The 144179-nt window shown below is 36.6% G+C and overlaps 1 long non-coding RNA gene across 1 annotated transcript; it reads left to right on the forward strand.

The window, feature by feature from the left end:
* Nucleotides 1–48684: 48684 nt before the first annotated feature.
* On the forward strand, nt 48685–105877 carry LOC121400645. The gene is made up of 3 exons (XR_005965873.1): nt 48685–49303; nt 49547–49582; nt 105726–105877. It is a non-coding gene; the product is annotated as an uncharacterized LOC121400645 (long non-coding RNA).
* Nucleotides 105878–144179: the final 38302 nt, after the last annotated feature.

Here is a 144179-nt window from a genome sequence, read left to right on the forward strand (position 1 = left end):
CCTTTTAAGCAATATGTGATTTAAACGCTTACATGAAACTGTGAAAGTGAAAATTATTGTAAATAACCCCAAAGCTGTGGAAAAGCAGTACATAGTTGCAAGAGGGTATAGGCATCTCTTTCTACTTTTTATTTTACCATTGCTATTATTTAACTATGTAACTATGGATTGAGGACATCCGCTAAATACAACCATACTAGATGCTCACCAGTTACCTAAAAGGTTGAGGTTTTAATCAGATTTTTCATATTTCAAAGTTGGAAAGGTCACTTCTCTTTGTGTGTGATTTGTGTGTGATAATAATTTTCAAATGGGCTAAAATTTGTGGGGATTTTTTCCTTTCTTTGTTATGTCTGCTTTAACCTTTACACAACAAACACATTCAAGGAAAGTATAAAGACAAACATGTACCTGTTTAAGCATTTTAATTTCCAGTGGTTTACATTGTATCACATTACTGCTAGCACTAAAATCGAAATTTGAATTACAAGAAAAAGAAAAAAAATTAAGAAAATTTGACTAAAGATTACAAATATTACTAAATGTCTACTATTACTTCAACAGTTTATAAATAGAACTGTTTACCTTTTATAGTAGAATAATTCAAAGGACATTCTAATTATATAGTCTATAAATAATAAAAAGAAAATATCTTACCAGTGTTTGTAAAAATGCTCCATGTCTTTACTATTAAGGTCATAGAAAGCAAATAAAAAATGGCATGCCTTTCATAATCAGTCAGGCATTGCAAAATCTGTTGGGATATAGCCCTGTAAAAGATCTAGTGAGCTTCAATCCTGTGGACAGCTATTAAGCATCACAGTAATTTAGGTTGCAAATGCAGATGAAGAAGTTTTATGATTATCAGGCCCAGGCTGAAAATGACAATATGTGGAAACTAGATTTGTGTAAGAAAAGTTTATTTCGCTTGACCAACATGATCAAATTTGGCTTTGGAATGATTTCTTGTGTGACAGGTTCCCTTTAAATAAAGAATTGTCTGTGTATGTCAGTGAGCTATTCAAGAGTTTGGTGGGGCATGTGACTAGTGCATGATTTAGTTAGGAAGGTAAGAAGCAACAGAAGCCTCAGGCTTAAATGAGATCCTGTGAAGACAGGGCTAGCCTGCACACTCTGTCGTTGCTATGTACCAGGCACCATTGACAAAACAGTGCAGTCATTCCCCCAAGTGCTCTTGGGAATTGTAAATGACCCCTTTGTCCTGAAGAAGTTGTGAAACAGATCCTGATGTTCTAATGTCCAAGCTATATGTGGAAAGAAAAAAAAACACAAGAAACAACTTACCCAATCCTACAGAGAAAACATCAGAAAGTTTTCCAGATGCTAGCCCAATTATTAGGATTGAATTCCAAGAAATCATCAAAAGTCGAATCTGAGAAAAACTTAAAGAGACAAAGAAAATGAAGTAAATGGCAGAAAAAACTGTGGAAACTTAAAAAAAAGCCATAATCAAGAACCATAAAGATCTTTTACAGTTAATGAATTGTGCATTTCAGAGAGCGTCCAGGAAGGACATGGATCAATATTACAACAACATCTGCAAAGACATTGACGATTGATACAAAGATGGAAAAACAAGGATTATTTTCCAGAAAGTACGTGCGATCAAAAAGAAGTTCTTGCCTCGAGTGGGCATACTAAAGGATGTCAGGTCAAATTATAGCTGATTAAACATATCACAGATAGGAGGAATACACAGAAAACCTCTATAGAAAAGACATGAATAACCAAAATACTTTTGATGATGTCAGCTCTGATCATTGCCAAAATGAAGGCCACAGGAATCTCTGACACAGAAATGTTACAAGCAACAGAAGATATTCACCACTCAATGGTTGACAGAATGTTAAAGGTTCTTGTGTACTTGAATACCAAAAATAAGTTATAAAAGAAAGGAAAAGGTATTGTAAAATTTTGAGATGGAACAAAAACAAGAAATAGTGTTAAAAGAAAATAAAGATCACCAACAACAAAACCTTTGATTGTATTGACTGTGTAAAATGAGTGAACATGGTTATGAAAATGGGTGCATCTAAATATTCTTAGGAGGAACCTTTCTGTAGGACAAGATTCCATAATCAAGGCAAAAAATGGAGACTGACAAAGGAGCTAGACATGTCTGCATCTTATTACCATACTTTAGCCCTTATAGTAAACTTATATAGCCAGATACAATTCTGTTAGAAAAAGGTTTATCATGTGAAAAGTCATGGACAAGATTCAATTTGACATGCAATTAAATTCTGAAAGGCACCAATCAAAGATTATCAAAGATTAACTCTATTGAACTCTTTTGAAGTCTATAGGAAAAAAACTGGAAATGAATTAGGAGAAAAGTTTTTTCTCCTCAAATTGAATCTCATCCATGTGTTTTTATGTGATATATCGTGAGATGATTTTTTCTTACTGAACTGAATCTGACCCAAAATGAGAAAAGGAAGAGAAATATGATTGAGGATTCAAGATTGAATGGTAAAAACATCAACAAATTTCAATATAGTCATGGACTACACTCATTTAAGAAGACCCGTTTAACTGTATACACCTAAAACACATTTGCTAGAAGTTACCACATTAAATAAGCCGTGTGTTAAAATTGTTTTAATTTTACATGAAAATCTAAATTGTCCTATTTTTTCCATTTAATAGTACTAATTTGAAACTTCACTAATTTAGCCCTTCCATTATAAACAGGGCAATTTCTTAGAGCTTGCTAACTACCTTTAAACAAATAAACCTCTCCCACATCTACAGTAAGTTGCAATCTTTGTACAGCTCGTCATTAGTGGCTTCTCATTGGACTTCTAATTAGTTTTATCAGCTACTTTGAAGTTCTTTGGGACCAGAATTTACTGGGAGTACTAAAGTGAAACTGGCTTTATATACAGTACTTGTTTAGTGTGAAAAAATAATAGAAATCATAGATATGGGCAAAAAGTTTGTTCAACAGAAGCCATATTTAATTCAGCTAATGTTGAAAAGGGGTGTGTACTGTCTCTTTATTGGTCACATGAATGTGGTTAAAAAGTATTTGGTGCTAGGGATGTAGCGAACCGCCGAGTATGTGTTCGCGAACGCCGTTCGCGAACACCGGCAAAAAATGCGAACTGTTCGCGAACTTCGAACATCCGAAAATCGTTCGATTCGAACGATCGAATGGTCGAATGGTCGAACGATTTTGACGCGAACGCCTATTGGCGGACATTCGCGAACTTGCGGCGGACGCGAACAGTCGAAGTTCGCGTGAACTAGTTCGCCGGCGAACAGTTCGCTACATCCCTATTTGCTGCCTTGAATCAATGATTACTAGCAACGATTCTAGATAAAACATAGACTGGCACTTCGTAGAACCAAGATAAAATACTTAGAAAAGATCTTCAAATATACTGATGAGAATTGTCCATGCTATTCTATTTTCTGTGACTCATTCGGGCCTATTTATAACTGGGGATAAGGTGCTTTGATAAGGTGCAAAGTGCAAAAAAACTGACTTTGATGCTCACAGCAGATGTCAGAGTTTTCCCTGCTACATTTATTCACTGTGGCTAAGGAAGAAGAATTTGTGGGTTTCTCATAAGTTTATTCCACACTGGAAACATGCAAATTATTTGTGAATACTGTCTCCAAAAAAATGCATGGTCTTTTGCTGACCTCAGAAACATAATGACATTGATCTGAGCAGTTCATCATAATGAAGGGGACACAAATTGAAACTGATATGTACTATGGAGGCACTATAGGATAAAATGGCATTTGTATTATTTTTTAAAAAAGTGTTGGAAATGCATGACACAAATGATCTGCTAAAATGTAAAACAATTACATATATCTTAGTTTGTCCTACTGTAACTCAAAATAGATTTATACAGTAATTTTATTTTTCCCAGTAATGTATTCTGATTTGGTGGGGTAACAAAATCCACATTGCTGTTTATATTTACCTTACAAACTTCCAAGACCTTTAAAAAAAAGAATAATAAAAAAATTGTATTAGGATTTTCAGGTCACTGAATCAATGTTTATATAGCATATTGCTTTTGCAAAAAAATCATTAATTCCCCAGAATTTTGGTTATTGGTTGCAGTGGTGCTAATATTAAAGCGTTCCTTATCAAGGTGAGCAGAACTGATAATAATAAATTAACCCAAGAGGCTCCCTAATCAGGATCCCTGTGTAGAAATCTGCTTGCCAACTGTCGTTCTTTTTCCCATTGGTTTAGTTAAAGGTTGAAGTTCTTCTTGAAGTTTCTTTTTTAATCATTAGATCCCGACCTTACAGTTTTTTCTGACTACTTTCCTTCAGGCTGTCTTTGCTCCTGTCAATTTAGGATTTCTAGGGAATTATTCTCCTTTGAAATGCATATTCTGGGCTTGAAATGCTGGCATATGTACACTGTAGAGTAATTGTGGAGGCCAAATGTTTAATTACTCATGACAGCTGGAGCTGCAGGAGTCTGAAGCATGCTTGGAAAAGAAAAAGAGTTTATACATGCACACTGTTTTATATAAACCTTATATATACAGGTACATGTGTGCATTGTACGTGCTTAAACAGACATACACATGTAAATAGAACCAGTAACAAAAAAAATAAAAAGGGGTATTCTTTGCATTATAATGGATGCATTAGTGGTACAAACTGTGTGTTTGCTACAGAGGCTTGAATATAGTTTTTGTAAATAAGTTGCTGTGCAGCCATAGGAGCAGCCATGCAAGTCAAATCAATGCAATAGTGTAAATAATAAACTGTAGAATACAATGGTTTTAATACTTGACAAGGAAGATAAAGTGGGGTGAAAGGTAATCTGTCCTTTTTTAGTCTGTTGTGATTTATTTTGCCTGCTTCTTTCTGTCTTGTTTCAGATCTTCACTCCAGGTATGATACATCTTACATGGCTGAACAACCCAATAACTGCCCTTGAAAAATCATGGGACTGTAACTTTCTGTAAGGGATTTGGGGGATATCCCCACTGATAGGTACGATCTAGAACAGGACAGAACAAACAAACAGGCAAAGAATCAGCACAACAATGAGCAAGACAAAGCAGGAATAGAGACAGAACAAACTGGAGCATGACAGAGCGGAGTGGAGGAGGACAGGAGCAGAAGACAGGACCTGGCAAGACAGGGCAGTGTGAGAGCTAAGTGAGGCTATAACTAAACATAAACCTTAGTGCTCAAACAACAACAGTGCTTATGGTCAGTCCAGGGAATGATCATGTGAGAGAAATTTTAAACAAGGCATACGCAGCTCTTGTTTGCTGGCCCTAACCAATAAGGTTGCAGGGATATAATTGGAAAGTAAAGTAACAAGAAATCTGTTTCACTAGGAACCTGCTGGCTGCCCTCCTTCTTCAGTGGTTAAAGTGGGGAGGATGTTCTTGGTTCAAAACTGACTACCAATGATCCTGCATGAACAGCTGACACGCTCTGCTGAATTATCTATGCACTTTTATTGTGATTCATCCCCATTCTCAGGCTGCTGACCAATGTTCCCTCTAAGCAGTGTGCCCATTTGCGCACACACAAATTTTAAGGCCAGTGTACATAACAAATGTGAAAACATAAAATTCTATATTCATTCTGACCAGATCCACACAGTTTTTAAAATGTCAAATCCGAACGAGTTGCAGTTTTAGGCATCAAATCCAAAAAGGTCATATGATTTGGATTTTTTCATGCTTTTATCGAGTCTTTTCATAATAGTGAGAATATTTTGGATTTTGATAAATAACCCCCTAATATATTCTATCTACATAAGTTCAAGGGAACCACAGGCCTTAAGCAGTACAGATCAGTGCCCCTGAAGATGTCCCCAGTAGCCCCCCATTCTGCCAATTCAGAGTGAATGTGTTGCTTTCAGTTACCCAAATTTAGGGATTGACAGCAAATCTGTGTCAGGCAAAATAATTCACTAATCCCTATCCCCTAATTTAAATGCTATTGCGTCTTCCATTTCTGCCCAGGGTCTAGGTTAATGACCCCATTCCCTTTTCAATCTGATTTTGTAATTCACTTTTCCTTTACATCTGTTTGTGTGCCCTTTGTGATTTATATCCATGATACTATATCATGATCTATACTATAATTAAAAATGCCATTTTTCTCTGTAGAGATTCTGTCCTCTCTATTTTGTGTTGCCAAACAGTATGGCACAGTTTGTTTTGTCCAGCTAACCTCACTTGAGTAAGTGCCATTTTGAGCAAGACTATGAATAAATTAGAGGGCAGAGACATGCAACTAAATTGGTATGATAAATGATAAAAGCCCCCCCCCCTTTAGACTTGTGGAATATAATTTTTGGGTCTTCATTGTGAAGTAGGTGAGGTTGGGGAATTTTTATGTGACTATATAATATTTGCTTTCTATGTAGCATTTTGTATCTGCTTTCATATACAGATTAGTAGAGGCCTTAAAAGACATGTGGTGACCTATGATTTCTGTAAATGATCAAGTAAAAACAGTGCCAACAAAGTGAGAACACCTGTATGGGTCATTTGCTTAATTCGTATTTTCAGTGATCTCTGACTTTGTTTCCCGCAGTGCTACAAGAATATGCCTGATATAGAAAATATAGTCTGCACCTGCTTTCAATTAATAAACCAAGATTTAACTTCATTATCAGGGGATTTTTCTTTTACATAATGCACCAGTATTATTATAAAAATGTAAATGTATTGGACTTATTGAATTAAATATTATAACTTATATTTGCGAAATTTCCTCAAATTCCGAGCTCCTTTCCTTTATTGCAAACTTGTTCTTTAAATATTTGCGGTTAAGAATTTTGATCTTAGGGCACATTCAGTTTTGAGTACCAAAGTAAAACGATACCATCAGTTGTATAACAGATAGGGGCAGATTTACTAAAGGGCGAAGTGGCTAACGCTAGCAACTATTCACCAGAAATCACATCCACAGGGACATCGCCAATTCACTAATAGGCGCAGACGACAATTCGCTAGCGAAATAGACAGTCGCTAGCATACATCCGCACTCTATCACCAGGCGACTTTTCGCTTTGGCGAATGGTCATTGCTTAGCAAATTCATTAAATTGCAGATTTTACTGAACGTTGCCTCTTTTGCCAGAGTTCCTTCGCCACCTCATACCAGTAGAACTGCTTAATCAAAGCTACATATTCCTCAATCTGATGTCAGTGACATCATATCCTGTACCCCGGAAAGTCACAAAAAACGCTGGCGACTTTTCTATTTTTAAAGTGTGATTGCCTTGAAAAGTCCAAACTATTAAAAACTAAGTAAATTAAAAACACATTTGAGGGGCATGCCCCATATATTTTAGGGTGGGCTCATGTCTAGGGCATTAGAGGAGCTTTTATGTCTTTATTAAGCTTCCTTGGACAGTTGTAATAAAAAGTGGGCACTTCAAGTATTCGCCCTTTAGTGAATCTGCCCCATAGAGTGTAAACTCCCACAGGTAGGATCATACAAGCTCATGTCTTGGTTTGTTTATGCTTCTTCCATTGTTTATGTGTTTTTTCTGGTTGCTACAGTATATTCTTTGACCAGTCTCCAAATGTATTGTACAGTTCTGTAGCATATGTTGGCACTTTATAAACTACAATAACAGGATAGGTTATTTAGTTAGATTAAAGATGACAAAAGAATTTAGGAACAACTGTAGATTACTTACTTACTTACTACTTACTTAAAAAAAAAAAAAAAAAAAAAAAGCTGGAATCAGAAAATCATGTAGACATCAATGGCAGACGTCCCTCTTACATGGAACATGTTTCATACCTTCAGGATTCTAGATAATTTCGGGCTGTTTGACACTGGTTTTTGTTTGATAAGCCACCAAATTAAAATTGTCGACAATTTCATAAAGTTGAGTTTTGGGACGAAAATTCAAAAACATCACACGATTTGAATTCACAAATGATTTTGTTGTGACTTTTTCCCACAACAAATTTTTTAGAGACACTTTATTGGTAAATTAAAGGGATTTGGTTTGGTAAATGTTTTTTTTTTTAATTATAGTGAGAAAATGTTGTGTTTTAGTAAATACCCCACCTAAATGTATTAGATCCTGAAATTAATCTTGAATTAATTGTATAATGGGGTGATTGTAGGAAAGCCCCATCCAAGAAACGTATTGCTTTAATTCTGAAACAGAAGAATGGGTTAGTTGTCAGACCTGTTATCCAGAATACTCAGAACCTGGAAGTTTCTGGATAATAGATCTTTCTGTAATTTGGATCGCATAACTTGCCTACAGAAAAAAATAATTAAAAATGAAAAAAACTCATACAGTTCCTAGTACTTAATTGGTACTAGGTACTGTTTTATTTATAGAGGGGAAAAATAAATTGTTTTTAAAAATTAGAATTATTTGATTAAAATGAGATGGCTATGGGAGACGGACATCCAGCAATTTGGAGTTTTCTGGATAACAGATGCCATATCTGTATATCTATATCCATAGAATGCTATGCAAACATAGTGCCCTGGTTGGAATCAAACCCTGTAATACTAAGTAATTATCAGGCATACATTCTTGCTGACTCCTTTTAGCCCTCCTCACACTAACCACTATGGATATTCCATGTATGTCCATAGACTAGTAGCAACAATTCAACAACTGGCCTGCTCTCATCTCTGGCAGTAAGTTTATTGCAGAGAATTATATGAGGATATACTTTAGTGGCTTCAACTTTCCATGTTGATTGCCATTAAAAGACACCAAGATACTGATTAAAATATTCCCTGAATTATACGAGGAATTCAGCACATAGGAAATATTTTCCTCTATAACAAGTTCTGATAATACATTATTAAATGCAAATAAAACCAAGAAAATAATGATTGTATGTCAGCAGTGGCCTAAGGTAACACTGCTGAATAAAAATACTATTTGCATTGCATTTTTAAAAACAACTTAAGCAAATGTGAGGATATTTGCAGATGTATGGCTTTACCCCAAAACAACAGTAAATAAGCTCAAAAATAAATAGGAAAATAAGTAAAATCTGTTCTGGACTCATTTTGCTATAAATGTCTTGTTGTTTTTCTAAACAGATACTATTTCTGTCTTTAGGGAGACAATTGTTTACAGCACATGTTGTATTACTGAAGGAAATTAAAAATCTGATAAAATGTGTTCTACCAGTTGCAATGGATGGTGGATCTGGTTCTTCATTAATGAAAATGCATAGAAAATAATTCTTGTTGATTAATTGTTTGATTACAGGATATACTGTATATATATATATATATATATATATATATATATATATATATATATATATATATATATATATATACATGCACAAATAAGATCCGCACTCACAGGACTTATGAAAATTATAGAAAATTTATTGCAAGAGTCTAACGTTTCGACCTCATCCGAGGTCTTTTTCAAAGTAACAAATACTAACACACAAATACTTTAAATACCTAGATTGGCGGGAAAAACAGGTTCTTGGCCAATTAAAGATGACGTGTCCACCTCATTATTAAAGAACGACAAATATACATATCCCAGACAACATAATAATTATAAAATCATTACACAAAAGTAAATTACAGTATAACAAAACCCACACTCTAATACAATGTTAAAAACAATTAAAACCAAATATTCAGTAACATTATATATCACTTCCCAATTTGTTGCCATAATTGTTACATAGCTGTTACTTGTTACAAAAAATATCAGTTTGAAGGAGAGTGGAAGGTCTGTTCAGGGGTTCCCTCTACAATTGTAATTTGATGTTACTATTCTAATATCTTAAACTGGATAACAGCGCAGTGGTTCTGTATAAAACGTTCTAATAGCCGTCATATAACCCATCTCTCTACCGCTCAGTGTCATTATAGCCCAGGTGCTCGCCCACCTTCAGAGATTTATTGTCAGGACATGGAAAATGTGCTTATCATAAATATACTCATTATTAATTAGTATGCACTAATGGGTCAGTACCAAACCAAATAAGAGGACATATGTTTATTCAAACCTAGTGACCTGTATCTATATAACCCGATATTCAGGCATGTACTAACTATACATGTGTATCCGACTGTATCTATCTATTACACCAACGATCCTCCGTGTAAACCCATACTGGGATTAAAAAATAAATAAAAAATAAATAAAATATCGTGCAGTTAAACATCTTTTCATAGATGTGAATGCCCCAAATCTTATAATATAATCAATAATACTCCTCAGTGTATAACTAAACATATGAACATAAAAAGAAAAAAAGAAAAAAAGTAAAAGGTAAAAAAAATACGTTTAATATGCCCCTAGTGTCCAAAATCCATAGTCCCGATCGTGATAAATTAATCGATTTTCATTAACCCTATAGTGTCAAAAGATAAATGAATAAAGTCATACTGTAATTGGTATAGATCCGAAATCAGAATGTCCTCTGCTCGGCTGTTGACCCCCCCAGTAGATGTATCAGACAAGGTGGATGTTCCTCTTCCATCTATTACAACACGGCAAAGACACACTGCGGCGAGGAGAGCGCAGCACCCACCACCGCAAGTAGAAGCATCCGGAGGGACACAACGCAGCAAGGCTGGGCCCAACGCGGGAGAAGCCGCAGGAAGCCACTGCACCGCAGGTAAATCCCAGCGCCGGCCACCGGCCATCCGCAAGACCAGGCCCCCCGTTGGTAAGTACTCACATATTTGAAAACTTAATTTGCTTACTGCTCTCAGTCCAGATCACCCCTCCAACTGCGGGTAGTGGATGTAATTGGATCAAGCTTGCGGCTCTCAGTCCGGATCACCTATCCAGCTGCGGGTAATAGATGTAATTGAAACATGCTTACGGCTCTCAGTCCGGATCACCTCTCACTGCGGGTAGTAGGTGTAATGGAAAAATGGCAAGACTCACAGACTGTTCCATATATCAAGTAGCAAGTCCCCTTTCAGACCATTAGAGACCTCTGGGAAAAATCTCGGAACGTCAGTCCAAATTGTGATAACCAAGCAAATCCAAGTATTAGCATTTTGGTAAATTCATTGGTTTTCATATTTCAAAACTCACGGGTGCAAGGCTTAAATTAATCCAATACAGTCCTCCAAGAAGCCAGCACTCTCGAAAAATAGTTTCAAACGCCTGGGTGCAGTATCGACAGTTTCGATCTCCACATGCACAAATAAGATCCGCACTCACAGGACTTATGAAAATTATAGAAAATTTATTGCAAGAGTCTAACGTTTCGACCTCATCCGAGGTCTTTTTCAAAGTAACAAATACTAACACACAAATGCTTTAAATACCTAGATTGGCGGGAAAAACAGGTTCTTGGCCAATTAAAGATGACGTGTCCACCTCATTATTAAAGCACGACAAATATACATATCCCAGACAACATAATAATTATAAAATCATTACACAAAAGTAAATTACAGTATAACAAAACCCACACTCTAATACAATGTTAAAAACAATTAAAACCAAATATTCAGTAACATTATATATCACTTCCCAATTTGTTGCCATAATTGTTACATAGCTGTTACTTGTTACAAAAAATATCAGTTTGAAGGAGAGTGGAAGGTCTATTCAGGGGTTCCCTCTACAATTGTAATTTGATGTTACTATTCTAATATCTTAAACTGGATAACAGCGCAGTGGTTCTGTATAAAACATTCTAATAGCCGTCATATAACCCATCTCTCTACCGCTCAGTGTCATTATAGCCCAGGTGCTCGCCCACCTTCAGAGATTTATTGTCAGGACATGGAAAATGTGCTTATCATAAATATACTCATTATTAATTAGTATGCACTAATGGGTCAGTACCAAACCAAATAAGAGGACATATGTTTATTCAAACCTAGTGACCTGTATCTATATAACCCGATATTCAGGCATGTACTAACTATACATGTGTATCCGACTGTATCTATCTATTACACCAACGATCCTCCGTGTAAACCCATACTGGGATTAAAAAATAAATAAAAATAAATAAAATATCGTGCAGTTAAACATCTTTTCATAGATGTGAATGCCCCAAATCTTATAATATAATCAATAATACTCCTCAGTGTATAACTAAACATATGAACATAAAAATAAAAAATTAAAAAAAGTAAAAGGTAAAAAAAATACGTTTAATATGCCCCTAGTGTCCAAAATCCATAGTCCCGATCGTGATAAATTAATCGATTTTCATTAACCCTATAGTGTCAAAAGATAAATGAATAAAGTCATACTGTAATTGGTATAGATCCGAAATCAGAATGTCCTCTGCTCGGCTGTTGACCCCCCCAGTAGATGTATCAGACAAGGTGGATGTTCCTCTTCCATCTATTACAACACGGCAAAGACACACTGCGGCGAGGAGAGCGCAGCACCCACCCCCGCAAGTAGAAGCATCCGGAGGGACACAACGCAGCAAGGCTGGGCCCAACGCGGGAGAAGCCGCAGGAAGCCACTGCACCGCAGGTAAATCCCAGCGCCGGCCACCGGCCATCCGCATATATATATATATATATATATATTATATGTAAACAACACATAACACCAGCATTCAATTGCTAGAAAAATGTTTTCTCAAACATTGGGATTCGACTGCTTGAGCCTTTCAGCTGGAGCAATTATGAAGGATACTCTGCGTAAATTAAGGAACTCATGTAGGGGCAAAAGGCTCAAGCTGTCATAAATTGGCTCCTTATAGTAATTTCAACACAGGTGTTTTAAACCCCAAACTCAATTCTCAGTGTTCCCTCAGCTGTTGCTGTCTGCCATTGCTTGCAATTTATTTAGCAAGTACTGCTAGGTCCTTCTCCATCAGGGATTCTTCTGTCCATTTCTCATTGATGGGCAGCCTGCATATTTTAAAATCCTTGTCTGTAACATTACATGTGTCAACACTCAATTTCATCTGCCATTTACCCATTTAGATTACCTATATCTCTCCTCTGCAAGGATAACACATCCTGGATAAATGTTCTTATTTGTGTTTTCAGCAAATGCAGCAGCACTTTCAAAGTGGGGAACATGGCAAAACCAATTTCAGTGGGGGGGGGGGCATGAGAGTCAAGAAAAATGTACATGTCCTAATCATTAGGGATAACCAAACTTTTTCTTACTCATGAGCCACATTCAAATGTAAGAAGAGCTGGGGAGCAACATATGCAAGCAAAACTTTTCTGGGAATGCTAAATAAGGGCGGAGATTGGCTATTTGGTAGCCCTTATCAGCAGGGCGGCAACATTTTGGGGCCGGCATGCCGCCCAGCCACATCGTAAGAAGCACTGGGGACTCAAATCTTCCCAGTGCTCCTGTGCTTCGTTGCGCGCAAAAATCATCCGGCGCTAGGACCATGCGGGCTGGAGGGGGGCGTGTGTGTGCAAACAGCCGGTACCCAGAACTACTGGCCTCGGGGCGCCGCACTATGAAATCTGGCCCTGCTTATCAGAGCTGGCAGCCTACAGAAGATTCTCTCTGGCAGTACACATGGTTTTTATGTAACAAAAACTTGCCTTTAAAACCGGAATTCAAAAAGAAGCACCTGCTTTAAGGCCACTGGGAGCAACATCCAAGGGGTTGGTGAGCAACATGTTGCTTGTAAGCTACTGGTTGGGGATCACTGACATAATGAAAACAACCAACTATCCCACATAATATATATATATAAGAGTCACTGGGGCAGATCTAGTAAAGGGCAAAGTGGCCATCGTTATTGAAATCCCATTCGCAGGGACATTGCCAATTTACAAACAGGTGTAGAGGACAACGAACTAGCAAAAGAGTATATCATCGCACCCTATCACCAGGTGAATTTTCCCTCAGGCGAACAATCATTAATCCACAAATCCACTACAGTGCGAATTTACAGATCATTACCTCTTTCGTCAGCTTAGACCAGGCTAACTGATAAATAGAAGCTACCTCCTCCTCTGTAACATCAGTGACATCATCTTGTATGCCGAAAAGTCATAAAAATTATAAAAAGCATTTTAAAGCGGATTGTCTTTAACTATTACAAATTTTTGTTTTAACATTGTTTTTTACCATTTGAGGGGCATGTCACTTTTGTTTTAGGGTGGGCTAATGTCTAGAGCATTAGGGGATCTATTTTGCATTTATTTTACTTCCTTGGACATTTTTAATAATAAGTGGCCACTTCAAGCATTTGCACCAACATCTCTAATATAGACAAACGTACAACCTATATGTACCCTCCCAATTCAAACTGACCTAAGCGCAGTGTATTAATGACGTTTCGCCAGGCAAAAAAAAAAGGTTAGTGAAGGTTCACTATAAAATGTTCGCTCTGACAAATTGACTCTAGCGAAACTTCGCCAGCGTTCTAATGCAAAGACGCAACTTCACATTTTAGTCAATTAGCGTAGTTGTAGCAAATTTGCGCCTGACGAAGTGGCGTAAAGTGTGGCGAAGCTTTCGCAGGTGTAAATTCACCCTTTAGTGAATTTGCCCCAATAAGTTTGTCAAGGTGCCACAGCCCATTAGATATTTGCATTTAAGCAAGTGGCCAGTGCTAATTGGTTGCTATTAGTGATTAGATGGAGAGGTCCAGGCATGGGTATGAAAGAATAGTTGTAGCATAGTGGAACGGAGCATTTTAACAAGCAAATGTACTGTATATGCTATTGCAATGCATTGACTACAATGTAATTTCACCTTCTCATTAACTCAAATGCACTATGCTGAAATGTTACTATGCTGTGGTAACAAACTGAAATGTGTAGCTTGCTTATCACTAGTTACAAGGTTGTTTTTAAGAGAAATGGGGTCACGGCTGGGAAAAACTATCTAGAAGGCCCATATGTCCAGTTTCATAAGCCTTAATTCTGGCTCTCTAAATGTTGCAGAGCTTCGCCAGATACCCCATAATATCCCCCCATAATATCCATCGTTATGTGAACCCCTCTAGAAATAATTAAACACAATTACACCTGCAGTGACATCTAGAACTCTCAGTCACATTTACCGGTATATGATGTAGTAAATAAGCCAGTTCATTAAAGCACTTTCTGACTATTTTCTAGTATTTTAAGGGGCCCATTTACTAACAATCAAATTGTGACTTTTGAAAATGTGTGGTTTTCCTATATTTCTTAAAAGCTATAAAAATTTGAGATTAATTAAAGGGGGAATTTACATTATAAGTAACTTTTTTTTCACTATAATAAAAAAAAATTATGACCAAACTCCCAAACCAAAATCCTCTCAATTCACCATTAAAACTTCTCTAAAAAATAGGTGTGAGCAAAAGTCACAATAAAATCGTGCGTCAATTCGAATCTTGCAACCTTTCCGAATTGATGCCTTGAAAATTCAACTTTATTGCATTATCTCCACGACAACTCAAATTTGTTGGATTATTGAATGAAAACCAGTGCAAACATGTTCCAATTGTTAAAGAGACTATATATCTGTAGAAATACTGTATGTCAAATCAACTGGATTTGCTGTATTTTTCTTGAAGATGTTTCACCAGTAATAATACCAATAATATATTTTTGGAATAAATACCCTGGAATGTTGCTCCAATCAGCATAATCGGTTTATCATAATCAGCAAGGATGTCATGAAGTTAGGTGTTGATTGTATTAGCATGATTGGAGATTTGAGGTGTTATTATACCTTCCATGACGTTTATATTACCTGAGGAAGCCCAGTAAAGTGGGTGAAATGTGCAGCACGCTTTAATTATACATTAAAGGGGACCGCTAGCTGAAATATATTTCTTAATGGCTGAAACTTTACTAGAACACATAGTGGAACAAATAGCCTTTCTTGACACAGTAGAGGAATAGCAGAGTGAAACCTGGGAAAGCCTGAACTGACACTTTCTGCTTTGTGAAATAATTGATCAGTGGTTCCAGCTTGAAAATTCTTCAACATATTAACTAACACTATCACGTTAATAATTATAAATAGTAATAATTATACACGTAGTTGACATCAAGGGGCAAATTCACTAAGATGCGAAGTTGCGCCAGGCTGAACTTCGCCGCACTTCGCCAGGTGTAGTTTCGCCAGGGCTCCGCAAATTCACTAAAATTCGAAGTTGTGCACAGGGGTAGCGTAAGGTTGCGAAGTTGCGCTAGCGTTGATTCGCTATATAAAGCAAGTTACGCTAGCGAATTTGCATACGGCGCGAAATTCAAATTTCAATGGAGGAACACGTATCTGCACTACAAATGCCTAGAAAACCTTCAAATCAGCAAATAAAAATTGTATTTTGCCCTACACATGTGCCCACTGTCTAGGTAAGTTGCCATGAGTCAGGAAATGTAGGGGGGAGGAAGGGGAGCCCCAAAAAATTTTCGATCTTTTTCAGCCTATCAGCCATCATGTTGAAAACACGCCAGCGTTTTTTTGGGACTTAGAAAAAAAATTGACTTTTTTTTAAACAATCCCTATCTACTCTATTGCGCTTCGCCAGGTCTGAGGTGGCGAAGGAAGTCTAGCGTAAAAGGTAGCGTTCAGTACATTGCGCAAGTTAGTGAATTTGCGTAGTTTCGTCGCTAGCGAAAATTCGCCTGGTGTAAGGTTGCGAAGTAACACTAGCGAAACTACGCCAGCGTTCGTTAGTGAATTTGCGCAGTAGCGAAAATGCCAAACGCTAGCGAATTAACGCTAGCGTTCGGCGCTTCGCGGCTTAGTGAATTTGCCCCCAATACTGGTAGTCATCCCCTACTTTGAACGTGCATAATGTTGTTTTGGACTTATAAATGTACACAGACCAGCCTTTAAGGAATATTCACAAATTGCAAAATTTGCAAAAAAAGCCTGTGCAAAGAACCACCTGAATATGTCAGTGATATATTCAGGGTAATAATGTAATATTTTGTATTTTAATGTATATTAGTACAAAATACATAAGTAATATATTTTCTTCTAAAAACAAGACACACTGAGGAAGAATGATATTGACAACTATGCACGAGAATTCTAGCAGATTTAACTAATGGGAACTACTACTTCTAACACTTATATATTGACAGATGGATACCCAGAAGGTAACTCAAAGTTGAAACACAGTACAAAACACTGCAATGCTGCAGATTTAATTTATGAAATTAAATTTTGTTTATTGAAAATGTCAATCTGGTGCACATCTCTCTGTAAATTAGCTCAAAGAGAAAGGAGGTTCATTTGCAGCTCTTTCACCACGGTGTTAACCTGTGCCCTCTGATTCGGCTCTGAGCTGTGTAGAGAGTCGAGTAAAGTAGAGTAGCAGCAGAATCAATTGTGTGAGCAGCTGGCTTTCATATTGTTGAAGAGAATGACCTGCAGGCCTTTTGAAGAAATGGCAAAATAACTTAGAGATGTAATTACTAATAACCTTGAACTGCTTTGCATGGCACAAACATTGCTTTGGAAGGAGGAATAAACAAATACATTCAGTACACCGATCAATGGCATTAGCCAGTATATTTTTTTTACATTTTACAAAATAGAGTACCAGTATGCTCCTACCAAAATACAGCTGCTCCTTTTATTGTTATGCATCATTTCAAAGTACTATCATTACTAGGCTCTGCTGGGTATTCTTTAAAACCAGAAGCTGAAAACTGAATGTTGAAAAAAAATAGTCATATATTTCAAATGTGATAAAAAATAAACAGTATCACTGTGTGACAGGCCATATTACTTTAATTGTTTATACGTGTAGTTATTTTAAAAACCCGACCTTTGCTTTCTATCCCTTTTTTCTATCCCTTGCCTTGGAAGATGAATGCATACGAATGACAAGTTTACAAGCATATGGTTAGTTGTTTTTATGCGAAAAAAGAATCACACTATTTTCATTCTACATCCATAAATTTCAATGAATGCGTGAGCGAATCAGGATAGTTTTTAATACAGGGTTTTTCATTTTTCCAGCTAAGGATGCGTATCTTTTCAGAAGACTGCATATCTGAAGCTCAATGGCCTGTATCAATTTGCATATCCCAAGTATTTGTTGGAAGAAAATGAAAATTCATGTAATTTACAGCTAATATTCAAAATAGTTAGCTTTGCCTGTATGTCATACTGTATTGGCTCAAGACACAGCATCTACAATTACATGTGAATAGAATATGGCAAAGGAAATTTCTTTTCCTGATGTGACCAGCAGTGGTGCTCATAATTAACAGTTTAACAGAAAGGTATTGCATAAGATATTAGATATAGCTAAAGAAGCAGCGTCATCATCTGGTCATATTTACCATACCTAAACCTTGAATGTACTAGATAACTGTATAATAAAGACACCAAGAACCCAGGAATTTAAAAGCTGCATCTTTTATTTAACAAACTTATAAAAACATAGCTGTAAATGAGTTTACAAGTTTAATCATAATCATAATACCAACCAGAATATTTGCCTATATAGCTCCACTATGTAAACAGGCCATCTCCATGCCGGCCATCCAAATGCTGCTAAACTTGGATGGGCAAGTAGAAGCAATATGAAACTCTTACCTCCCAGGGCTATTCCTGGGAACCAACGAAGTCTACAAATAGGGGAATACTAACCCATCCCCCACTCCAGCAAGCATTCCCCTTCACGCTTAACCATAACAACACCAAAATAACTCTACTCTGAAACCCAGATACTGCTGAGGCTCACCAATGAAAAACAAGGGTACTGTAAATTCACTTTCTCTTTATAATTAAGTTTTTCTCCCAGAATTTGCTTCAGATTTGCTCCCCATATGCATTTTCCAAGTTAAGGCTAAATAACAGATCACTTGTCAGTTTCTCACAGTATGACAGAAATAAAAACATGACAGCTCCTCAGAGATGTTTTGTTTAGTCCCTCCTACATTGCACTAGTCTTCAAGGCATGTATAGTTCATGTTTTTTTTTTTAATGCATTCTGCTTCTTTGGACCATTTTCAACACCCAATGAACAACATGCTGCATCATTGATTCTTTTCTTAGAATGTGAAGAAACACCATCAATTTTGTGTCTAATTTTCCAAGATGCTGATCTGTTCATTGCTCCAAATTCACAAAACTGAAATATATCAACAGCATAAGTATTGGAGGCAGCAACATCTATGATTTGTGAAGAAGCAGAGCCACAGGCATCAGCATGAACAGCCTCTGTTGAGACAGCTCTCCCACACTATGCTGTGAGACCAACCTGTTCCTCCTACTCCATACTGGCATATCCTAAATTTTTGTTGATGAATGGGGTGAAAAGTGTACCACTGGCATTAAGATTTGCATTGTATGATCAAAATAATAATAGCTCAAATAATTTGAATTTAAATGCACATGTAAATCCAGTGTCTGTAAAACTTGTCTTTAATTTAAAAAGTAGAGGACAGCTATTTGGCATAGTGTCAGCATTTTTTTTCTTTTGCTACAACTCATGACACCAAACAATAATTAAATATTCAACTCATGTTGCTAGCTCAACATGTCTAGGTGGTTCCATTTTGCCAACTGAATATATATATATATATATATATATATATATATATATATATATATATATATATATATATATATATCTATACTCCAAACTGTTTTAATTCAATTGAACAATATAATAAACACCAATACTCCATCAAAATATAAATGGTAAACCTAAGAGTTGTCCTCTCTTCTAAGGAAAATTAGGTGATTAAAAACAAGCTGCACTAAAACACATATATTGTAGTGGGTGTGCCTTGTAATTTAAATTGTTTAGGAGACAAATTTAAAATACTCATGCCACACGCCCTTTTTAAACAAAAATATCTTTACTTTTTCCTTATATTTTAAGTATTTTCTCCCAAGCATACTGTTGTAAACCCTGCTATAATGCTACCTATAAATGTGTATCTTAGATAATATTATGTTTATATAAGCTGTGTATATAAGGCTATTGCAAGTTCCCTTTTGTTTAAAAATGATCATGCTAATTTTAAAGTAAAAAAGACATGCTATTATACAAATGACCCAAGGTATTTTTCTATGTCATATATTTATTTTTGGTGGGACAGATTTTTTTTTTAGTTAAAAAAAGGTATGAATCTGTAAAGTGTGTTTATGACCCATCTGACTTATCAGAAAATATCCTACCTTTGATATTTATACAATATCATGCAAATGTCAAAATCTGAATGTCATCTTCAAAGACACTTTCAAGTCAGGCATCCCCTTTATGGAGAAAAATAAACAATTTTATGTATGCATGCTTGATGCCAGTCCAATTAATACAATCTTTTTTCTTTCTTTTCCTAAGCTTGGCTTCATGGAAGTTTCCCTTTTGAAAAGGAAAATTAGAGGCTGAATGCGATAAAAGGTCTATATTGTTTCCTTGCAAATTTTACAGTTACATTTTCAATTTGTGTTTGGATGTGAGGATCTTGGTACAGATGGTGTGATAGTCCACAGTATGTTCTGAGAACCTGCAATGATAACAAAGATATGCAAATGAAGAACATTATTTGGAAGCGAGCCAGAATATCCAATTTCACAATAGCTGAAAACAAATTGATGTGCCCAGAAAACAGCTCTGAAAACCACTAGGAAATGTAATAGTGCCAAATTATATTAATAACCTGAATAGTATGTATTAGTCTATTGGCTTGTTGTTCACTGGTAATCTGAGTTTGGCATTCTCACATAAGCATTTACTAAGACACTGATGTTCATGAAGTTTACTCCTCATTTTTAGAAAATAGTTTATGACACACTTATTTCAGTAACATGGCATGTTAGCACTAGATTTCAGATTTTTGCCTCAGTTTTCTCACTTATATGTTATACAGCTTAAGCTGGCATGTAAAACATTAACATATAAAATAACTTTAATTACAATTAACTAACTTATTATAATGAAATATTATTGCTTTGTACAGAACATTAAGCATTGGCTGATAAAAAGATCATATTTTTGGCAACTTGTTTTAGAATTTGATAAGCTTGCAATGCTTCTGGTGAATACTATTTTCCACCTAGATTGTGTGTACTTATGCCTTCAGGCTAGTCTGTACAATGGCCAATATATATATATATATTTTTAATTTAATCGACTATGCAAAAATACACTTTCTTGTTTTACTTAAAGAGTTTTAAAAAGTCATAGAAAACATGAAGGCAAAAAACAATAGTTACCAATATTAAATAAAATTACAATGAGCTCTGATTAACTAATATTGATTTTTAATGCGTTTTACTGATTTCTGAGTTTTCCGTGTAATTTCCAGTGTACAAAGCAACAGCTGTTTGTAAATGTTGTGCAAAAACCAGTATTCCGCCTTGCTATATTGCTCAGAATTAAAAATTTTTTTGGGTTTACATTTCCTTAAAGCATTCACATATACTGTATCAGTAACATTTTGAAAAAAAGAGTTTGTACTTTATGTAAGTAATTAACCCCAAAAAGGCTTATTAATCAACATTCTCCTTTTAGTGGTTTTAGAGGTTTTTGAAATCACAACAAACGCACATTCTCTAAAACCACAAATGTCATGAATTTATTAAAAGATCCGAATTCAAAAAGTATGAGCAAAAAAAAGTGATAAATGATTCGAAAAAAAATCTGAATACCTCTAAAACTTTCAAAATTCTGTTTTTTTTTAAAAAATTTCTAGTGAAAAAAATATGAAAACCAATAAAAGTCTAAATTGATTAAAAGAGGTACAATGAGATCAGCGCAGCTCCCATCGACAGCTATAGGACCTCGACAACCTTTACTTGGCAGATGTTTGTTTTAGAGGTTTTCCAGGTTTTATCACCTAATAAATTTCTTTTAGAGCTTTTAAGAAATATAGAAAAAAACACAATTTTTTTGGAGATTTCTGGAAAAAATAGAAATTTGGTTTAAGGCTGCAGCCAGACTATCATCGACTCTACAAATCTCCATCTTGGAAATGGTAACCTGCAACATAAATGGCCAAGTTTAGTTGTTCTTTGAAAGGTATTTGAGGGGTGTAGTGGATAATTGTCTATTTAAATGTATTGTAAATCAAAGCAAAAGTCAGTGATTGGCAAAAGATCAATGATTATATGCAGCAAATCCCCTCATCATAATATGTTTTCAGTTGTTTAAGCTACCATGTTTCTATTTCAGGTAGAATTAAATACATTGGCGCAAATGAAGGTCCACAGGTCCAATCAGACTATTGGATTTAAAACCATCTGACAAATAAAATACCCATTATTTATTTACCAAAGTATGAAAGGTCTTGGCTTATAATTGAATAGAACTACTGTTTTTTTGCAGGCTGAAGTGAGTCTCTAGGGTGGATGTTGCTATACACATTGTTTTCTATAGTGTTTAATATAATAACTGCAACAATATATATTTACAGACTTTTAGAACCTAGGATATATTCAGCATTGCAAAAATAGTTAATACATTCGCTGGCAAACTAGTTTGTAAAAGGCTGAATGAAGCTAACAATCTGGTATGAATTTTTATCAGTTTTATACTACAATGTGTATTTTATAATTTTGTTCCAGTTAAACAGAAGGACTACATATGCTCAAATACACAGTAACATTTTAAATAAAAAGTGCAGTAAGAAGAGCAGAATTTCAATTTACGCTCAGGCAGCTGTCAGTAGAAAAAGTGGCACAGCTAGTCCATACCAAGTCAGACTTTGCTTAAGAGTTAATTTAGCAAAAGAGAGTATAATATGGTTTAAGACTATTGCTTCTCATACACGGCATAAATGAATTATAAAAAGATCCATATGGCATTCTGTGCAACTATGTTTTCTAATAACTATACAATAATGGAAAAATTAAAACATTGGGGTTATGTAATAAAAGGCGCTAAGTTTGCCTAGGAGCAGTAACCCATAGCAACCAATCAGCATTAATCAAAATCAAAAAAGCAAACATTTTATTGGTTGCTATGGGTTACTGCTCCTGGGCAAACTTAGTGCCTTTTATTACATGCAGGGGTAAGCATGCAATAATAGAAGAATTCATTGATTCAAGCTCTTCCTTGCAGCGGAACATTGTTCATGAATAAAAGCATTGTTGCAACATTTACTCTGATACATATGTAGAAGTAGTCAAACAAAGGAGACGCTCTCCAAGTGCCACAATGTCTTTTTCAGATTTATTGGACAGCAAAATACACTTACAAGGTGTGCTTTGTCAGGAGTCCTCCTGATGAAGTGCACCTGAGTAAAACATGTTGAGGACAAGTGAGCTATGAGACAATTTGGTTTGTGCACTGAAGTCTCAATATCTTGTAAGTGTATTTTGTTGTCCAATAAATCTGAATTAGACATTGTGGCACTCGGAGCGCTACTTCTTTGTTTTAATTTGTAGAGACTCTAGTAGGAGGATCATGTGTGACCTGTCAAATCATGTGGATAGAGACGCTGCTGCCTCTGGGAAAAATTCGTGAAAAAAGTGCTGGTATCACGCGGACACTGAAGTTGATCTGTTGTGCGATAGTTTATATATCCAGAGTAGCATCAAGCCCAAATGTTTTCCTAATTTTTTAGTTTTAATTCGGCCATGGGAAAATGTTTTTTTATTCACAATGCATCAGTTAATAGTGCTCCTCCAGTAGAATCCTGCAAACAAATATTTTTTTATAGTTATAAAGTCACCCTTGGGAAATAATTCAAATTTTTCTTCTATCATTTAAGTTGAATAAAATACACTTTACTCACACTATATTTATTATTTACATTTTGTTTCCTTCATTCTTGGTATTCACAATCACAGTAAGCAGGAAGATGCCATTTTGTGGACAAGGCAAGTTTTGTATCACATGTGTAAAAGAGAACGAGGTGTTCCAGAATTAAATGTAAAGTAACTCACCATACAGTGAAAGTGGTCCGGGTGCACCAGCCCCAGACCCCCAGCTTTAGGGAGCGGTACAGCAGAAGATAAGGAAGCAGAGCTGTCCGGCACTCAAACGGATCCACAGGACCAAAGATATTCAGTTAAAATATATTTTTATTAGTAGAAAAATTAAAAATATATTTGCATCTCCATCCACCCTACGCGTTTCACACCTTTTGGGCTGCTTAGTCATGGGCTCAAGTTTTGTATCACGCCAAAATCTTGTGTATGTGCCAGAATGGGGGACCTATTGGCAATGCATGGTATCCTACACAATTATAGAATGTGGGGAGGGATGGGGAATGTAAGGAGTGCAGTGATATTAAGGAAGTACCAAATGGAAAGTGAATGTAAGTGACTGCCCGCCTCTATGCCTGTGGCATAGAGATGGGGCAGGCAATATATGATTGACAGCTAAGACTTTTAATGAGTTCATAACAGGTACAGATGAAGCCACTTGGATTTGTGTGTTAAATACGTCATGATTTGGGATTAATTGAAGAAACTGTGTTATCTAAAGTCATTTTAACTCATTTCATTTAATCTTTTCATTAGCATACCAAAGCCCCATTGTTCACAAGATGTATGCTTTAATTAGATGGTATGCTGCAACATCTGTGTTAAATTTGTATTAAATTGGATAAGTGGGTTAAATGTGTTAACCACATGAACCAAAGTGTCTGTATAGACATTTAAAAAAAAAAAAAAAAAAAGAATGTGGGTTTCATTTTTTAATTTGCAACAGGCTGTCATTATACAGCTTTTTGTCCTGCCTCCCTAGAAAAAAAATTGATTGTTTGTAAATGGGTCCTGTACAGTAGTAGTAGTTATCCTTATAAGTCCACCAAAGGTAATGTCAAAAATCACAGACATGTTTTTAAGAAATTGCCTACATGGGAGCTTTTTTTCTATTGAAAAAAAAACAGTTGTAGCGCAGTGGATAGGATGTCTTTGAACAATGTAGGCAGTGCCGGGAAAAGCGGAACTGTAACTCTTGGTGACCCGGCCCGCCACTGCGCTCTCCCCCCCAAGCGCAGTGTGAACACGCATGCACAGAGCGCCGGAGGGGAGGCAGGAGAGACCACCGAAGGGGAGGGAGGTGGGAGAGAGGGCTAGACAAGAGGGAGGCAGGGGAGAGCAGCGAACATGGGGTAGTCAGAAGACAGGTACCTTCCCAGCACCCCCCTTTCGTTTAGCCCTGGGCAGGTACCTCTTCTGCTTAACACTAGTTCCAGCCCTGAATGTAGAGCTTGTGTGTAGTAAAAAAGGTATGTAATTTCACTTTCCCATTAACTTGCAATTCAGGGAATTTTGAAGCTGATTTCTGAATTCTGACACATTGGTTCAAGAATAACATTTTAAATGGCAAAATGAAGTGGCTGTGACCACAAAATTCATATAGAGATATACAAGAAGTCCTCTGCACTCAACCCATTATCAATATATTTAAGACATATTTGTCTGTATGAATTTTGTGGTCACAGCCTCATTGTACTCACGCTTAGGGGCAGATTCATTAAGGGTCGAATTTCGAAGTTAAAATTGAAATCCTTCGACTTCGAATATCGAAGTCGAAGGATTTAGCGCTAATCCTTTGATCGATCGATCGAAGGATTTTTCGTTCGATCGAACGATTAAATCCTTCGAATCGAACGATTCGAAGGATTTTAATCCAACGATCGAAGGAAAATCCTTCGATCAAAAAAAGGTTAGCAAACCTATGGGGACCTTCCCCATAGGCTAACATTGACTTCGGTAGGTTTTACCTGCCGAAGTAGGGGGTCGAAGTTTTTTTTAAAGGGAAAGTACTTCGACTATCGAATGGTCGAATAGTCGAACGATTTTTCGTTCGATTCGTTCGATTTCGTTCGAATTCGAACGAATTTAACCAATTCGATGGTCGAAGTACCAAAAATATACTTCGAAATTCGAATTTTTTTCATTCGAATCCTTCACTCGAGCTTAGTGAATCGGCCCCTTAATGTTTTTTAATTTTTAAAAAATTAGTGTAGGACTGGGCATACCATGTATGACTTTGATGTAGTTGGCCATCTTAAATATATTGCAATATATGAACAAACAATCCCTGTTTTGTTTAAAAGGGAGGGTAATTTTTGGTAGTTTAAGGCACAAAATATCTCAATGTCTTAGATATTGTTAATGGGTTAAGTGCAGAGAACCTCTTGTATTTGTCTATACCGTATATACTCGAGTATAAGCCGACCCAAGTATATGCCGAGGTACCTAATTTTACCTAGGAAAACTGTGAGTATAAGCCTATACTATATACTTGCTATATAAGTGAAACAGAAAATTATCAAAGATCGGTGCACTCATGATTGAAAAAGTAAATTGCCGGTACCTAAAAGGAAATATAGTGTAGCGTACTTCTTTCCAGGGATTAATGAAACATCGGGAATGTATTAAACACACATTTATATGTTCAGAAATAAGTATAGGAGTCATTTTTTTAAAAAAGCTCACATGTACAACACAGCTCACCATTTCCGACTGCTTTTTAGTCTTGTGTTTTTTAGTCTTTGTGTGCTTTAATCTTTAATGTTGTGTCCCAGCATAGCTCTCCTCTAAGTCTCGTTTCCAGCCCTCTTCTTCTGCAGCATGGGTCAGGTACTTCCACAGCAGAGCTCACTTCTGCCTGCACAGTTACCTTTTTCAGCCCCTCCTTCTCCAGTCTTACTGTGCAGAGATGGCGACTTTTGCCTGCAGGGTCATGTTTTCCTTTCACACAGCACAGCTACCCGCTCACTTCTCCCTCTAACCGGATCTCAGGACAGGCATGCATGGAGAATTCTGAAGTTTAAGGAGCCTTAAATCATGGGGGTAAGGGCTTTTTGACCTAAAAACCTAGCGTTTGGGTAGGGGCAAGCCTTAAAAAGCAACTGACATGCTCGACTCGAGTATAAGCAGAGGTAGACTTTTCAGCACATTTTGAGTGCTGAAAAACTCGGCTTATACTCGAGTATATACGGTATATATATAAAAAAAAAATATATATATTTTTTTTTGTCTCTTGGTGCGTATTCATAAAAGTGCGGAGGCCTATTTACTAGTTTTCGACAACAAGAGAAAAAATGTTAGCATCCCCCCAAAAAAACATGACAACATTTAAGCAATTTTTTTCCTCTAACAAACTCAATCTTGTTTTCTTCTCTGAAAAAGGTGCATGCCAGCAAGAATCATATTGTTCCATTAATTTTAATGAGCTAAAAAGCTTTAGTGAATTGGGAAAATAAAAAATAAAGTTGTCAGAGACAATTCCCATTGACTTCTATTGAACCCTGTCAGCTTTTACTTGCCAAGTTTTTACTGACAACTTTTCTTGGGTTTTCTTCTTTAATAAATACCAACTTTTTGAGCTTCTAAAGTATATTCTCAAGTATATTTGCCTGTTTTTTCAATACATCTTTTCTTTAATCGTAAAAAAACACAAAATCTGATGAATCCGTTCCTTAGTGTTCTGTGTTGTGTGAACAATCAATAGACAAATAGCCAATACTATTTAAGCTGTTTATGTTATTAATCTTAATTACAATTAGGCAATATGAGAAAATATTAAATCTAACAAGCAAAAAAATTGGGCAATTAATGGTTTAATAAATTAGACTTGTTAGCAGTGTACTAAGTAAGTTTCCAGGGAATATGGATACCTGCCCAAGAAAAAAAAATTGTAGGCCTGCTTCTTTTTGTGAGGATGTATGACTGGCAACAGTGGGATGGAGGCCATCACCTACTTTGCCTGTTTTGAAAAGCATTATTTTTATGTGAATTGTTTAGAAACAACCTCCATATTAAATATTTTCTGTTTTTTAAAGTAGACTGTTTTCATGCTTGTCTGATAAAACAATAAAAATAGATTGCAAAAAAGGGATTTGGCTTCTTATTATTCAAAACAAGAGCTTTGAAATACAATTGAAATACACATACAAAAGATGGTTCCGTAGTGCTTTACTTTTCATAATGCTTTGTGTTTTATTTTCCCAGAGGCATAAAACTAGAAAAGCTCATGAATTTTAGTTGAATTTGCAATAGTTTTTGTAGAAATGTAGTCGATTTGAGAACTGGGAAGCTCTTTTGGGATCTAATTCAGGAAACATTTTTGGTTCAAATACAATTCTATCTATTTCTTTCATTTTTGTAAACATTTTAAAATAACCATCTTAAGATGCTGTTGGGAAGTCACTACCATACAACAAGTCTAGTCTCCTTAAAATGTGGTTTTAATAATAACTGATATTAGTCTGTCTTTTCAACATATTAAAAATTACATTTCTGAAAAAATTGAAACTGTGGACTTTTGTGATTAGCAATAACGCCAACAACAATGATACCTTTCAGAATGTGGCAAAGATTTAAGTAATTTACAAAAATAGCAGTGTCTTAAAAAATCAGCTAGGGAATGGTTGCTCTAGTTTTTCTCCATTAAAAGTCAGTGGTGTAATGTAACATAGCTTAGACTGAACAAAGACATACAGAATGTCCGTTGATTTCAACATAATTGGGGTAATGTAATATGTTTTGTTATCACAAACAACAATTGAAAACACCTTTGCGAATGTTAGCAGAGATGTTTGCACCATTTTGGACTAATTAAAGACCTCAAAGACTTCCTCACAAAGTTTGATACCAAATTGCTTTTTCGAACTTTCTCAGTGTATGTAATAACATTTCGCAATTGCAAATCAATTTTTAAGACAAAATATTTAACAAAACTCCAGAGCAGGTGTTAAAGTTTCGCAATGTACAATTAAGTTTTGCAATGCAATAAAACCCTAAAGAAGAATGCTTTTTTTATTCACAAAGTTTTGCTCTTTGCAAATTTTATTACATTTCCCCCTTTATGTCTAAATGAAACATGCCTAACTGATAGCTGATGCAGAATAATTTCACTCATCACTAGTAATTGGTATAGTCCTTGTATCAACTTTGTACCAAGGACTTTTTTCAATAACTGATTATTTTCTAACTTAAAAGACATTCAGCCCCTTTTTAAAACTATTCAATATATCTGCTGCTACAACCACGTCAGTTAGAGTTCTATAACTTCTTTAACACATCTCTCTGCGTAAACAAATCCTATTTGATTATTATATGACCTTGTGTTTGCTGGAAGAACCACCTGGTAAATAAAGCATTAGATAGTTTCTTATATGGAGCCCTTTTTATACATACAGTAGTTACCATATCCAAGCACCTCTTCTCAAGCATTAACAACCCAAACTTGGCCAGTCTTTCTTCATAACTGAGACTTTTCATACCCTTTACTAGCTTAGTTAAACTTCTTTAGACTCTCTTATTCAGTAAAATGCCATTTGAGCACTAAACAGCATATTTTAGATGGGGACTTACCAACATTCTGTAAAAAAACCCTTTTCCTCTAATAAATGCCCCTTTTACTGAAGTTCAGAACCATGTTTTTCCTTACAGCTGCAGATTGGCATTGCTACAGTTATCCACAAGTTATCCACACATTATCCACAAGTAATCAAAGCTCCTTCTCCGTTATGTATTTTGCCCCCCTACTCAAGTTCCAACATTACTATGACCAATAGACCTTAAATGGGTTGTTCACTTTTGAGTTAACTTTTAGTATGATGTATAACACCCCAAATTCGCCCATCACTACTAGCCATCATTTACATCACAATATGCCAGTTGCTGAGCCACACATTAATCTCCCTGAGCTCCTACTGCATTCCTAACTTGGGTTGTAGCACAGGTAATATCTCTAAGCTATTTAACTAGTTTTTTTATAATCTTCTAGTACTTCACCACTTCCGCTTTTGAATATTTGCTAGAGGGCATTTTTCTTAAAGTTACCAGTCAACATTAAGTAACCAGTGTAAGTACCTGTCTATTCCTTGCTTGGTTCAAGGTTTGGCATGTTTGTTGGGAGAGGCTTTGGGAAGACCTTGCAGCCTTGGTACACACAAGTAATAGCACTATACTTAGATATCCCAACAACTCAGTTTTGAAACACTGAGTGAGAGTTTATTAAAAAAAACATGTTGAGTTACAAATAATTCTGTGTATTTGTAGCTTCTTTCTGTGCTAAATATAACCCAACTTTTCTATTGCAAAGTATCTTTTAAATGAAATGCCCTGCAGCTGTCCATCACCTTTATAGACAAGCGCAGAGGTCCAGAACAGAATGACAAAGTCTCTTTCTATGTCTCTATGCATAATGCATACAAAATAGATGAAATAGTATGTTAAGTGAATTTTAATTGATTGTAATTGTGATATAATTTAGTGTAATATTGCCTAGAGACAGGGATTTGATTAATAATTTACAGGAATATATGCAGTCTTGTATTTGAAATATAATTTTTTTAATAAAATAGTTCTGATTAATATTTTAAATTCTGCATTATTCCATAGGAAGGTATTCTATCACTTTGATTAAAGTATTTCTACTATAATGTAACTGATAAACATATTACATGAACGTATTTCCTTTGGTTTTATATATACTGTTTTGATTTTTATAGTGTAGTTTTTCATGCCATTTTGTACTGTGCATTGTAATAAAAAATGTTGTAAATGTTTTCCCCCCTATTATTTCCCTTATAGCTATTGCCCTGGCTGTTAAATTCAATTCCCATTTTCACAGCTTTTAGTTACATAGTTACATAGTTAAGTTAGGTTGAAAAAAGACCATCAAGTTCAACTCCTCCAAATGAAACCTAGTGCACATACATACACACTCAAACCAACCCCTCCATCCACTCACAAACTATATATACACTAATGTCTATATTAATTGTAGATTTTAGTATCACTATGCTTGTCCAAGAAATCAACCAAGCCCCTTTCAAAGACATTAACAGAATCAGCCATCACAACATCTGGCAGGCCATTCTACAACCTCATTGTCCTCACTGTGAAAAAACACCAACACTGCTTCAAATTAAAGTTATTTTCCTCTAGTCTAAAGGGGTGGCCTCTGGTGCGATGATGCTTTTTAAGGAAAAAAAATCTATAATGCCCTCTAATGTACTTATAAAGAGTAATCATATACCCCCTAAGCTCATTTATTAACCTAGGAAGAACACCATCTGGTCCCGGGCATTTGTTTATATATACTTGTTCTAGTCTCTTTTGAATTTCCTCTTGTTTGAACCATGCATTATTTGTTGTATTACTAGAATTGGGACTATTAAGAAGGAAATGTTCATTAGTTGGTTCCTCATTTGTATAAATGATGAAAAATAACAGTTCAGAATCTCTGCTTTTTCTCTGTTCTCATTGACCAACTGACCTCCTTTGACATTAATGGGTTTATTTATCAAAAATCTAATTTGTGAAGTTTGTGAGGATTTTTCTACTTCGAATAAACTCACAATTAAAAAAAAAACTTGAATGTTTGCTCATTTATAAAAGCATTCGAATGTAAAAAACTTGGTTGAATACAATCGTGAAACTTGAATACCTTGAAATTTTTGAGTTTATATGGTTAAAAACCTAGAATACCTCGAATTCTTCTAATTCATAGGCTTAAAATACTCTACTTTAAAGTCTTGAAATAAAAAATGCCTTGAATTTGCCTAGGACAACTCCCACTGACTTCTACATGACCTCGTCAGCTTTTAAATGCAATTTTTTTACAGTAGAGTTTTCAAGGTATTTTTGCTTAATAAATACCATTTGAGTTTTTGTAGATTTAATTCAAATTTGTAAGTTGTTTTGAAAAAAAAATTAAATTGTGGCAAAAATTCTAATTTGAACCATCATAAATCACCCCCTAAGGGTCCCATCCCTTCTTGCTTCATTGTTTTACTATTTACATATTTAAAAAATAAATTTGGATTCATTTTACTCCTCGCTACAATACCCTTTTCCATCTCGATTTTAGCTGTCCCAGTTAACATGAAAGCCATAAAAGTACATCTTTTACTACCATCCTCAACATCAACACTTCTGTCAAACCACAAACCACTTGTGTAGGGACCTATAGGATTTGCTATGCTACTATAGCTTTAAATCACTACACTTCCTCCTTTTCCCTAGTTGCTGGGCAAAAGCCCATATATCTAGTTTATATTTACCTAAGCAGTGGTATTGGCCAAGAGGTGTATTGACCACTTCCTACCACACTTCAATATAGTGTGTGGAAAGGGGTGGATCTTCCTGTTTGGCTGCTGGTGTCCTTACCTACTGGATGTTCCCATTGAGCCTGGGTACACCAAGGCCCAGTAAAGCCATTGCCCTAAAGGGACAGCACTTTTAGTGATTGAGTTGGGGACCAGAGAACCCCGTGAACGAGGTTAGCTAGAGACAGGGTTATATCTGTGATAGACTCTCTAGGAGAGTAAGATATAGACTTCAGATAGCAAGAGCAGCTTTGTGCTCCATCGAGGATCTGTAGCAGGGAGTAGCTTCCCAAGGCTCCTAGATTGACTTTAGTGAAAGAACCACAGTGGATAAGGGTGTCAGGCTAAACTTCTTCTCCCTGACCACTCTGCTGGGTGGGATCTGGACCACTTTGAGGAATATATGCCTGACAGGATTGATGTACTGCTTGACTACAATGCCTTATGGGAGTCACATTCCTCTGCTGTGTCATCCAACCTGTTCTCGCATATGATGTTACATCTGTCTATACCTCATCATATGCAAGTAAATCTGTGGTCATTTGTTTTGAACAAATAAAACTGCCCATCTTTTGTTTCATCATAAGAACCTCCTGGCGTTCATCATTATTCCTATTTTTATGCACAGTAGCCTGAGAGTTGTAGTTGCACCACACCCTTATTAAAATCTTTCACCTCAATGAAAATATTTGGGTGTAAAAATACCAGCTCAACTATAAGCGCTTAATATAACAAAAGACATAGAAAAAGAATTTAAGAGCTGGGAAAATCTGCCCATAAGTTATATAGGGTGGGTCAATCTTTTTAAAATGATTACCTTTCAAAGACTCTACTTCAAAGTACAAGTGCTACCACCAAATTCAAAATTATTTAAAGCCCAGTCTGTCGGTTTGTAATTGCCCATGATAGAACCTAGTTTCTAGTGGTTTTCTGAGCCTTGTGCATCTGTTCCTGAATCTGTTTGTCCTGATTATCCGGTTTTGACTTCTGACTGTTTCCTGACTATTCTGCATTCTGTATCCTGACCCTTGCCTGCCTACGAAAACTCTTCTAGCTTAACCCCTTGATTGACGATCCGGTTTTGACCTTTGCCTGCCTGACGTTTCTGATATCCGCCTGCCTCTACCCAGCCTTTTGTACCGTAACCTTCGGCCCAATAGACTCTGCTAACAGCCGTGCCCCTTTGCCAGCCAGAACATCTTGCCTTGTACCCCTCGTTAAGTCCAGGTGGCACCCAAGTAAGCTGAGGGCTCCTCCCGAAGCCCAACGGTGGTCACGCTACTGGTGAAGCCGAGCCCAGACCAGGGTACTTGGCATTTGTTCCGGTATTGGGTGCCGGTCGTGACAAATCCCCAATAGCCACATCTTTGCATACCTACAAATCAAAAGCTACGTGGAGCTAGTAATCCGGGGCATACAACCACAACTAACAAATAATCCATTAGACATCTTAATAAAGGAAAATAAGGGACGGCTTCTCACAGTATCAGGAGTATATGCTATTATCAAACCAAATATAGATTATAACCTACACACACAGGGAATAACGAGATGGATAAACATCATACCAAATATCACAATAACTCAGATGACGACAGCATATGCAAAACGTACAAAAACTTTATCAGCCATATACTTCCAGAACGTGGCTCTTAGACTCCTCCACAGAGCATATGTGTCACCTAAAATAGCATACAAGATAGGCCTAATACACACACCTAACTGCACAAAGTGCAACCACACTGGAACATGCTTTATGGTCGTGCACAAAAATGAACACTCTCTGGAATTCAGTCTTAGCACAAATCACAAATTTATGCGACATTAAGGTAACTCGGACAAACCCACAAATACTACTAGTACTATATCCTGCACCTGCTGACAACACCAACAAGGGTAACATCAGTCTAACGAACATAATGACATTAACAGCAATTAAGACCATATTAGAATTTTGGACCACCTCGCAACCTCCCCCAATACAACTATGGGAACACAAGTTACTCTACACGATGCAACTTCAATGGGTCCTAGCATTACAAGACAAGGCATCTAAAGGCTCACTTTTCTTTGACATTTGGAACAAATATTTAAACACATTAGAAGGACAGAAGCAACATAAATTATTAGCCCCCTACAGAAGTGGTGGGCAGAAGCCTTCCTTAGGGGAGAAACTGCATTAAAGTCCTTGAACATAAGAAATAAGAAGAAACTCGCCTCCTCCTCCAACGCTCATATTTGATCTAATGTACCTCACCTTCAGAAGACTACAAAGACACAGAAAAAGACAAAATCCTCGTCTCCTCTTCCCTCCCTCTCTTACTCTCTACTTTCTTCTCTCCTTTCTGTCTATAATATGTTTTCCTTCAATTTAAAACATGACCGTGTTAAGTGTATTAGACGCTATTCATTGAATGTAAACAACAACGACATCAATGACTTCATGATGTTCCAATGAGCACACACTGCACGGCTTTCACTATGTTCTTGAATTTATTTTATACTTATTTACTTCTGAAAATACAAAAAACTGTTTATCAAAAATATAAATCATATATGAAGTCACGACCAATAATTTATTTCAAAATTCATTGCTGTTAAAAACATCTCATGGAGGTATTGGTAGATTCATTCATTGCACTTAGTATTTGTGAGCAAAGTCAATAGCGTATTAAGTGAATGACCACAATCATCTCTTACTGGCAAGTATAGTATATAACTTAAGGAGCAAATTGTATCCTTATTTTCCTCCGTTTCCGCTCTAGTCACAAAGTTATTAGTTACATGCAGTCTTAAAGGTAACAATGTAGCCCAGAGCCTTCCTTGTGAATCGGCACTATCCTTTGTTGAAGAGACAACGCTCTGGCTCTAATAAACATAACTTAGTCCGCTTTCACATTCAGTTTGCATTCAGACATGCAGTGATTGCCTGCATACATTACCACCACCGGCGTGTCTGCAGAAATTGCTCTCATAATGACTGTATATTCAGTCCATTTCCGGTTATCTGTTGGAGTGCAGGGCACCTTTATAACTTAAGGAGCGGAGTTCACGGCAGCCATCATCTTCTTAGTAAAAACACAAATTTGGTGTGCTTTTATAACCTTTAAATGTTTATGTTTTGACTAGTGTGGCAAATATCTTTATATTGTGGGGCACCAGATCTAGTAAGGTAAAATATTTCTGTTTTTTAGCTGTCTCTCGCTGTCTTGCATTGTGGTATGCATGGTTTACTGGTAGATACTAGAAAAAAAAAGAAAAAAATATAAGATATATGCTGCACTACTAAATCACTTAGGCAGAATTATTATACTTCTAAAATCATGTCCACTGTGACAGGGGATGTAATTATTGTTTTATATATATATTTAAGTGTGAAATTTACATTTACCAATTTTACACACTCTCGTTTAATTATGTACTAAAAATAGCATGAAATTAATAGGGATGCACCGAATTTGGATTCGGTTCGGGATTCGGCCAGGATTCAGTCTTTTTTCAGCAGGATTCGGATTCGGCCGAATCCTCCTGCCCAGCCGAACCGAATCCGAATTTGCATATGCAAATTAGGGTTCGGTTTGGTTCAGTATTCGGCCGAATCTTTTGCGAAGGATTCGGGGTTCGGCTAAATCCAAAATAGTGGATTCGGTGCATCCCTAGAAATTAATATCTGTCGATAGCTATATGAAGACTGAGGTGTGATACTTACTGTATATACAGGTACAGATTCAGTTATCTGGAGAATTCTGAATTACCGGAAGGCCATTTCCCATAGACTCCATTTTAATCAAATAACTAAAAAATGTTAAAAAATATTTCTCATTCCTATTGGGTTTATGTTTAAATAATTTTTTAGTAGTGATAAGGTATGGTGATCCAAATGACAGAAAGTCTGATTACCTGGAAAACCCCAGGCCTTGAGCATTCTGGATAAAAGGCCCCATACCTGTATTACTTAGATTTAAAGGAAAGCTGTATGAAAGTGGCATAATTTGGTATATTCCAGCTTCAAAATTAAAAAATGTAATTTGCATCAAATAATTATGACAGTAACAGGTCCAGTTTAAGTAATTGGTCAATGTAATGAATTACAAGTTCTCCACCTCTAATATCACCATTGCCTACCATACCTCCTGTATAGTAAGTCAGATGCTAATGTAAGATGCTTCCACCCTACCTCTCACACTGCCATTGAAGTGTGGCAGGTGACCTAGTGTATCATTATACAGTATAAATGCAAGAATGTGTGTTTAACAATGATTTTTATTTTTGCTGCAAATTCTTAGCAGATCGATCAGTAGTATTTTCGTAGAAGTTATTTTGCCTTTGTGTGACCCAATGATATATCTTATATTGTTTATATTAGTAAAGGTGGAATTAATTTTTTCTAAGGTGTAATAGTGGGTTTTTATAACTTTGCCAACTATTTCCACATCAAATAAAATAAATGCTATCTCTATTCCACCTAGTTGACATACTACTTAAAAGGAGAATTATGCTGCATGTTATACTGGCATAATATGGCTTAAAAGCACACATATACAAAGATTCTTAAGGGTACTCAGTGATTGTAGGTTCCAACAATTAACCAGGTACCAATAAGTGTGAATTTTGTGATCAAGAATTTAAAAAAAATTAAGGAAGCAAAGAACTACTATTTAGGATTTGGCCAAAACCTGGGTGAAAGATTTGTCCAAATACCAAAAGAAAACGGAACCCTAATTTGCATATGCAAATAAGGGAAATGGGAAACAAAGAGAACCGGGCATACAGCATGCAATTAAACTATTTTTGACTTCCTTGTTTGTGTGACGAATAGTCACATGATTTTTTGGATTCAGATTCAGTTTTGCCAGGCACTTGGATTCGGCAGAGTCTGGAACCTGCTGAAAAGGATTGAATCTTGACCGAATCCTGAACCAAATCCTTGAATCAGTCCATCCCTAAAAGATATCATAAAAGGAGAATGTCTTTTTCAATATTTTGTTTCATGGTTCTTCCTAGACTTTGTGATATAAAATGTTTTAATTATTGTATGTGCATATGAAATATATTTTTTGACCAGGATACTTTGCGGCAACAACTTGGACATTGTCCACTTTTATTTTCAATGTTGTATTTCCATGTACTTAGTAAAGCTGATAGCAGTACTGTAGGGTTGTAAGTAATATTACAAGGAACATACAAACGAGGGGATTTTGTGTCCAAATTGTTCTAATTATTTTCTAAGCATACAATATGTAGTAGTAATTTAAGTCAAAATAAATAAAAACAAAGTATGGTGTTTGCTTACATAGCTCAAGATTAAGAGGTCCCCTTCATAATTTTTTAATTTTTTCATGTCTCTTCTTTACAACTAGATACTGAATAGTCAACAAATGTTGATGTGAATTTTTTTAAATCACCAATGACAGGCTAAGGGGCACCTGCAAATGAGGGTTAAAGTATGTCAATAATGTTTCACAAAAACAATTTCAGGCTAGAATTGTAGTAGCGAGAATGTTTTGACATGTATTTAGTGGCGAAATGTAGTAAGTTTTCAGAGGGACCTGCTGCTAACGGTTGTGTTGTATTGATCTTTCTGTTAAATTGTTCAGGCACACTAGGGACATCACTGAGATCCAGGCAACAAGAGAAAAAGTATTGGCGGCACGTGATGGCCACTAACAGTAATTGGTTTCGATCCTAGCACTTGAACAATCCATGATGTACTTGTTTCTTAAATGAATGGCGGGCTCTAAATATTTGGAAAAGAAAACATATATTTGCCTCGATTTATACCATCTAGAGACAATATTTAGTTTGCTAAGAACAATTTTTCTCAGCATGAACAAGATAGTTATGTATATTTAGATTCTCATTGTATCTTTGTAGTTTATTATTGTAGTTATATATTTTAAAGTGTAGACTGCTTGATAAAGACAGGAAGCCTAATTAAAAAAGGCAATTGCTAAAATATATTTTTATAAATACTGTTTTTCAATTATTATTTTTTTCAACCTATTCACTTTATACATCTCTATTGTAATTTATTTTATATATCAGAAATTTTTTTCATCAAGCCAACTTCACTCTTGTCAACATACCAGCAGAGAATAATTGTAGAAAGGAAGCTGCCCGAGTGTAACTTCTCTCATGTAGAACACATCCGTTTCCCTGAAAGTGGAATTTCTATTGCTATAAACATAACCCCAGACTGTAGTAGATGTTTAATAATTATTTTAAAAGGTTTTAAAATATTAATTGTGCTTTTTCAACATTACATTTTTTTCTTCATCATCCTTCCCATGTCCTGCCCCTTGTCCTACCTCATAGATGATGAAGAGAGGGTTCATTTTGGTAAAGCATGTCTGTGATTAGGGAAAGGGGGCTGGAACTCACTAGGGTGAAGTTCCAACACTGAAGACATTTATTAGATCTTCATACCCCTACAATCCATTCACATGGACGCATCAGGAATTACATTTACTGGAGACCAAAACCAATTCTGACCATCAAGTCCTAGCCTTTGTTTTGGGACTGCCACACAGCAATATACAAGGGCAACCGAGCCAATGACTGCCAACATTCTTACAAAATAAGAAAAGGGCCTTTATATATGAATAAATTGTGCACCATAAACCTATCTATTAATCCTTATGTCTTAATACAAGCAAGGTTTAGGTTAAAAATGTTGACCTTCATGGCTTGGATGACCATCTTGGATGTTAATGATTTCAGTGCTGATAAATCCTTGTGATTTCTCACTTCCCACTGGATTCGTAGCTCTGGCTACATTTGAAGGCTAATTTTTTTTTTCTTTATTTACTTTAAAGCGGTCATTAAAAAAACACCATGCAATTCCTCTTCAATTTTAACTCCAATGTTTGTACTCAAGCAACTTGCTTGTTTTTGCTTTTTGCATCTCCAGGCAAGGACATGTTGTTGGACTGACCATGTGCAAAAAAACAGCACTGACAAAAATAAACAGCTGTGTGGTCATTTTATCTAAAAAGAAAAAAAATCACACATTTTATCCACTTTAATATATTTTTGATAAATATATATTTTGTTCATGACTAAATTTATCAACTAATATGCAAAAACATAATTATATTGCACATTTTTAGTGAAAACATTATGACAATAATAATTTTACAGATATCACTTGAAAACTATTTTTTCATATGAAGTAAATTATTAAAATGGTAACCAAAGTGTAATGTCAATCATTACTTTTTCAACGAATCTCCTAGGAAAAGCTTGCTGTAGATAGCCGAAGGCAGTCAGCAAACCAAGGTCAAATGTATAGGTTTGAGCTATATTAAAAAATCCTTTCTGCTACAAATTTATAGACAAACGGGTAGCCTTGAAATGAAGTGGATATACACTGGTGTATGGCATGAATCATTATTTACCATGATCAGTGACAGCACGCTCAATATTAGAATTGACTGGAATCTACCATAGATCTTTAACAACTCTCAGAGCAACAGATTGTAGTCCCAACAAGCCAAAGGAATGTTTCAGATTAAAAGTTCACGTGATGTTGGCAGAGAACATTTCCTCCCTAATTAAGAAGTACTGCTTTAGGCACTGTGTTTGTCTTCTGTACCTGATTCTTTTATCACTACATCACAGTGCATGTTGTTAATTTGGGACTGAATGTATATGAGAAATAAAACTGAGAGAAATGATTTAAGATGGAATGCATGCTGGAAAAGCATGTGATTTAAGGGTCTAACTCTGTATGACAAGCTTCAGATTGTGCTACCTACCCATTAACCCTTTATTTTCCTATGCCCTCCTCTATACTGTTTGTCCTTCAGATAACTTTATTTCCTCTGGTCCTCTGGTCACCATATCTTTTAAAGGAGAAGGAAAGCTCTGAAATGGTTTATTGTCAACAGATTAGCCTCAATAGTGCAAGCTAGAATGCTATATTTATTCTGCAGAATGCTTTACCATACCTGAGTAAACAGCTCTAGACACTGTCTCTGTTAGTTTAGGATAAAAGCTGCCATATAAACTTGGTGTGACATCACTTCCTGCCTGAGTCTCTCCCTGCTCACTTACAGCTCTGAGCTCAGATTACAGCAAGTATAGGATGAGGGAGGGGGAGAGGAGCAAACTGAGCATGCTCAAGCCCTGCCCTGGAGTTTATGATGAAAACAGGAAGTCTGATACAGAAGCCCATGTGTACACAATAAAAGGAAAGAAATGCTGTGTTTCTTTTGACAGAGGACTCAGAGCAGCATTTACTGGTGTATTTATATAGACCTTTCTGATAAAGCTTACTTAATTTTAGCCTTTCCTTCTCCTTTAAAGTGTTTTCCTATTATTTTCTTCTCCCAGACAGTGTCAGAGTGAATAGAATCCAGTTTTAGGGGCAGATTTATCAAGTGTGAGATTAGAACTCACCACAGAAAAACTTACTTCACTTTCCATTCATTCCTGGGATTTTTAAAAGTATAATTACTCCATTGATAAATATTATTCTAAAAATCACATGGGAATAAAAAGATAAATGTTTCATCTTAATTCTCTGTGATTAGTCAAATGTTGCGCCACCTATAAGCTTGCCCAAATTTGGAACAACAAATAGCAATACAGGCAATACATTTTGAATTATACATTTTTCATACCTAGATCATGGAAAAAAACAGAATACTTACAAAGAAATTGGACTGTTTCAAAAATCAAATAGCTTCCATGTTAAAATAAACTTTATACAAAAGTCACGAAAAATTTTTAATTTTTTTTTAATAAAAATCGGACTTTTAAAAAATCACAAATTTTTTGGAATTTATTAAACCTCAAGGATGGAAAAGTCAGAATCTGAAAATCCAGCATCTCAGACCTGTTGAGGTAGCATATAAGTCAATGGGAGAAGTCTCAAAGATTTTTTGATGTGTGCTGGGTTTTTGGCAAAACCTGAAGTTTTCAGGGAAAATTCTGAGTTTTGGGGTGAAAAATCCTAAATAATTGCGAAAATTGGATGAAAATTCAGAAGAAATCATGAAACTCAGATTTTTCACAGTTTTCAAGTGAAAGTTTGAGTTGTTCATATTTTTATGAGCTTGTAAACTCGAGTTTCTTGAGTTTTTTTCATGATTGTATTCAATTGAGGTTTTTATTTTCAGATTTTTAATCAATAAACAGATTAGAGTTTTTTAATTTGTGGGTATATTTGAAATAGAAAAAACTCTAAAACCTTACAAATTCTATTTTTGATAAATAAGCACAAAAATATCACATACAAATCATCACTCCATAATTTATATAAAAAAGTTTTTGTCGATATGTAAAACTATGTAAAAAAATATAAAAATTTATCTTTTTCCCTGATTGATTCCAGCTTGAACATTCTTTGACATATGAACTACAGCCAAGGAATTTTCTTTTTTATATTTTTCATATAGTTTTATATATTGACAAAAAATGTTTATATGAATATGTATCTGTTTTAATTAGTAGGTTGGTAAGCCACAAAAAAATGAAAATGAAGTTTATTGAAATAAATTGACTATAGACGATTATCTTTTATATTGTTTGCACCTCATTGATTGAGGGAGTATTGGTTGCTACTGGTCCTTGCAATGGTGGAGGGAGACCACAGCAATTACCATGCGGAGCCAGGCCTTGATGGAGGGGGTTTGAGCTCCCATCCAGTGGATGGCTACCGTTTTTTTTACATAGAATAGGAGTATCAGATAGGGCATCTACACATGCACCCTTGGTATCACTGCATCTAGAACCCCAAAATGACAAGTAGTAGATGAAAGTATTCTAGGGAATTTTAGGTTGTTGGCTAGGAAATCAATTATCTGGGTCCAAAAGGAGTGTACTTAGGGACATACACAAATTAGAGAAATCAGCACTCAGTTTCCCGTATTTAGTACACTTGTCATCAGATCGTCTGACAGGGATTATATAAAGATGGTGGTAGGTTTCGTATCATATTAATCTGTCGCTTCTTCCCACTCTTCATGTGTCAGTTCAGGAATTTTTATGACCCACCATTCATACGCTGAGTGGAATGGTTTAGGCTTCTGTAGTAACATATTCTGATAGATTCTAGATACCAATTTGGCAGGAAAGATGGCATGCAGCATATCCTCTATTGGAGGTGAAGTTAGAGATCGCTACAGTCCGCTAGAGCAATTCCACCACTCTCCATTCGTTTATATTGTTTTTTTGAAAAGCGTATTTATCAATGGGTGAAAGTGAAAGTTCATCCTTTGATAAATACACCTTTCAAAATCCCATAGAAATGAATGAAGAGTGGCAGAATTTCACCCTAAAGGACTTTGGCAATCTCTAACGTCACTATTTGATAAATATACCCCTGTGAGTGCTGGTAACTTGCTGCATCCAATCATAGTGCCATCTTGGACATGCCCCACGCATATTTATATATATTCAGTCTGCTTCTGTATCCTGTTTTATTGACCTTGCATAGTTGTCCCTTCTTACATTATAATTCTTGAATCTCAAATCCTCATTTTATACTGTTAGACCTTTTTCATTGTACAAGCATGCTTCTTTTCTCTTCTCACTCCAAATATTTTATTTATCTCCACCTATAATTTGTATTATTTCCATTTAATTTTCCTTCTGCTCACATCTTCACTGTGTCTTTTAACTTTTTATATATGTCTTCTGTCTACATTCAGAAAGCCATGGGTGATGTGCAGAACTTTTACTTCTGAGCTGCAGGCACAATGTGCAGGGCTTTCCTTTAAGAACAGTCTATAAATTAGTGTATGTTTTGTTATTAAAAAAAATAGTTTCATTTCTTCTTTCCATTAAGATTTTATGGATAATAATACAGAATTAGTAGCAATAATAACTTAAAAAATTGCAAATATACAAAAATATCATCCAACTTGTATGATAGGTAAAATGCATTATTACAAGATGAAAAAATGAGAACTTGAAATTATTTTTTTAAAGATGTTGATAAACTCTTGATATATAGACACAGTGCATAAACTGTTGTGACTAATCTGAGCAGTAGTGAAATTCAACGCAGGGAAGACAGAGTTAAATATGTAAGATTATTTAAATAAGGTGGCAGAACTCTTATTAAAAATGGCAGTACCATAAATGTTCAAGTATTGTCAGAAATATTCTGTTGGATGACACTATGCTGTGATTTGTACACACAGTAGACCATAGCTGATGGGTGAATGAAATGATCCATAACCCTCACTGACATATTTAGAGCAGTTCAGCTGCATACAGAGAACAGTCCATCATTTGCACCCTTCTGTGAAAGCTGGCTTTACCAAGTGTTTCAATGAAATATGGGCAACTTCCCATTTAAATTAGTACCACATGAACCATGAAGAGCACCACAGGTATCTGCAGTAGTACCAGCCTAATGCAATAGGGGCCTCAGTTGTAATGCTTTACAGGAAAGACATACATCCACTCATCTGTAACATATTAAAACCAGAGGAAATAAATTACTGTATACATGATGAATTATTGCGCAAGAAGATGAGTTGTAAGGTACTTTAATTCCAGCTCATCGTTTGCATACGAAATATACATTTTATAAACATTTGATTCTCATTTACATGCTGTAAACGCTCATAAGCAACGACTACAAAGTATAAAAACCATTGTTGCCTGCGTATTTATGAGGAATAATAGATAGATTAGATATAGATGGATAGACAGATAAATGAGAACATACAGAAGCGTATTTCACACACAACCACACACTTGTCACCATGTTTTTTTCACAGCTTTATCATCCTATACATCTGAATTTATCAATGAGAAGCATGCGACCAAGCAAATGTATACTTTTTTTTTTTAATAAGACATTTGAAGTAGAAGGAAAGGCATTGTATATTTGGGGGTGCCAAATGTTAGGCACCCCCAAGTGATTGTACTGACTTTCCCAGACTGGTGCTACTATCAGCAGAAAACAGCACCGGCCCTGGGTTATACTAGTGAGCACCACTGAGCGATCTTCTTTCATCTTCCTCATTCATCGGCTGCGCATGCGTAGTAGAAAGAAAAGCCAAACTTTAATGAAAAAGCGCATGTGTCTGCATGGGACATTTGAAGAAAGAAGAAGCCGGAAGAGGTTCGCTCAGTGGTGCTCACTTGTATAACCCCGGGCTGGTGCAGTTTTCTGCTGATAGGAGCACCGGCCCGGGGTTTTAGATAAGTCAGTACAATCACTTGGGGGTGCCTAACATTCGGCACCCCCAAGTGTACGATGCCTTTCCTTCTCCTTTAATACTTAGCTCTTCAGAAACTATACTTTGTTAAATTAACAGTAAGGGGCAAATACTTCGAAATTCGACCCTCGAATTGAAATACTTCGACTTCGAATATCGAAGTCGAAGGATTTAGCGCTAAACGTTCGTTCGATCGATCGAAGGATTTTTCGTTCGATCGAACGATTAAATCCTTCGAATCGAACGATTCGAAGGATTTTAATCCAACGATCGAAGGAAAATCCTTCGATCAAAAAAAGTTTAGCAAGCCTATGGGGACCTTCCCCATAGGCTAACATTGACTTCGGTAGGTTTTATCTGCCGAAGTAGGGGGTCGAAGTTTTTTTTAAAGGGAAAGTACTTCGACTATCGAATGGTCGAATAGTCGAACGATTTTTCGTTCGAAACGTTCGAATCGAAGTCGAAGGTCGTAGTCGAAGGTCGAAGTAGCCCATTTGATGGTCGAAGTACCCAAAAAATACTTCGAAATTCAAAGTATTTTTCATTCGAATCCTTCACTCGAGCTTAGTGAATCGGCCCCTAAATCATGATTGAGGTGCAACAACTGGAGCTTGGCCATTAAAGGGGTGGTTCACTGTTATATGTGTTAAATGAGTAAATATGAACATAAATGCCATATATTTTTATTGTCTGAAACTTACATTTTCTGGAGGGTAGAGGGGATCAGTGACACCCTCTGTCACTTGTGGCCTGCAAGACTGGTGATGTGGAACACGGAACAGTTCATCTGCAAATATCTCTGGAAATTTAAGTTTCAGATAATAAAAGTATATGGCATTTATGTTCATATTAACCAATTTAACACATACTGTATAACAGTACTTCTTTTCAAGGTGAACCCCCCCTTTAAGGTTTTTATACATATGAAATAATGGTCAATCCCTAAAGCTTATATTATTCTAACAGGTATGTGCTTGCCTGTAGGGTTAGAATCCTAAATTCTACCAGCTATATATCTATATGTGGTTATAGTAGAATGTATTTTCTCTTAAGTTTTTTTTTTTTTTTTAACATTTCCCTGGTACTCTTCTATTTAGATGTTCCATTCTTTACTACAGTAAATCTGTCCCTACTGTTACTCTCCATTCGATTGAATAGATTTCAGTTTTACATGTTGCCCTTTTTATTTTAATGTTTGTTATCCACAGTGGTATAACTATATAGGAAGCAGACCCAGTGGTCACAGATCCCAAAACTGTGGGGTCTGTTTCCTTTATTTCTTAGGAATCCCTCCCTCCACAGCTGCTCTTCTACCTTTCAGCAGGGACTCTGGGGAAGGAGGACAAAGGGAGGCAAGAGAATGGACGGTGAGTTTTACCTTTAACTTCTCCATAGTGGGAGATGTAAGCTCCAATAGAGATGAGTCTAAATAGAGAATTGGAACATATTATATGTGTGTTTTATTGGTAGTCCACATGGTTTGGTGAGGGATCTTAGTCTTAGTCTTTTAGATTAACTTTCTCTTGACGATCTTCACACAAGAACCCACAATCAGGCTTCTTATACAAAGGAAAGAATGCGATGTGGCTGATGGCGGAGTGCTTCCCTTGCATGCCAGCTCCTGCTGAGCCGCAGCTCTCGCGATAGATCGGCTCCTTCTAGCCGGCTTCCACTTCACGCTTCTGTTACCGTTACAGAGCGCTGTTCAAAGCATTCACGAATGTCACTTTGATACAAGTATTATATTATCTTGTTTATTTTATTTTATATGTATAATCTTAACAACTTGTTTGCTGTTTCACAAGAATGTTCTTCACCTTTAATTTATTAATGATATGCATACATGTCACTATTTAAGCACTTACACAGGTATGCACTAATTACTCTGATGAAGTGTCAGGTCTTCTGACACGAAACGCGTTAGATGTGAATCCCCCTCCCTAGCAATTTTAAAGAGCTCAATAAAGCCAACATATTGATACTAACTTGCCAGACTCCGTGAATTCTTATACAAAGGCCTCTAAAATTATAAGAACAAATTGACCAAATTGACCCAAAAGTTAGGCACCCCCAAGTGATTGCATGTACTTACCTGATACCCCAGGCCGGTGCCCTTATAAGAAGAAAACTGCACCGGCCCGGGATTCTTCCAGCGAGCACCACTGAGCGATCATCTTCCGGCTTCTTCTATATTCAGATTTCACAGGGACGACACATGCAGTAGAACGAAATAGCCAACTTTTTTGTTAAGGTTCGCTTTTTACACTACTGTGCATGTGTAGCCACGAGAAAAAAATAATTAACCGGAAACTGATCACTCCATGGTGCTCTCTAGAAGAATCCTGGGCCATTGCAGTTTTCTTCTGATAGGAGCACCGGTCCAGGGTTTGACGTAAGTACATGCGATCACTTGGGGTGCCTAACTTTTGGCACCCCCAAGTTAGAAGACCTTTCCTTCTCCATCAAAGTCAATATGTTGTTACCATTTTAGAAACCTGTATATAAGAAGCCTGATTGTGGGTTCCTGTGTGAAGATCAAAAAAATACATTTTCTAAAAATGACAACAAAAAATAAAATCCAAGAAACACGGATATTTCTTAATTAAAACAATAAGCAAAATGTATGATCAGCCCAAGCCCTATTCATTGAACTCATATTGAAAAGGAATGTATAGTGTTTGTTTAATATTAACGTGCAAAGAATTTTTAGAAATGTAGTTTACTTTTTCAGACACATCACCGGGACAAGGACAGTCACTATTTCCTTCTATTAATTGTTACATTCAAATTTTGCGTGTGAGACAGAATTTGTGTTTAACGCTGCCAGGCTAATTATTACAAGTGGTATAGAAAAAAAGTATGGCCTCCTACATGTATTAAATGTGTATTATGTGTAAATGAATACATAATATGCATATGAAAACATTTTACAAGTTAGAAAATAAAATATGGAAGACTTAACGGGCTCATTTATAAACACTGGGCAAATTATTATTTGGCTAGTAACCTATGGCAACCAACTGGAAGTTTTATTTCATTGGTCTAGCCGCAGCTTTCTGAAAAAAATCGAATCACTTCTTGGTTGCTATGGGTTACTGCCCAGGTGCAAATTTGGCCAGTATTTATATATGAGCCCAAATATAAAAAGAATGGTGAGTTGCATGGCTCTAAGCTATGTATATAATCATACTAAAACAATTGTTTTATACTTTGATTCTAATGTATTATGGGTATTTCATGCTTTAAAACTGCATTATAATTGAATGCAATATAAAAATTCCTATTTAGGCTTTCTTGTATTTTTTATGTATGCAAAATATCCCATTTATTCCATGTTTGCCACTTAAGTCTCTCATAGCAAACATCTTTCAGACTATCTGTTTCCTTACCATGATTGGGGATCATATGTTGCCTAAAGTGGTAGTCCTCCATTTTTTCAGAAAAAAAACTTGCAATTTTTAAAACTCTAATCGAATTAGATTTGAATTTGAGTCGGTCGATTATATTCACCCGAATTTCGAGTTCATGCAGGTTTATGGAAGTTTTTAAAACTCACATGAACTCAAATTCGACCTTTGATAAATGTGCCTCTTAGCTTAGATGCTAGGGAAAAAAGCACAAGGAAAGTTATGCTGTATTTAGTCCTTAAGTTTTCAAATAAATAAATACAAACGGGAAATTTAAAGAAACAAAATGGTTAATGTTATTTTAATATCAACAATCATACAAAGCTTAGTGTAGTAGGCCTTGTAGAATACAGTATATATAGTACTTTAAAACAATCTTTCAAGAGTGCAAATATGAAGAATATAATACATTTGTTTGTTTTGACACTCTGGGGCTTATTTATTAAGGGTCGAATTTCGAATTGAAAAAACTTCGAAATTCGAATTCAAAAAGACCAACCCGAATTAAGTCGAAGGTTTTTTTTGGTTGAATAGGTTAGTTTTCGATCGAATAGGTCTGTATTCGGCCAAATTCAAATTGTACGAATCAAAGGAATAGCACATTCGATCGAATTTGATGTTTTTCCCAAAAAAAACCTTTGATTTTTCAAAGTCCACCAATTGACTCCATGTAGGTTCTAAGAGGTCCCCCATAAGCCTAAAACAGCAATTTGGCAGGTTTTTGAGACAGTATATGGTAAATTTCGATGTTCAAATTTTAGATTTTTTTTTAAAATTCAAATCGAATTTGGACTATTCCCTAGTTGAAGTACACAAAAAATAGCTCAAAATTCGAATTTTTATTCATTCAAAAATTCACCTTGTCTGCCCCCTGCATGTCATAAGCCTGGCACTCAATGATGCTGGAACTTACAGTATATAGTATATTTATACTTGATATGAATAATACCTTCATAGTCAATGCCATTGTATAGTATGTATACAGTTAGATTTAGCACTGTTTAGGACTGGTTTTACAAATTATGTAATTCATAATAACATTTTTGAAAGATTACAAATATTTTAAATCATGATTAAGACTTGAATTAAATTATGTGCCAAATACATGCTCTGGGTTAGTTAATGGTAAAACATTCCAATACTAAAAAGTAATTACTGCACAAAAGAACATTCACAAAAATCCACAAAATACCCAGAGAACTGGCAAGAAGTGTTTTTCCCTTTATATTTGACATAACCCTTCTCAATAGCCTTAGAAATATCCTGAAGGAATACAACTTTTCCCAGCATTTTAAATTAAATGGCTCATTAATGCACTGTACAGAACAGCACAATAGAATTCAGGTCTCCTTAACTATGAAACGCTGTGCAAAACAACTTGATGCTTAGTTAATCTCTACACAATTAGCTGCATTTGCTAATCATCCCTGATACTTTTTCACTATGCAAAGTGGGATTCAAAGATTTTATTTTGCTAATCATCTCAGTTTGATCAGGAGAGATGCTAATCATCTGTAGACATTTGTAATGACCCTTGAACAAAACTGAGTAAGACGAAATTGAAGCTTTGACAAAGGAAAAAGAGCGGAAACAGAAGCAATTATGGCCCTGTGAAGTACACTTTTGCTTCTTTGAACCAGTTGCAAGAGAATCACCTACTTGTTCAAGAATACTTGCTCAGTGTAACTTTTAATATATAAAGTGAAGGAAAAGTTGTGACTTCCAGGTTTTGGGGCAAATTAGCAGGTGTCCTGTGCATGAACATTGATGCAAGACCATGAAGTTGGACCTATGACGATAATGTGAACAATGACCCAGGAATATGGTAAGCTTCAACTTGTCTCCCATGAATGACAGTTCATTATCAATGCACATGTTCAGTGGGTTCCACTTTATGTGTGCATGTCATGTTTATATTTGATGCTTTATTTTAAGATGACAATTAATAAAAGGATAAATAAAATGTAAAATAACTTTAGCTATTACTGACCCACCACATCTTTGTGACCCTGTTCATTAATTCATATATTTTACAAATGTTTATTCTTTATTTCTTTTTTTTCTTTAGATGCAAAGAATCTTACTTTGGTAAATAAAAGGAAAGGTAAGACTACTTTGGATTTGTTGGTCCATAGAGCATCTTATGCCATTGCCCAGCTAATTACAAATGCATTTGCAAAACTAGCTGATAGAACTATCAGCTCTGGGCAATATTAAAATAATGAAATAAAATGTTTATTGGTAGGATAACATAAATAATCAATAAATACAAATGCAGTTGTAAAGAATAGGTTAATGGTTGATGAGTTAATAAGCTACACTTGATATGTGTTCAAATTGTACAAATATAATTTGATCTATAGAGTACATTTTGTACATTTATTGTATTTATAGCTGAAACTGAGTTCTGCTAATAACAAAGTAATGTTCTGGTAGGGTGTATAAAATGACTGCCTCCTTTTCCTGCTGTTAAATATTTACACATTTTACATATATAGGTATAGGATCTATTATCCAGAGTGCTTAGGACCTGGGGCTTTCAAGATAAGAATATTTGGATCTCCATGGCTTAAGTCTGCTAAATAATCATTTAAATATAATATAAACCCAGTAGGATTGTTTTACCACTAATATGCATAAAAGCAGCTTATTTACCCTCAAATACAATGTACTGTTTTATTATTACAGAGAAATAGGAAATGATTTTTAAAAATTTTAATTATTTTCTTAAAATAGACTCCATAATATATAGCCTTTCCGTAATCCAGAGCTTTCTGAATAATGGCTTTTCAAATAAGGGATGCTATACCTGTACTGATCGATTTGTATATATAGCCAAGTTAAACATTTTCTATTGATTTCCAATACACACACACTATTCTGTCCTAGCAATAAGCTCATGTGTATATATGTATAAATGAATCTGTGTGATCGCATTTTTAACAATATATAACAAATGAACCTATTAACTTGACTAACCTCGGGTAGAATTAACAGTAAAATGTCACATTTTTTTTTATTATTATTTTGTTTGCCAGGCATTATAATAAACAGCAAATCCCTGCTTCCAAGAATCTTTTTTGATTACAAAGTATTTTCCACAAATATTATATAGTATACACTACTATTGAGCTAAAGTACAAACTAAATTGACACCAATGCAGTTTAAATAAAAAATCATACAGTGTAGAAATTTAGCAGAGATGTCATTAATGATATTTTCACTGGAAAAATACACTGTAACATGCTTCCAATTAAATAAAGAAATAATAGATTAAAAATAGTGAATGTAAACTGTCCCTGCACAGTGGAAATTATATACCAATGTTTATACATATAATTCCTTCTTATAATTAAGCATATACAGTATTGCATAACGTATTTAAAAACATATTGTAATTTTTTTGTTGATATACAAGATTAAAAGGGAATAAATACTACTTATGGGTAGGGAAATAGAAAACAATATAAATTATTGTGATGGGCACAATTAGTACATTAAATACAATGCAGAAATCAATATTTAAAGATGGTGGATTTATGGATTGTTTTACTTAAGAGATTAAACTATTAACAGAGGTTAGTAACCAGTACTATTATTCATTTATAAGTATTACAGTAAACAAAATCAGTTCACCAATGTATTTGAATATAGTTAACAGTATAGTTTCACTTGCTCCCACACCTATTATATTGTATTTTTGCTTTTTGTATTAAATTACAGTCTGCCATTTCTCCATCTGGCTGCATCATCAGTATAACAGTTATGTGTACATATTGTGATTCTGAATCTAGAAGTAACTAGGCTTACAGCAGAAGGATTATTAAGGGCCCTAAAGCAAAACATTTTGTATCCCACATTTGTACATTTGCAGACGATGTGAATAAATATGCCAACAAGCATATATATATAAACACAAGCACTCCTTATTTAAGGTAATTTATGTTAAATGCTACATTCTATTTCTATTTTAATTAGATGACTGGAGAAGATTTCCTATATATGTTGAAGTAACATTTTTTCATTTTTTTTTAATTTTATATTATACATATTATAACAACAGATCTATGCTAGTTTTGCTGTCAATATTGCTGCTTTAATACATTATACAGAAAATAATTTATTATTCATTAAAATTGTCTATTTCACACAAACACACATTTATATATATATATATATATATATATATATATATATATATATATATATATATATATATATATATATATATATATATATATATATATATCCTATATAATAAAGTTGAAGTGTCTCTGCGTCCAGTCCCTGTGTCCGTGGGATTGCGCTACTGCGCATGTGCCCCACGGACCGTCTCTGGCTACATATGTTCTAGCGCCCATTAATTTAACGGGCTTAATGTCTAGTATATATATATATATAGAAAGAGAGAGCAAGTGAAAAGGAGAGTGTCTGTATTAGCTTCAGTCTAGTACATTTTGCCATTTAGATCTCATGGAATTAGGGATAGTACACATGTAGAAGTACAATTTAAAGAGAAAAATTAATACTAGGGATAATGAAAACAACTGGGGAAAGGATATGCAAGATTAACAGCTTCTTTACCCAGGAACAAGCATTTTATTTTTCTTATAATGCTTCATTTTCAATATTTTAGCAATCTTATTTTTTCTTCATGCACAAGTTTTCACTGAATTACAAAGGTCTAAAATTAGAGAATTAGAAAAGAGAAAATAGCATAAATATTAAACTACATTTATTCCTTAAATGACATTGAATGCAAGAACAGACAGTAAACAAGGTTCCACTGGCTATACAATGGTAATAATTGGCAATCTTTTATTTGTCCTGTTCACGAAACGACGGCGGCAAAGCGTGAAAATTCGTGCGAATTCTCGTCTGCCGGATAAATTCGCCCATCACTAGTCTTTATTATATCATTATTAATTTTAAATAATGTTAAACTGTAAAGGTTAACAGGTACAGAGACATAGGGCTGTACAGAGAAGTAGTGTTAACCACTAGTCTTTTATGGGTGAGGATAGGCTTTTAATAGCCACATAATACTCAAACGATAATTAACATATGTTGCAAATGTGGAGAAAATCAAAGCCAAATCGATTGTATAGTTTAGTGTATACAGATCACACCACAGGATCAAAATCCCCATGTGTTGAACTGGACATATACCCAACAGAAAATGTTAATGGCTTTGTGTCCTGCCAATGATGCTCATATAGTAGAGCCAATAAGCAGCAGGACACATATCAATTTGCATTTACATGTAGATACGTGTCCTGCTGCTTATTGGCCCTTCTATAGGATTTGTGATCCGTATGTTTCTAATTTACTCAACAAGACATACTTATGGCTGATAGGATATCAGATACTAGCCTTTCATCACCTTCTTATATGCAGCAGTCTGTCATGAATAATGCATTTACTAAAGGTTAGAAGTCCAAAGACTTAAGAAATCTGTGTTTGGAACAGCTTTGTTATCTTGCTATCTTGCTTGGTATTAGAGGTGGGGGGGAAAGTTAGCATTACAGGCAAGTGTTAGAATGCTAACTCAGCAATTCTACAGCAGCACAGCAACAAAATTTAAGATTCCTGCCTGCAAATAAAACAAATGATATTAGAAAAACAATACAACAAAAACAATAACCTTTTTAAAATCAAGACATTTATTAAAATTCACTCAGAAAGTAAAAACAGCTAAACTTTTTTTATCGCAAAAATACTTGGTTATTTCTCAAAAAAGATTAGCTTTTTTTTTTTTTTTTAGAAAAATAAATAAGGTTGTTAGAGAATATTGTCATTGACTTCTATACAACCTCGCCACTTTTAGTTGCCAAGGATTTTTCATTGTTTTAAAATAAAGCCAGACAATTTAAGGGATTCAAAAAATGCTTGTGCATTTTTTCACATCCATGTTTTTATACCACATTTTTCACAAATCGAGAAAAAAGGCAAACTCAAATTTTTAAAAATCTGCCCCATAGCTCTGGACAGAGACATTTATTCAGCCATACTCATTTAATACAACAGAAAAACTATAAAGACAACATATGGCAAATTTCTGTAAATTTTTATTTTGCGCTTTTTGAAAAATTAAATGAGTGTATAGAATTTGTTATTGGCAAAATAAGTCACAAAATTGTAGTATCAGTGGGAAACATGTGATTGCATAGACTTATAGCAAGTACACTGTAAGCACTAACCTCACAATTTTTGTATGAGGTAGTGGGATACATTTTTAAAACTAATATTTAACCCCACGCCAGCAAAAAGTAGAAGGGCAATTTTAGTATGAACCAGGAAATATTTTTTTAATCAGGATGTAGAAACATTTATCAAAATTGATATTTGTGTGGTTTCAGTGATTTATGAAACTATGAAAAAACTCACTTTTTAAGAAACTACAAATGTCAAGTTATTTATTAATACATCCTAGAATAAAAAGTGAAAACAAATAAAAATGCAGCCCAAATCCAAATAATAATACATAAACCTCAGAATCCTATTTTTGTAAGAATTTTCACACCATTACCAATATAAAAAAAAACCCAAAAACCTCAAAGCAATTTTACAACTGATAAAGGACAGCTCCTACGGATTACTACGTGACTTTGCTAATTTAGTATTAGTGTTTTTTGTAGTTTTTACACTAAATAAATTACGACTTCTTCGTAGTTTAAGGTGATTAGTAAAATACATGATTTTTAAAGATAACCAAAAAGATTTTGGAAAAAAAATATGAATATTAATAAATCTGCCCCTTAATAATAGAAAATGGATCAAATTACTAATGCTCTCCCCCTTCTAAAGGGAAGCTGATTTCTTTATAGTTTGATACGTTCCTGTAAATGTTTTCTGGCACACAGGATTCAACTGTTTATGATTAATATCTGTGTGGGCACAGATGATATCTTAAACTCTCCAGTTGTATAAACTGCAAAACAAATTGAATAGCATAAATAGATGTTTTTAATATTCAAGAAAAGGTACTTTTTGCATATTTTTCAATTTCAAACAATTCAACTCCTTTATAACTACTGTATACCATCATCATCATTTATTTATATAGCGCTGTCAAGATACGCAGTGCTTTATAATCAAAAAATAAGATCTTCCAGCTTTAAAATATTTTGAAATCATTGTAAAATACAACATAGTACACTTTACCATGAACATATTCAAGAATAATCACAATGCCTTTACATTATCTAGAATATAACCCTCAATCTTTACATTATCACTTTTCCTGAATAAGCCGATATCTGCCTCACCAAGAACACAATGTTAACCAGTCTGTATTCTGTGATTTATAACAGTTCATTATGTAATGAGTAGCATTTTACCAAAATGTGTAATTAGCATGCTTTTTTAAACTATAGTAATTTTAGTATGCATTGAATTAAATTAACTTTTAACAATTTGTTCATTCAGTACTGAATTAAATAAATAGTTCAAAAAGTGACTGTTTCTTTCCAAAACTACAATACCCAAATAACTTTTTAATAGAAAATATTTCAGATTTATCTGTATTTGAAATTTCATATTTTTTTCATTGTCCAATAAAAATTTTTGAGAATTGTATAAGGTTCCTATAGACTTAAATTATAAAGCAACTTGAGTATTCTGAACAACTTTTGGGAAATGTTCAAGGTAAAAGAGCAAACAATAAAACCCTTCCCATTCACACAAACATGCCCATTGGTTTGAATGGGTTCCCAAATCTTTACATTAAACTAAACACCAGCATAAAAACCCAAGAAAAACAGCTAAATATCTAAATATTTTGATACAATGTCCTGGTACTATGTATGTGTGTGTGTATGTATATATATATATATATATATATATATATATATATATATATATATATATATATATATATATATATATATATATATATATATACATCATAACAAACAAGATAAATTTGTGCTCACTAATTTTGTAAAATGTATAATGAAGCAATTGAATTCTTAATGAATCAGATGAAAGTTGAGTGTAGGACTGGCCATATCGGGGATGACTTTGACGTAGTTGGCCAGCTTAAATATATTGCAATATAATACACAAAAGCCATGAATATCCTGAAAATTATATCCTTATAAACGGTGAGTTCTGATGTCATCAGTTATAAACGGTGAGTTCTGATGTAATTTCTGTCACATGACTCATTGAAATTTGTGTATTATAATAAATAAAGTACCCCCAGTTGTAAAATATGAGGATATTAGAAGTTACCTCGGAGTTCCATGACCTGTATAAAAACACTCGGCCTTCGGCCTCGTGTTTTTATATGGTCATGAAACTCCTCGGTAACTTATAATATCCCTATATTTTACAAAAGGGGGTACTTTATTCACTATATATGGACCAACAATCCCTGTTTTGTTTAAATGGGAAATCATTTTTAGTAGCTTAAAGCACAAAATGTTTCAATGTCCTTAATATATTGATAATGGTTTAAGTGCAGAGGATCTCTTCTATTTGTCTTATAAACAGTATATATGCATAGTATGAGTTTGGTTATTCAATGACACTTGGGGGCTGATTCACTAAGGGTCGAATATCGAGGGTTAATTAACCCTCGATATTCGACTGGGAATTGAAATCCTTCGACTTCGAATATCGAAGTCGAAGGATTTAGCACAGATAGTACGATCGATTATTCCTTCGATCGAACGATAAAATCCTTCGAATCGAACCATTCGAAGGATTTAAATCCAACGATCGAAGGAATATCCTTCGATCAAAAAAAGTTAGCCAAGCCTATGGGGACCTTCCCCATAGGCTAACATTGACTTCGGTAGCTTTTAGATGGCGAACTAGGGGGTCGAAGTTTTTTTTAAAGAGACAGTACTTCGACTATCGAATGGTCGAATAGTCGAACGATTTTTAGTAGTCGTAGTCGAAGGTCGAAGTAGCCCATTCGATGGTCGAAGTAGCCCAAAAAAAACTTAGAAATGCAAAGTTTTTTAACTTCGAATCCTTCACTCGAAATTAGTGAATCGGCCCCCTACTGTATATCTAAATTTTGATACCTACAGTATAGCTTAGGTTTGAGTTTTTTGTAAAGTTTAAGTACCTTTGTAAAGTGTTCTCAAACATCATGGGTGGTCATTTATTTTTTTGTATTTCTAATATTCTAATATTCCAAGAGGCAAGTTGAGAATCTTGCCTCTGGTGGTAGTGCCCCACATTTTAGCATGTTTAATAGGCTAGATTCCAGTTATTAAACTGAAATGTTGGCTCTTACAGTGCAGAAATTCAGCCCCCTTAACCCACTCCAACATTGGAGCCCAGAAATGCCCCTGCTAATATGTTCAGCTATTCTAACCTTTCATTTCCTAGTGGTCCTACCAAGATGTTGAAATTTATAAGAACATTCAAGCAGATTAACCACATTGGTTGATCAATAAATCCATATGTGAATGTTTTATGGTCATTCGTTTTATAAAAAAGTACTAGGAAATGCTTAGCACTTCTGGTAGAATTATTTGTCACTAGGGTACTTTGTTATATGACAAATACAGTTATTTCCAGTTTCCTTGTCCTAAAGCAAAAGGCAGTACTTTATATCTGCTTCCTTTGCATACTGTTCTCTCACAACCCAGAGCAATATAAGGAGTATAGAAGTAACTCCCCATGCCCCTTTTGCATGATGCCCATCATGACACCAATGCAACTTATGTGACATTTACAAACATGCACAAATTTTGATCTCATGTTGCACATAGTTACACATTCAAAATATTGTGGCTGCTATCAACAATTCGAAACAAAATTGCTTCAAGAGAGAAAACAGAATGCCCAAAAAATAGTGGAGAGGATCAGACGATTCTTCACAAATTATTGCCTACATTCCTTTAAAGCATACCAGCTTCCTCTGTTTGATACATCATCTAGCCCAGTTACAGATAGGGGAGTGAACCCATTGTCTGGGAGGTAAAATAATTGCCTGAAGCTTGCTATGGGCCCCAGGATTTATCTGGGAAAAGAGTAGGACTTAAGCAAAGCCTGGTTTTGGTGCCCAACTACAGAGTGAGCAACAATAGGCTATAAAATGATCCTCTGCTGCAATACCCAGGCCTGCGATCTGCCAGTGCACTAAGGGGACAATGTTGGCAAACTTACAAGTAAGTGGCCTCTGTGTGAGGACATGTCTAGTTTATGTGCCTGCTACATTGGCACAACTACCAATTCCAAGGAGAAGCATTTAAGGTAAAATATCACATTCACGGGTAAAATAGCTGTTGTGATGGCATTTATTGCAAATAACTGAACTCTTCATTTATTAATCCCATCCACAGTAAATTATTGAACTGATACTTCCAAGGACTGTGCTATTAAAAGCCTACGTTTCCCCATTGCAGGAGAGTTTGATTGTATTAGAAGAGTTTGATTGTATTAGATGTCCATCACATTGTAACTTTCTATAAAAAGTGTATTATTGCTGCAAACCTCTGTGTATTGTATTTCCCCTTAGGACCCCTGTGGTGTATTTCTCGGTACTCTCAAATTTCTGCAGAAGTTGCCTAATTGCCAGCAGGTGAAAGTTTCAGATGTAAGGGAGTGTTCCAAGAAAAGGTTACAACAGCATTCTGTACTTTTGTAAATTTGTTGGAAAACAGAACTTAAAAATGTGAACCAGTTAGCTTCCCAGGCTAGCAGCTCTAAAAAACCTATTCATCAACATGGGATCCATGGTTAAATATACAAGAACATAATGATATATGGTTTTTTTCATATATGGTTTTTGGAGGAGGTGAATGTGGAGTTAATCAAAGAAACATTTTACAATTTAATTTTTTTTTCTAAAAAATGGAACTCCAAACAAAAATGAATGATAACTCCTTGCAAGTGGTGAATATGTAGAGATTCTGTATATGTGGGTCCAAAAATATCATAGCATGGCAGCAGAGGTTGCCTCTCACATGAGTGCCCAATGGCGTGTGCAAGTTAGGCTGAAGCTCTGCATTCTTTGGTACACCTGTTGAAAGGTTACAATGCATCCTCCTTTTTTTATATTACAACTTTAAGGGTTATTTACTAAAATATGATTTTTTCTGGTTGGGGTTTTAATGGGTAAAATTAAAAAAAACTCAAATTTTCCAAGATATATTATACCCGAGGCTGCTAAAAATTAGAATCCTAAAATACTCAACATCTCAAACCTGCTGAGTAGTAATAGGCGAATATGTCCCGTTTCAGAGAAATTGTTGAAGCGCAATTTTGATGCAAGTGACAATTTTTATATGCGGGGCTATTTTGTTGAAATTCATTAAAGTCAATGAGGGTCCGAATAATTTTGACGTGCAACAATTTTTATGCGCGCAACAATTTTTATGCGCAATAATTTATTTTGTTGCGGCAGATTTTTCGTTGTGCATTCATGCTGCAGTTTCATGAATTTATTCGTGGGTGGTGAAATCCATGCCTGGCGAATTTATTCGCCCATCACTACTGTTGAGGTTATGTAGAAGGCAGATGTCCCTTTTACAATTGGAAGATATCCTGATCTTCGCTGGGTTTTAGGTGATAATCTGAATAATTAGTTTTTTTGGGTGATAATCTGAAAAAATTATGAGATTTTTTTTCAAGATTTTATTGAGTCGTTATCTACTATGTGCGGATTGCACAGGTTTTTATACAGCAATGTGTTTTGCCTTAGTAATAATTGTTTTTTGTTATTAATGTGCAAATAAAATGCATGTCTGGCTTTAAAGTTGTCAGGGGGAAACCCTACCCCATGTTTCTTTGTAAATGAAAGTTGAGTTTTCAACTGCCACAAGGACTTCCATGGTTACTACTTACAAAAACAGTGCAGCCATATTCAGCAAAAAGGACTGATGCTGTAACTGCCTGTGTGGTTCTTCCAAATATGGTTCCGTTATGTAAAGTGTATATAGTAGTTAGAATATAAATCAGTTTGAGTTTACTCCTCTTACAACCAGGACCTTTCCCAGACAAGATAAACATGAATTTGTTGGCTATAGGCTGGAAACAAAAAAAAACCTAATTTATTTCTGTTGCAAAACCATCACTTTATTTGTATTAATACAATATATGATATGACTTTACAGAAAAATGTGACTGAACAAAGTTCAACATTCCAAGATGTTAATTAATTACTTTTCCAAAAGCCAAGAAGGTTTGTATGACCTGCTCCTGTCTTGTTAAATACCCTCAGATCTGTAGCTAGACAGAACTTAATTGTACTGTATTCCCATTAACTTGCTCAAAGTTCAATACAGAAATTCCCTTATATCTGTATCAAAGCCAGAACCTGGGTAGGCAAAAGAGAAGGTATCATATATACTTGAGTATAAGCCGTCCCGAGTATAAGCCGAGGTACCTAATTTTACCTCCAAAAACTGGGAAAGCTTATTGATTCTAAGCCTAAGCCTAGGGTGAGAAATGCAGCAGCCTCTGGTAAGTTTCAATCAAAAAATTGAGGGTTTCTGCTCTCATTGGAGGTGCCGGCGTCTTGTTTTAGGATGCCGGCGACCATTCTTGGATGCCGGCAAATATTCTTGGAGACTATTCTTAGGTGCCGCCGACTATTCTTAGGCGCCGGCGACCGTTTTTGCGCTTGACCCGAGTATAAGCCGAGGTAAAGTTTTTCAGCATATTTTGGGGGCTGAAAAACTCGGCTTATACTCAAGTCTATACGGTATGTGCCTAGGGTGCAGTGGTAGGGGGACACTAGCACCCAAGGGACATACCTCTTTTATAATTTCAGCCCTATGCACCAGCAAGTAGCAAGCGGGAAGGATGGTGGTACAAGTTGCCAATTGGTAGAGGCCAGGCTCTTTCTGTGCTTATCTACAAGTACATACACCTATTTGTAAAAATTGTATTATAATATAACTCTACTTCAAAATGACACTATTCTTTTTTGTGAACACATCAGTTGCATGGAAAACCCACCACAATCTACATAACTGGAGCAGAAAAGTAAAACGTCAGGACCTAATATGCATTGAATCTACAGTTATGTTTTATCATTAATTAATTGCAAAGTATTACATAAAGGGGATTCCACTCATATGTCAACCTTTTTGACTTCTAAATCCTTTGTTGAAATTATTGTGGTTGGTTCAATAATTCAGATTAGACTTCATGTTTATTAATGCACTACATCTGCGCAAACAACATGTCAAGCAGAGAGTTTATTGTAATTGCCTGAGCAAACAGAACCTGAAAGAAGCAATTTCCAGTTACAATGTGCTATGACAAGTAATGGGGTAATTGGCATTCTGTCCTGATTACTTCCACCTTCCTTTTCATCAGGTCTATATTGAACGTGATAGACAGTTTTATAGGAAGCGAAGGTGTTTGATAAAATAGTTTACTGTTTTATAGTTTAGTTATTAAAGACAATCATCACTTTGTCTAGGAGATCTTATTAGTTTCAACATTATTTATTCATATGCCTAACACATGGGAGCAGAACTTTCTGACTGAATCAACGTGGAAGCTGAATAGTCAACATACTACGATTCAGGGATTAAATACTGTTGATTAACATTTGCTCACTGTATTTATATTTTAAATCGTTACATATATAGAAGTGTATCCCTGTTCTGCTGCTGTGAGAAGTCCTTCACTGATTTCCCTTTTTGGTGGTACAGAAGTCCTGTGTCTGAGCAATAGAAGGTTTAACTTCAAACTTGCTTGCCTGCACCCTGCAGTCAGGCTACAGACTATGTTGTAATATTCCTCCCAGGGAATCTCTGTAAAGCACAAGGTGGAGAAGTTTATTTGTAGGAAGATTGTAAACTTTTATACAGTCAACTTGCCAGAAGTTACTTCATACAATTTTTTTGCTCTATGATCTGATGGGGACCCCCCACTGAAGTGGTGGCTTTTTCAGAGTTCTGAAAAAGAAATGTAATTGGGTTTCTATACCCTGAAAAGAGCATATTTTCGTGCTGCATGGGGTTCCATATTTACTTTACACAGGCATTGATCTAATGGCATTACAGAATCACTCTTTTCTGCCTGCTTGTCTTTCCAGTACTTCCTCTTCCCCTCTGCAGGCCTTCATTCCTGTCAGCTCACAGGGGTGGAGCTTCTCCTACTTCATGTGCAGAAATAACACATAGTAAACATGCTTCTCTAAAACACAGAGGATGAACAAGGGGGGCATTTGGAACATGCTGTGTAGCTGGTAGTCTGAATAAAGCATTTTTGTAGTGATTGTGCTTCCCTCCATCCTGTATTTGATGACCCTCTGATTAACTGAGCTAAGCTAGTGATTTCTAGGCTGCAATTTCTCTCCACTGATGTTTTTCTTTGAGGCCACACAGACTGGTGCAGTAACCCATAGCAATCAGAACAGTCTACCATAGGTAGGATTATGAAAGTAAATCTCAGATCGGTTACTAGGGTTATTCCACTAAGGGAAATTGGTGAATAAAGTCAGATGAGTAGGCAATTCACCCAAAAACAGCACCAGGTGCCATAACACAAGAAATTGCATCCCGTGCAAGAACAATTTGGCTAGTCCAGAGCTGTGCATTGCTTCTACGTAATCTACTAAGGAAAACTATCGGGGTATGCACATTTTCAAAGCTATTTGCCTTTTTTGTTCCCAGAAGAATTTTTTTCTGTAACAGCACTGCATGCACAAAAATATGCAGCTATAAAATATATATACATACAATTTGCTATAATTTTCAAAATTTTTGTGCAAAAGAAAAAGGCACATATTGCTAGCACAGACAATGTAATTGTCAATGGAATGGCAATGTCCATTTTTTGTTCTTTTAGCACTATTCTCTCCATGTGCAATTATTGACTCTTTCTTATGTGTCATAGTATTATTATTTATCACATTTTTCTTTACGTTTGCTGTTTTCTCAACTTTCCATTCCCTTTCACCAAATTGTATATAGTAGTAGTATACTTTAGTATCAACTGAACTACAACTCCCATTTTGGGGACTTGGGTGACAATCCACAAAGGAGTACAGAGAACATCTAGCATAAAGGATTATCTTATACTCACAGTACCAAAGAACACAGCTTGATCCCTGCAGGCAAGGGAACAGTTACAGCAGTAGTTAAGCAGCAATTGAGAAGGTACCCAGGCGTTCAACCTGTGCCCTAAGTGGAACCTAGGGGAAATTCCACCATCCCTAAGTCTATGCACTTAGTCCCTACTTCTGGGTTATTAGTAACTGGGATCTTAAGCCCTCTGACTCTCATCGTCAGAGCCATGAGCTGCTCAAATATATAACCTATCTATCACTCCTAGGTTCACCTAGGTTCCACTACCCATTCCCTTCCTGCCTGCTCAGGTAAGGGCTAAAGCAAAATGGACCCAGACCTCATGGTTTCCTATACCTTTATACTATAGCACAGTGCCATCTAGCATACACTGTGAGAACTACAGGGGCTTACATAAGCAAAGCAATGACACTATTAGGACCCATATGTTGTCTGACACCTCTAGGATGTGCCTGCCAATAATATATGAGGGTGTCTAAATTATCACATCCCTACACTTATTTCTCCTCTCTCTCTCCTTTCCACAGATCTATAGTATCCTGATTGAACTTGAGTTTGATATTACAATGAGTTGTATCAAATGTCCTGTATACTATCTTCATGTTTACTGTATTCAGTTGTAAAGGTGTGAAGAGTAAGTTAAATATGACACAACCAAATGCCATAAACAAAGTTGTTATCCTTTGAAGTTTTATTTTGTTGTTATTGCTGCTTTCTATCCATGGCCGGGTTTACATAGTGGGCGCACCTAGGCCCACTGCTGTTCATCACCCCTGTTCCCTCCCCTTTATTCGTGCAAATTTTCATCATATGGACTGGAGCAATGGGGATTGGTGCACAGGAAATTTTAAAAATGATTGTATCTCCAGCGCATCCCCAGTGTTTTTGAATCAAAGTGGGTGTGGTTGGGCAGCATGCTGCCCCCCTAAAATCCTGCCGCCCTAGGCCCGGGCCTAAGTGGCCTTTCCACAAATCTGGGCCTATTTCTATCTGTGGGACACAACTTATTTCCACCGCCTTTTACAGAGACTATCACTGTCAGGTCCCAGCAGATCTGGCTCAAGCTGAGCCGACGTCTCCTCGGGCCAATATCCCCACACCGGCGCCTGTTGCTAGTTCAGGCGCGTGTTCTGATTTGCGTGCGCGCGTTTTGACGCGGGCGCGCGTTTTGACGCGGGCGCGCGTTTTGACGCGGGCGCGCGTTTTGACGCGAGCGCGCATTTACGTGCGGGCGCGCGTTCTGATGCAGGCGCACGTTCTGACGCCAACATGCGTCCTGGGGTTAAAAGGTCACTCCGGCCTAGGCTCAATGCGAGGTGATCGTCTCTACTGACACTAAGCGTATTTCTACTGATGATTTATTCTGATTACGACTACGGCTTGTTCCTGACTACTCTCCTGATTATCCCTGGATTCCTGTATTTGCTTCTCCTGATCTCGACCTTGGCTTCCCTGACTACTCTACTGGATTTCCCTCAACTGGCGCCTGTTTCTTGATTGTTTCCTGTGTATGACCCGGGTTGTTCCTGACTTCGCTTCTTCTACTGCAGATAAGTGCTGAGTACTTATTACGAACTGTTATTTCTGCGGGCTCACTTAGCACTCCTGCTATTCCTTATCTGGGACCGTCCTGTACCAACCTTCAGGGCGCAACTCAGTGGGAAGCGTGGGGGAGGCTCATACCTTCAGACTCGCCTTGATTCCTGACAATCACATGACATAGGGTTAATTTCATCAGCAGACAAATTTATTGTCCCTTTAAGTAATTATTTTCAATCTTTAATGACAATGATTTTTTGGAGCATGGGGAAAACTCTTTTAGATGCAAGGAGAAAAAAAACAGTTTTAGCATCCAGGTGCAAATCAAGCACATGAAACCAACACTGAATTATTATGTATTATTATAAGGTGCCTAGTGGTGGAAGTGCTGTTGTACGGGTCAAGTCTGTTACAGGTCAGGAGCACCAGGGGCATACTAATTATCTGTGCAGTCACAGCTTAACCCAAGATACTGTCTTAAGTTGTTCAACCATGAACTGGCAGGTACAGCTATTGTATATCATTAACATGAAAAAAAATTACCAAGGTAATAAGAAAAGTACTAAGTAGGCATAACATAATAAATATTAAAGTAAAAAGATAATAATATATGGGTGAGAGGAATTATGTAAGAGAGAAATAAAGGCGAAGGAAACAAGTGGGGTCATTTATGACCCTGGGGGAACAAGAGCATGCCCCTTTGCGCTCATCCAGGAATGTACTTATTGCCCCCTGCAAGCTGTGCTCTGCACTGAGCAATGGATAAAAAAATGACTGTTGAGCACAGTGTCCTGCTGCTCCTACCACCAAGACTACTTACAAAAACAGTGCTGCTCCATTTAGCAAAAAGGACTGATGTTGTGACTGAATATGCAGTTCTCCCGACTATTGTTCAGTATTGTTGACTATTGTTAAATTCAGTTTGAGTTTACTCTTCTTACAACCAGGACCTATTTCCAAACAAGATAAAAATGAATTTGTCAGCTAAAGGTTGAAAAAGCATAAAAACAGTGTTAGAAAATCACTTTATTTGTATCAGTACAATATTATTGCTGGAATGATGTGGCATCTATATTTGTACTGCCAGGACAGAGGGCTCTGCTTTGTTATGCTGAATTATAGCCTATTTTATAGTAATGAAAAGTAAGAAGAGTAAGACCTAGGATGAGACCTGCATTTTAATGGTCACAAAATGCTATGGTTACTTAAAATGACCTTATTATTTTCAGCAAGGGATCTCGTATTCATTCATTTATTTAAAAAAAAAAAAAAAAAGGATAATGTATTCTATTCTATTATTATGCTCAGGGACATATTCACCATATAGGCACTCGAGGGCCTGTGTCAAGGGTGGCCACTTTAAGGGTTTAGGGTACCTATATGGTAATTAAACATTTTTGTAAAGAAAAACCACACTAAATCTTGTGGCAGAGGAGGTGGGTTGGCAGGTACCGGTGCAACTGGAAGTGATGTTATGTGGATCACATCACTATAATCAATTACCTCTTAAAATATATGTTTGTAATGTAACATAAAATAGTGTAAATGCATGAGGGAAAGATTTGCCTAATGTAATTAGTTAGTATAGCTTATTGTGCAGGCTGATGTGCAAACCTTGAACCACATTCCTAAGTATTTCCCCAGGTGTGGTAGCTACTGGGTTCCCCAGCATCAATAGACACACATTTGTACAATTCCACCTATGTGGAAGCTTTGAATACAGGTATCGTTAATGAAGGCATCAGTTTAATACAGCTATGTAAATTTTTGTGCAACTGCAGTTGTGGGTTGTAAATGAGCACCATTAAATATATAGGCCTAACTTCTATTAGCAATATTGCTAGATGTAGCCCATTTAATAGTGTAATCAAAAGCGCCACAGTACAAGGATGTCCTAGCAAGCTAGTATGTTTTTCTTGTCTGCAGGTTAGATACTATATATGGGAAGCAATTCTGGGAAATAATAAAATAATGCCCTGGTACAGTTGTTTAATGGTGTCCAAAGCAAATACAGGATAGCCAATCAATAGAACTGTTGTTTGTATCCCTTTCAATCTTTATATTCATTACACCTACAAATATAACTCTTAACCAAGCTCTCTGAAAGCCCACAGCCACGCCAAAATACATGGACATGGAAACTTATAATAACTAAGGCTGCCAAGTGTCAGGCACCTCCCAGTGAGTATTATTACTGTTAGCAGGAGCACTGGTCCAGAAAATACACAGGACCATGACACTTGAAAGCATGTATCTGCAATCGTAGTCCTGATTCTTTCTTCTTTTGGTGGGTGCACATGCACAGGAGAGTGAAAAGACAAACTTTTGTCATGATTTTTTTTGTCATGATTTTTTTCATGATTTAAAGGAATTGTTCAGTGTAAAAATAAAAACTGGGTAAATAGATAGCCTGTGCAAATGTAAACATGTTTCTAATATAGTTAGTTAGCCAAAAATATAATGTATAAAGGCTGGAGTCATCTGATGTATAACAAGTCAGTCAGGACACTACTTCCTGCTTTTCAGCTCTCTTGGTTTACACTGCCTGGTTACCCTGGTTACCAGGCAGTAACCAATCAGAGACTTGAGGGGGGGCCACATAGGTCATATCTGTTGCTTTTGAATCTGAGCTGAATGCTGAGGATCAATTACAAACTCACTGAACAGAAATGTACCATGTGGCCCCCCTTCAAGTCGCTGACTAACTCAGATTTATAGAGCTGAAAAGCAGGAAGTTGGATTCTGGCTGTTTTATTAAAGATCTGTTCACTCCAGCCTTTATATATTACATTTTTGGCTAACTAACTATATTAGAAACATTTTTTATTTTGCACAGCCTATCTATTTACCCAGTTGTTATTTTCACACTGAACTGTTCCTTTAAAAGAATATCCTAATAAATGTAATGTATGTCAAGTAATGCATAAGCAGATATGTGCATTGGTACATATATGGTGCAGGGATGAGTACATTCAGCTATGGATTTTCTGCTTCAGTTTGACCTTTACAAAACAAAGAGAAATCCAGGAAAAACTCTGCACACATCTGAACTATTGGGCTTTAAGAATGTGGCTTGTTACATTTTACTCTCCTGAGTGTAATTGCACTAAGATCATTTTGTTTCCATTTGGAAAGTGAGTGGCAATTACTTGAATACAATGTATCATGCATTTGCTCACTGGATATAAAATGTATATACTAATTCGCAGTAAAATGTAACAGCTGTCAGTGTATTTTCTGCTCTGTTACTTCAATAAATTGGAAGTCTGACGAGAAAATGGGAATATTGCATTTTTACACACTCCATAATGCCTTTGCTTTTTACAAATACAATTTATTTTTTCCAGGACACAAATGGCGTTGTTATTATTGCTGGTGGATAAATATCCTTAAAATAAGAATGCCTCTTGCAAAGTATGCAATAAGGGCATTCATATCTTCTTGCATACCAGCCTATCCTTAGTAAACAGAGCACGCTTAACCTTCTTCTTGTAATACCAATCGTTGTCTACATGGTCAAATAGTTAGGGGAAAAAACATATTCTGTTGTATCACGTGTTAACATGAAGCGGAGTAACCCCTTTATTCATATCTCCTATTTGTGATTATATTTTGAGAGTTTTGTCTTTTGTTGAAAAATATTGTGAAATGAGAACTCATTTCAGCTACGTTTATGCTGGGAAGTCTTTTTTTGCAAAGTCAAAAGATTTAATAAAATAGAAACACCATGGCACAGTATATAATAATGTCGCTCTAGATCAGCCTTTTCACAGATAATTAGCCTTCTACATACTGTAAAATCAAACCTGCACTGGCTAAATGGCTTGTAGCTGTATTTTTCCTCTGTATCTCCCAGAAGGTCAAAATGCTGAAAATATAGCTGCAAGCTTAAGTGGTTATCTTTTTTTTTTTTATTTCTAATTAGGCTCCTGCATAATTATTAATTTGAGGAAGAGGAAGAGGAAGAGGAAACAGCTCCACAAGATAGTGTTGAATAGTATTGTGCTGGCAGGAAGCTATTCCTACATTAATAAAATGTGCCTGTGCCAATATCACAGAAGATAGGAGCATTCCTTGTTAAGGATCATTTATTAACTGAGATCATCTTTTAGTTCGCCTTGGGGTAATGACTAATGTCAATGGAAAATTTCACAGTTATCTAGAGAAATGAATTAAATTTGTAATAAAAAGCCCTTCGGCTTGTTGTGCATTTTCATTTATTGGAGTAGTTGAACTAGGAGAACTGTAAAGAGACCAAGAACATCATCTTAATTTTCTTTACATCTAATAGTGGCCTTTAGCTCTGTTCTGGAAAAAAGTTACCTATTATGAACTAGTAAATGAAATGAAAAGTCATTTTAATGGAAATGAAAGCAGGTGACTCTATTAAGCAAAGAGGACCTTAAGCTTTCTTTTATCATATGAACAATTTTTGTATGTTTAGAGCTGCAGATTTATGATCATAATTGCAAGCCATTTCAAATCAGTCATTTCCTGAAAAAAAATACAATAAGATACAGTAATGTACGATGGGTGTCACCAGCAGCAGCAATGTGTTGTAGAAAGGGGTGGTTGGGCAGGTCAGAAGAAAAACAAAAATAGGGTGTTTTTTTTTTTGCACAAATGTTTAACCAATTATTGCATCTGAATACATTTACAAGGTTTATTAAAGTTTGCTATCAAACTTAATTTATTTAATACAGTGGTATTTTGGACTTTCACCCAGGGCCTTTAAAATTTTTTTTTTTTTTAGAATTTTTGGAAAAAGTTTTTCCCTCCAAAATTAAAGGGGGTGATTTTGCTTAGTTTTCAATAAATGTTCCCCATAGTCTTACTTATTCAAATTTTAATTTATAAATTAATTTACAATTACTCTATAAAATGGTTCCTCAATATCAGCCTAATTTATTGGCTGTATGTGCAGAACACTTTATTTTATTTGTAGACGTGACAATTTCAGTATAGATTAGTAAACACCTTTACTTTTGTCCACTTTTAAGATAATGTAAATCTGCTAATGTTTGCTATTTTTTTTCGTTTCACTAGACCCCTGCATAGCTTGTACTCATTTCTCAGTTCCAAACTGTAATTATCTGTAGTCTGATTGTTTAATTAACTCTACATTAACTAGGGACATTAATGACTCTGCACATTTTTTTTTCAAATACCAGCCCTAAATCCATAGACAGATAATTGCCTTCAAATGTAGTGCGTGTACAGGTTATATACCATAGAGAACATTGAATAGAATACTATGCTTCAGTGGGAACGGAAACAATCTATATTTATGATATGAATCTGCAATTCACCCACTAGTATGCCCCTTGACTGGATTTTCATTAGGAATCCTCCAAATCCAGGATACAGTGTGGGATTTAGCCAGGATTCATCCTTTTTTAGCAGGATTCAGATTTGGCTAAATCCAAGTGAAGTGGAGTAACAAGCAACCATCTGGCCCCAGGTCCAGGATGTGTATCCCCCTGTATTGCTATGATTGGTAGCTTAACCTACCCCACCCACACCTCACTGTATTAAAACAGGAAATCAATTGTCATGCAACACTTTTTATTACTTACACTTATCAGTGAAAAGAGTTAATATATACAGGGTTAATGAATTAATACGTTACCTAGATATTATATCATCACTCCAACCGGGGGACACGGCATTTTGGAGGCAGCAAACCATAACAACATCACACAGCTCGTCAGCAGTGGCAAAGTCCCTAGCTATTATGGGAAAATCTCAAACCTTATACTTCATTCGTGGGGTTGATCCCACAAGGCAATTACTGATTGGGCCTGATGTTGCACAACAACATCAGGCGAGTCTGACTTTTAGTAACCTACAGGAACTATTGAATTTGGCAGCAAATATCAGTCTCATAACTATGATTCACGCTTGCAACAACATGTTTATATGAATTGTTCTTTTGACTTTTAGTAACCTACAGGAGCCTTAATCATTATCTCTATTGCCTATGCTTCATTATATTGACCCCAGTCCTTTCTATTCTGGCTAATCAATTAGTCAGTCATAGACACACACATCACATTTGTATCACACCCCCCTTACAGAATAGCATGACAGCATGCTCCAAAAAATTCCCTCCTGCCCTGTCAACCGCGATCAGATTTATTACGGCACTGGCAGACCAGAGGGGGCACCGCCCGGGAGCAATTGCATCTGCCACACCCCCATTCGTTTAGACACTGTCCAAGTACCTGGCTGAACCAAATCAGAATCACCAAAGACCATGTACCTTCAATTACAAATCCGGTGTACAGTAAGGGGCATATTTATCAAGTGTCAAATCTAGAATTTAAAAACTTTGAAATTCGAATTCAAAAAGACCAACCGAAATGAAGTTGAAGGTTTTCAGGTCCATTTTCGATCGAATAGGACCTTCCCCATAGGCTTACATTGGTGCTCGGTAGGTTTTAGGTGGCGAAGTAGGTGGTCGAAGTTTTTTTTAAAGAGACAGTACTTCGACTATCGAATGCTCGAGTAGTCCAACGATTTTTAGTTTGAATCGTTTTATTCGAAGTCGTAGTCGAAGGTCGAAGTAGCCAATTCGATGTTTGAAGTAGCCAATTCGATGGTCGAAGTAGCCAAAAAAATACTTCGAAGTATTTTTTATTCTAATCCTTCACTCGAGCTAAGTAAGGTGAGAATTTATCATCAAATCAATCAGTATTTTATACGATATATATATATATATATATATCAATCAAGAAAAACCAGCACCAAGGGACTTTGAGTATGAAAAAAAGTTATATTTAAAACATATGTATCACATATGTTTTAAATATAACTTTTTTTCATACTCAAAGTCCCTTGGTGCTGGTTTTTCTTGATTGAAATATACGCTAATTTTTTCCGTGCACAGGGGCAGCCACAAAATGGCTTACCTGACATGAGGTGCTGTCTGCTACGAAAATCTTTATATATATATATATATATATATATATATATATATATATATATATATATATATATATGTGTGTTTTTTTCCTTTTATTCACCTAAATCCTATACAACTTAGTATGTGACAAAAAAAGTAGTAAGGTATGGATTTTCAAGTATTACCAACAAAGGAATGTAAGTTGAGTGGGAAATGTTACTGTAAATAATAGAGAGGTAACCAGTGCAAATATTATTTGCTTATTCCTATGTTTTCATATTTCAAAGTTGTGTTATAATGCTTATTTCTTAGAAATAACGTGAATATACTTATTTTTTAGACGAGCATATACTTTATAAGACGTTTAAAAAAGCACTATGTCCTACGTTAAGTTAGGTGATGAGCTGTATTGTCTACTACACTTATGACTCATCCTTCCATTAAACCATTATCATCATTAACTTATAGTGCTAACTAGTTATGAGCGAAAATTTTTGGTAAGTTTCTCTGTGAAAATGATGCCCTATAATGGGTGAAAAAAATTGTTGCTCAACAAAAATTTGTATAGACTTCATAGATTTTAATGCATTTCAACAAATTTTCGCTGTTTCGCTAATTTTTGGCGAAGCCAGACATGTTAGGTTCACCCATCACTAGTGCTAACAAGATATGCAGCCTCGTACAATAATGCAATCATTTCAGAATACATCAGCAGGATTAGAGGGTGTTGCCCATAAGGGTTTACAAGTAAAATATGTGCCACAGGACCTTCTCCCTTCCTTATTTGTTCCTCTTGTACAGACTTTTTTTCCATTTATGTCAAGCTTCTTAACATACTTAGTGCTTATACATTATATGGCAGTGGTAGCAATTATATATCTACAGTCCTATAGTTTTTTTTATGAAAAGTAAAACCATTATACGCTGTTAAATGGTTAAATGTAGCAGCACCTCAACCCTCACCTAGAGCTATTTCTTTTGAAGACAATTATTCTCTAATAGGGTGGCTGACATTTTAAAATACAGTTCTAATGATTTATTAGCTTATATACCCAAATGCATTTATTTGCTCAATCCATAATGAATGCAGCTGTATTGTAGTGTTAATGGCTAATTTAAATATGAAAATGATAAGCATGAAATACTTCTGGGGTTCCTAAGGCTTCTATGCTGGTCACTATTTATTTAGTTTTTGGTCTTTTCTCTTCGAATCTAAACAAAAAAAAGTTTTTGTATATTAGCAAGTTTTCAGAATTTATTTCACTCCATTTAGTATTTTTCTGTACAACAAATCCTAAGTGGTGATTAACATTCCCATTCGATCACTGTATATTGTAATTCACTTCTAAAATTCTCATTTATCAGTATTCCTTATTTAATTCTGTTTTGCAAAGTAAGCTATGTAACTTTCTTCAGCATAAGAAAACATAATATTTACTTTAAACGCAAAATGAATACTAATCTTCATAACCTAGCATGGGATCATTTCCCAGACAACAGATTTGACAAACGCGTACAAATGCGCAGTAGCATTATTCTAACCATTATGTATTTTGTGTTACTGAAAAATAAAACTCATAAAAAAAGACATTTCACTTAGGGGCCCATTCATAAACAATCCAATTAAGATTTTTTTCCATGAACCTCAAAAAATGTGTGTTTTTTTTCTATATTTCGTAAAAGCTCTAAAATTCGAGATATATTAAGTATAAAAACCACAAAAGCCTCTAATGCAAAACTATGCCAAGTAAAAGGTATCAAGGTCCTATAAAAGTCAGTGGGAGCTGTGCTGATCGTATTGGACTGCTTTTAATAAGTTCAGACTTTTTAAGGTCTTTGAATTTTTTTTCAGTAGGATTTGTCCAAAAAACTGTTTGTTTATTTTAAATGGAAATTTCTAAGTTGAAGATTAAGGGTTATGGGTGCAGAATTAATGTTCTTGATGAGGCTGCTAAAAAGTAATTTAAAATTGTATTCACAGTACTAACCTAATTATAGATTTTTTTAAAAGTAACTTAATACAGTGTATAGTACATCTATTTGTTAATATTTTTGTAACTAAATTACATAAGGTTTAGGTAAAAACAGGGAACACTTGTTGTTTATGGGTTACTGCAGAACAATAAAATGTAATTTCTGTAATTGTCTGCATTTCATATTCAAAGTTAGAAACCAGTTGTGGGCCGAAGAAATAGAATCTAATTCTTACTAATTAGTGCTAGAATACAACATAGAAGTAGGCCAAGGGGCATTACATATATGAAGCGTAAGGCCACAGAGTCATATTGTGTTTAATAGCTTTTGTTTAGCAATTCAGTTAATTTCTGCAATTAAGAGTAAAATGTCTACCAAGCCCCTGGATCCTTAGTAGAATAAGTATTAATCTCAAAACATGAGCAGTGTGATATGATTAATTAGTCCAGCAGTTCTCACTGCTGGCATTAGAAGAGAAAGTAGTTAGTGGAGATCTATAAGTGGGTTAATTACAACCACAATGATCAATTTTGTCTTTTTCTTCTTTTTTAGTGTCTGTTAACAGAATGGAATGTAGGGCAATAGCAGAGCACTTAGAGAAAGATTGTCCTACAGCTATCTCAGTGGACAACAAGAAATTAAAAAAAATGCATTAACAGAGGAAGATCTAGATTTTGTCTTAAACATAAAAATTGTTATGTCTCTAAAAATTAGTCAGATAGTTTGTATTTATTTTTATGAATAAATGATAAAATAAGTCAAAAATACAGATATTTTATGGGGCAGATTTACTAAGGGTCGAATTTCGAAGTACAAAAAAAACTTCAAATATCGAATTCGAAGTTTTTTCAACAAATTTGGCAATCCTGCGGCCGAATACAAATCGTTCGATCAAACGATTTTAACGATCGATCAGAGGATTTTTATTCGACCAAAAAAAACTTAGAAAAGTGCTCTGGAAGGTCCCCATAGGCTAACATTGCACTTTGGTTTAATTTGGCGATGTATGAAGTCGAAGTTTTTTTTAAAGAGACAGTACTTTGATTATCGAATGGTTCAATAGTCGAACGATAGTTGAATGGTCGAATATAGCCTATTCAATGGTCGAAGTACCCAAAAATTTACTTTGAAATTCAAACTTTTTCAATTCGAACCATTCACTTGAGCTTAGTAAATCTGCCCCTAAATGTCTTATTCAATGTAGAAGGAACAGCACCTTATTAATGAAATAAAAGGCCTTTATTCAAACACGGCACAGACCAATTGTAGCAACGCTTCAAGCCATCTCCGGCTTTTAATAAACAGTGAGGACAGTAAGGTTGTGTATTGCCTTGCCAGATAATATTGTGATGGCTGATTCTGTTAATGCCTTTAAGAGGGGCTTTGATGATATTTTGGACTAGCATAAATTCCAAGGCTATTATGATACTAAACGCTATAGTAACTATATAAATATATTTAGTTTATATAAGTGCATGGAGGGGTCAATGTGAGTGTGTTTATGTATGGATGCTGGGTTTCAATTGGAAGGGTTGAACTTGATGGACCCTGGTCTTTTTTCAACCAAACTTAACTATACTCTAATATAATTAGCATGGCTATGACTATTCTCAATCTTAGTCATGTAACATTACATTATTTAGTACTTCAGATTCAACACACTTACACAAAAATATATGGTCCATATTGTGGGATAAAAAATACTCAGATATTATCTGTTTGTGGTCAGGTTTATTATAAACTATGCCTGTTTTTGTAAGATAGTAAATTAGAAAGCTAGTTATGGGAAGACTCATTAGGGCAGAGACACACGCTGCTATTTCGGGTGATTAATCGTCCAGCGTCAAACCGATTCTTCTTGGGGCGACTAATCTCCCAAAAAAACCTTCCCGCTGGCTTTATTCAAAATCGCCAGCGGGATGGCACTCGGATCGCTTTGTTTTCCGAAGTAGCCCGAAGTTGCCTCACTAGGAAACTTCGTGCGACTTTGGAAAGCTGAAACAATCCGAGTGGCATCTCACAGGCGATTCACATTCTAGCCGGTGGGAAGGCCGTTCGGGGAGATAAGTCACCCGAAGAAGAAGCGATTTGTCTCTGGGCAACTAATCTTCCGAAATAGCAGTGTGTGTATCTGCCCTTAATTGAAAGTCGGATTTTAGTGGTTTTAGAAACCACAATTAAACTCACAAACTCTAAAACCACAATTGTCATTGAATTTATTAAAAAAATTGGTAAATATATAAAGTACAAATAAAAAAAACACAGAATGGTGCAGAAAAAATATAAACTTTTTGAAGTTTGGTATAATAGGTTTTCGTGGATTTTTTTACTTAATACATTTTAAACTTTTAGAGCTTTTTAGAATTAAAGGTAAACCACAATTTTTTTGAGATCAGTGGAAAAAATAGATTTTTTTTTTTAGTAAATCTGCTTCACAGTGTAGTAGCAATCCTTATTAGCCCACCAGAGGTAATGTCAAAAATCACAGGCATGTTTTTATGACAATCTCAACATAGCAGCCTTTTTTTCTACTGGAATAATAGTGCATTGGAGACCTTCTAACAATGTAGGGCATATGTGTAGCAAACACGCATGTAGAAAAAATGCATGTCATTTTATCTTCCCGTTAACCTCAATGCAAATCTGCAAATTTTGAAGCCAGTTTGTGAATTCTGACACAAAGCGAAATGCTGCCAATTTGCTCATCACTATAATTAACAAGTCTTGAAAATAAGGAAAAATATTTTATTGGTAGCCCCAAAGCAGAAAAGGATGCAATGGAAAAGGCCCAAAAAACGTTATTTTATTTTGCTAAAAAAAATTGCTGCGACAAAAAAGTTGCCACGAAAAAACACCCACAGACTTTTATGTGTTTCGTGAATATTTTGCTGTTTTGCGAATTTCCGGTAGTCTTGAAAAATTTTTAGCAAAGCAAAATGGGACTTCGCTCAGTACTATTAAAGAGTAGTACATAGCAAGCAATCAATATTGTCACCTGGCTTATAATGGCAGGATGTGATGGCAGTTTTTTTAACATGAACAATGAAAATTAGTCCATTAGATTGTTACTGTGACTATATAGTGAATTACTGATAATAAAATGTGAACTTATTTGATTACCGATATTAAGTCATAAGCCACAATTAAATAGTACATTAATGCATTTGTAATATTTACTATTTTATTAAAACTTTTCACTAGTGTGGTGATTTCCAATGGTGCCAGCAAAAAAACTGAAATTATCTGTTACCTAGATTACATAATACATAAAACAAATATGACTCTTTGCAGTTTTGTGTAAATATGGGAACTGCATTCATTTTGTATATCATTTGAATATATGTTTTACCTACATTTTTAACTACATTTATGAAGGGTAACAGTAGCATACTTTCATTCATAATATGCATAACAATTTATAATTACAATGATATTATAAATTATATATAATAATGTAATGCTAATCTGGGCTAAAGGCATACAAGGAAGCCATGTGGGAAGCTACTCCCTGCTATTATCCTTGATGGAGCACACAACTGCTCTTTATATATAATCTGTCTATTTTACTCTGCTAGAAAGTCTATTAAAGAATCTACCCTGTGCTTGTTAACCTAGTTCACAGGGTTTCCTGGTCCCTGACTTAAACACTAAAGGTACAGGTCCCTTTAGGGCGGTGGCTTTACTGGGCTGGTGTACCCAGGCTCAATGGGAAACACCTAGCTGGAAGGAGACCAGGAGCCAAAGAGGAAGATCCACCCCTTTCCAAACACTATATGGAAGTGTGGCAGGAAGTAGTCATTACACCCTTTGGCCAATAACTACTGGTTATATAAATATGACTATAAATTAGATACATAGGCTTTTGCCTAGTAACTAAAATAAAGGATTGGTAGGGATTTAAATAATAATTGTTTAATCATCTTTCTCACTTGTTGGTTTTTTATCCCAAAAAGTAATAACTCAGTAATTGTCAGCGCTACTTGGCCTTTTTGTGGATGAAGTCAGAACCAGGGAGGAAGCTGAGCACTGAGTACATAGGCCAATATTTAGTTTCTGGAGGGTTAAACGGTCATAAAATGTTATCTAGAAACAGTGAAACAATGCCCTCTGAGTTCTTATTTATTTCAAGTTTAGAAGCAAACTGCAGTGCAATTAACATCATGCACCTTTGTGTCATCACACTGACACCAGAGTTCCACCATGCAATGACATTTCAACAAAGAGCACCACTATTTTGGAGGAATATCACCAGCACTGGTTATAGTACCCCGTCCCCCAGGGAGGACGAAGCACTACCACTGCCATATAATAGAATATTTATAATATAAAACTAATTGAATACTACAGGTTTGACAAGTGACACATAAAAAACATTAGACCACCTGCAATTTTTTGCCCATCCCTGGTAGCGCATAATTTTTTTCATGCTGGAGTTGCATCGTGATTTTGTTGGTCTGGAAAAAATATATACAGGGGGGTCCGGGCCAAAAGTTATACTACTGATGGTCGTCAAAAAACCTTTTTATTTGTTTAAAGAAACATCATATTGCATATATCAGACTACAGAATCAGTGTGCCGGAATTTTGGATATAATACCTAACAACAATAATTCTATTATATTTAATTTATGTTTCTAATGTATTGGCAGTTTGCAGTGTTAAACATACATTGATATTAATATTTTAATGTTAAGAGTTGTAAATTCAGTACTGCACTTAAAATCAAATATTTATATTTCTTTAAGGTATATTTGTATGTCCTTATGCCTGCTTGTTCAAAGTAAAGATGCTTAGATTTATTCTTTGAGTAGAGTAGTCTTCGGGTTTCAATGCCGAATTACGCAAGCACAGTTGAAGCCATTTCCCAACTTGGCACAACTGCGCATGCGCCAGCAGGATTTTTGACAGCGAAGATACATGAAGACTACATGAAGGTCTGGAAGATGGTGACCGGGTGCTCCTCTGTGCTTCTCTGTATTTAAGGGTCAGAATTTTTTAAAGGTTTTTTTTTTAAAACTAAAGTACACTGCGGGGAGGGAGAGGGGCAATGCCTGGAAGCTTAGGGGGGCTTATGGTAGGGGGGGTTTAGTTCTCCTTTAAGGACAATCTTGCAGCTAAGAATGTGTTTATAAGCTCAAACGCTGAATTATTTCTTTGGAAGAGTTTGTGCCAAATAAAAAGTAAAGCAGGTATGTTTTTTCTGCTCCCAAGTAAAATACTCTCTCTTTTCATGTAGCCATGTAACTAAATGTAACTCTGTTATTTAACAAAACCATGTAGCTCTGTGTGTCTCTATTAGTTAACTAAATGCAGCCATTTTTTGCTCATTGTGTCCAAGATTAGGATCTGGTTTTCTATTAAAGGGGCTGTTCACCTTTGAATTAACATTTAGGGGCCCATTTACTAAGGGTCGAAGTGAATTTTCGAATTCAAAAATTTAGATTTTTGAAGTAATTTTTGGGTACTTCGACCATCAAATAGGCCAAATTCAACTTCGATTTCGATTCGAATTGAAAATACTTTGAATATTCGACCATTTGAAAATCGTAGTACTCGAAGTCTCTTTCAAATTTTTTGACTTTGACACTTCGCCACCTTAAACCTGCCAAATTGCTATGTTAGCCTATGGGGACCTCCTAGAACCTATAGCCAACATTTGTCTATGTTTTTAGAAGTCAAAGTTTTTTTTTTTTGGAATTGGAAAATCGGTCCATTGATCGATTAAATCGTTTGAACCGTTCTATTCGAACAATTTCTACGATCGATCGAACGATTTTAATTCTGCTTAATTTAATAAAAAAAAACTTAGACTATCGAATCTTTTCAATTCGATGGTCGAATATCGAAGTTTTAGCACTTAGTATAATTTAGAGAGTGATATTCTAAGACAATTTGCAATTGGTTCTAATATTTTATTATTTGTATTTTTTGAGTTACTTAGCTTTTTATTCAGCAACTCTCCATTTTGCTGTTTCAGAAATCTGGCAGCTATTGTCCAAATTACCCAAGCAACCATGCATTGATTTGAATAAGAGCCTGCAATATGAATATTAAATGGTCTGATTAGAGAGATGAGTGCACCCCATCTGAAAACTGTAAAGAGTCAGAAGAAGAAGTCAAATCATTTTTTAAAAAGCAATCCAAATGAAGTAATTAGGAGCAATTGAAATGTTTCTTAGAACTGGCCATTATATAACATGCTAAAAGTTAACTTAAAGTTGAACTACACTTTTAAAGCTATAAAGTGAAGTGCTGGGTAATATATATATATATATATATATATATATATATATATATATATATATATATATATATATATATATATATATATATTATATGATGTAGTGCAATAAGTAGAGATGTACTATGAACATGGTCAGTATGCAATAAATATAATTATTCATTAATTTAATTTTACCATATAATAAATGGCACCATGTCTCTTTCATAAACAAAGCCACGTATATATCAAATCTTCTGCTAGGTGTAGCTATTGAATGCTAAACATCTTGTATTTCAGGAATTACTTTCTGTTCTATATAAATATTCATGCAAAGGAAAATATCTGAAGGTTTTTTTTATGCACTTGTTAGCAAACAACACAAGCAAACCAATTTTAATTACAGTACTTTATGGGGCTTAACTGTAAGCGTTTATTAATACAAACTAAATGTTCATTACAAATTTCCTTTGAAATGATAAAATATTATGTAAGAAATGAATCATTTGCATGGATCATTAAGTCCTCTATTTTCAAGTAATTGAATTTGTCAGTAGTACCCTCTTTAACTGAAAACCAGTCATAACCACTAAATTAAATAATAATTAAAGAAAGAAGTATTTGAAGAGTTGCATAGAATCGAAGGTGCCATTTAACAAAACATAGCAATTTAATGTAAATTGCAAACCCTGTAGATGCAATTCTGAAAATTGTGCATCCTGTGGTTCATATATGTTTTATTTAACAAACATGTTAAACGTTTCACAGTAGGTCCCCTTCCTAGTGCTCTGTAAACATAAATAAGCAGCCAGAACAAACAAATGGAAATAATATGCTTGGCAATGGGATAAAGGAGAGAACATTAAGATAAAACAAATTTTAATGTAATTTAAAGAGCATGTCAAAGGCAACTTCAATAAAAAAAATTCTAAATGGAAAAATGCATACATAACTATCATAATAATATTGATGTTGTGTCCTCCCATTATGAAAAATATAATGCATCAGTGGATGATATTATGTGGGGAAAGAATTTACTGACATACTGTCACTAAAATAAAAATCACAGTTTGGAAGAAACATAATTTATTTCTGAAAAAGGCATAGTTACTTTTTATGCATGTGCTGGGCAGTTTGTGGACATTTTTCCACTTTCATTCTTTTCTCTGTGATGTTTTTTCCCTCCATATATATTAACCATTATATAATATTAAAGAGGGAGAGGAAGATAGACAACATTTTGTAAATAGTAGTTTCGTACATATTGTATGCCTTAAGATTGGGGTTGTAAAATATTCTTCTACAGGTACAATGTTGTTGCTGGTATATACCCTATTAATTACAGTCCATTTCTACCCTATTAATTACAACCCCTCTTGAAGGAGTTGTTCACCTTTGAGTTAACTTTTAGGTCCAGATTTATCAAGGGTTGAAGTGAAAATTCAAAGCAAAAAAAAAAATTCAAATTTTGAGCTTTTTTTGTGTACTTTGAATTAGAAAAAAATTTGACTATTCGAATATTGAAATTCATCATGTACTGTCTCTTTACAACTTCGACCATTCGCCATCCAAAACCTGCCAAATTGCTATTTTGGACCTCCGAGGTGGACTTTGAAAAATCTAAGTTTTTTGGGGTAAATCCTTTGATTCGAATTTGATTGAATGTGCTAAAATTTTGAATTGAACTATTCGAATACAGCCTATTCACCCGAAGTTAAAAACTTTGATTTTTTTTAATAAATTCTGATTGTTTTTTTATTGGAATTTCTAAGTTATGGGAGTTCAAAAAAAATCCCATTACTTCCAAATTCGACCCTTGATAAATCTGCCCCTTAAAATGGTGTAGTGAGTGATATTCTAATTTACAATTGGTTTTTAATTTTTCATTATTTGTGATATTTCAGTTATTTAGCTGTTTGTTCAGCAGCTCTTTACTTCGCATATTTAAATCTGGTTGCTAGGGTCCAAATTACCCCAGCAAACATGCATTGATTTGAATAAGAGACTGAAATATGAATAGGAGAGGGCCTAAAAAGAAAGGAGAGGAATAAAAAGTAGCAGTGACAATAAGGGGGTTACTTACTAAATTCCATATTTGTCTTATTAATTAATTTAAAAAAATCCAACCAAACCAGAATCCCCTATTTACCTTTATCATTAAAAAAAAGCATGCCTTTTTTGGATTGTCGCATGAAAAAAACGAATTTTTCGGATTTGACTTCTGAAAAGTCCGATTTTTTTTTGTGAAATTGGCGGAAAAGCCCAAAATGTTCTGATTATCATATAAACTCCAGCGTGAAAACAATAATATCTTCAAATTGCAAATAAGACTTCTGCCATTGAGTTCTACAGGACCTTGACAGGTTGAAGATGGAGTATTTGTGGAATCTGACTTTTTGCAGCCTCAGGGTATAATACATCTCAAGAAATTAAAGTTTTTTCCACTATAAATTAAAATTTTATAGTAAAAAAAACTGAATTTTTCTATTTTTTACCATTGAACTTTAATAAATAATCCCCTAAATGTGTAGCCTTACAGAGCATGTGTTTTATAGATGGGGTCAGTTACCCCTATTTGATAGCTCGAAAGTGTCAAAAGAAGATAAAAAAAATTCCAAATAATTCAAAGATGAAAAAAGAAGAAAAAATTTAAAAAGTTCAAAAGTTGCTTAGAATTAGCCATTCTATAATGGCTATGCGGGAGGCAATACAGTATATCAAGAAAAATTAACTATATTTTTTCGGTGTATGGGCATGAGGTAGAACTTAATCTAACTAATGAGGAGTTGATGAGTCACTGATAACTACTTTAATGTAGGTGTCATGAAACAGAATCTGCTGTTTGAGAATGAAATACTGACTTCAAATAATTGTTCGATTTACTTAGTTACTTAGAAATTGTTCATCAACTTGGTCAGAAAATAAACTAAAGAGTTCTTTGATCTCCACACATTTAAAAAAAAAAAACAATTAGCCAGGGCCACCACACATTTTTTTTAAAAAAACAACAATTAGCCAGGGCCACCACACATTTAAAAAAAAACAAACAATGAGCCAGGGCCCCCACACATTTAAAAAAAAAAACCAATGAGCCAGGGCCCCCACACATTTAAAAAAAAAAAAACCAATTAACCAGGGCCTCCACACATTTTTTTTAAAAAAACAACAATTAGCCAGGGCCCCCACACATCTTTAAAAAAAACCAAAAAACTAGCAAAGGGCCCCCATACAATTAAAAAAACAACAATTAGCCAGGGCCCCCACACATCTTTAAAAAATAAAAACTAGCAAAGGGCCCCCACACATTTAAAAAAAAAAAAAAACAATTGGTCAGGGCCCCCACAAGTTAAAAGAAAAAAAAACTGCACGTACTTAGCCAGGGAGTTCAGATGCCGGTATCTTCAGTTTCTTGTGCTCTGATTCGCCAGTGAAATGTAAGTCCCGGTAAAGCCGCATGGTGATTGGATAAAGTAGAGGGGTGGTTCAAACTTCTCCCAACCAATCCGCATGTGGCTTTACCGGGACTTACATTTCATGACGAATCAGAACACAAGTGGCAGTCATCGGAGCTCCGATGCAGGGGCCCGGCTGTGCAAGTAAGTGCAAGTAAGTGCAGCATGGCTGGGCCCCCCTTAACTCCACAAACCATCCGGGCCCGGGACAACAGTCCCCCCTGTTCCCCCCCTGATGGCGGCCCTGCTGTACTAGATAAAGAGGTTTGCTTATCCCTACTCAATAACAATTTAACAAATAACAATTAGTGACAAACTAAGTTGTTCCATTTTTGCTTTGCCAAAAAATTCACGAAACCAGGCGAAAATTTGCAAAATGGAGACAATTTGTATATAGCATTGAAGTCACAAGTAATGATGGGTGAATCAGACCCATTTCACTCTATTGACAATTTGCTAAACTGCAAATGTTTGCAGAAATGCATTGAAATCTATGGGCAACAACTTTTTTTAGTCACAACCATTTTTTTCACTCACAACAATTTTTTTTCACCCATTGGAGTCCACGGGCATCATTTTCACTGCAAAACATGGCAAAAAATCACTAGCCATGAGCATTGTTTTATTTTTTCCATGCAAAATATGTGGAATCTATTGGATTTTTTTCAGGGAATTCCAGATTTCCTAAATAAAGCTACTGTTAGTCCAGTGTCATGTAAAATTCAACAATAAACTGAACTGAAGGAAAGAGAAATCAGTCGAAAATGTATTAATAGATTTAATAAATAATGTAAGTTTTAGGATTATCAGAACAGATATCAAGTCCAGATATTTTGTACCCCTGACAAAGATGTATGCATATGTGAGCAAAGGTTTTTTGTATTATAGTTGGAAATATGCTCAGAAATCAGTATAAGATTCATTGAAGGAGAGGAAGGGTTATTGGCAATTATCCATTTCACAACATGAAAATCTAAATTGCCTGTGCAAATACAGAATCCAGTGTTGGGTTGTAAGGTTTTGTTTGGAAAGTTGCCAGAGATGAAATGTATTTAGCTGGGAAAAGTGCCTAAAAGTTAATTGAGAGGAAAACACTAATATAAAGATCCTTCCTCCTTCACTTTCCCTAATAAAAACATGCAATTGCTGTACATATGTCACTGCTGATGAAGAAAATATATGCATATGTATGTGCACATATGTCTGCAAGGCATGATTGTTAGTTCTTGTGTATTCAAATGCAGTTTTTGTGTTAGGATTTTTGTGTGGTAGGGGTTTCAAATGTATGTAACTTGGGTATGTAAAGAAAAGCAGGTCAAATTACAATTAATTGCATGTGTTTATATAACATTGCTAAAGCTTGCAATTAATATCCATACAGTACATTTTTATAAAGGCTAATTTAAATATTGGATACCTGAAAAAGCAGTAAGTAATAAAAAGTAACACTAGCAGTAAAATTGTAGCCTCAAAAAGTAGTAGTATTGTGGCTGCTGGGACCCTGGCAGCAAAAAAGCTGGAAAGAGGCAGAAGAGGAAAGGGACTAATTAAAAAATGATATGAAATAACTTTAATGTAATCTACCTCTTCAATAGGATTAACTGGTCTGCTGTCATTTATTATTGCTGTTGTTGGTGTCATTGCCAAAACAGTAGCTTAAAGCTAAACAATAACTCACTTTTTTGGAAGCAATATTATAATGTAGTATAAAAGAAGGGGGTGTCATCTAGGGACAGCAGGTAGAATTTACTGGTCCCCTGCTTAAAGACAAACATCTTATTGGCTGCTATGGGTTATGGGGGCTAGTGTTTTATTAACAAATCCTGTTTTTTATTAACTTGTCCATTGTTATAAAATTATTGTAAAGCATTGTGTAACTTTCTGGCTCTTTACAGCTACATGATGATGATGATTTGCTGTCCTAGACATTCTTGGACCCAGAGCTGAGTGTCTGATACAATAAAGTATTCATGAGAATTCTATTATAGGAAAACAAGGCAAACCTGCAAGATACAATAGCATTTGAGAACATTATTATGGGCTTAATAAAGAACCTGTCCTTGAAAGGCTTATTCTCATCTTGAAAAGTTATTACAACCAGCATAGACAATAACGTATTCAAAGAGTAAGAGGAGAAATAGAAATGGATGACAATGGATGTGGGAGGATCTATTATTACAAAACCAATTATCTAGAATCTCCAAAATATGGCAATACAATTCCTTTAAGTCTTCTGTTTGAATTAAGAATTGTAGTTCTTTTACTGATTTGTGTTTTCTCTGTAACAGTAAAACAGTTACAGTACCTTGTACTTGATTATAACAAAGCTGCATACTAGTGATGGGTGAATTTATTCGCCAGGCGCAAATTTGCGGTGAATTTGCCCGTTTCACCACCAGTGAATAAATTTGTGAATTTGCAGCAAAAAAAAAAAACGCCCATTGACTTTAATGGGCGCCGATTCAACTTTGACACCGGTGCACATTTTGGCACTGTTTTGCAAATTTATCGCCATTTTCGAGAATTTCGCGGGAAATTCATTAAATTCGTGGCAACGCGAAACGGGACAAATTCCCCATCACTACTGCATACCTCTATATTGGTGGTTATCAATAATGTTTGGGTTTTTAAAGGTTTACATGTTTCTTTTAAGGCATGGTGCCCAATTTGTGGACAGACTTTTTTCTGGAAAACTCTAGATCCCAACCATTTTGGTTGAGAAATTCCATACTGACACTAAGGGGGTTATTAATTAAGGTGTGATATTTTTTGTGGCATCCGTTTTGATGCCAAAAACCTGATAACGTTGTGGTAAAAAAACCATAATATTTTTCTCGATGTATTGTGGCCCAAAGCTGTTCCAAATCCGAATCTGAAAATACTCCATATAAAATCTGCCACATTCATGTAAGAGTCAACAGATGTTCCCTTAACCATTTGAAGATGTTTTAACACTCACAAAATGTTCTGAGTTTACGGGGTGTGTTGCTGGTTTCTCCATGAAAACGCAATTTTTTTCGACAATCCGAAAAAGTTGAGGTGTGTCCCGATCCATTTTCTTCAAGCTTTTTTATTAAGTAAATAAATCATGGATTCTAGTTTGATCACACTTTTTTTATTCAAAAAAATCTGAAAAATTTGGATTTTGATAAATATAACCCTTCATATGTATCATTTATTTTCATCTAATATGAAAAGCTTAACTTGAAGGTAGAATTATCAGCTTGCTCAAGTGTAAACATGTCTTTCACAAATATTTATTGACTGAACCTTCCACACATAGGATCATGCAGGTGACATGAAGATATCTTTTATAAATAGAAGAAAAAAGCTGAAATCATTATGAAATACAAGGCTGTGTTCTCCAGGGTTCAGGTCCTAGCAGTGAGATTAGAATTTATGATTACTGTACCATCAAACTGAACAACACTGAGAAGAAAGGCGGTGTGAGGAGGCAAGAAAACTTTAGTTTACCTCTAAACCTTAGTTTAGAGTGCTAATATCACGTAATTCTCCCACGACATATAATTTCATTTAGCCCAGGCAAGGGTCATTCATAATTATTATTAGCACAATTTTATTGCCTTATTGGCATCATGTAAAATAATTAAAATAATGTGTGCATAAAAGACCCACTGCAAACATGTTCAGAATTGTCATAAATATACAGTATAGAGCAAAATAGTTTAAGAAGAACTGAATGCATTCATTTCCAATTCCAATGGTTTAAGAAAGCTTTGAATTCTGTTAATACAATTACATCAATATGCAAAGATTGATTTTTGCATAACACAATATTAATGTTCCAATAACCCAGTAGAAAATAAACATTTCACTAAAGGAACACTACCTGTTTCTAAAATAATAATACCGATTACAATATTACATCTTTCCTTAAAAGTACTGACTGCTTGAAAGAATAAACTTGGTTTAATTATAAGGCAAAACTTTCCAACATACTGGAAAACCTTTGTTTGTAAATATCCTGGCTTTACTATCTTTAATCTTCTAGGTCAACTCTTCATAAACTAGGGCTTTTGTCCCTCTGCAACAAAAATTGGATTATGATTTCTATGGGTCAGTTCATAACCATGTTCTAAAAATGTTGCATACAAGGCTGCTTGCAGTTGAAACACTATGTAGGATTACAAATGTAAATCTGTTCTGTTCTATGGGATTTTAAAAAATCCAAGATGCAGCTTCCTTTTGCGTTGCGTTTTTTAATTACTTTCCATTTGAGACTTGTAGCTGAATGCTATTAAATTTAGTGGACCCTTAAAGGAAACCAGTAGCTTTGAATTCCTGCCACTAAACCTGGATAATGAATAGGCCTAATCGGTGACCAGCTGCATCAAGGCAGGTAATACAGCTCAGATTTAATTGGTAGCAGGTATTGGAGGACTGTATTACTTTAATTGGTGAGGGGTTTTCTAAATGGAATGAACAATGTATAATAGACAAATTGTGCTATACAATAGCACTTAGGCTTGGATTGTATGCATTTGTTAATCTGCTGAGGAATGAGGCAATTTTAAACAATTTTCTCAGTGAAATCAACTCCAGAAAGCTTGTCCCTTTTGTTCTCCCTTGGGAAAATGCAAGATTGAAACAGAAAATACCTTTACCAAGGCAATCATATGCCACGTGTGGAAAGCGGATACAGCTGTGATGTATGAAAAGGGGATCTTTGTAGGATAATAAAGGATGGTGAAAAGAGATAAAGACTAGGATAAGAGACAGCTTGTCACCGCATCCAAAAGAGAAATAAAGTGATGACATTTACAGTGACAGATGAGACCGTAAATAGAACTCCGGACAATTTGATGTGGGATACTTGATATTTAAGAGAAAGGGCTTTGATAATTAAAAGTAGAGTTGCATTAAACTGTTATGCATGTCAATAAATGAAAGAAGGGCCTTTTTAAAAGTTAATGATTCATGAAAAGTAGTGATGGAACATTTTCCCTCTCTTGCCTTTTCTCACAGACTGGAACCCCACAAACTCACATTTGCCAAATCTAACTTTAATAATTAAAATATGCTCAATCCTCAATACTAAAACAAAGGTCCTGTCATATATGTGTAGGGATGTGAAAATCTTAGACACCCTTACACTTTACAGACAGGCACATCCCTAGTAATATGGACACCTCAGTGGGTACTTATGGGGAACTTGTGCTTATGTAACCCCTGCAGTTCACACAGTGTACACCAGATGGCACTGTGCCAGAGTATAAAAGGTTTAGGAACCATGTGCTCTGGGTCCATTGCTTTAGCCCAACCAAGCAGGCTGGAAGGGAATGGGTAGTGCTGACCCTAGGCGCCTTGGCCCTAGTAATTAGACAGCTATACTCGTTTTATAGATCACTCTAGGAGTGATAGAGAGGTTATTTAGTTGAGCAGCTCAAGGCTCCGCCGAGGAGATTAGAGGGATCAAGATCCCAGGGTATTACTGACCCAGAGTAAGGAACCAAGTGTTGACATAGGGATGTCAGGAGTTCCCCATGTCTGCCACTGGAAGATATCCTGAAAACCGGGCAATACCCATCACATGCTGTCAACTTACTCTCTGCTGTATATTCCCTAGCCTGTGGGGATTCAGCCTATACGTGCTGTGAGTATATGCTTCCTTTATGCTGCTGTGTATGTTCTATACTCCATTGTGGATCAATGTGCTAAAATGATCTCTGTGCTATTGTTCAATAAATACTGTTCTTTGATTAACTGTTAAAGAACTACTGGCGCCCATCATTGTGCTATCGCACCAGGTTACAGTTACACTACACCCTTGCCTCCACACCGTTGCGAGGGCTTACCCCTGAGAAAGAGAGCTCATTGGTGGTCTCAGCCCACCAAGGAAAGTAGCTTAAACTGCCCTAGCACAAGTCAGTTTACTACAGCGCTACATATTTAAATGTACCATTGTTATTCATAGTTAATTTCTGCCACGGTGCATAACCATTCCTTCCCTTGAAGGAAGTTTACAAATGTAAACTGTGCACTGAGGTGCTGTGTATTTCCTAAAATGAAAAGATCCACTAGATAAAATCCTTCTGAATTGGGAATCATCGCAGTGCAGGGAACTTTGAACAAACCCTTAAAACTTGTTGTGTCACAGGGGTTAACAGTGCAATTACAGCTGATCTTTTAATGGTACCTTTTGCTTTTGTTGATTTTGTTACAAGTGGGAAAACTGGACGGATTGTATGTCTGTCAGGGTACATGTAGGGCCTTTGGAAGGAAGAGACAAACAAAACGTAGGATAAAGAAAGTGTTGAACAGTCTTTCCCAGGATTCCCAGGTGGGTTTCATTTATTACTTAAATGTTGAAAATGAGACCAATTTGGCTTTTTTTCTCTTGCTGTAAGAGCGGAATTATTTTACTTATTCTTTTGTTTGCAGCTAAAGTAGAAAGTACAAAACTGTAACCTATTTGAGGAATTCTTTGCTAATACAACAACTTTTTTCGCTGTTCCTGGCTGAATTTAACACAAATGGCAGGATAAATGTTAGAAGGTTGAGAAGAATTAATGACTAAATAACACTGACAAATAGCGACTGTGGGAAGGCAGTCGCTTGTGTGTAACAACCTTAATTGCAGCAGAACTATCTAACATAAAAAAAAAACCCACGAGACTCAGTTTTCCCTTTTCATGGGTGGAGGTCGGCCACAGCTTTTATTAAAACCATATTTTCCAAAAACCTATAACCCTGTCCTTGCAATGTTATACCAAGCCTAGGTTACCACAGATGCCAGCCACCGCAGGCATGGTGGGTATGTAAAGGGAAAACCTATTGGCCATACCCAAATGGCAAGGACCATAAACAATTACCCGCCAACAGCTGTGACAATAATAATATCTGTTATATAACACAATCTTAACAATATGGAAACAAGTCCCTTAAAACTTCAGTAGAACAAATAAATGAACTAACAGTGCAGGGGTGGGGGGGTGGATGATCGGCCACCATTAGGGAAGACCAGACATGCTGCCAGCCTGCACAGTGCTCTAGGTGCCTGTGATGTCGCAAAAGGAGCTTCCCCTTTTTATAACAGCCATCCTTTAGTGCCATCAACAAATCCTTCCACCCCATGTAACCAGTCCCAGGGTTCCCTCTGCTCCCAGAATCTCCCCACAGTCCCGAGCATCCTTTGGTCCCTTGCAAAGTGACCAGAATGAAGCATAAATATTATAAAGTGTAAGTCTTTTTTCTGTGTATATGAATTATAATGCTAGTATATGTTTTGATTGCTAATAAGTGTTCACCTGCCAAGATTCCCTTATGTTTTAATTAAAATATGCACATTAGTGTTAACTCAGGATTTTATTTTTTCGAAATGTTACTCCCAGGTGTTAATTTGATAAATAAGGTATTTTTGAGATTCCTCCCAAAAGATTTCAGCATATTGTAATCATCATAATCAAATTAACACCTAGTAGTACATGTGAGATTTTCTAAGAAATCATTTGAGATACTGTACCTTGTGTTCCATATATAATTCAAAACACACACAAAATGAAAATAGAAACAATGGCATATTTTGAATATCACTGTCATACTTTACAGTGTAATTTTAAGATAAACTTTTTCTCTTCTCATTTAAAAGGCAACACAATTATGCCGCTGACTAGTTCATAACAGTTATGATTTGATATATTATTACATGTATATTCTATGTTGTTTCATAATTCGCAACTGGGAAAAAAGGATAGTCTGATGAATGCAAACTTCCTAAAAAAGGACTAAAAGAAGGTGAAGAGGGAAAGAATGCAGCTGCCATATTAGTCAATGAGAATATAACCCATCAGGAACCAACAAGGGCTTCTAAATAGCATGCACCCCAACTTGCACAGCAAGGCATTGGTAAATTACATACAAATTGACCTGTTGAGTCTTAGTCATTTATAAATGTAATGCAGTGCATATTTATTTGCATATGGTTGTTTTGAGCTTGTTTTCCCCTTAATGCTAAGGGGGTTATTTATTGAATGGACTTTAAAAGGGGAAAACCACAATTTTTCATAGAAAAAAAAGCAAATTTTTTTTTGAGATTTATTAAACCATGATAGTGTTCAAAGGCTGAATAAAAAGAACTCCATATCAGACCTGCCCTGCTCATGTAGAAGTCAATGGTAGATGTCCCGTTGACATTTTGAAGTAGATTGATCTGCACTGGGTTTCATTCAATAATCCGAAGATTTCGTGGTTTCGGGTTTCGAATCAGAAAAAGTCACAGTTTTTGGCGTCAAATACAAAAAGATTGTACAATTCAGATTTCTTCACAATTTAAAAGAGTCTTTCCCCACACAAGAAATTTTCGTGTAAATTTATTGATAAAAAGAGATTTTGGATTTTGATAAATAACCACTAAGGGGCAGATTTATCAAGGGTCAAATTCTGAAGTGGAAAATACTTCGAAATTTGACCATCGAATAGAATCCTCTGACATTCGAATTCGAAGTCGGAGGATTTTATTCATCTTACGATCGTATTGCGATCGTAGTGCGATCGTACGATCGCACTCTGATCGTACTTCGAATCGTACGATTCAAACTATTTTATCGTACAATTTTCCTTTGAATATAAAAAACTTACAAAATTGCTCTGGAAGGTCCCCATAGGCTAACATAGCGCTTCGGCAGGTTTAAGTTGGTGAAGTATTGAAGTCAAAGTTTTTTAAAGAGACAGTACTTCGATTATCGAATGGTCGAATAGTCGAACAATTTTTACTTCGAATCGAAGTTGAAGTAAATTCGAAGTCGTAGTATCCTATTTGATGGTCAAAGTATTCAAAAAATTACTTTGAATTTTGAATTTTTTAACTTCAAAAATTCCCTCTAATTCACTTCGACCCTTGATAAATTGGCCCCTAAATGTTTAGTTGCTGTGCCTGTCTTTCCTGGTTTTTGGAAACGAGATGAGCTGCGCATTGAGCACAAATATTCAAAAATGGCTTGCAGGTGGATTTTTGCATGAGAGCGGATAATGTGCATGGTTGAAATCAGCATTAACTATAAATTTCCATTTTTAAAAGTGCACAAACTATTGTGGCATAAATCAAATTCGAACTCAAAAATATCTCTGTATGCATACATTTTCAAACTTTGCGATTGTGGATCATTTTCCTTTCAAATTAATGGTGACAATCACAGTGCTAATACACATACATGATTATAGTTGCTCATTAAATACACCAAAGGTGCGTAGCTTTTTAAAAAGAAACATTCACAGGTTAAATCTGTTCTCTGTGTGAATTATTTAGTGTTGCACTACATACAAATCAGCCCAATTTCTGTGCAAATGTTGTCATTTCTAGTGTGCAGGTACAAGCAGCACCAGAACCAATGTTAGCCAGTGATTTATTAGAAGGAAGAAACATAGGAGTGTATGATTAACCTGCAAAGAGCAAGACAAAAAAAATATTGTCAAGGTCTTAATTTTAGATCTTTTGGGCCTATCCTATATGAAATTAATATTCAGTGCACACATTTCTTAGGGATTAATCAAAGCTACTTTTAGTTACACTGGACTAAATATGAACATATTTTAGTAAATATTCTTATATACTTCATATCGTTTATTACTAATCTGCACCAACCTATTACTAGTACACTTGAGAATGTGCTTTTTATGCTCTGCTTCCTACTTCACCCACTTACCACTAATCCCATTAATTTACAATGTACTGACAAACTAGTTAGTTCAGCAATATCAATGACCCCGTCACAGATTGGCAGGGAAGACCTTAAGTACATGCACACTTCCTCTGTACTGTATGCTTATTGCTAAGTATTTTGATAATGTTGGATTTCTGTGGATACATTTAGAATTATGTTGATTGGAATATTATGGTTTTGAAGATGCATGTTAGATATTGAATATAGTTTTTGCCTTGTTCAATTTCTATGCATCTAACTGTACAATCACATGTATCCTATTGGCCTTTGGCGAGTTCTTTTATTTTAGCTTGCTTTCTGTTTTGGGATTTTTCTAGTTTATGGTCAGTTGGTGAAACTCCCATAGAGGCTGTGATTTGTGCTTCTTCTGCAGTGAAACCTTCTATTCCATTGAGAGTAGTGCAAATCATCACTCCAAAGAAAACACTTACAATACTCCAGTCCAATGGTGGTGACATTTAAACCTCTGCAGGAAATACTTGGCATTGTAAATGGTAATGTTAACTAGACTTCAACTAATTGCCTATTAAAAAATCGTTTTTAGAATACAGCATTGAACGTTCAAATTGAGGACATGTCATTTTAGAGTGAATATTCAGATACTTTACATATAGTATGTCCACATATTTTTGTCCATATAGTGTATTATGTATTTCTCCAATTATAAGTGTCTGAAAATACAATAGTTGCACACAAGCCAGCTTGGTTTTAAATATCTGTATGTATACTTGTTAATATACAACCTCTTGTGTAAGAGCTCTGGACATTTCTTTAACTATGAAGTTCTGCATAGTGAAACAATTCTTAAATATAAGGATATTATCTCCATCATCTGGCATTTTCAGTGTTAAGATCCATGGACAAAAAAATCGATTACTCCGAAATGCTTATCTTAGAAAGCCAATGCATTTCTGCTGACTGGATTGGTATTGATAGATGTGAAGATTATAGGAGAATGGCAAAAGCAATAAATGCAGAGTTATATATAATCTGCCACCTGCTAAAACCTAGTTCTTCATCTAAACCAACATGTTTAAATGTTCATAAAGTCAAAAACCTAAATGAAAATGTCACCACAAAAGTGTAGCTGCAATGCAATGTGGCTTTAGGATTAATGACTCTTATTATTTTAATCAGGCTAAAGTACATCTACGTGTGTAAGCCTGTGGCAGTAAGTTAGGCCAAAGGGCTTGTATTATGAGAAAGAAATACATCCTTGTCTAGCCCAAGATTTAAGTGAATTGTACATGAGGAGGTTTTTTTTGTTGCTGTGATATGTTTCTTTATGATATTCCGAAGGCAAATTAGTACATATTTGGTTAACATCCCAGGCGGCAGTACAATCCTAAGCAGAGTACAGTGCATACCTAAGCATACAGGACAGGATCAGGAACTGGCCACATGTAGGAAAAGTACAGCTTTCTCAAGTACATGTATGACTATGTGTCTGGAACTTACAATTTCTATATTAAATATACCCCTAATGGGACAAAGGTGAAATGTTATGGAAAAGGAGATTCAAGTATAGTATGCGATTATACTGGAGAAGAGGCGATAAGTGAACATGATATCATTTTTTAAATAAACAGGTATGGGATTTCTTATACGCTCCAGAAAACTTTAAATTACAGGAATTTTGCCCCTGTATTTTTCTAAACCTGTTAAACCAATTTTCTTCCTGATTTAGTAGACTATGTTTCCCTTTGCTGCCATTTTTAAGACATCAGACATTTATCATTTAAATATGTTACCCATCAACAAAAAAATGTAAGGATGCTCAAATGAAAGGAAGCTCCTGCACAAATTTGCTCACCTTATCCCACATTTTTTTACTGATGTTCTGCCAGCCTTTCTCCTTTCAACCTTTCTACCAACTTCTAAGGCTCAGAAGGTGTAGCAAATGTGCAAGTAGTTGAACCCCTGGGTAATGGCAACCATAATGTTATCTAATTTAACATTTATTGAAAAAGCTAAATTACATTGGGGCAACAAATATTCTAAATTTCAGAAAACCCAAATATTCAGAGCATAGATTGAGGCGAAAAACAGAAATGGTTGTCATTTACAATGTTGAAAGGTACTGTATTGGGTCCACATTTATTTAACTTGTTCATTAATGACTTAGGGGAGGGTGTTGTAAGTAATGTATCAGTGTTTGCAGATGACACAAAACTATGCAGCCCACTTAATTACACCCAGGATGTGGCATCCTTGCAGCAGGATCTTGACAAACTGGGCAGCTAAGTGTCCTATGGGATTCAATGTTGATATATGTAAGGTCATGCACCTGGGATATAAAAATATGAAAGCCACTTACAGTATACCCTTAATGGGACTGCATTAGGCAAATCCATAATTTAGAAGAACCTTGGAGTCCTTGTAAATAATAAATTATGAAGTAGCAAGCAAGGGCAAACATGGTTTTGAGCTGTATTAAAAGTAGAGGGTCGTTATTCTACTTTACAGACCACTGGTAAGGCCCCATCTAGAACATGCCATGCAGTTTTGTGAACAGAATATTATTATAGCGTTAAAGAGAGTCCAAAGAAGGGCAACTAAGCTGGAATTAAGTGCACGGAAAGTCTTGGTTATGACTAGGGATGTAGCGAACTGTTCGCCGGCGAACTTGTTCGTGCGAACTTCGACCGTTCGTGTCCGCCGAATGTTCGCGAACGTCGCGCGACGTTCGCATTTTGAGTTCGCGTTCGATTCGAATACAAATCGTTCGACCATTCGACCATTCGAATTCCTTCGACCGCTAACAATCGGACGATTTCCATTCGTTCGAACGATTGTAAGCATTCGATCGAATGAAAAGCATTCGATCGAATGCTTCGATCATTCGATTCGAATGAAAATCGTTAGATCGTTAGATTAAAATCCTTCGATCATTCGAATCGAACGATTTTAGCGGGTGTTCGAAGTTCGCGAACTGTTCGCGAACGTTCACATTTTTTGCCGGTGTTCGCGAACGGCGTTCGCGAACACCAAATCGGCAGTTCGCTACATCCCTAGTTATGACGAAAGACTGGCCAAGTTGTTTTTTTTAATAGTGGAGGGGGATATAATAACTATGTATAAATATATAAGGGTGCTATATAATAAACTCTTTAATTACTAGAAGGCCCTTCCAGAAGACACAAGGGCACTTATTACGATAGGAGGAATGGAAGTTCTATCAAAATATTCAGAGATTTTTATTTACAGTGCTAGCTGTGAAATTGTGAAATTCTCTCCCGGAATCAGTCATACTGACGGATATATTTGATAGCTTTAAGAAGGGGTTGAATGGGGTTTTAGCGAGTAAATACAAGTTATTGAAAATAGTATTCAGTACAAGTTGCCCAGGGGCTTTTTTTGCCTTCTTCTGGATCAACTAGCAGTCAGGAAGATTTTATATAGACATAAAAGGTTGAACTCAATGGACATGTGTCTTACGTGTGTAACTTACAACCTAAACTACTATGTTGCTTTTTGAGGAAATTATCTAAGTACTCCCAATAGCTTGAACTCAAGTTGCTATTTATGAAAGCAAGTGAAAGAGATAGAAATAGATATCTGCAAAAATATTAGTCTTAGGGTTCACATCTGCAAATTAAATTGCAAACCTCAGATACATTCTAAACCTACTGAACCCCATTATGAATCTTTAAAAAATACAAGAATATGGTAAAGGTGGAAATCTAGAAAGGTAAAGGTGAAAATCTAAAAAGGTAAATCTGGATGGAATTGAGAAAGGTATTGGTATACAACTTTGACATTGAGCTACAGGTGGAATGGGATTATCATGTTTGTTTATTGGAAGCTTTAAAGGGCTATAACAGGTATATTGAAACATCATATCTGTCTTATTTGTGACTAGTGATGGGCGATTTTGGGGCGTTTCACCGCAAAATTTGTGAATTTCCTGCGAAATTCCCCAAACAGTGAATAACTTGCAAAACGGCGTCTCATTTTTGACAACGGTGTCCGTTTTTGGTGAAATTGCACTGGCATTCAAAAAAACGTACGCTTCCGAATTTTCACTGCTGTTTTGCAAATTTATTCGCCAGCGGCAAATCGCGGGAATAAATTCGCGGGAATAAATTCGCCCATCACTATTTGTGACCTGTGGCATATGCAATAACTTTAGGGAAAGCCTTGCATCTTATTACAAAGCATATATAAATGTACCTGTTACTAAAAGATATTAAAGAACCCAGTCAGTATTTTTTGCAGTGTGGGTGGTTTAAATGATTACTAAGAGAGAGAAAACTTTGAAAACATTGAACAAACAACCTAATTTGTCCATGTGTCGTGGATGTTATCATGAACCTTATCCTAATAATCCTGAAAGTAAAAGTCACATATATGAATTCGAAACATGAATCAAGATGAAATCCTCTTGTCCTGTTTCTCAACAGAGAATTCATTATGAACTGAAAATGTACTTGAAAAGGAAAAATGTTGATAAACAAAAGTAGAAAGATAAGTAGAATTAAAAGATAGCTACCTTCCTAAATAGATAGATATCTCCATGCTGTTGTCTTTTGTTATGACATGGACTGCTACTCATCCCAATATCCTGTAAAGTATTATTCATAGACTTCAAGACAGTAGTTTTTCCTCAAGGCAAACTCTTGTAAAAAATGGCAGACTTTTTACCAAGCAATTTATTTACAGTATAGGCCAGCACTGAGGAGTATGAGGGCCATGGTTTTACTGAACAATGAAACTAGTTTCAGATGTATGTAGTAGCATTTACATTTTTCAATTTACTTGAAAAATATAATTTTCAAACATGCTGTTTTTCAGTGTCCTACAATATAACATGTTGCCACAATTTCTATATCTTATATTTAAAATAGTTGCAGGTACTAAAACTTTTTTTAAAAACAACTTTAAATAAAAAAAAGCAAACATCTGCTCAGTGTGTGTGTTTGAAGTATTATTAAGCAGAAAAAAAAATAAAGCCTAAAAATAATGTTCAAAACACACCACTCCTTTATTACCTTATTTTTCTAGAGTGAATTCTAATGTGTTAGGCAAATATTCCCCACAGTTCTCAATGATTGACAAGCTTGACATATGGAATAGTTCAGATATTCCCAAGTGACTGACAGATGGAGAACATTGAAACGGATAAAGTAGCCTTGAGAGGTGTGGACAATTTTGTATTCAGAGGTTTTGATAAGGATTCCACATTTACCGCATATTGCATTTTAGTATCCCTGTCAATTATTGAAATAGTTACTCATTTGTACTATATTTTCAAAATTTACTGCACCTTCCATGTTTATGATATAAAGGTTTTATTGGGTATTCTCTCAATAAACATTTATAATGAAGAATACAGTGGATCCTTGAAATGTTATATTCAATTTCATATTCATTGGTACAAGTATTTTATATTTTAAGAATGAGGTTTAAAAACCCACATGTACTTTAATGTTTCTACCTATACATTTATATGCAAGATTGATTGCGAACAGTTTGTAAGCATCTGCTATAGTTGATCATCCTTTTCTGTGAATTCATTCACAACTTTAAGGCAAGTAAAGAAATAGGGGTCCAAACATCCTTTAAAAAAATATCACAAGTACATTTACTGGTTTTCTTGTGCAGGTTCATCCCCCTCTAATAGTCTGTTGTATTTCAACAAACTAACCATTATGATACTACCAACTCATATTAGACAACACAACTACAATGGAGTTGGCTTTATTTTTGACACAGAGGGCCGCTTTTCTCGTAGATGGCAGTCTGCCCTGTCTTTCTGTAGATAAATACAGCTCTCTGTGCAGATTAGCCTATGCAAGCTCACACCAACATATGCAAGCTTATTGAAAATTTTAATTTTTTCGGTAAAGAGTAGCCTCATTTTCTTGCACATCTTTGGGAAAACAATAGATCCCCATCTTTGGAATGCAAAGTTGAAATTGAGGTTTCCTAAAGAGAAGTTATTATATGATTGTTGAATAACACAGCACTCATTCTTGAAACATTATTTTTATCCATATAATTATAGTACTGTTTCTCTTTATAATCTAAATTGGATTGTACTTTTCTTTCTGTGTGGCTTTTTTAATGTCTCTAGTGCTGTTCCAAGTCACTATAATATCCACTGTCAGGGAAATACAATCCTGCAGTTATGCTGAGATAGAGCACATGTAGTCACACCAACATGTCAAATCAAATACAATCACAGATACCCGACACAAACAATCTGAGTTTTATAAATCCAACAGTGATTATTAAAAACCACAGCAGCACTGATTTCTACTAACAGTTGCTGTGCTGTACTTTACTTCAAGAGTCTTTTCAGGGTGCTGTTAGTCATCATTCTTATAGGATGGTATTTCTTTGGCTATATTTGTTTTTTATAAGATTTTTTTGCAAACGGAATATAGAATATAGCAATGAGTATAATAAGATAAAGATTCCAGGCTAGAATGATGCCCATTGAACGTAAAACTACTGTGTGGGTGGGGTATGACATGCCTCAAGGGAAATTATTATCTAAAATATACAGTAAAGGTTTTATTCTAACCTTGTGCAAGCAGATTTTAATTTCTTTAATTTCTTAAATATATTATGTTTTATTAGTTTTGGAATGCAAAATTATGACCTGGCATAAGGCCAAACCAACCCTCCATCTAAGAATGTGTATGCATTTTAATATTGCTTTTTTGGCCTTTTTTATACAGGTAGTAGTGATGGGCTAATTTATTTGCCAGGCGCAAAATCGCGGCGGATTTCGCCTGCCGGCGAATAAATTCGCGAAATTGCAGTGAAAATTCACTGGCGTCAGAATATTTTTGACGCTGAAGACAATTTTGACGTCGGCGACAATTACGATGCTGGCAAGAATTCTAGGTGCCCATTGACTTTAATGGCCGTCAGAATTGTCACCAGCATCAGAATTGTTGCCAGCAGCGAATTTCGATGTGGCGTCAAAAATATTCTGACGCCACATCGAAATTCGCGTTTTGCAAATTTTGCTGGAAATTCGCAAATTTTTCGGCGAAGAGAAATGGGAGAAATTCAGCCATTACTAACAGGTAGATCATTTATTATCTGGAATGCTTGGGATGTTGAGTTTTTTTTTAGTTTTTTATAGAATACAGGGGTATTTCTGTCATTTGGATCACCTTATCTTTAAATCTACTAAAAAGTAAAAATTTATATTAAAAAAATTGCAATCTTAGATATCATCAAGTATAGAGTACAGGGTTACACAAAAAAAAAGAAAATCATTATAAAAGTAATAATTATTTGCTTAAAATTGCCAACCCATATTTCCTAGCTTTATGCATAATGTATTTCAAGATAATGTATTTATACACACACAGCCACGCCTCCTTGTAATCTGATCTTCCTAAACATGAACAGTACCATTAACCAGTATAAAACCATCAGTGTATAACTGCCTACTTGTGTCACATGCAGTGTTTATAACAGTATTGAGTGCCAAAAACAAATAATTAAAAACACCAGGTTTAATAAAGAGTATATAAAACTGCACGGTACATAAAACAGCTCTCAAGCAGTATAATTGTACTGAAGCTGAGTTGCAATAAATAATATACAACTGAAATCACTATATACAATAAATACTATTTTTTTTTTGCAACAATAAAGAAAATAATACATATAATAATACATAGTATACGTAAAATAGTGTAACAATTGGTTAACATCTCTGCCTTACAATGTTGGGGTTCCTTTAAATGCTCCACGGATTTGGGTAGGTTTATATGCTCCAGAGGAAAAAGGGGGCATATTTACCAAAGGGTGAATAAAAACAGTTTGCCACAGTTCACCAGAAAATAACTTCAAAGCTCCATTTACTTCTACTTGTTATTTAGAAATCTTGTGGCAAACTGTCTTAAATGCCCCATATATGTGGGTGTTATGCGTTACTGTGACAGACAAATTACACTGGAAGCAGGGATTGATTGTGAATATTCTTAGGAAAGTATAGCATAATAGTGTGTGTTGAAGCAAAATAATTGAAGGATAATAATAGCTATCGTGTCTATGTCTTTATGAAACCCTGTATACTGCTGCTACTTTAATCAGCCTGTTTATCAAGCTGGGTAAAATGATTCATGCCCAAAGAAACAAATGACAAATGTAATAGAAATTCAGGAGTGAAAAACACCTGAAAAATGGCAGACAAAATTCTATAAATTTATGTCATAACCTAAGCTTCAAAAATATTCAATCTTTACTTAGGAATAAGATCACATTCTTATTACACAGCGTGATAAATAGACCCCTATGTATATACATTAATGGGAATTCCAAACAATATATTTAGGACACACATTGGTCTTCCCCAAGGTTCCCTCGAAATCCTTTACTGCTATGTGCGCAAAATAATTATTTTGTGCACACAATGTTCACAAATTAGAAGGAACATTGGTCTTCCCTCTGTGTCAGCAGCAGTACACTACAATGGATTACATTGAATGCATGATACAGATAATTTCCAAATTCTCCTCTTGCCAAAGGGATTTAAATGTATCTTAAATTGCAACTAAGGAAGCAAAGTAGCAGCCAATAAAAAAGGTGTAGCATGCACTTTGTGATAAACAAACAGAACTAGGGGTAGGCAGAAAAAGCACATGTCTAGGTTGCAAATTAGTGGGGAGCTAGACATGTAATGCCATCTGCTGCTGTTCGCTCCCCTTTGCTGCTTGTTGCTTTTGCCCCCTGCCCAGTCTGGTCACGGACTGGGTTGCCTTAGATGACTGGCCATCTTGGCCTGGCTCTGCCTTACACTGTATGCATTATATCATCAGTGACCATCACCTACTAGCAAGACTATAAAAAAGATTCCTTGTATTATAATAATTCCACATCTATTCAGTCATAAGTAGCCCAGGTGGGACACCATGTAATTTAATTTCAGTTTTTTATGAATGCCTCGTAGAACTTTGCTAAATTTAAAATTAAAAACTGCAGCAGTGCAAAATCTTGAAAAATGTGTGGGTTTCCTATATTTCTAAAAAGATCTAAAAATTCGAGATTTATTAAGTGTAAAAACTACAAAAACACGTAAGGCTTAACTTTGTCAAGAAAAAGTTGTTGAGGTGCTGTAGAAGTCTTATTGGTCCTATTGGACCATTTTTAAAATAATAAATTTTAAAGGTTTTCTGATTTTTTTTTCTCCAGCAAATTGTCAGAAAAACCCAAATTTTTTAGAGGTTTTCATATTTATTAGGATTAGGATTTATTAGGATTAGGATTTATTTAGAACTTTTTTTGTTCTTACTTTAAATAATCTAAACTTTTAATAAATCCAATGACATGATTTAAGAGTTTGCGAGTTTAATTCTAAAACCACTAAAATCTGACCTTTAATAAATAAGTCTCCACCATTCTGAGTGAGTATATAAAAATATTTCACCCTTTCAAAGTGGGAAAATACTATTATACGATAAACATACTTCCTGCTTGCAAGTCTTGAAGTCAACAAGATCTGGAAGACTAAGAAATATATGCAATAGAACGTTGTAGACTTTGTAGCAATAGTCCAATATCACTGTAAAGGTTCTGCAGGACAGTTTATCTGGCATGGAAGAAGGGGTGCACTGGTTGGCTGTGCAGTGCTGCTTGCACAAATGTGACCTACAAGAAATAGTCAGAAGAATAGAAGCCTACCTGCAATCTCATCTCAATCATTTATTTTCGAATTCACACTACAAAAGCTGTTTTACAAGTCCTACTAAGGACTATTGACAAAATTGTGGCCTAATTCTATTATTGTGTTATGAGAAAATAGACCGTAAATTGTGCAATGGGAGAGAAAACCATGTGGATAGAGAGTAAATATGTGAGTAGTGTTCATTTTGGTGCAAGAAAATTCCCAGCATCAAGCAATGAATGATAGACACTTTTTAAGAATTTAGTAAATGGATGCCTTTGTCTTTGGAGATAGTGCAAATTTCATGAATCCATGACAGAATTTTTTCATGCACCACAGAGTAGTTATTACTAGGGATGAGCAAAATGTACGCCCATAGACCCCAATGTATATTGCACGAAAAAATACAATGTATTATGCATAGAAAAATGTGTAATCAGTGTATTCTAGTATTACGACAGTCTATAGCTAAGTACCTATGCATCTTAAAAGATATACTGAAGATACGTTAAAATGGCCACACACTGAATCGGGCGAGGAAGCCAAATGAGTAGATCTTTCCACAGTATGCGCACCTTGAGGCCTAGGGTCAGACGACTGTATCATATTGACTGGGAATATAGGCCGCCGGGACGAGGTCTGATCTAATGCAGTCATTGCATATCATATATATCATATCTGGTAATGTACTACTCTTTAATTTGATTCACAATTTGATAAAAAAAACTTTTCATTATATATTTGAATACATGAGTTTAACAGTTTTTATTTGCATTGTTCACCTCTGAAAAAATAATTCTGTTGTATTGCTAAAATATTACAAATTTAAAATAAACAAAATATCTGTTTTGTTTATAAAATCCCATAGCAGCTCATGTAGAAATCTAAAAGATGCAATTAGCAAATGAAACATCTGGTCTCAAACAATTATTTTAGATTTAAATATTCAAAAGCTAAGTTCTTTTAGATAACAATGCAATATTGATTTGAATATGTTTTTTTATGCAACAACATTGTAAGTTAGATTACAAAAAGGCAATTTCAGAGATGTTATACAAACTGCTCCAAAGGAAGGCAAACATTATTTTTTCCCCAGCTGGCAAACTGTCAATTTATTTTCCTGGGTGGTTTGGGAGAATTCCTGTACACCTTCCCCCGGATTTCTCCCTGGATTAATTATTACCGATTGTTACTAATGTAACTAGTGATGAGCAAATTTTTTCGCCAAGTTTCCTGACGCCCATAGACTACGATGGGAGAAAAAAAATGTTGCATCAAACAAAAATTGTCACGCGTCAAATACTGTAGATTTTGTCGCCCATAGACTTCAATGCCTTTCTGTGAATTTTCCCCGTTTAGGGGCATTTTCGCTGAAGCAAAATGGGTCAGATTTGCCCATCACTAAATGTAACAAATGATAACTATTACTGTATAAAAGATCTATGCTAGAAAGCTATCCAACCAATAAATGCCATGTAATCTCTTTTGGCAAATAATTCAATAATTCGACTTTCTCAACAGTAGTAAAGATACATTTCATATGCTAATATTATAATCCCCTTTATTTCAGTGCACATTTTCTTGTTTGTTAATTATAAACCTTTTAAGGTGCCTCTTTTCTAGGAGGAATACTGTATGTAATAATATTGGAATATGTTTAATAATGTCCTCTAATGTACTTGTAAAGTGTAATCATGTCCCCTTCCAAGCGCCTTTTTTCCAGAGAAAACAAACCCAACCTTGACAGTCTACCCTCATAATTTAAGCCTTCCATCCATCTAACCAATTTCGTTGCACGTCTCTGCACTCTCTCCAGCTCATTTATATCCCTCTTAAGGACTGGAGTCCAAAACTGCACTGCATACTCCAGATGAGGCCTTACCAGGGACCTATAAAGAGGCATAATTATGTTTTCATCCCTTGAGTTAATGTCCTTTTTTATGTAAGACAGAACTTTATTTGCTTTAGTAGCCACATAATGACACTGCCCAGGATTAGACAATTTTTTATCTACAAAAATCCCAAGATCTTTCTCATTTAAGGAAACTCCCAACACACTGCCTTTTAGTGTATAACTTGCATTTATATTATTTTTGCCAAAGTGCATAACCTTGCATTTATCAACATTGAACCTCATTTTCCAGTTTGCTGCCCAGTTTCCCAACTTAGACAAATCACTCTGCAAAGTGGTAGCACCCTGCATGGAACCTATAGTTCTGCACAATTTAGTATCATCTGCAAAAATAGAAACAGTAATTTCAATGCCCACCTCCAGGTCATTAATAAACAAGTTGATAAGCAAGGGACCTAGTACAGAGCCCTACGGTACTCCACTAACAACACTGGTCCAATTAGAAAATGTTCCATTTACCACCACTCTTTGTAGTCTATATTTTAGCCAGTTCTCTATCCAGGTACAAATACTTGTTCCAGGCCATATGATGTACATATAAGAATAATTACCCTTGCGTCCCTTTTATCAAAGAGCTTTTATATACTACTGTATATAATGCAATAACCTTTTGGTATTCATTTAATAAATTAATTTCCATAACTGAGCGTCTAGACTAGAGTAATGTATATTTAAAACTATAAGCAGGTTTTTCTGGTGTATGAAAACTGTTGTCTGATTGAACATGTACCAGTGCACCTCCAACTTTTTACTCATGGAGCACTATGTTGCACTCTCTTTGACAGAGGATTCAAGATTGCGGCGCCCAGAGCTACAATGTCATGTTGACATGGTATGTAGTGACACCATGTACTGGTTTGATGAGATCATTTTAAATAAAAAGATACCAAAGACAGGTAGGTTTAATGCCGGAATACAAGACATAATGGGTGTTTCTGGGTGTGCTTAAATTGCTATTTTGACTAGATTCCTGGTTCCTGACCCTTCTGCTTTTATTCTGACTATGCTGATTGCTGCTTGCTCTGACCTTTACCTGGATTTCAACTTGAGCATCTTAACCCTTCGGATACCATATATTGGACTACTCCTACCTGTCTGTGCTGCTGCTTCCTCCTTGGTCCTGACGTTAACCTTGGTTAGAGCTGCTAGGCAATGACTCTTGCCCTGTAATAGATAGACAGTCCCACGAAATATCTACTTCTCTTATTTTATTTTTTATCATTGTTACCATTTGTAAAATTCAATAGGAAAATAGGAAAAATAGGAGAAGGCAAAAATTCAAACATTTTAGATATTACTATGATGTGTGTAAGTGTAAGAAAACTGTAAAAAATAAATAACATCATACAGTGACAGACACAGATTTCAAAAGATTTTAGTTTTATTAGGCTAGTAAAGAATGAACACAAACTCATTAGACAAAGGAGAACAGGGATTTGACCAGGGAGGATGCAAAGAACAGATGTTTTGGGCAACATGGGATCAGCCTTTTACTGCTAAGCATATTTATTTGCTTCTTTTCTTGTCTAATTCTATTATTTTTAAAGGTACTCTGCTAAAGCTGATGATATGTGAGATGTATAGAATATTTTTCACCTGGAATACAGCTGATAAAAAGAAAGCACTTAAGTGCAGTTCTAAGATAACTTGCTACCCCATTTATTGCTTGTCCTTTTGAATTTGGGAATGATGTACACACCCAAAGCAAAAGTATACTTCGTTTTTCTGATTTAATCATTTTTAAAATTCATATGTATCATGTTTTCCATGATACTGTCATGTAAAAATAATTTGCATGATAAAGCATTCCCCAATGTCATTTTCTTTTACACAATATTTTTTCAAGATCCAAACTGGACTTTACAACAGAGCAGGATGACTAATATGGTAATGTTTTCACATATATGTAACCTTATTATTTTGTAGAGACGGCCAGAAACAAATTTTGGAGGGTAAAGCTTGGACACAGAAAGTCTGAAAAAGGAAACGGTAATCTGGAGCATTGTCTTTGATGGATTTGCTGACTCAATCACCAGACCTTAACACTATCGAGCTGTTATGGGAAGACCTTTCCTGTAAGGTAAGAAGACTCTGCAAAACAGTTTTACCTCTGGGGAGAGATACATATAGAGCAGTGATCCCCAACCAGTGGCTCACCAGGAACATGTTGCTCACCAACCACATGAATGTTGCTTCCAGTGACCTCAAAGCAGGTGGTTACTTTTGAATTCATCGCTTGTAGGCAAGTTTTGGTTTAAAAAAAAACAGCTGTACTGCCAAAAAGAACTTCCTGTGGTCTGGCAGTTCTTGTGGGGGCTGCCAGATAGACAATTACAGCACTTATTTGGCACCTCCAGGAACTTTTTCGTGCTTGTGTTGCTTCCCAATTCTTTTTACATTTGAGTGTGTCTCACAGTTAAAATAGGTTAAGGACCCCTGATATTGAGTGATTTAAAATTTCCCCTGACTATCTTCAGAAACTGACAGCTAGAATGACAGTGATCTGCAAAGCTAGAATTCCTTCAAATGCAGAGGATTCTATGGTGAATATATAATTGAAGAAATAGAACAATAACGTCAATGTATATAATATATGTATTGATTAAAATTTATGATCAATTTAATGCAAAAACAAATTAACATTTCTAGGTGGTTCCTCATAAGTATATAAACACATATAACTCTAATTTGGTTACTGTCTCTTTAAATAGCAATTAACCATTTGCAATCCAGGGCCTTGAATTCCTTTTGCATCTGAAAAGTACTCGGAACTGAGATTTACCTCGCAGTGGACACTGAGGAGCATATCTCAGGGGGGTCCACTAGGAAAAATAAAACACACAAGTTTGCAATGAAACAAATATAACTTTATGTAAAACTGTAGTGAAAGAACTTGTGCAATCTAATACACAATGTACTCCTGCACTGGGGACATGTGGGACCTATCTAACTTACTATTAGGTATCACTGTGACTGTCTTTCCAACACAGTCCTTTTTATTATCACAGTCCCAATCACTCTGGAAGGGGTTAATAGCCACGCAGTTCAGTTCCAATGGAATCTCCCTTCCCCAGAGCTCTTATACCCCCAGGCAGCTGCTTCCACATGACAGGTCAATGCACAAAACCTGTCCTCAAACCGGGGCCCCATGCTGGTATCCTTGCCAATATCTTCCCTTGGGTGGCTCACTCAATGGGGTGCTCTCAGAGGCAGTTACACTGGAGATTACAGGCAGGGTCAATCTCCACAGTGGCACCTTTCACCTCCTAAGTATCTAGCAGCTTGGCAGGAAACAGGATGGGCTCTCTCTGTACTTCTAGAGATGCAGAACTCTCAACCAAAACTGCAACCGTCTTACACACACTGGTACTGGCTAGATGTTGCAGCAGCGGAGCTTTTATAACCTCTCTCTCTCTCTCTCGCAGCCCCTTGCAATTGGCTCCAAACCCAGGCTCTTCCTGGATTCTCCTCTATTTCCCAGATGGCCTCTGTGGCTTCCAGCTACCACCTTTGATGTTAGATTATCTGAAATAACTAGTTTTACTTTTGCTTATGATCCCTTATATTATACCATCATCTTAAAGTTTGGTAACAAATCCTGTTGAAGGCATTGAAAGTATTGTAGTACAAAAGGCAAGTGAATAAAATCAGGTCTTATGCCCTAAATGTGCCAGGCTATCCACTTTAATGACTTAAATAAATTAGATTCTCGTTTATAGTTATTCTGTTATATTAATCCGTGTATGAGATGTTTCATTCAATGTGATAGAGCATTTGTATGTTAATGTAGCCATTGTATCATTTTACCTGAAGCTATTCTAAGGCTGTATTCCCCCTGTTTCAGAAATGTTATCACATTTAATTGCCTGATCTTATTTGGGTTGCAATCATAGTCATTAATTAGCAAGAAGGTGAGGGACAGCATCATATCTAACGATCTGTTATGGCTGCTTTAATGAGGAAAATGCCTGCCATCATTTTAAAGGCATCTTGTATACTTCACAAATACAGCTTGCTGTAGCATTTTCATTTATACTGTGAACATCAAAGGAAATTGATGTCAGGTGTGAACAGAAGCTGTTGAATACATTAGCTGCTAAAGAAACTGAGTGTTATGTCTGCATTAGCTTGATGTAGGGCAGCTTAAAACATTTGCAAAACTACAGGTAATTAGAGCAAACTTTTAAGGGGATGGTGTATCAAATTGGCTGTAATTATTGTCTGCATAATATGAAATGAAGAGATAACTATTAGTACTCTATAAAAGCTTTTATTATTGGTAAGGATAATGAATATTTGTATGAACTTATGTGAGTACACAGTCCCTTGTGGTACAAAATAGCATTAGAAGTGTAAGCAATATGTAGCTTGTTTGAATAAATATCAGCCCTCCGCATGGATCAAACATACTAGCAGAGTTTTGAAGTGTTCGGGTGACAATTCAAAAAAGTCACAATTTAAATTGTCTCGCAAATATGTTGAAACTTTTCCTGCACCTGCAATTTTTGTTCTGATTTTTTAGTAAATTCCAAACTATTGGTTCAGCCTATCTGGCCTGCATTTATCACAGCCAGTTCCTTCTCCAGTGAACAGGAAGTGCTCAGCCTAGGGAAATATGGTAGACCTGTTAGGTGGCGATCTCTTAAATCAATCCTTCCTAAGTTATCCACAGCTCTCAGAGCTTTCCTTGAGAGCACACCTGTCAGATGTAGAGTAGGTGAGGTGCCAGAAAAATGAAACAGTTCTGAGGCACCAGAGTAGTTGACTAGGTATTTTCTAACCCAAAATCATGGAATAGAAAATGGACCTGTAACACTGGCTAGGTTTCCCCTAGCTGCAGTAAGGGTGGGGGGAACTATTTTCACATGATATGCACTCTTAAAGTACTAGGCTGTATTGCATCCAAAACCCTGTGCCATGGTCCTTTCCCTGGATTTAGTGCAAGGAGCAAATTACAGCTTTAAATGAAGTCACAAGAAGTATTCTCTAATTGACTACTATGGAGTGCAAATATATTCTCATTTTTACTCTAGCACTTGTGAAGTTGAAATGATATTTATTATTTCCTATTTTTTTTTAAATATTTCAAATGCTTTACACTCACTAAGGTAGCTAATGCAACTGGTGTGATAAGGTTGACAATAGCATTCTCTTAAAATGTTTGCTTATTTTTAACTGACTTCCATTCCACCAAATCAGAGTACAGCGTCTTAAATTCAGGCCAGCACAACGCCCCAAGGCAAAGTACCCCATGGACAGTCTGTCCGTCCCTACCCATCCATTTGACTTGCATCTGCCACCCCTCCCATTGGTGCATCTGCACCCCTCCCATTTCCTCCCATTTTCTACAATAACTATAGAATTCTCAATTCTACAATATCGGTAAAAAATGTAGAGGTGATGGGCTGCATGCCGCCCCTTAGTTTGTGTCTAGGGCGTTCAGTGGCCTTTCTGCATGCTTACATTTAACCCAATGCTTAGACTTTCAAGTTACCTAGCTATAGCACTATCTAAGAAGTGTGCATAAAGTACTTCACTGACTGCTATGATCATATTAGTATAGCAAATTATTTTATAACTAGTTCCAACAGAATCTGACACACTCAATTATGGCTGCCAATAAAATCAGTGTGCAAATATCATAACTACATTAAGGATGGCAGTAAGCAATGTAAGCAATTTTTATATGTGTTAAAAGCAGCAAGGCTTCCGAAGACTAATATCAACAAATGTATAGTACAAGCAACAACTATGATAAAATAGCCTGTGGTGTGCTGCCAATGTACATGGAAGTCATATGACTGTAAATAGAAGATGATTTGTCTTGCGAGTTAAAAATCAAATAACCTGCATAGAGGATATAATGTATAATGCGAAATAACAAAAAAATACAAAAAGAAGTAGCAGAATAATTGTAATGCTAGAAAAATATGGAACACTTATTATATAATAGGCTTCCAAAAATGTTGTAAAAATGTTTTAAAAATATTTATCCTTATCACATTAAACATAAAAAGGCATTATGTAAATACAGTAAGCATAGGAATTTTACTGGAGAAAAGTATATGTAATTGTATTGCTAACAGGTCTCTTGACTAAAGGAAATTACTAGTGTAATTTCCACTAACTGCAGTAGGCATGTGGATGCTGAACAACATCTCTGGAGAATTAGTGGTTTAATGGTTTTACTAATATCCATAGGTTCTTTCCCATGCTGTGTGTTGTAGCCTATGTAATTGCAGTGGGTGTAAGCCTGTGGGAAAATGACCTATTTCCCTTCCAAGTTTCTTTCACCATTTGCCGATTGCAGGTTGCAGTTAATGTGTTTCATGGTCAGCACTTAGAGGTCAGAAAGCATTCTATTCCATCTTAAGACTATAGTAAAGTCTGTACAAAAAGACTTATTCAGCAGCATAAGGGCAAAGATATAAACTGACAGGCAGGAAGGCTATTTGTATAGTGGAATTAAGGTCCAAGGTGATGAACACACCTCCCATTTCTTATCCCACAGCTGGGCTGACAAGGAACAATGGGAATTAATGGATCGCTTCCCTCCATTCACTTTGTCTACAATAGCAGTGTTCTTACAAAAAGCACTCCTCGTATAATAGTGCCTCTAACTTTCCTTTTTCACACACAGAGCAATACACCTTAATTGATAGGTGTCAAGATCTAAGAACATTTATTCAAGGGAACAAAGGGGAATGTCCAAAGACTGATGAACTAATGCACCACCAGGCAGAACATTGTGGCTTTAGATTGCCATTTGTGTAACGTAATGTATACTGTATTTTTTTTTTATTTGCCACTGTTATATTCAAGGATAAATAATTGCTTCTGATCTCCAGGATAGATGGATAGATATTTACATAAACTATTGCCAGAAAATAGATGTTGTCTAAAGATAGGTCACATTATACAAAATAAATTAATTATTTTGGTATTTGTTGGGTAGTACTGAAATTTGATGAAAAATATGCAAATATGCTGAAAAATGTGCTGAAGAAAAATTTATTTCAGTTTTACAAACTGTTAGGATCCTGTAGTCTGTATCCCACAATATATCTTATGCCATATCACAAAGTACTTTTTGCACATCAACACTTGGGGGCATATTTATCAAGGGTCGAATTTTGAATTGAAAAACTTTGAAATTCCAATTCAAAAAGACCAACCGAAATTAAGTCAAATTTTTTTTGGTCGAATAGGTCAGTTTTCGATATATAATAATGAATCTAAGAAATAGTGAATTTGATCAAATTAGATTAGAAGTTTTCCCCCCAAAAAACTTAGATTTTTCAAAGTCCACCAATTGACTCCAAATAGGTTCTAGGAGGTCCCCCATAGGCTAAAACAGCAATTCGGCAGGTTTTACCAGTAGGACTTTCTAACTGATAAATTTCGATATTCAAATTTTAAATTTTTTTTCAAATTTGAATCTGTAATGGAAGATGGCGACCTCCTGCTCCACCATGCGGTCCTTCCTGGTCGCAATATGACTGCTTCCGAAACGAGTCGCCCTCGGATTGGTCGCCGGCGACGGAATGGACACCGGCGTCAGAATGTGCGTCGGCGTCAGGATGCTAACGTGAGGACGCCGGCGTCGGCGTCATGACGTCATCGCGTCATCGCGTCAAGTTTTGGCGCCAACTTTGGACTATTTATTCCTGACTGCCCTTTTCCTCCTTGCCCAATTATAGGTCTATCTTGCATAGTTCCTGGGTGTGATTTACTGCTTCTGATTATCTGTGTACCGACTTCTTGCCTGTTTTTCGACTCTGATCCTTGCTGCCTGTATTTGACCATTTGCCTGTTTACGACCATCCTCTTGATAAATCCTTTTGTACCGCGAACTTGGTGTTATTGCCTCCTCCTTGGTCCGCACTACAACAGAGCCTTCGGGCCCTGACAGTATAATTGGGCCATGGACCCTTCGGAGGAGCCTCAAGTTCCAACCGATGTCGGCAGAGCTGTTCGTGGATTGGCTTCCCGCATGCACTCCTATGAAGCCCAGCAAACCCACTTCGGCCAGGCACTAGAAGCAATCTTGGAGAAATTGTCTGCCTTATCTCCTGTGGCTCCAGTCCCTATGCCAGTTCCTGCAACTCCGCTCCAGGTTTCCGAGCCTCGCATCCCTGCACCTCCTCTCTACAGCGGTGATCCGGAATCATGCCGTGGTTTCATCAACCAGTGTGAAATCCAGTTCACCCTGCTTCCAGGTCAATTTGTCTCGGAGCGAGCAAAGGTGGGCTATATTATCACCCGCCTGCAAGGGAAAGCTCTGGAGTGGGCTTCTCCTCTTTGGGAGAAGGAGGATCCGGTAATCGATGATGCCAGGGCCTTCATCCGGGACCTTCGCACAGTATTCAATGCTCCTGGTCGGGCTACTTCTGCCTCAGCCCGTTTATTCCAACTGCAGCAAGGGACCCGTTCAATTCCTGAATATGCCATCGAGTTCCGAACTCTCGTGGCAGAAACTTCGTTGAATAATGATGGATACCATGCTGCCTTTTACAACGGTCTGGCGATACGCATCAAGAACGATCTCGTATCCCGTGAGATTCCTCCTCGATGGGAGGACCTTGTTGCATTGGCGGTGAAGGTTGACAACCGACAGAGGGAGTTCCAAGTCGAACTTGACAGGGATCGTACTAGGAAGTTTTCCAGGTTCCAACCCACCCTGGCTCCACGCTTCCAAAGACCCCTACTCCCCAGTCTGGCTTCTAATCTTCTTCCTCCTCCTCCTGTGGCACCTGCTAATTCTTCTTTGCCATCTGAAGAACCAATGCAGATCGGTCGGGCACGCCTTTCCGAACAGGAGAAGCTCCGGAGAAGGGCTGCTGGGTTATGCCTCTACTGTGGGGGAAAAGCTCACTTCGCCCAAGAATGCCCAGTGAAGCCGGGAAACTCCAAAACCTAGGTAAGCTTGGGGAGACTTACCTGGGTGGAATTTGTTCTTCTCCCCATTCCTCTGCTCAACGTTTTCTCCTCCCTGTTCTAATCCAGTTCGGCTCCAAGAAGATTTCTTCTCAGGCCTTCCTCGATTCTGGTGCTGCAGGCAACTTCATGGATCGTGCCTTTGCTGACAACCATGTCATTCCGCTTCAACCTTTGGCAACCCCTCTTCGAGTCCTGGCGATTGATGATCGTCCCCTTTCTTCTGCCATCATCTCGCAGTCTTCTCAGGAACTTTCCTTCAAGGTGGGCACTATGCATTTGGAAAGACTGTCTTTTCTTCTTATTGATTGCCCTTCAACTCCTGTGGTCCTGGGACTGCCTTGGCTGTGTGTTCATAATCCAGTCATTGACTGGTCCATCTCACAAATTTCCCGTTGGAGTCCATTTTGTGTACACAACTGTTTGCCTGCTGCTCCTGTCATCAAAGTTTCTTCAGTATCTTCGAATTCTTCTCTTCCTCCTGTGTACCAAGCCTTTTCCGATGTCTTTGATAAGAAGTCCACTGAGACTCTCCCACCTCATCGTCCCTATGATTGTCCTATCGAACTTTTACCCGGCTCAATGCCTCCTCGAGGCCGCACTTATCCGCTTTCTCCCTCCGAAACTTCTGCTATGAAGTCCTATATCCAGGAGAATCTTCAAAGAGGTTTTATTCGTCCTTCTACCTCCCCTGCTGGAGCAGGATTCTTCTTTGTTGAGAAAAAAGACGGAAGTTTGTGGCCCTGCATTGACTACAGGGGGTTAAATAAAATCACCGTAAAGAACAGATATCCCCTTCCTCTCATCTCTGAACTTTTTGATCAGCTCAAGGGGGCTAGTTTCTTTACTAAGTTGGATCTACGTGGGGCCTACAATCTCATTCGGATCCGCGAGGGAGATGAATGGAAGACCGCTTTCAATACTCGTGATGGCCATTACGAGTATCTCGTCATGCCTTTCGGCCTTTGCAATGCTCCTGCGGTCTTCCAAGAATTAGTTAATGACATTTTTCGTGATCTTTTGGGACAGTGTGTGGTCGTGTACTTAGACGACATTCTTATTTTTTCCAAAAACCTCTTCGATCATCGTTGTCAAGTGCGTGAAGTTCTTTCCAGGTTGAGGAAAAATAATCTCTTCGCCAAGTTGGAAAAATGCACCTTCGAAGTTTCTTCCATTCCTTTTCTTGGCTACATCATTTCTCCTCAAGGTTTTAAGATGGATCCCGCCAAAGTTTCTGCAATTTTGGATTGGCCTCTTCCTACCAGCGTTAAGGCAGTCCAGAGGTTTATCGGCTTCGCCAATTATTATAGACAATTTATCAAAAACTTCTCTTCCAAGATCCATCCAATTCTTGCCTTGATCCGTAAAGGGAGTAAACCTCAACTCTGGCCTCCTCTAGCTCTCGAAGCCTTCAAGACCCTCAAGGAAGCCTTTTCTTCTGCTCCTATTCTTCGACACCCTGAACCCTCACAACCCTTCTTCATTGAAGTCGATGCTTCCGATGTGGGAGCTGGAGCAGTTCTGTCTCAAAGATCTTCCTCTGACGGGAAACTCCACCCGTGTGCTTTTTTCTCTAAAAAATTTTCTTCCCCTGAGCAGAACTACGATGTGGGCAATCGGGAGTTACTTGCCGTTAAGTTGGCCTTGGAAGAATGGAGGCATTTGCTTGAAGGTTCTTCTATTCCAGTGACAATCTTCACCGACCACAAGAACCTTGAGTTTATTCAATCCCTCAAGCGCCTCAATCCCCGGCAAGCCAGGTGGGCACTTTTCTTTTCTCGTTTTAATTTTATTATCACCTTTCGTCCTGGCTCCAGAAACAGGAAGGCTGACGCTCTGTCCAGAAGCTTTGCTCCTGAAGATTCCTGTCCCGAAGATCCTGTACCCATTGTACCCTCTACCAAGATTATTGCCGCCTTGTTTCCCTCCTGTGCCCCTCAGTTACTTTCTGCTCAGTCTTCGGCTCCTGCAGAGACCCCTCTTGGTGTTGCCTTCGTCCCTCCGGAATTTCGTCATGACATTTTATCCCAAGCCCACAGTTCCAAACAGGCTGGTCATCCTGGGATTAAGAAGACAACCGAACTCTTGTCTCGTTTGCTCTGGTGGCCGTCCCTAAGGAAAGATGTCAAAGACTTTGTTTCGTCCTGTTCCACCTGTGCTGTTTCCAAGTCCGGACATTCTCCCCCCAAGGGTTTACTCTTGCCACTTCCCATTCCATCTCGACCTTGGACTCACTTGGCGATGGATTTCATTGTCGATCTCCCTGTTTCATCTGGCCACACTGTCATCTGGGTGGTGATCGACAGATTCAGCAAAATGGCTCACTTCATGCCCCTCCGGAAACTGCCTTCTGCTCCTGAACTCTCTGAACTTTTCATCAAACATATATTTCGTCTCTATGGTTTTCCTACCGAGATTGTGTCCGATCGGGGTTCCCAGTTTATTTCCAAGTTCTGGAGGTCTCTTTGCAAAGCCCTTAACATTTCTCTTCAATTTTCTTCTGCCTACCACCCACAGTCGAATGGAGCCGCTGAACGGGTCAATCAGGCCTTGGAACAGTTTCTTCGTTGTCATGTGTCCTTGTGCCAGGATGATTGGTCGGATCTTCTTCCCTGGGCTGAATTTGCACACAACAACGCCCTGCATTCTTCTTCCCAGAACTCTCCTTTCTTCTGTGTTTATGGTCTCAATCCTTTGGCATTTTCTCAGGATCTTCTTCTTACCAATGTGCCTGCGGCCAATGACCAAACTGCTCACATGTTGGCTATTTGGCATGCCACTGCGGCAAACTTGGAGAAGAGTTCTCTGGTGCAGAAAAAGTTTGCTGACAAAAGAAGGATTTCTTCCCCTCCATACGTTCCTGGTGATAAAGTTTTTCTTTCCACACGCAACATTCGTCTCAAGATTCCTACACCCAAGCTTGGTCCTAAATTCATCGGCCCCTTCTCTATCATCGAAATCATCAACCCTGTGGCTGTCTGTCTTCTACTCCCTCCTGAACTGCGGATACCCAATGTTTTTCATGTTTCCCTGCTTAAACCTGCTATGTCTTGCCCTTCTTCTTCTTCTTCTCCAGCTCCTGTTTTGGTTGACGATCATATGGAATTTGAATTCAAAAGAATCCTGGACTCTCGTATTTCCCGGGGCATTCTTCAATATCTTATCGAGTGGAAGGGGTTCGGTCCTGAGGAGTGTTCTTGGGTGAGGAGTTCCGATGTACATGCACCTGTCCTGGTTCGTAAGTTCCACAGACTCTTTCCTTCTTCCCCTAGCCTCGGTGGTCCTGAGGCCCCCCCTAAGGAGGGGGGTACTGTAATGGAAGATGGAGAACTTACCCCACGGGATGTCCAAGATGGCGACCTCCTGCTCCACCATGCGGTCCTTCCTGGTCGCAATATGACTGCTTCCGAAACGAGTCGCCCTCGGATTGGGCGACGGAATGGACGCCGGCGTCAGAATGTGCGTTGGCGTCAGGACGCTAACGCGAGGACGCCGGCGTCGGCGTCATGACGTCATCGCGTCAAGTTTTGGCGCCAACTTTGGACTATTTATTCCTGACTGCCCTTTTCCTCCTTGCCCAATTATAGGTCTATCTTGCATAGTTCCTGGGTGTGATTTACTGCTTCTGATTATCTGTGTACCGACTTCTTGCCTGTTTTTCGACTCTGATCCTTGCTGCCTGTATTTGACAATTTGCCTGTTTACGACCATCCTCTTGATAAATCCTTTTGTACCGCGAACTTGGTGTTATTGCCTCCTCCTTGGTCCGCACTACAACAGAGCCTTCAGGCCCTGACAGAATCGAATTTGGAATTTGGCACAAGAAATAGCTCAAAATTGAATTTTTCATTCGAAAATTCACCTCGACCTTTGGTAAATCTGCCCCTTGGGGGGTTATTTATCAAAATCTGAATTTTTCTGATTTTTTATTTGAAAAAAAGTCAGACCAAACTAGAATCCATAATTCAAACTTATTTAAATTTTTAAAAAACTTGATTTAATCAGATCATGGGAAAACTCGATAAAATCAAGCAAAAATCTGAATCGTGCATTTTTTCAGAGTTTTTTCCCAAATTGTACGATTTTTTCAGGCTTGTTTCTGAAAAGTCCTGGTTTATTGGATTTTTGCCTGAAAAGCCCAAAATAGTCGGATTTTTGGCCTAATTCCAGCACAGACCACAAAAACTTCCAAATAGGATAGGGACCTCTCCTATTGACCTATACACAACCTCGGCAGGTTTGAGGTGGCAGACATTAGGATTTGGACTTTTTCCATCCTCGGGGTCTAATAAATCTAGAAAAATGTTCGTTTTTTTTCCAGTAAAAATTCGATATATAGCATTCGGAAATAAATAACCCCCTTAGTGAACAATAGAGTAACATTAGTTTGTTGGCTAAGTGAAACACCCATCTCATTTGCGGGCCATTTGCAAATATTTGTAAACGATACACATCTCACCACTAAAATGGGAAAGTAATGCACAATAGTTCAATATTTAAGTATTTAGGGAAACACAAGTGCAAAACAACCACATAAGATAAATATGCACTGCACAAATAAATGACTCCTACTGAGGCTCAAACAAGATGTAATAACTGAGGAACTGCAAAAACACACACCTCAGATGAAATATGTACAGTATATGGACAGTTAAACAAGTCAAAATTTTCACATATGACAAACCCAAACACAGAGGAATGTCTAGATTACTTTCTAGACATGCTTTTCTGCCTATAACTGCTACCTTTGATTTTGGCCCTGGCCCATAGCTACTTGGGTGACACTAGGATTTACCCCACAAGAATTTAGTGACTCCCACAGGGTCATGCAAGGTGGTCAGATGCATACTGCTGGGAAGAAGCCATTAAGGATAGAGCTGGACATAGTTAGATAGGGTGGGTCAGAACCAGACAGAATCAAGGAACAATACTAGCAGAATTCAGAGCACCTAGGAACAAGCAGACAAAACAAGTGAAACAAGTCATGCCTACTTGGAAATGCAAGAATACCAATAACAGTGAACTAGGACCTTAACTGACTGCCTAAATAGAGCAGAGGCATAGGAGATGTGCTCACTGGTTCAAACCCAGGCAGGATGTCACATGAATAGAGTCAGAGGTCTGGGTAGCAGGCAACAAAACACAAGACTGTGAAGTCAGGGCAGGCAGCAGATAAGCAGATAATCCAAATACCAGGTCATAGTCAAACCCGGGAGGCAGAATAAGGAACTGTTATGGTGTGTAAAGCTCTCCTTTGTAAAGATGCTTTTCTTTGGATAACTGCTTTTTAACTGCACGTATTGGTTTCAATGGTCCAAAGCTGAAGATCTGGTGCACATGCACCTGGGCCCCTTACATTCTTTTGTGAGTTCATCCCATAGAGTTCACAGCTTTCATTGTAAAAAAAAACCCTTTCCGAATATTTAGCCAGAACCTCTTTTCTTCTAATCAGAATTGGTGACCTTGTGTCAGTTGGAAAGTCCTACTGGTAAATAAAGCATTAGTGAGATTATTATATGATCCCCTTACAAGCATTAGTGAGATTATTATATGATCCCCTTACAGTATATATTTATACATAGTTATCACATCACCTCTTAAGTTCTCCAGCGAGAACAACACCAACTTGGCCAGTTTTTCCTTATAGCCAAGATTTTCCATAACTTTTAACAGCTTAGTTGCCCTTCTCTGCACCCTCTCTAATTCAATAATGTTCTGTTTGAGTGATGGAAACCAAAACTGTACGGCATATTCTAGATGGGGCCTTACCAGTGCTCTGTACAGTGGAATAATAACTCCCTCCTCCCGCGAAGCTATGCCCCTTCTTATACAGCTCAAGACCTAATTTTCCCTTGATGCTGCTGACTGGCATTGCTTGCTACAGCCAAGTGTATTATTTAGAAGTACTCCAAGGTCTTTTTCCATAATGGATTTGCCTAGTGCAGTCCCATTAAGGGTATAAAAGGCTTGGATATTTTTACATCCCAGGTGCATGACTTTGCATTTATCAACATTGAATCTAATCTCCCACTTAGCTGCCCAGATTTCCAGTTTGTCAAGATCATGTTGCAAGGATGTTGAATCCTGGATGGAATTAACTGGGCTGCATAGTTTTGTGTTGTCTGCAAACACTGACACATTACTTACAAAGACCTCCCCTAAGTCATTAATGAACAAGTTAAATAAGTATGGACCCAATACCAAGCCCTGAGGAGCTCCACTAAGAACCTTACTCCAAGTAGAGAATGTACCATTAACAACCACCCTCTGTACCCGATCCTGTAGCCAGTTTCCTAACCATGTGGAAACAAATTTTTTAAGCCCAACAGACCTGCATTTGTGGGGCACAGTATCAAACGTTTTGGCACAATCCAAATAGATCACCTCTACTGCTCCCCCGCTATCCAGCATCTTACTTACCTCCTCATAAAAAGCAATCGAATTTGTCTGACATGACCTATCCTTCATAAAGCCATGCTTTTTGCTGCTCAAAATGACATTCACAAGGACATTTTTTGAATTGATACCTTAAACAAGCCTTCAAATAATTTGCCCACCACAGATGTCAAACTTACTGGCCTATAATTGCCAGTTTGAGATCTTAATCCCTTTTTAAATATTTTAAATATTGGAATGACACCAGCTTTCCTCCAATCAATAGATACCATAAAAGATAAAAGTGAATCTGAGAAAATAAGAAATAGAGGCCAGTCTAAAACTGAACTAAGCTTTCTTAGAACCTGGGGTGTATGCAATCTGGCCCTTGCACCTTGTTCATCTTATTGGAAGCAAACCCAGCCTATTGGGTTTATTTATTTTTTACATGATTTTCTTGTAAAAGCAGCACTCTCAACCTGCTTATTTTTAATATCAATATACTTAAAAACGTTTTGGACATAGGGTGATTCTTGGTGCTTCTACATTTACTTTTAAAGGGAATACATTGAGAACAGTAATGATTTAATATCATTGTAAATGACAACCACTTCTGTTCTGTGTTTTTAGATGAAAACATCATGCCCCAATCAATGCTCTGAAAGGCAACCCTCAAGGTACTAAAATTAGCTTTTCTGAAATTCATGGTTTTTGTTGCCCCAGTGTATGTTTTTTGCACCAAACATTAAATGATATAACATTATGATCACTATTACCCAGGGGTTCAACTACTTGCACATTTGGTATACGTTCTGTGTCATTTGAGATCACTTGATCCAGAATAGCATGTTTATAAATGCACCAAGTTTATAAACTTCTTCCCATTAATTGTCCTGGCTGTACTGTTGCTCCAGTCAATATCTGGGTAATTAAAATCACCCATTAGCATTACTTTCCCCAAACTAGCATCCTTTTCTACTTCAGGAGCTTAGCCTCCTCCTCCTCACTTACATTAGATTAGGGGGTCTATAGCATACACCTACAATTAATTTGCTGGACTCTTTACAATCAGTGTAGAACTCCACCCATAAGACCTGAGCCCCCTCATTTTCACCTAATCCTTTATATTAGCTTTTAAAACCTGCCTAACAAACAGACAAACCCCTCCTCCTGTTCTATTGCCTCTGTCATGGGACTCATTCAGCCATGATTTGGTCACACCAATAACATCATATTTTCCCACCAGCACCTCCAGCTCTCCCATTTAACCAGTCAGACTCTTTGCATTTGCAAACAAACATTTAATACTATTTAATTATTAAACCATTTAAGGTGTAGCTTTGTTTGCAATACACTGTTAGCAACACACACACAGTGAAAGAAAATGCAGATATAAATATTGCAGTAACATTACTTTGGATGATTTAATAGAATTTATTTGAACTTACATAACTTATAGCATCTTATGTTCTTGTCTACTGTCCCCAGACAGTAATACCGGTAATATGTTTAAATTCATGCCCTAGACTCATCTACAAATGATGGGGGGGAGGGGGTTAGATGATAGAGGCAAAGTCAAAAAAGCACCAAGTATAGGCACAAAGTTCCATGTTTCTTTTTGCTTTTCAGCTTCACCCACTCCCAATATTTGCAAACATCACCCATAGGCACAATGCTTTTGTGCATCTCAGAGGGATTTAGATCTAAAATAAAGTTTAAACAGGTCTATTTACCCATAGCAAACAATTAGATATTTTATTTTACACAGGTGACTAGTAAATTCTTCCTAATAATTGGTTGATATAGGTGACTAGATCAACAGAACATTTTGCACCTTAGATTAAATGTCATTCATGATGCACAAGCCACAAGCATTGGGGAGACAAAGCAATAGCATGCAAGTGCTTATCACCTGCTTATGGCAGCACCTGCCAGCACCGTTCTCTGCAACTTGTGCCAAGGTTTTCTATCAGGTGCAAAGTGGGGTTTACAGCTTGAATGGCCATGGTGCTTTAAGGGTTGCAATTATGCATACCTTAGCATTCCAGAACTTAAATCTACCTATTTGTAAGTGAGATCTTTTGTGTTTAGTTGTAGCCATTTTTAAACTCTGCCTATGCCTTGTATCCTAAACTTCAAAGATTGATTTTGATAATGGATTTAGTAGTATCACCATGTCTTTTCTCTATGCAATTTCTCATATCAGATATACTTGTAAATTAATTTCTTTTTGTCTATAGCAGATAACATCTATTAGTTGGTTTTCTAACAGAATAGGAATATATACCGGCACACTGGCTACACAAATAAAACCCATTGCAAGTACAATTACTATGTTCCAGATCAATAATTATTCATTTTATCAGTAACCTTCTGTGTGCACTGTATCAAATGTAGTGATGGGCGAATTTATTCGCCAGGCGCGAATTCGTGGCGAATTTGCGCGATTCGCCGCCAGCAAATAAATTCGCGAAACGCCCGCGAAAATTCGCTGATTTTTTTTTTTTTGAAAAAACAGACGCCGGCGCCGTTTCACGAATTTTTCGCCGTTTCCCAAATTTTTCACCATTTCGCGAATTTCGGAAATTTTTTGGCGAAACGGCGCAAATTCGCCCATCACTAATCAAATGCTTTAGAAAAATCAAAGTACTGTAGATAACATCCACTGCCATCCCAGAGTCTAGGTGTACTTGTTATATGTGATATATATTATAAGACATTTGCATGTTATTAGGTACGTGAAAAGAATGTCTGTGGACAGTAGACAATGTCTGCACCAATATGCTGTGTGCTACAAAGCTGGAAATATATATAACATCAAATTAAAGGTAATGAACTTGTATAAACTGGTGACATAATCTTTATGATGGCAGTGTGTCTTTAAGTGTGTCATTTTAGTGTGCATTGAATTTCCATTCCAATACATGTTCAGCTCAACAGAAACTGTGACACACAGTAGGTGGACTCAGTTCACCATAAGATATGTGACAAGACAGTACACATGATATTGGACTATAAATAAACAGGAAAGGGCCTAGGGAAAACATTTATATTTTGACGGAGAACTTCTTGAAAGATATGGAACAGGAAGTTGGTGTCACTAGAAAAATTAGATATAGGTGACAGCGGCATACTTTCCATTTTTAGTAATGTAACTAGTATAGAAAGCATCATTTGTCAATCATTCCAAAAGAGCTCAAATAATTCAATACGTGACATAATTTGCATAAACAACAATCAAGATTAAAATGGTAGAGTTGTAGACTACTTTACCCATTTGCAAAAGCTATGTTGTTATTTTTCATGATCATTCATTGCAGTGGGTACCATGACCTGATTGTAGCAGGATTAGTAACCAATACTAACCCATACTAACCCATAGCAGCTAATTAGTAGCAATGAGCAAAATTTTTCCCCACACATGGATTTGCTGCAACATGTTTGCACAGCCACATAAAAATTTCTCTCTGAAAAAGTCCATTGACAGCAATGTACTTTGTGCAAATAAAGTCGCTGCAAAAAATGCCCATTAACTTCAATGTATTTTGCACCAAAAAAGTCACCACAAACATACATTGACGCCTATATATTTTGCTAAAAAAAAAGTTGCAGGGAAACAAAACATCCATTGACATCAATTTATTTTGCATGGAAAAAGTAGCCATGAAAAAAAAAAAAAAACGTCCTTTGAAATCATTCTGTTGCACGAAACAGGTCACATAAGCTCATCACTACTAATCAGCAGGTAGCAATTGCTGGGTAGATGTTTTCATTGTCCCTTTTTGCTGTTTATACCATTAATACTAAAGTGAGCATTAGGGATGAGCACCTGATTTGTGGGGAAATTCAAGTTTTCACAAGTATGAATATTTTTGTGAATCTGTGCTAGAATTTCATTATGCGTTTGTGTCTCTGGAAAAAAAATTCAAACATTTTCAATTGACAATGCATTTGGTGCAATAGGAAACATGAGAAGAATCCACATTGACGCCAATGCATTTGGCATGAGAAAAAATTATTTTATCAAACGTTTTTCATAACTAGGCATTCATCATCACTATTCAACACATTCACTATAATAGAGATAAAGGAAATTATTTGCTTATAAAGGGCTCTATAGGAGATGTCCCATAATTCTGACCTTTCTGGATAATGGGTTTCCAGACAATAGACCCCATACCTGTATTAGCATTTTAAATAGCAGGAGGAAATACAATTAATAAAATAAATTAAAAAAAACTCATAATTGACAAGGGTTGATGTTATCATTAAAGAGTATAGACTACACTATAAACCAGTCATATTGTAGTCAGGGGCCTCAAAGTGGCAGAAAAATAAAATTATGAAAGTGATAACTGCACACTTGTTTGCAGCTGTTAATTAATTTATCTGGATAATTTAGCACAAACAACCTAACCTCTTGTCCGACTTGTGCAATGTAAGGCTTCTATTAACATAACATAATAAGGTCTACCTGTGCGTGGAAGCTCTTATGGTGTTATTTATATTTGTGTTTTTAAACAAGAACCTAGTTTAAACCTACTTGTCAGATCAATATTAATGTTTTTATATGGTCAAAAAAGTTTCGTTTATACAAGCAGGGTATTTTTTTTCTCTAGTCATTTGTCATTTACATTACACTGAGTAACCCTTCTATGGAATGTCCTATACTACAGAAAAGCTTCTATTATAATTTTTGACACTAAGGAACTCATGGAGAAAATCTTATATTCATCAGCAGTAGATTCATTGCACTTTCTGTTTGACTTGCCATATCCTTGTGGAACACTGGTGTTTTCTTTGGCTCTTTCTAGACCTCAACACAGGAGAACAGTTGTGTTTCTGAAACTAGCAACTGGGGGGAAAATTTCTAGCACTTTTTTTGGCTGTTATATATACACTTTACATTGAAATACATTGTTAAAGTTAGCAGAAGCATACAACCTGGCTAATGAGAATTTTGCCATAACCTGACATATTAGACTAATATAGACCAATATTGGTATGGTATTATATGATAAGAATGATTAAATTTGTAGTTTTGGTTGTAGAAAGGATCCAATATCCTTGCAATAATTCCATGTCCAGCTTGGTGCGTATTCCATGGTAATTTAATTTGCCACAAATAATTATGTTACTGTTAATTCCTTGTGACCTTAAACCAACTAATTTACATCTATGTTCACCTCACACATATACTTTCTGAAAGAAGCATATAGTGTAAGTAACATGATTAATGTACTTATCAACAGTAGATTTAATATAATAAACATTACATTTATAAAGAGACTAATAAATAAGCATAAACAGAAGAACTGTAGAAGACAAACATGCAATGGACCAAAGTTGATCATCTCATGTGTAGCCTTATCTCTCTTAGCCATCTTATTTTTCTTCTTCTCATGGTACTACAGCTCTTGTTGGGCTCTGGCTTCCTTAACAGTTTTAGCCTGTTCTTCTTTATCTGAGTTTTTATTTCAACCTTTGACCTGTCCTGTTGAGATCCTTCATAATGTAATCAAGCCATCACTTTTGTGGTTCCCATACCTGCTTTCTGCTATGTTACTGTTCGGTAGCTTCTTGGCAGTGCACATATCCTCTATATTCACTAAATGGTGTTCTTTTTCTTTTATCTTAAACTAACCCAAGGTCTTTTTACAAATGGGCAATTTCTTAGTTGGTTCTGATCCCTATGATCCATCTTCTACTGACTCGGTAGAACAGTGGTACAGTTCACTGTTCAACCAGTAAAGAAATATTAAAATGGGGGCGTGGCTATGTAGGGCGAGCGGGAAGACGTGTTCGGCTAGAGCTCCGTGTGGAATTCATCCTGACTGACTACCCTGTCACATTCTTGACCCGCATTTCGCCCTCCAGACCTTGGGAACTTATGAGTGCCCGCAGCCGCAACCGCCGCTCAAAATCCCTCCATTCTGCCCCTAAGCAACATCACAGGGGTGAGGGCGACGCCATTTTGACGAGACGCGCGGCCTGCGCCCGCACGGATACACACGCTGGTATGTCGGAATCATCCGGCGCAGACACAGACCGCCCAGCTGATATCTCCCCTGAGTCCAGCATGCTGCTGGGGGCCATTAAAGAATCCCAGACGGCGATATCGGCCAAGATGGACGACCTGCGTGTTGAGATCCAAACGGAGATCGCCCTGTTCCGGGCCGACATGGCTAAAATCCGTGGCCGGGTTACAGAGACTGAACACCGCATCGGTGAGGCGGAAGACACGCTGCGCCAACAACAGCCGGTTATCGTGGAGTTACAGCGCCAGGTCAAGCTGCTATCGCAGAGGGCAGAAGACGCAGAAAACAGAACGCGTCGCAATAATGTCCGCATTATAGGCCTGCCGGAAGGTGCTGAAGGCCTAAGCCCGGCCGACTTCACTGAACAGTTGCTTAAAGAGCTCCTGGCACCTATTGCCCTGTCTCCGGCCTATACGGTGGAACGGGCCCATAGAATTCCCACGAGGCAGGTTCCAGGGGCTATGCCCAGACCTTTCATCCTACGCCTCTTGAACTACCGCGACAGAGACGCCATCCTGCTGGCTGCACGAAAGAAAGGGGAAGTCAAGTACCTCAACGCCACTCTACAATTCTACCCCGACTTCTCTGCAGAAGTCCAAAGGCAACGCCGCACGTTCCAGAACGTGAAGAAGAGGCTCCGCGACAAAGGCATCAAATACAGTATGATGTACCCTAGCAGGCTCCGGGTCGTTGATGGCCAGCAGGTCCGGTTCTTCACAGATCCTGAAGAGGTCGGGCAGTGGCTCGACAAGCGCTAAGACCGACATGGTGTGGCACGGTACTCTCCCAGGAGGCTGCCATCGGCCTTGGCGGCCGCCACGAGACACCCAAGCATCAAGACACACTGCTTTCTGAAGGGTAAAGTTGTTTATTTGGCTCTAGCCATTCACTGTTGCTAAGTGACAGTCAAACTAACTTTCTAGATAGTTACGGGGTGCCTCCCGCTTCGGCAGTTAGTTTAGGGGATCGGGACTCTTCGTGTTCCAGAAGGGTCAGGGAGGGGGGATTCTTGGTAAAAGCCGAGAGGATTGGGACTCACAGGACACGGGATACCTCTACTGTTTTGATACGTGTTCATGTATTATTTTATGTTCTTTGATATGTCTTTCACTACATGTTTCTCTTTCTACCCTTTTCTCCTTCTTTTTCCACTCTTTTCTTTCTTTTCACTCTTGAGGGGAGGGCCGAACTCCAGGCGGGGGAATGGGACTGAGCGGCTCCGACCATATATCCACCACACACATGACGGACCTAAGGATCGTTAGCTGGAATGTTAGAGGGCTAGGTGACAAACTGAAACGCACCCTTGTCTTTGATTTCGTTAAGAGGTATAAACCTGATATACTTCTTTTACAGGAGACCCATTTGACAGGGCAGAAAATTTTGGCTTTGAAACGGGCTTGGGTAGGCAGAACCTTTCAATCCACATACTCAACTTACTCCAGGGGGGTGGCTATCCTGGTCCACAAAAAACTAAATTTTCAGGTGAGGCAGGTCAAACAGGACCCTAACGGACGGTATGTCATAGTGCAGGCTCAGGTTAATGGGCTCCTTCTTACATTAGCCTCTATCTATCTCCCCCCTGCTTCTGACAATCTACTTCTGACCCAAATCACTACTGCCCTAACGGGATTCACCCCTGCTCCAACTCTGCTCTTTGGGGACTTCAATGCGGTACTGCACCCAACGACTGACACGCTCTCAGGAGCACATTATAGCAAGCTTCCCCTAGACACCTGGGCCAGCACTAACAGCCTTACGGAGCTTTGGAGGTGGAAACACCCTTTTAAAAAGGAATTTTCCTGTTACTCGGCCTCTCACAAAACCCACTCCCGCATTGATTTGGTATTTGCCCTCCCTGATTCCCTGCCGCTCATACAGGAAGTAGAATACCTGCCGAGAGGCATATCTGACCATGCCCCGCTTACTCTAACCCTTAGATTACACCCAGATCCGCCAGATAGGATATGGAGGCTTCCCCCTCACTGGGTAGGGCACACGACTGTGGAAGGGGTAGTACACCCCGCGGTTTCTCAATACTGGCACGTAAACCCAGATACAGCGGATCTCTTTACGGTATGGGATGCCTTTAAGGCCACGGCTCGGGGAGCCTATATTTCGGGGATTAGCAGGGCTAAAAAATCCCTTGCCCAAAAGATAGACTCCCTGGAAGCGGAGACTGCCGAAAAAGAACAGGCTTACCTAGGTGACCCCACTGAAGGGTCAAGGAACGAGTGGCTCCAGGCAGCCCGTCTCTTGTCCTTGGCCTCCATTGAACGTGCACAGGCACACCTACTTAGACAACAATACACGATTTTTCGAGACCGGAGACAAGGCGGGGAAACTTTTAGCGATGCTAGCCAGGGAAGACAGACCCACTGCCACGATTCCCACTATCAAAGATGCCAATGGCACCTTGATTACGCACCCCCGCGGTGTATTAGATGCTTTTAAACTGTTTTATCAAGACTTATATGCATCTAAATCTGTGCAAACTGAAGAGAACATTCTTACATACTTGGGAGCCGCTCAGTTGCCATACCTCTCTGCTAACAGCCAGGGACTTTTGGAAGCGCCCATAACTCTTGAGGAGGAGGCTGTGAAAGCTTACCCCGCTGGCAAGGCTCCTGGTCCAGATGGGCTTCCAGCCGAGTTTTACAAACATCACATAAAACTGTTGGGGCCCCATCTAACTGACCTACTGAACGAAATAGCCAGCAGGGGTACCACACCTAGGTCAATGTCGCAGGCCTTTATATCCTTAATACCCAAAAAAGGGAAAGACGCGCTCCAGTGCTCCGCTTATCGCCCGATTTCCCTTATAAATTATGACGCTAAATTGTTAGCTAAGATACTGGCCAACAGGCTCAAGCCGTATATGAAAGATCTGGTACACTCTGATCAGACGGGGTTCATACCCACTAGAGCTACTGACGTGAACATCAGGAGGCTCTTCACCCACCTCCAATTGCAGCACGATAACGTAGGAACTCGGGCGATAGCTGCTCTGGACGCGGAGAAGGCCTTCGACTCGGTCGAATGGCCATTCCTTTGGCAGACATTAAAACGATTTGGTTTCGGTCCACGGTACCTCTGCTGGCTCCAGGCTTTGTATAATTCCCCCACAGCACAAATTAGAGCAAACAATATGCTATCCCCCACCTTTGCACTGCATAGGGGCACCAGGCAAGGTTGCCCGCTTTCACCCTTCCTGTTTTGCCTAGCGGTGGAGCCTTTGGCCGAAATTATAAGAAATAGGCCGGACATTGGCGGCCTGATTAGGGGCAACCGAATAGAGAAACTTGCTCTTTACGCAGACGACCTCCTTCTCTTCTTAGACAATCCCAACCACTCTCTATCCACCCTACTTAGTGTTATTAATGAGAACGGTAAGTTCTCGGGCTTAAAAGTAAACTGGGGGAAATCCGTCCTATTTGCGATAGATGTTGAAGCACAAAATCACCTACCTCCCGACTCCCCTCTCCAGTGGGTGGACAAATTCACATATCTTGGGATTCAGGTTACACGAGATGTTACCCAATATAGGAAACTCAACATTGACCCTATTCTTACTGACATGAAAACTAAATTCTCAAGCTGGGCTTCGCTTCCTCTCTCGCTGTATGGCAGACTTAACCTGGTCAAAATGAAATTTCTCCCTAAATTCTTATATGTTTTCAGGAATACACCAGTATGCCTTCCTAAATATTTTTTTTCCCAGGTGAATTCCCAGATCCGCTCTTTCATTTGGGGCAACAAAAACCCGAGGATAAGTCTCACCACCTTGCAACGATCGCCCCAGGCAGGCGGCTTGGCCTTGCCCAATTTATACCACTATTACTTGGCGGCAATCCTAGTGACAGGTAGATGGTGGTTTGAGTCAGACTGCTCAAACTCGGCGGTGACGCTGGAAGCTGCCATCTTGGGGTCAAGGGAGGCCCTTCGGCTCTTGGTATACAGGGGACGGGAGGCACACCCAATGGTAACCAGGTCCATGACCACCACTATCACAGCCTGGAAGTTGGCACAATCTATTTTCACCCCCAAGGGATTGACTGTGTACTCCCCGCATGCCCCGCTGTGGCGCAATGTGAATCTCCCTCTTATGCTAGACATTCCCGACTATCATATTTGGGCCACAGCCGGCTTAAGATTTGTGAAAGATTTGTTCCCCCAGGGCCAATTACTCGACCGAGACCAAGTACGCACCTCTTTTCCAGTTAGTCAAGCGGCATTGTTCCGGAGCTGCCTACTCCATCATGCGGCGAAAAAGCAATTTGTCGGCCCTCAGACGCTGATTCAAGCTTCTGAACTGGAAACTAAGTTGCAACTACTGGATGTGCCCAAACCTCTCTCCACCATTTACCAAACCCTCCAATCACGGCAAGAGCGGCAGGAGCTCGGCACTTATGGCAAATGGCTTCGGGACATAGTGGACTTAGACCCTGATAAATGGTCAGAAATTCTCAGATTGCTGACTCAACCCATGATAGCCAGCAGAGACAAGCTGATTCAGGTGAAATTCCTCCACCGCTCCTATCTAACTCCTAGCTCCTATCGCCTCCACCACATCACTCCCACCAGAGACGATAGTTGTACTCGTGGCTGCGGCCACCCGGGTACTTGGATACATATGATATGGTCCTGCCCCAAACTAGTGACCTACTGGACACAGCTGATAGCCTTTATATCTAAAATTATGGTCCTCGAGATACCCCTGGACCCTGCACTGGCGCTGTTGGGTCTGACAAAGGGTATTGTATTGTTGATAATGGGTCCGACAGAACATTGCTACACTTGCTACTATACTATGCACGCAAACAGATAGTCTTGAAATGGAATAGGCCTGACCCACCAACACTTGCAACCTGGAAAGAACTAGTCAATAAGGCACTGCCCTGCTATAAGGCCGCCTATCTCGCTAGGGGCTGTGTGGACAAGTTCATCGCAATTTGGATGATTTGGGTGCTTAACCCTGAAACCAACAGTCCGCATGTTTTCTAAGGTCTAGCTTATATGTATTGTACTATTGTATATGATTACTCTGTATGTTCGGCCCCTCCCCCCGCCTCCCTCCGCCTCACTTTCTTTTCTTCTACTTTTCCTTTCCTTTTCTTTCTTCTCTTGTGATAAGTATCTCTCCTTGTGGATACTCTGTTGTAAAATTCAATAAAAAGAAGTTTAAAAAAAAAAAGAAATATTAAAATAGATCATTCAAATCGCCCTTGAGCTCTGGATTTTTATCATTATTATTATTGGTACAAGGGTAGAGGGTAATTACAAATCAGAAAAACAAAATAAGGTCCTTAGTACATTGTGGGGGTTCTTCCATTACATTTTTTTTTAAAAAGTAATGGAAGAATGTGTTGTTCGCTATTAAATTAGCTTTAAGTATGATGCAGAGAGACAATTTGCAATTGGTTTTCATTTTTTATTATTTGTAGTTTTTTGAGTTATTTAACTCTTAATTTAGCAGCTCTCCCATTTGCAATTTCAGCAATCTGGTTACTATGGTCCAAATTACCTTAGCAACCAAGCATTACTTTGAATAAGAGACTGCAATATCAATAGCAAAGGGCCTGAATAGAAAGATGAGTAATAAAAAGTATCAATAATAATATATTTGTAACCTTACAGAGCATTTTGGTTTTATATGGGGTCAGTAAAGCCCCACTTGAAATCTGCAAGGATTGCAAGCTAACTAAAAGGTGCACCCCTTTAACTCATAAAGGTATGGTATGCCATGGGTATGGCATGCCTTTCAAACTTTTTATCTAAATAAATACCCTTTAGAAATAAAAGGACCATGCAAATCTTGCAAAATGTCATTCAAATATTTGCACCAGGGAAGGGCTGTACCAATTTAACTACACATTCAAAAATAAAAATATATTGTAGGAACCCCAGACCTTCTTCTTGTTTGCAGTATACATTGACATTATACTCCCTACACATTAAAAATTCGCCCATCAATGAATTATACATTTTTTTGCCCAGGTTTACAAATCTCTTTGCAATTATCTTGGCTGACTGTTATTGTTGGATAGTCTGTTGTTTGGCAAAGACTAGTCACACATTTTGTCCAATAACCATTGAGCAGATTTTTGGAAATTTTATAAAAAATGCTAAACCTTTCCAAAATGTGTGATGTGGTATCCATTTTGAATTCATTGCAAACTTGTGCTGTCATTTAGAAAAACACAGATCAATAAACATTTCTTGCAAACGACATTAACATAGTAACAAAAAATTTTAATTAATCCATTTCACATTTGAACAAATGAACATCACAGTGAACTGAATTCATAACGACAATGAATAACTTTTAGGAGGTAAAGCCATCTTTAGTTTATCGAAAGTGAATCTGAGCTTTTATTCTCTCTGCTCTCCTTTGGTCAGCAGCAACTGCATACCTAAATCCATTAGACTGCATTGTACTTATATCTGTTTATTGAATTTCACAGTTAAATATATTTCAGGCAGATTTATCAAAGGTCGAGGTGAATTTTGGAATGAAAAAAATTAAAATTTTGAGCTATTTTTTGTGTACTACTAGGGGACAGTCCAAATTCAATTCAAACTTGAAAAAAAAATTAAAAAATATAAAATGTTAAAATTTATCATGTACTATTTGGAGTCAATTGGTGGACTTTGAAAAATCAAAGTTTTTTTGGGAATAACTTTGAATCGAATTTGATCGAATGCGCTATTCCTTTGATTTGTACATTTCGATTTCGGACGAATACGGACCTATTCCATCGAAAACTGACGTATTTGACCAAAAAAACCTTTGACTTAATTTCGGTTGGTCTTTCTGAATACGAATTTTGACGTTTTTTCAATTCAAAAATTCAACCCTTGATAAATATGCCCCTTAAAGTCCCAGTTGGGGTTTAGAAAATCCAGATTTTGGTTATGTATTATTATGAAAAAATTAAATGATTTTACTGCACAAAGGAAATGTTTTAAAAGAGAACGAGAGCCTGGTTAAAACCTTGGCTTCAACTGGAGGCCTACCTCCTCAACTTTACTACTGGTGAGCACCAAAATTAACCCATTTCTTTAGCTGATTATAAAATACAGAGTAGACCAACAGGGTTGTCAGCCCTCTCCTCTACGATCACAGGGCTAGAGCATGCACAGCTCCTATTGCGAGAACTGTTCAAGAAAATCTGAATTGGCACAAGATTGCTAAGCCCTCTTTCCTTGTCTGCTTTTCATAACCAGATAAAGCAAATGGGGCCATTTTGGACAGCGCCAATATCACCTATAGGATTTGACAGTACGTCATCACTAAAGAAGACTACAACATCCACAATGCCAATGCCAATATATTTAACTGTGAAATTTTGGGAGTCCTCAGTGGTAAGTAGGGATGTGTGGACTTTTTCGCCTTCTGCAAGTTTGCAGCGAAATTCGTAGTTTACATTTTTTGAGAATTTAGACACTAGAATTTTGTTATGTACTATGTTTTATTGGGGAATACAAGATTAACTTTTCTGCCACACTACTACTCCAAGATGTAGTCGTCTGATGATCAGCACATCCAGAGCATTTCCTTGCTGTCTGCCAAGTGTCAGTAACAGAGAGAGCAGGAGGCATGAGCTAAACCTGGAGTACCATCCAGACCAGCTTATAAAAACACTTTAAGCACAATGTAATTTTACCTTGCCATTAATGCCAATGCATTTTGGCAATTTTTTCAGCTCACATACAGGGAGCTAAAAATGAGAGGTGATGCTGAGACAGATGTCTTAATTACTGTTTTCTCCACAGTTGCCTTTACATTTTTTTTACTAAAAAACACTATTTAACTTTTAATATACAGTACACATTTCAAGCATCAGATCTTTGAGGTCACTTGATACCGTAAGTAAATTTTCACTAATTCCTATAAAATATAATTCATTATTCATTCACTTTATTTATTTAATTTATCTGCTCTATATAGAAAGATGTTTTGATTTTGTAGTTATCATCTATTGATTTCATTTTCTCCTTCATTTTTATTGGTGAATTGATTGCAGGGTAAATCCTTTTGTTATTGGATAGCAGTTTGTTTTCATACATTTTTGAACAGCACCAATATCACCTATAGGATTTGGCAGTACTTCATTTCTAAAGAAGACTACAACATCCACAGTGCCAAGAATCATCTACTGTTGGATTGCACCTTTTACCTTGTCGCTGGAGATTTTACTCATGTTTTCACTCCAGGTTATATCTTTCCTATATTTACTTTCAAGGATTCAGTTTTTCTACAGCTTTTAAAAATATAAAACAAGATGGAGTTTCTATATAAACATTAGCCCCCATGTATGAAAATGTGTTTATCAGTTTACCCTATAGGGGCCACTGTTGGGTATTTCATGCTTGGAGGTCCTGCCAGAGACATATCTGTACTTCAAACAGTGACATCAATCTATTACCAGGAGCTCATCTTTTGGGGCTAGGGTTGAAAATGACTGCATGGATTAAGTCCTGTGGTGATAAAAAAATTAAAATAAGCTGAGATGTATACTCTATATGGAATGTATCCCTTATAATTATAAATAATCCATAATATAACAGTGACGTATGTAGATTTATTTTTTTCAATATATAAAAAATTATTTTGCTGTCATAGGTTTAATGTTATGCGAGTACACTGGGAAATAAGTACTGACCCGGTGACAGGATGTATTTAATTATCAATGTTTTACATGTATAACAGATTGATAAAGGAATATTGTAAACTGCAATAATGTTGCTGTATAAAAAGTATACATGACAGTATTTTATTATTGTGCAATAATAAAAAAAAATTTCAAATAAAGAAAATAACTGCCGGGGCTTTTGAGAGACTCGGCTCTTGCATTTGAGGATGAGTAGACTTGTCTTCTTGATATACGTAGCAATGTACTGTACATGTTGGAAATAGTCAGCAAGGGTAAAACCTAATTAGGCAAGTATTCTTTTTGTGGCTCACTATACATTCAATTTATTTAATTAAACTGATACTGATCATTTTAGGACTTCACATCATCAGTCTGAGTAATTTTCTATAGGAACTGAACACCATTAACCTAACTTAGAAAAGAGCTGGCTGTTGTGGTTCTAAACTTCTGACTGCTAGCTGCTGAACAATTTCTTTCATAGTTTACTGATCTTTCTGTTGCTCCTACTGGTCAGCGTGAATCACTCTAGGAGACTACCCTTATAACAGTGATAAGCAGGCCACTGTACATATAGATGACTACGAGGAACTAAATAGTATTTCCAGCATACAAGTCAGATATTTGCGGCATGCTGTCGTCCAAAAATTCCAGAGAAGAGTCAATGGTCAGGGGCATCTGACAACTGGATATAAGGGGTCATTTATATTGATATGGCATTCTTTAATTGTATGTGTCACGTGGAGCAGGGGGAGTTAGGAACATGACCCTCTGTTAATTTGGGGTGTGTCACTTGAGTTTTTTTCACTGAAGTTTTCACCACTGCCCATAAGTGACCAAAATTCTGAATTTATAAGTTTGCAATTATGCAAGCAAAATGGCGTAGACTTTATACATATGCCATTTAGTTTTAATCCTTGTCTAGAGTGCACAGGGAATATCAGTTTAAGGTCAATGCAGTTTAGCCCCGTATGAGCCCCAGGTAGGCATCTATCAGGATACTACAAATAATGCAATTCTGAACACAAAGATCAAGAAAAGATAATAGTGTGTGTTTGTGTGTGTGCTTGTATAGCTAATGCATAATTGTCTAATTGTAATTAATTTTTACCTCTAAGTGCAAATGTTCTAACAGTGAGGGATATATTAACAATGTTAGTTTAGTCATTTCTCACTTACCATACGTTAGTTTCTCCAGTGGTTAATATATCAGCAGTTGGCACAGCAATACTGCGTTCCACTGCATTGTGCTGCCTTATAATTACTTACTAATTATGTTTAATTGTAGCTCTGCCCTAAACAAAGCAGCACAGTGAAAACCAGAATGTGTGTCACAGGCAATATATTCTCTTATTTGAGCCATACAAATCCCTCGTGTAGACCAGAAAAACCAAAACAAATAATCCTCAAAATCACAGTAATGCTGATATGTCCTTGGAGGCTCTCAATTTTGTATTTGCCACTATATGTCATGCTTTGCTCAGTGAGATCAACAGTTTCTACACACAGATCAATACTCTTTTAACCTAGACCTAATCTTACCAGAGATCCCTGTGTTTCACCGTGGACTATTCCTGTGTGCTCAGGTTGCCCTTTTTCCCTACAACAATTTTGTCTGTGTAAGACAGCAATTTTTCATCCTTTGGTCAAAACTAGTGACAAAAGAGGGAATAATGGTTCCTGACATATCAAATGATAGATTTGACACATGGCATGCTGAGCTGGGAGCTTTCACAGGCCAAAGTAGAAAGACAGATAAGGAGCCTAATGGCCTCCTGACATTGCTTCTCTTACTTTCCCTCCCCTTCCATTATAGCTAAACTGGCTGTATTTTTTCTTTTTCTCTTACTAAAGAAATGTATTCTTCTTCCACTCAGGATAGGAAACGAGAAAATGCATTGAACTGCTCTCCAGTCTGAAAATAAACGTTTCCCTGTCCTGTAAAATGATCAATCTCTGGCCTTTCCCTTAAGCACAGTAAGAGCAATACAGCATTCTGCTAAAGGAAATACTAACAAATATCACCAGGGAGAGAAGAACAGATGGGACTAAAATGAAATCAGCAGATTTCTAGAAAACCGTCAGTGTGGGATTTTTTTTACTAGACGGAAAACACACACACTATAATATTTTTTGTACCAAACTCCACAGAATGCCTAATATTCTAACTACTGTGAATGACTGAGAAAAGACACAAAGGGACCTTTTTTCACTCCTGTAAAAGTAAATTAGATCCTACAAAAGCCAGTGCCAGCCTGTAGAGGCATGGCATGTTAGTTTCTCTTACTTTGGTACTGTGGGGCAGACACTGTGGCTTGTGTACCACAGGGCATAGCTCCAGGCATTGGATCATGTTTCTTCTTTACACACAAAAGCTTCTTTCAGAATATAAACTAAACAAAACAGGAACTTTTTTTATAATTCCTGTGTACCTTCCACTTTAGCATGTGTTCGTATTTAAAACCCTGACCCATGAGCCTTTCTATGCGTGTAACGTTATTTATTTAGTATAAAAATATAACCTTTTCTTTGTTTGCCAGTACACAAAATCTCGTTAGATCAGTTACAGTTACCCTAGACCTTTTGGTAGTAGATTTGAGATTAAGACAACATGTGCGTGCTCTGTGTACAAATTTATAGAACTGTCTTTCATTTCAAATGTCCACTATGAAACATTTGTAGGCAGTTTATATCTTAGAGTATATTTTAGGATTAGTAAGTATATGTTGACTGAGCCACAAAACTTTGTCTGTGCTTATATATTTGATGCAACAAAAATAGTTTGGTGTGTGTTAATACCAACACTGGGTACATACAGAATTGTGCTAACTTGCTGATGCCCAGAGGTTTTTGCATTTTCCTTTGACAAATGTAATGCCCCTTTTGTCCACATGCTTAATGACTGGATCATGTGCATATCAGACATGTTTATCCCTTTGCATTTCAAATCAAATGATGACCTTATGAACTCACCAGTGGGGTCAACTGGCCCATCATCTTCTGATTGATCACACTCTGGGGTTTATTTATGAAGGTTTCAATTGTTTTCTGTTTGAAATTATTAAAATGTTGAGTTTTCACATAGATAATTATTTTTCATCATTCTTAATATGTTGAGTATATTTTACATGTTTCATTCATGATGACAAATACATTTTAAAAAAGCACCCTATTTACCAAAACCGTTTCCCCTATTGATTAGAACATTGGAAGCTTTGAGCTGGGAGATAACATTTATATAGATCCAAATCAGTTGATCTAGGCAAAAAGTGTATGGCATGATAATAAGCATAGTAAGTGCTTTAATATTCAGTGTTATTTTTAGAAGTGTGTGCTTTTGCAGGGCAAATATTTCCGTATCAATATTTAATGTTGTAATTAGAAACAGAAGGTAAATATTTGTTCCTCATTTGCATAGTTGTTGCTTACATTTCACATTGAGAGATAATGACAGAGCATGGTAAAGAAGATTGGGCAAGGTTAATGTTATGTTTTTCTACTTACTATATAGCAAATTGCAACATATCCAGAATACTGTACAATGTTTATATTGACAACTTAATTATTATTTAGCCACAATGCAGAAATATACTCATAGTTTAACTGCATTTAAGTTAGGCACTGTTTATACTCAGACAACATGGGTGCAAATGGCAACACTTCTACTATCCAAATGACAGAAATAGCATTAGTAAACACTTCATTAGGTGCAATCAATTTGGCGTGAAGGCACAGTATACAAAAGGATCCCTGGTTACATCTATTAAAGGCAACTGTTAAGTCCAGGGCTCCCTAACATCGGTGTACCTTTTCTATAGGCTGATCCAATGCACTAGAACTAGGTGGAAGTTGCAGGTTTCTTTGGGAATAGTGTTCTAACAATTTTTTACATGCTTTGGGATGTAAATGAGCACTAAACTGCTCTATGCCCTGAAACAAAATTCATGCTTGTGATCTAAAAAAAAACTACATAAGGCATTTTTTCACTGAAAGTTCAAGAGCCAGTAATATTTGAAACGCCAAAATAAATCACAACCCTGGGACAAAAAAGATACAAGCAGCATAAACAGGCAGTAGTACTAAAAACAAGTTTAAAAAGTTAATGTAGTCTTTATGACTTCATTAGTAATTGGTAAAGGGGGTAAAGGGATTAAGCAAATACCTTACCATCCATTATCTAATTACATATTATCAACTAGTATGGATATTAAAGCAAAAGGAAAACATCAAAGATTCTAATTACTGATTTTACCATCATATACTTGTGTATGTTTCAAGATCTTTTCTATTTATATTTCACTTTAGACTGTTAATATAAAATGACATGGATTTCATTAGTATCGTTTATAGTTCAGATATATTTACAGCAACATGTCTTATCTTCTTTTCATGGCTTAAATGAAACTAAGGTACTGGCAGCATTGGAATAGTTAACGTCATATGTCTTGTTGATGCATAAATCAGATTCAGATTAACAGTACTAAATGTCATGCTGGAACTTCTTTTTATCTCAGATTACAGTTTCAAGTCTTTTCTTTGGGGAAAATGAATTAAAAAATATGCATTGCCATATATTGTGAATCTTTTTGGCAGTTTGCATAAGGAATTCATTGTATCTGTTATCCAAAAGTTCATGGGGACATACAATTAAAAAAATGCTTAAAGAAAGGACGAGTCAAAGGAAAAAAAAGGAGACATCCAAAACAGATTAAGTATTTTATTTTTAAATACTTCAGTTATTCACTTCTGTGGAAGATTACATTGAAAGTCTTTTGAATTGCCACCCATGTCCTGCAGTAATGTAAAAAGGTATTTTTAAAAAAGATAATCCTACAATATCATTTTCTAGATAACGAAAGATGAGTATGATTCAATCCGAATATGAATATGGTACTAATTCTTCCAGTTTTATATGCTGAAACATATAAGTGTACCCAAATACCACAAACCCATAGTCTAAAAAATACAGGCAGGCTGACACCTGAAGAAAATGATCATATAGTGTGTTACAAGTTAGAGACCTTAGGTTGTACATACCACTTAGGTAGGGACCAATATAAATTATGGCATTTAGAAGAAAAATTGCTCATGGCATATTTATTATGCCGTGTAAAATGAAATCCGATGAAAAAACTGTATAAAATATTGCATGGTGTGTGTAATTCTATGCCATTCAAATACCAGCCATTATTTTACATTGCTTCTGGTGGAAGTCACTCTAAGAAAAAACGTGTGAAAATGTACATGTTTTTTTTTACATACAAAGCCTGACTATGTGTGCTGTATTATCTCACTGTTTATCACCTGATAAGCTCAGCTATCATGGGTATATTAAAGGAAAACTATACCCCCAGAATGAATACTTAGGGGCAGATTTATCAAGGGTCGAATTTTGAAGGGCAAAAAACTTTGAAATTCGGCCATCGAATTGCTACTTCGATATTCGAAGTCAAAGTGTTTTTTTAATCGAATTTGGCCATATTCAGTCAAAGTCAAATCGTTCGATCGCACGATGAAATCCTTCGATCAAACGATTCGAAAGAGTTAATCGATCGATTGAACAATTTAACTTCGACTTTGTGCTGCCTCAGAGATTACCTGACTAGGAATACTGCAGCTCTAACTGTAACAGAAAGAAGTTTGGGAGTAAAAGAAAGAACATTTGCCATTAATTGGCTCGTGTGACCTAATATGTCTGTGTGCCCTTTGTTTTGTTTTTTTGTGCTCTGTAAATCTTATGATCCCAGGGGGCATCACTAAGTTCTTAAAATGGCAATTTTCCATTTAGGATTACTGAGTGGCACATACTACTAATAGAAAGTATATTTTTATAAAAATGGTTTATTTAGATAAAGCAGGGGTTTTATGCAATATGTTTTTGTTTGAGATATAGTTTTCCTTTAATAAAATATAACACACAAGCAGATTCAAGAAGAATTCAATGTGAGTGCTGATTTTAATAGGTACTGCATTTTCCTATGTAATTCGTAATGGTGAAATCAATTGGTATGGCCTCAAATCATTTTGTGGTATCACAGGATGGGGTCATAAAAAGTTATGCTTCAAACACCACATGAGGCAAATCTACTTAAAGGAAAACTATACCCCAAAAATGAATACTTAAGCAACAATATATCATATTAAGAGGCATATTAAAGAATCTTACCAAACTGGTATATATATTTAAGTAAATCTTGCCCTTTTACATCTCTTGCATTGAGCCACCATTTTGTGATGGTCTGTGTGCTGCCTCAGAGATCACCTGACCAGAAATACTACAACACTAACTGTAACAGGAAGAAGTGAGGAAGCAGAAGACAGAACTCTGTCTGTTAATTGGCTCATGTGACCCAAGAAGTATGGTTTGTTGGTATGTTTGTGTGCACAGTGAATCGTACGTTCCCAGGAGGTGGCCCTTATTTTTTTAAAATGGCAATTTTCTATTTATAATTACCCAATGGCACATACTACTAGAAAAATATATTATTATGAAAATGGTTTGTTTACATGAAGCAGGATTTTACATATGAGCTTTGTTATGCAATATCTTTTTATAGAGACCTACATTGTTTGGGGGGTATAATTTTCCTTTAAAATATCATATAACATGCTCATCCAGCTAGATGTTTTACATTTTTGAAATCATTAAAAACTATTATTAATTTAATGGATTAACCTCACCAAATCATAGGTATTTATATATTATTAAATATAATGAACTTATATACACACTTAAAATGTGGCTTATACAACACACATCACACTCAATAATTTTCAGTTCCTTATTCAAGCTATTCTTTTCTATGCTTATCTGTATGAAGTATGGAAACCACGTCAGGCTCCTGGTTTCAGTAATGCTACTTGTGTAAATATAAAATATTTTTTCTTATTTTTTCATGGAAGCCTTTCCATCCTTATATGCCAACATTAACTAGCTCAGGAAAATGACATTACTATTTTGTAATAGTTTTAGAAAATCCTTCTGTAGGCAGCCTAAAAGTTTACACTAACCCTGGATAGTGTTATATTAAGTTTTCAGTAAAAATTCATCCTTAGATAGTCAGACCCTGCAAATATCTGTTTTGAAATGAGTAATTCAAGATACAGATTTAGACATATAATGGGCTGAAAAATTAGGCTTGGGGAAAAATTAGTAATTTTATATGTTTAATAGTAGACATTAAAATAAAACTATACCCCCACAATGTATGTCTCTGTAAAAATAAATTGCATAAAACAGCCCCACGTCTTATATATCTATTGTAAGGCGTCCTGGCCGTCCTCCACGCGTCCAAGACGGTGGCGCCCAGAAGAGGCCATGCGGCTGTCAGACGCCAGAGTGACGCCGGCGTTTTCGCACAGCGTAATTACGCTGGCGCATTAACACTCGCGCATTAACGTTGGCATCCAAAACGTGCACATTCTGGCGCACGTCCTGTGACGTCACCTAGCACGTTTTGGCACGAAAACCCACCTACTTAAGGACGCCAGAAGGTTCTCTCAGCGCCCGAGTATAGGTTCTTCTATCTAGAGTTCCTGGGTGTCTTCTAAATATTGATTCTTGATTCTCGATCTTGCCTGAAACCTCGACCTTGATACTTCGCTGCCTGGACCGACCTTTGCCTGAAACCTCGACCACGATATCTTGCTGCCTGGACCGACCTTTGCCTGAACTGACGATGCTTCTGCCTAATCCATTGTACCACGAACTGTGTTTGCCTAATTGCTTCCTCCTTGGTCCGCACTCCAAATTGTGCCTTCGGGCCCTGACATCTATATACAGTATAGATATATTATTATATTATATTTTATATATATATATATTATGATGCTATTCATCTTATTGCTATTTTTTCAAGAATCATTTTATCAAGAAAACATTTTACTTCCATTTTACAAGTTTTCTCTTCTATCAGTGCAAGAAAAACATATGAGGATCATACGTACATACAACCTCAATTTTACTTGTAGAGAACATAGTCAGGTAAAAACATTCTGCTGCTGCAAAGCCCCCATAATTGTACCAATTCTATTACAAATCTAACTGTGTATGTAGAACACAGATTCCCCCCAAAGCCTGGAAGGATAAAAAAAATTAAATCTCAATGATAGATTTGTAGTAATTAAAATGCAGCAGAACTGTATGCAAAGAAGCAATACACATCTAATAGACTTTTTATGTTTTAAATCCATAAACAATTATGCATATTATTTAGTCATAAGGGGTTGGCATAGTTTCATATCTGCCTTGCAGCCTCTTATCATTTCACACCTGCCAGCAACGGCTTTTAACTAGCAATTCTTCTGCAGGAGAGGGCAAGTTGCCCAATATATCTCATGAGGACTCACCTAAAGTACACTGTTCATTAGCTACCCTATAAAACAAATACTTTAGCCAAAAAATTTAAACAAGCTACTTTACAGATATCGTTGCCAAAAGCTGGCATTCTCCACTTCACCTTCAACTATTCCTTGATCAGAGCACAAATACAAAGACTTTGCTGCTAGAGTAACTTGGCATTGTCCCATTTAACAATAAGGTACACAGTTGGCAAAATCATGCCAACTACAGAGACAGTAACTAATTGAGTTATATTAGAAGAGCTGGAAAAAACCCAATTGATTATACAGTCTTCCCCATTCAGAGATATTTGGTCATTTGGGATAGAAATAAAATGTTTGATGGTAATGTAGTTAGTTTTATTGAGCCCAGTAGAGTTTGCTTGTTTACACAATCAATTGATCTATAAAATGGGTCAAGGAGAAAGTTAACACTCCGAATGGTTGAAACTTGCAAGCTTGTTGGCACTAATTCAATATTACCAACACATGCCCCTATAAACACTTTAAATTTACACTTAAATATCAACTAAAAAAAATAGAAAACGCTGTCAGAATTGCTTTCTGTTTTTTAAAAGCTGAAAATTATTTTGGCTATCTTTTTATAATACAAAGGAAAAACAATGCAATCCAACGTTACTTGCATTTATAAGTGTCTGCATAAAAGTAATGCTTAAGGACTTAAAATACTTTCACCATTGTTTGAACTGATGGGGAGCACAGTCATAAGGGATATTTTTTTCAAATGTTTAATGAATAATAATAATAAGCATGGGTGTATTGCAGTATAAACTGCCACATGCCTGTATAATTGCTAACAACATTTACACAAAGCATGTGGCTCCACTGGAAGACAGTAACACAAGATAAACACAAATAAAGGATTTACACAAATTATCTTAAATTTAAAAACTGGTTTGCATCAAACTGCTGTTTCCTTAAGCAATTTTATACAACATGGAGGTTGAGTTTTAATGTCAAAGCTGTCATTTCAGAAACATATATAAGCCAGGCATCCTGGCCCACCACTAACTTGTATGTTACAGGATGTATATGTTATGTCTTACACAACCGTTTCATTGGAATAAAAACAGGGAATGTTAACATTCTGGAAATTATCAAAGCACATAGAATCAACAATTATTGATGTAAACAGACTGGCACTTGTGACACAAACATTGGAGATTTGGGTTTGGCCAAAACCCATATCAATTAACACTGTAATGTTTCTTTACTTAGTTAAAACAAGACCAATGTCTTTCATTTTCAATCTTTGCATCATTTAACTCCTATTCGGCATCCCAGCTGATTTTGGGGATCCAATATTTTCTTAACTTTAACCCAAATGTGTATAAAGGTGGCCATACACTGAGAGATCCGCTCGTTTGGCGACACGAGCCAATAAGATGCCAACTCGGTCTGTCGGCAGCTTTTATCCGCCCGTGTATGGCCACCTTAAGAAAATAGTGAGTTCATTAATATGCTTACTGGTATTTATCTAACTACAGTTGAAATATTTATATATGAAATAATCCACCTTATCCAAGTTCCAGCAGTAGTTCATATGTTTCCTAGTGTGCATGTGTGCACTTAGTGAGAGTGTCAGAGATGATTGCTAAATACATTAATGGGCACAAGTACCCTTGTGAATAGCATTAATGCAATGACAATCACTTGCAATTGTAAATGATTATGTTCTTTTATACTGTTTTTATAGCAGTTTTAAACTATGGTGTTTTATCTATTGTAGCTGATTCATGTATCTGTCATCTAGTTAGTGAGTTTTATATTCATTATTGTGTCATGTTTGACACAGACAAGAGGACTTTTCTTTATGGTGGTTGTTGTCCTATATTTTATGTTTTTTCCACCTGGGAAGACATCACTGCTGGCATTAACAGAGGAAGCTGTCCTTTTAGTTAGTTGTGAAACCCTGTATAAAGAAAGTCTGTTGGTGGCTACCATGTTCCCACCCCCGTGCCCATGTATCCAGAATGTCTAGATTTATGAAATAGTCCAACAACAGTCACAATTTA

This window comes from Xenopus laevis, chromosome 2S (assembly GCF_017654675.1).
Source record: "Xenopus laevis strain J_2021 chromosome 2S, Xenopus_laevis_v10.1, whole genome shotgun sequence".
Lineage (NCBI taxonomy): Eukaryota > Metazoa > Chordata > Amphibia > Anura > Pipidae > Xenopus > Xenopus laevis.